General features: G+C 41.4%; 2 protein-coding genes across 6 annotated transcripts; one reads left to right on the forward strand and one right to left on the reverse strand.

Annotated features, from left to right (window-relative positions):
• Window positions 1-37,235: 37,235 nt before the first annotated feature.
• On the reverse strand, window positions 37,236-78,206 carry TESPA1 (thymocyte expressed, positive selection associated 1). 4 transcript variants are annotated; one of them, XM_042992476.1, is made up of 11 exons: window positions 78,125-78,206; window positions 75,443-75,724; window positions 62,789-62,865; window positions 51,426-51,642; window positions 50,440-50,482; window positions 44,837-44,886; window positions 44,146-44,199; window positions 43,344-43,380; window positions 42,984-43,082; window positions 41,256-41,464; window positions 37,236-38,986 (listed from the first exon to the last, which is right to left on the reverse strand). In XM_042992476.1, the coding sequence occupies exons 4-11, from the start codon at window positions 51,586-51,588 to the stop codon at window positions 38,037-38,039; spliced, it is 1,605 nt and encodes a 534-aa protein (XP_042848410.1). In that variant the 5' UTR covers window positions 51,589-51,642; window positions 62,789-62,865; window positions 75,443-75,724; window positions 78,125-78,206; the 3' UTR covers window positions 37,236-38,036. The 4 variants fall into 4 exon arrangements, with proteins under 4 accessions (XP_042848410.1, XP_042848409.1, XP_042848411.1 ...); XM_042992475.1 differs by lacking the exon at window positions 78,125-78,206 and adding an exon at window positions 76,892-76,995; XM_042992477.1 differs by lacking the exons at window positions 75,443-75,724; window positions 78,125-78,206 and adding an exon at window positions 66,557-66,593.
• NEUROD4 (neuronal differentiation 4) lies at window positions 77,136-100,132 on the forward strand. 2 transcript variants are annotated; one of them, XM_042992478.1, is made up of 5 exons: window positions 77,136-77,235; window positions 77,498-77,566; window positions 82,299-82,481; window positions 83,531-83,661; window positions 98,198-100,132. In XM_042992478.1, exons 4-5 carry the CDS (start codon window positions 83,647-83,649, stop codon window positions 99,200-99,202), a joined length of 1,020 nt encoding a protein of 339 aa, XP_042848412.1. In that variant the 5' UTR covers window positions 77,136-77,235; window positions 77,498-77,566; window positions 82,299-82,481; window positions 83,531-83,646; the 3' UTR covers window positions 99,203-100,132. The 2 variants fall into 2 exon arrangements, with proteins under 2 accessions (XP_042848412.1, XP_042848413.1); XM_042992479.1 differs by lacking the exons at window positions 77,498-77,566; window positions 82,299-82,481.
• The last annotated feature ends 44,047 nt before the right edge of the window (window positions 100,133-144,179 follow it).

Below are 144,179 nucleotides of genomic sequence, written 5' to 3' on the forward strand. Positions count from 1 at the left end.
TACAGATCTTTTTCATCTTTGGTTAGGTTTATTCCTAGGTATTTTATGGTTCTTAGTGCCATTGTAAATGGGATCAATTTCTTGATTTATCTTTCTGTTGCTTCATTATTGGTTTATAGAAATGCAACCTATTTCTGTATATTGATTTTGTATCCTGTGACTTTGCTGAATTCCTGTAGCGGTTCGAGCAGTTTTTGGTGGAGTCTTTCTGATTTTACATGTAGAATATCATGTTGTCTGCAAAGAGTGAAAGTTTGACTTCTTTGCCAATTTGGATGTGTTTATTTCATTTTGTTGTCTGATTGCTGACGTTAGGACTTCCAACACTATGTTAAACAACAGTGGTGAGAGTGGACATCCCTGTCGTATTCCTGATCTCAGAGGTTTTGCCCATTGAAGCTGATATTAGCTGTGGGCTTTTCATATATGGCTTTTATGATGTTAAGGAATGTTCCTTCTGTCATGACTTTCTTGAGTTTTTTTTTTTTAAGAAAGGATGCTGTATTTTGTCAAATGCTTTTTCTGCATCTATTGACAGAATGATATGGTTCTGTTCCTTTCTTCTATTAATGTGACATATCACACTGATTGATTTGTGAATATTGAACCAGCCCTGCAGCCCAGGAATGACTGCCTCTTGACTGTGGTGAATAATTCTTTTGATATACTGTTTAATTTGATTTGCTAGTATCTTGCTGAAAATTTTTTCATCCATGTTCATCAGGGATATTGGCCTGTAATTCTTTTTAGTGGGGTCTCTGGGATGGGACTCAAGTAATGCTGGCTTCATAGAATGAGTATGGAAACTTTCCTTCATTTGTCTATTTTTTAGAACACCTTGAGAAGTATAGTATTAACTTTGCTTTAAATGTCTTGTAGAATTCCCCTGGGAAGCCATCTGGCCCAGAACTCTTAATTGTTGGGAGATTTTTGATAACTGACTCAATTTCCTTGCTGTTTATGGGTCTGTTCAAATTTTCTATTTCTTCCCATTTGGGTTTTGTTAGTGTATGCATACCTAGGAATTTGTCCATTTCCTCCAGGTTGCCCAGTTTGTTGGCATATAATTTTTCTAAGTATTCTCTAATAATTGTTTGTATTTCTGTGGTGTTGGTTGTGATCTCTCCTCTTTCATTCATGGTTTTATAAATTTGGGTTCTCTCTCTTTTTGAGAAGTCTGGCTAGTGGCTTATCAATTTTGTTTATTCTTTCAAAATACCAGCCCTTAGATTCACCAATCTGTTCTACTGGTTTTTGTTTTCTTTAATTCTATATTGTTTACTTCTGCTCTAATCTTTATATTTCTCTTCTTCTGCTGATTTTGGGGTTCCTTTGCTGTTCAGCTTCTAGTTCCTTTAGGTATGATGTTAGGTTCTGTATTTGGGATTTTTCTTGTTTCTTGAGATAGGCCTGGATTGCAATGTATTTTCCTCTTAGGACTGCCTTTGCTGCAACTCAAAGGGTTTAGACTGGCATGTTTTCATTCCATTTGCTTCCATATACTTTTAAATTTCTTCTTTAATTGCCTGGTTGACCCGTTCATTCTTTAGTACGATGTTCTTTAACCTCCATGCTTTCGGAGACTTTCAAAAGTTTTTCTTGTGGTTGATTTCGTTTCATAGCATTGTGATCTGAAAATATGCATGGTATGATCTCAATTATTTTATATTTATTGAGGGCTGTTTTGTGACCCAGTATGTGATTTATCTTGCAGAATGTTCCATGTGCACGCCAGAAGAATGTGTATTCTGTTGCTTTTGGATGAAAAGTTCTGAATATATCTGTCAAATCCATCAGGTCCAGAGTATCATTCAAGGCCATTGTTTCGTTACTGATTTTCTGACTAGATAATCCGTTCTTTGCTGTAAGTGGAGGCTAATTCTCCCCTCGTGGTCTAGGATTTTCTTATCTCTCTTTTTCTCAGCTTCATCATTTTCCATAATTTTATCTTCTATTTCACTTATTCTCCCCTCTGCTTTCTCTGTCCATGTTATCACTGTATCTACTTTATTTTGCACCTCATTATCGCCTTTCTTAATTTGTCATGACTATTTCTTAGTTCCTTGCTCTCTGCAGCAATAGAGTCTCTGTTTTCTTCTATGCTTTTTTCAAGCCCAGCTTATGGACTATTACTCTAAATTCTTGATCAGATATATTGTGTATATATGTTTTGAGGAGTTCTCTAGTTGTCATTTATTCCTGGAATTTCTTTTGAAGAGAATTCTTCTATTTCATCATTTTGACTAGTTTTCTGTCCTTTATGTGTTTTAATAGCTTGTTATGTGTCCTGCACCTGCAAGCACTATCAGCTTAAAAAAGAATTCATACACTCTCCAGGGCTTGGCCCTTCAGAAGGTATGTTTGGTGTGTGTGTTGCGTGCACTCTGTTGTTGTGACTCTGGTTGCTTTATCTCCCTACTTGTAGTGGTGGTTTGGACCTTCCACCAGGGGTGCTTTGATTTGTTCATGGAAGTAACCCTGGAAAAAATTTTAAAAGGGGTGGTGGTGGAAGAAGCCTTATCCCATACAAAGAGTGAAGTGACAGGTGTGGAGGAAAGGAATAAAAAAAAAAAGACCAGGTAGTGGATCAGAGAAACTATATGGGTTAATAAGAAAGAATAAGAGGAAGAAATAGAAGGAAAAAACCCAATATATATATTATATATTATATATTATATATTATATATTATATATTATATATTATATATTATATTATATTATATAGTTACATATATATATTTATAGTTATATAATATAGTTTTATATATTTTATGTAATATATATTATATATTGTATATAATATATAATATACAATATATACATAATAAGAATTCACCAAGCATTAAATCTGAAAATGGAAAACCAGTAGACTAATATCTGATGGTCTCTTGGAATCGGTGGCTGTGCTGGTCTGGAGGAAGGGCCGCCTGGTTTGGTCAGTGTCAATATTGCTCTGTAGACATGCAGTTACCAGGCACGGAGGGCCATGGTTTGGTGTAGGCAGGTCCTGCCTCCACTGTGGGAGTACTGTCCATTCCCTGAAGCCCCACCTTGTTGGTGATGAGGAGAAAAATGGCAACACCTTGGTCTCTCCTCCCTGGACTGGGAGACCAAAACGACTCTATTCTAGCCATCCTCATAGTGCCACGTGGGCATGAGTGGGTCTGTTTGTCCTGCTCCACAGTCTCCTGCACCTCCCAGGTGCTCAGCTGGGATTCAAACCAGCCCCGGATTTAAAGGATGCCTCTCTGCTGGCCCTGGGTCTGGGGTAGTGCCACTCCACCCAGTCAGCTGACAAAGGCCTCTGGCTGGCCTGTAGGGTCTTTTATCCTTGGAGGGTCTTTATACCTTATTACTGGAGCACTCGGTGGAGGGGACTGCTCTCTCTGATTTCACCTCTGAGCTTGCTACCGAGCCTGTGGTTGACTCCCTTCCTCCCCATGCGCGTGTACAGGGTGGCAGGCCCCAGTCTGGATAAAGACCTACCCTGGATCTTGTTAAAAATTGGTTCTTTCTCAGTTTTTTCATTCCCCAGTCCGTGGTTTTTCTTTTATCCAAATACAATCCTACACTCCCACAGACTCTCTTTCTCTTCCTTTTGTCTCTCCACAGAAGAGGATTCCTCCCCTCCATGCCTATGCCACCTGTTTTATCTCTCCCAATTCACAATCATGCAACTATGACCTGCCAAGTTGTCCCCATGAGCCCCTGGAGAGGTTTCTGTCACTCTGTATCCTGGATACCTGGAATTCCAAGTCTTCTGGCTTCAATATTGCTGTGTTTGAGGGAGGAGGGAACTTCAGGTCCTCCTGCTTCTCTGCCATGTTGACTTCTCCCCATTTACTTTCTTCTACCTGTCAGTTTTTAGTTTGTCATGTACATTTTGGAAACTGTGAATTTTTACAAAAAAAAAAATCCTACAGAAAAGTTGATTGGGATTATTTGAAGATATAGATAGATTCATACCTTTTGGTCATTGGTTTTTCTAAAACATGAACATAATATACCTACATTTATTTATGGTGATTTGATTTCTGTTATCAATGTTTTGTTGCTTTCACTGTAGAGTTTGGGCACATATTTGGATAAATTTATCCATAAATAAATGCTTATTTTTCATAAATGCGTTCATTTTCCAGTTGATCATTGCTGACATGTGGATATAATAATTGATCTTCCTATATTTGACTTTCGGTCTTATGACGTTACTTTATTTATTTTTTCTTGTAAACGTTTTTTGCGTGCATGGGTGCATATGGTTATATATGTGTGCCATCATGTAATCTGCAAGGAAAGTCAGTTTGCTTCATTATTTCTGAGCTTTTTATATGTCTCTTCCTGTTTTTCTTGTCTTTTGAACTGGTTAGAACCTTTATAAAGATTACATAGAGGTGATAAGAGCAGAGATCTTTACCAAATTCTCATCCCTGATATTAGGGGAAAGCATTCAGGGCTTCTCCACTGTATATATTATTAGTTGTAACATTTTATAGATGCTATTTAGCAGATGAAGAAATTTCTTCTATTCCTAGTTTACTGAGAGTTATTTTCTTCTCTCTCTCTTTTTAACATGACAATGTTTTGATTCTTTTTTTTTTTTAATTTTTTTTAACGTTTTATTTATTTTTGAGACAGGGAGAGACAGAGCATGAACAGGGGAGGGTCAGGGAGAGGGAGACACAGAATCTGAAACAGGCTCCAGGCTCTGAGCTGTCAGCACGGAGCCCGATGTGGGGCTCGAACTCACGGACCACGAGATCATGCCCTGAGCCGAAGTCGGCCGCTTAACCGACTGAGCCACCCAGGCGCCCCTGTTTTGATTCTTTAAAATAATTTACGTGTACCAATTGAGAAGATTACATGTGTTTTCTCATTTATTCTCTTGAATTGTTGGATTACACTAGTTGACATGCAAATGTTACTGCACCTTGCATTCCTTGGATACACTCTACCTGCTGTTTGTCCTTTTGTATATATTTCGTTAAAGCTATTTGTTTTGTCTACCTAGTGTGTGACTATAAGAGGCTGTATTCATGAGACTATTGGTATGTGATTTTATGTATTTTAGTCTTTTTGTCAGGTTTGGGATCAACGTTATGGTAGCCTCATGAAAACAACCTGGGAAGTTTCTCCTTTCACATTTTCTAGGAGGGGTGTTTGTTTGTTTCTAAATACAGAACTAGTATAAATTCTTCCCTGGGTGCTTGTTGAAAGGTACTAGGGACGACTTCTGAAGCTGGAGGTTTTCCTTGTCTGAGGTTCCTAATTACAAATTCCGTTTCTGGAGTAAGATGTGGTGCCCTAGCGGTTGTGTCAGCAGGTCTTGCTGTCCCCACTGTGGTAGCTTCCCAGAAGCTCCTTCTCTCCCTCTCTCCACTGGTAGCCTCCCAGTCAGTTCCATAAGCCCCAGTGAGTTCTTTCCTGCCTGTGGGTAGCTTCCCGTAGCAGTTCAGCATGTCTCTGCTATGCAGTGGGCCACGTCCATATTTTCTCCACCAAGATGTGAATTCTAAACCTCAGAATCCTTCTTCTGAATTTGGGACTCAGCTCCAGTTCCAGCAGTGGTGGCTGCTCTCTGTATCTGCTATTTCTGAATTTCCATTGAGTTCTTTTTTATATATTCCAAATGTTGCATACCTTTACATGTTCTATTTCTATATGTTCTTCACATAATAACAGGTCAACATTTCTTATTCTAATTTTGTATGGTTTATGTCTCCTGAATGGACCCTACAGCTGCAGGTGTCTCAAATTTTTCATCTAAGGAAGGAGAGGAATCAATTTGGCATAATATTTGTTATTGACAGAGCAGTTGTAATCACACATGCTCACCACTAAAGGGGGATGATTGATTACTTTTGTGGAACCGTGTCCTGTGGCAGTGGGTCCATCCAGGATTCCAGAGTGGTCTCACTTATGTCTTATGCCACACAGTCACAGAGTAACCACAGTTCATTGCTAGTTACCAGTTATCAGTTGTGAGGATTAAATTTTTAAGAAAATTTTCCTAGTGTCAGAAATAAAATCCTGATGCCTCACTATTAGTGTTTTTAGCTGACTCCATTCTTTCCTCTTCCCGCCCCTGCTTTGTAGCCACACGTACTCTGACTGCAACCACCTATGAGTCTGTCTTGTGTAGAAGGCCTGGTCAGGTAGAGCTTGTTGGCAATCATGAAGACGTCAGATTTTGCTGAGAGATTTTAAACCTTAGAGGACTGAAAGCAGAGGAATTACATGACAGGAAGTAACATTTTCACATGACACTTATGGCTAATTTCTTAAAGATGGAACATGGGGAGACAGTGTCCGTGCAAAGACAAAGGATAGAAAGCTATTTCAGGCCACCTATGCTGCCTACCGTGTCCAGGACAACAATTGAGGTGATGTGAAGTTGTTTGTTTCTGGGTGTTTTGAAGGTGTAGCTTAAGAATTGCTGTTTAGTTGGGTATGGGTTGTGAAAGAAAAGAAGAGTGAGGCATAGTTTGAAGGTTTGTACTTGAGCAACTGGAACAATAGCAATGCCATTAATGAAGGCGGACAGTCTTCACAGAACTACACACACACACAGACACACACACACACACACACACACACACACACAGATATTTTATATATGTAGAAGGTGAGGTAGGCAGAAGAACGACCTCCAAAATGATCAGAGGCCCTAATCCCCAGGACTGTAAATATAAAGAGATAACACATTGATGAATATGTTGTATTATAGGACAAAAGGGAAATTTCAGTAATGAAGGTTACTATAGTTGATCTTAAAATGGGAAGATTGTCCTGGATTGTCCAGTTGAGCTCAATGTAATCATGTGAGCCCCAAAAAGCAAAAGAGGAAGGCAGAGGTAAAAGGTAGAAATATTTGAGTAACATAAATGGGTCAATGTGTCTTTGCAAATTTGACAGGAAGGGGACCACTTGAGTGGGAAGTGAATTCTTTAACAACCTGAATAAACTTGGAAGCTGGTTCTTCCCCAGGATCTCCAGAAAGGAACATAATTCCTTTTGCCTTGTAAGACCTTAAGCAGAGAATCCAATTGAGCCAAGTAGTGCTCTGAATTCTGATCCACAGAAATGATAAGATGCATACTGTTTTAAGATGATAATTTCGTGGTTATTTGTTACTGCAGCAATGAAAAACTATCATATGAGGAAACTCAGAAGCAAGTATTGCAAACAACCCTTAGCAAAGTGTCCTTTGGGGCTGTGAGGTTTTCCCCGGGCATTTTTATTTCCTATTTCAGGCTCTGTTTGCTTCCTACTTATTGCCTACAGAGCTGGGGAAATGGACCTAATCACAAGAAAGGTTATTCTGTTCTGGCAAAAAGCAAGTCGTTTTTATCTTTTATTAATTTTTTTTAATGTTTATTTTTGAAGGAGAGAAAGAGACACAGAGCATGATTGGGGGAGGGGCAGAGAGAGAGGGAGACACAGAATCTGAAGTGGGCTCCGGGCTCTGAGCTGTCAGCAAACAACCTGATGCGGGGTTTGAACTTATAAACTGTGAGGTCATGACCTGAGCCGAAGTCAGATACTTACCGACTGAGATACCCAGATAAGTCATTTAAAACATTTTAAAAAATCTTTATTTATTTTTGAGAGGGAGAGACAGAGTGTGAGTGGGAGAGGAACACAGAGAGAGAGGGAGACACAGAATCTGAAGTGGGCTCCAGGCTCTGAGCTATTAGCACAGAGCCTGACACGGGGCTTGAACTCATGAACTGTGAGATCATGACTTGAGCCAAAGTTGGATGCTTACCAACTGAGCCACTCAGGTGCCCCAGGTTAGTCATTTTTAAATAGCTGTGGCCAAACCTTTGTGGATTTGGTCCAGTCAATTTGTTGGTAGCCTGCCCATCAGCCCCTCCAGTGAACTGACAACTACAATGTGCCTTTCTTGAACTACTCACGTTCTCCTTTCATGGCAGGTGACGTCAAGTTTCTGCTCTCAGAGCTTGATCCTCAATTTGGACCATTTCAGTCTTGTTTTCGGATTCTGTTGATCCCTTCTCTGGATCATTCTTTCTGTCAACACCTACCATTCAGTCTCTCACCTGAATACCTGCTCAGTACCAAGGTGTGGGGTCATACAGTGACATTCTTCCTTGACCCACTGAAGTGAAACTGTCTGGTCATGCCTTCTCTATCTAATTGGGGGTCCTTCCTTGATGGGATTCAAGCATATTCACTGACAAATATGAAAAAAGATCTCTTAGACTCACATCTTTTGTTGATGGAATTCTTCCTCTAGTGTTCAGGTGTAGCTCTCCAGACTCTCCCTGAAATACTCCAAGGTGGCATGAAAATGAAAACATAGTTCACCATTAGGAGATTTCATCGTGTGGTGTCCACATTGTAGACTGAACCCCACTGACCCACGCCTGCCCTTGTGTAATCCCTTCCCTTGGAGTGGATGGCATGTGTGACTTGATTCTAACTTAATAGGGCATGACAAGGTTCGTATGATATCACTCCTTTGGTTATGCTTTGTTCATACATTGCAGGGACAAAATTTCCTGCTGGGTTGGAAAAACCAAACATTCATGATATAAAGTGCTTATGGGAGAACAAGGTGACTTGGAACTACAGTTGACCTCTCAGACTTGAGGGTGGCCTCAGCTGAGGGGCAGTAAGAAGCTGTGCTCTCAGTCATATAACTGCAAGGAAATGAATTCTGTCAACGACCACGTGATGTTAGAATAAGATCCGGAGCTTCAGAAAGGAACAAGTTTTGGCTGAAACCTTGCTGGCGGCCTTGTGGGAGTCTGTGGCGAGGACTTGGTGTTTTAGTGCCTAAACCTCTGACCCATGGAAACTATGAGAAAATAAATGTATAATTTTTAAAGATACACTGAATTTGTGATAATTAGTGATTCAGCAACAGAGAAGTAATATGATTGATTTCAGAGTCCTAAGTGTGTTCAAATGTAAGATCATTTGAGCATATGTGCGAAGAGTTTTGTTAGCTTTGGAATAACATTTCCCTTTTTACCTGAGATTGAGTATGGTGAATGTTGCCCACTGCACCAGTGTTATTCAACATTGTACTGAAGGTCTAAGCCAGTTCAATAAAGCATGAAAAGAAAAAAAATAGAAGAGGTTTAAGGCTTGGAAAAGAAGAAATAAAATTAACATCACTTATAAAGAACATATTTAACGTATAGAAAATTGAAGATAATTAATTGGGATTACTAAGAAAATTTAACAACATAACTGCATATGAAGTAAATGTACCAAAGCATTTCTCATTCTTTCTTTTTTGGTTTTACCAGAAATAACAAAGTAAAAATTAATTTTTAAAAAACATTTATTTTTGAGAGAGACAGAGATAGAGCAAGCATGGAAGGGACAGAGAAGGGGGCACAAACAGAGGATCCAAAGCAGGCTATGCACTGACAGCAGAGAGCCTGATGCAGGGGTCGAACCCACAAACCTTGAAATCGTGACCTGAGCCAAAGTTGGATCCTCACTGACTGAACCACCCAGGTGCCCCCAAATTAATTTTTGATATGAAATTATTATCAGTTCAAATGGATGAAATATCCAGGAAGAAATCTAATAAAACTTTCCCAGACATCTCCATTAAGAAATAGAAATTATTATTGACATAAATTAAAGAAAACATCAAATCCAAGAAATAGATCATGTTTATGAATTGAGGACTCCATAATGTGAATAAGTCGGTTATTTTAAAATTGTATGGGGGCGCCTGGGTGGCTCAGCCGGTTAAGCGGCTGACTTCGGCTCAGGTCATGATCTCGCGGTCCGTGAGTTCGAGCCCCACATCGGGCTCTGTGCTGACAGCTCAGAGCCTGGAGCCTGTTTCAGATTCTGTGTCTCCCTCTCTCTGACCCTCCCCCTTCATGCTCTGTCTCTCTCTGTCTCAAAAATAAATAAACATTAAAAAAATTAAAAAAAATTGTATGCACTTTCAAAACAACTTTATAAAAAATCCTATAAAGTATTGTTGTGGAAATGACAAATTTATTTTATAATTTACATGTACAGCAAAAGAAGTCTTGGAAGAAGAAGAAATTTGCAAACCTTTCAAGGCTTATGACCAGATATGAAGACCTATTGTAAAGATTATCAAAAGAGAAAACATAAGTGTTTACTGAGTTCTCGGAAAAAAGAAAACTTGTGCAGCATTGGCGGAATGTAAATTGGTGCAGCCGCTATGTAAAACAGTGTGACCTTTTCTCAAAATACTAAAAATAGAACTATCATATTATCTGGGAAATCCACATCTGGGTATTTTTTGGAAGGAAAAAAATCACTATCTTGAAAAGGTATTTTCACTCCCATGTTCACTGGAAGCTTATGTAGAACAGACAAGACATGGAAACAACGTAAGTGTCCACTGGCAGATGAATGGATAAAGGAAATGGGAGATATACACAAATGGTATATTATTCAGCCATAAAAGAGAAGGAGATCCTGCTATTTGTCACATGTATGGACTTTGACAGCCTCACACTAAATGAAATAAGTCAGAGAGAGAAAGATAAATACTGTATGATCTCCCTTGTATGTGGAATCATAAAATGAAATATCAAGCTCAAAGATACAGAGAACAGATTGGTGATGCCAGAGGCAAGGATATAATGGGTGAAGGTGGTTAAAAGGCACAAACTTCAAGCTATAAGATAAAGAAGTTCTGGAGAATAATGTACAACATGGTGACTATAGTTCACCATACTCTATGTGTTCACCATATGTATCCACCAGTTGCCAAACGAGTAGGCCTTAAAAGTTCTCATTACAAGAAAAAAATTGTAACTATGTGACATGATGGATTTCCACCACCCCTATTGTGGTAATCATTTAGCAATGTACACATATATCAACCCATTATGTTGTATACCTTAAACGTACACAGTGTTATGTTATTTATTTCTCAATAAAACTGTACTAATAAACAACACTAGACATACCTCTTGGAAAATTCATTTTGGATGGTCCCTTTTTAAAAAAAATATTTTATGTTTTTTATTTTACTTTTTAGAGACACAGAGTGCGAGTAGGGAAGGGACAGAGAGAGGGGGAGACACAGAATCTGAAACAGGCCCCAGGCTCTGAGCTGTCAGCACAGAGCCTGACGCGGGACTCGAACTCACAGACTGTGAGATCATGACCTGCGCTGAAGTTGGATGCTTACTGACTGAGCCCCCCAGGCACCCAGTTGGATGGTCACTTCTGTGAACCACTCATAGGTTGGCTATTTAAAGATGAGGGCCCTTGACCCCTCCTGTTAGGTCTTAGACATGTCACGTAATACTTCTAATTTTGTTTTCCTCTTTTTGACAAACGTGCAGCCAATGAGACTTATCTCGCATTTTTATCAGGAGAAAGTTATTTCCTAAATGTTAGGAATGCACTGTGAAATACATAAAATGTCTTCTGTCTATAGATGGTAGTTTAGCTGTATAGGATGGATTTCCTTTTTCCTGTGTAACTCTAGCCTGCTTTACATATGAATATCCACGTGTCTCTCAGGTAGCTCCATGTGCTTCTGGGGAAGCTGAATCTACCCACGTCTTTAGGGTGGAACCTGTGGCTGAAACCTAAGCAAACCAGTGAGTGAATCTTCAATCTTCAGTCACAGTTGATTGTTCAGGAATGGAGGGATTCGTGAGAGGCCAGTGACTTAGGTTGATCCAATCAGACTGAAGCCAAAAGCTTTTGTATTGAAATAGGGGAAAGAGATTCATGCTTCATGTTATACATAGTGGGAAAGATTTGAGGCCAGGACTGAGTGGAAGCCAATTCTAGGAGGATGAAAGGCAAAACTCACTGAAAATAGAACCAATCATCAAAGAATCAGAGGCAAGAAATGGAAAGAATAAAGTCCTCTGGTCCCACCATTGGGACTATAAGTTCTAGCTATATGTAAAGACAACTCTCTCTAGGGGCGCCTGGGTGGCTCAGTCGGTTAAGCGTCCGACCTCAGCTCAGGTCACGATCTCGCGGTCCGTGAGTTCGAGCCCCGCGTCGGGCTCTGGGCTGATGGCTCGGAGCCTGGAGCCTGCTTCCGATTCTGTGTCTCCCTCTCTCTCTGCCCCTCCCCCGTTCATGCTCTGTCTCTCTCTGTCTCTAAAATAAATAAAACGTTAAAAGAAAAATTAAAAAAAAAAAAAGAAATATTAAAAAAAAAAAAAAAAGACAACTCTCTCTCTAACCTTCCCAGGCCATGAGACAATCATTTCCATTAATATTGTAGACAGTTTGAGATATTTTTCCCCTACGTATCCAATTAAAAACATTCTCCTTAGTACAATGTTGTCGAAACTTTAGACATTTATAAAATTGCTAACCAGGATGTGGAATAGTGACTGGAACGTGATAGGCACATTTGTCTTACAGTTGTTTTTTTGTTTTTTATCAGTAATAATAATCATCATTATGTGTAACAATAGTAAAAGTCAGCAATAAAATTAATGATCATTTATATCTTCCAGTTACTCAACTGGAATTACTCACAATGAATGTGGGCCTGACCATGGGACCTGAGCTTGGGCTACGTTTTTTAAAAAATAATTTCTAGCTTTTTGTGTGTCTTGCATCCACGAAATGCAGCCAGACCAACACTAAACCATCCTACACATCTAGAAAACTGATTGGAGGATTAACACAACAATCTGCACAACCTGAACCACAGAATTCAGCAGGTACACAACATGAAGAGCTGAACTTGGGGAGCAAGAAGCCCGGAAAGGTAGGGAACCCCTTTTGTGGGTGGAAAGAGGATGGAGACTGGGGAGGAGGGGAGCATATGGGAAAAGCACCCCTCCCCAAAAGCAGCTGGAGAGAAAGTGGAAAATTGGAAACAGCCGCAGGGACTAAACAAAAAGGGAGAAAGGAGAGGGTTTAAATTCCATTAAGACTGTAAACAAGGGGAACACAAAGGCTGCAAGTCTGCAGCTCGATACCTGGAGGTGCTCGGGTGGGAAAGGTGAATCGCCAGGAACAGAGTGGGGTCTGGGAGGTTCTTGGGCCACACGGGGAAAAGCGGTTCCATTGCTGGAAGGACATTTGGTAGAGCCTGTTGAAGTCACCTGGTCCCAGCAGACCCCGGCAGACAGCCACATTCGCTGGTGTTGGGGCAAGGTTGTTGAGAGTGAAGCCTGGTGCCAGATGTGTGTTGCGATTTTCCATGGTCCCTGAAACGCTGAGGCTACACTGTCTCGTGATTTTTTTGGGGGCCCGGCTGGCACCTGGCTGCAGTCTCGAGGGAAACCGGCAACAGCAGGATCCAGCGGGTGTTCCTGGGTGGAGCCGACATTCGTCCATTGCTCATTCGGCCATCGCTCGGTGAGACCCTCCCACAAAGGGGCGAAAAAAAGCCGTAGTCCTTCGGAAGTCAGGGGCCGGGGGAAACAGCCACATCTGAGACAAAACTTGGGAGAGAGGTACTGCCTGGAGCCTGGTCACGGAGAGTGGAAAAGCGGGGAGTGTACAAGAGCTGAAGACGGAGGACCGGTGCGTGACTGCTGATCTGGGAGAATAGACTGGGTGGCTGGGTGGCGCCATTTTCACCACTCCCGTGCATGCGCATCCGCACCTACCAGCACCGCAACAATCCACCCCAGTAGCCTAGTAGCGCCATCTAGTGGAGAGTGGAGCTGTTACACCGAGCCCTACCCAACTGGGCCAACTTTGCTCTGCAAGAACACGAACCTCACTGCCAGCTTAATCTATGGACTATAAAGAGCTACATAGACTGACTTCTAGGGGAAAACGAAGTATTTCAGTCCTACTTCAATCTGTTAGCGGGTTCATCTATTCAATTTTTTTTCTGTCTTTTTCCTTTTTCTCTTTTACAATTCTTTTCTTTTTCTTGAATACGTAAAGAAAAATCTCATTTTTATTTTCAATTTTTATTAAAAATATCTGTCTTTAATTTTTATTACTATACTTTTTACTTTTGTGTAAATTTTTTCAAATTCTACTTTACTTCCATCATTTTATTTTAGTCTACTTCAGTGTACTCACCTTTTCAAATTTTCAAACAATTTCCTTTTTTTCTTTCTTTTTCTTTTTTTCTCTTTTTCATTTATTTTCTTTTTCTTGAATGCAGAAAGAGAAAAATTTCATTTTTACTTTCAATTTCTTTTAAAAATATTTTAATTTAACTTTTATTACTATATTTTTTGCTTTTATGTAAATTTTTTCAAATTCTACCTTACTCCCATCATTTTATTTCAGTCTACTACAGTGTATTCACTTTTTCAAATTTTCAAACGTTTCTTTTTTTTTGTCTTTTCCTTTTTTCTTTTTTCTCTTTTTTCTCTTTTTTTGTTTTTCTTTTTTCTTAAATACAGAAAATTTAAAAATTCATATTTCTTTTTAATTTTTATTAAAAATATTTTTCCATAATTTTTTTCTACTATATTCTCTACTTTTGTGTATTTTAGTCTCCTTTAGTGTATTCATTTTTTCAAATTCTCAAACGATTTTCTTGTGTTTTTCTTTTTTTTGCTCTCCCCCCCTTTTTTCTGTTTTTGGTTTTTTTTTGTTTGTTTCTCTAATCTGTCGAACCACTTTCTACACCCGGACCAAAACACACCTAGGATCTAGCATCATCTATTAGATTTTTGTGTGGGTGTGTTTTTAGTTTTTAATTTTAATATTTTTTTAATTTTAATTTTTTTAATTTCAATTTTTCTACCTCATTAATTCCTTTCACCCTTCAAAATGACAAAACAAAGGAATTCACCCCAAAAGAAAGAGCACGAAGAAACAATAGCCAGGGATTTAACCAACACAGACACAAGCAAGATCTGAACCAGAATTTAGAATCACGATAATAAGAATACTAGATGGAGTCGAAAATAGATTAGAATCCCTTTCTGCAGAGATAAAAGAAGTAAAAAATAGCCAGAATGAAATTAAAAATGCTATAACTGAGCTGCAATCACGGATGGATGCAGCGGCGGCAAGAACAGATGAGGCAGAACAGAGAATCAGCAATATAGAGGACAAACTTATAGAGAATAACGAAGTAGAGAAAAAGAGGGAGATTAAGGCAAAAGAGCACGATTTAAGAATTAGAGAAAGCAGTGACTCATTAAAAAGGAACAACATCAGAATCATAGGGGTCCCAGAGGAGGAAGAGAGAGAAATAGGGGTAGAAGGGTTATGTGAGCAAATCATAGCGGAAAACTTTCCTAACCTGGGGAAAGACACAGACATCAAAAATCCAGAAAGCACAGAGGACCCCCATTAGATTCAACAGAAACTGACCATCAACAAGGCATATCATAGTCAAATTCACAAAATACTCAGGAAAGGAGAGAAACATGAAAGCAGCAAGGGAAAAAAAGTCCCTAACCTACAAGGGAAGAAAGATCAGGTTTGCAGTAGACCTATCCACAGAAACCTGGCAGGCCAGATATATCCTGGTGGGATATATTCAGTGTGCTGAACCAGAAAAACATGCAGCCAAAAATTCTTTATCCAGCAAGGCTGTCATTCAAAATAGAAGGAGAGATAAAAAGTTTCCCAGACAAACAAAAATTAAAGGAGTTTGTGACCACTAAACTAGCCCTGGAAGAAATATTAAGGGGGACTCTCTGAGGGGACAAAGGTGAATATATATATATATATATATATATATATATATATATATATATATACCAAAAGCAACAAAAGATTAGAAAGGACCAGAGAACACCACCAGAACATCATAATGGCAATAAATTCATATTTTTCAGTACTCACTCTAAACATCAATGGACTCAATGCTCCAATCAAAAGACATAGGATAACAGAATGGATAAGAAAACAAGACCCATCTATATGCTGTTTACAAGAGACCCACTTTAGACCTAAAGACACCTACAGATTAAGAATAAGAGGATGGAGAACCATCTATCATGCTAATGGTCAACAAAAGAAAGCCGGAGTAGCCATTCTTGTATCAGACAATCTAGACTTTAAAATAAAGACTGTATCAAGAGATGCAGAAAGGCATCATATCATAATCAAGGGGTCTATCCACCAAGAAGACCTAACAATTGTAAACATTTATGCGCCAAATGTGGGACACCCAAATATATAAATCAATTAATCTCAAACATAAAGAAACTCATCGATAGTAATACCGTAATAGTAAGAGACATCAACACCCCACTCACAGCAATGGACAGATCATCTAATCAAAAAATCAACAAGGAAACAATGGCTTTGAATGACACATTGGACCAGATGGGCTTAACAGATATATTCAGAACATTTCATCCTAAGGCAGCAGAATATACATTCTTCTCCAGAGCACATGGAACATTCTCCAGAATAGATCACATACTGGGACACAAATCAGCCCTAAGCAAGTACAAAAAATCAAGATCATACCGTGCATATTTTCACACCACAATGCTATGAAACTCTAAATCAACTACAAGAAAAAATTTGGAAAGGTAACAAATACTTGGAGACTGAAGAGCATCCTACTAAAGAATGAATGGGCTAACCAAGAAATTAAAGAGGAAATTAAAAAGTATATGGAAGCCAATGAAAATTCTAACACCACAACACAAAACGTAAGGGATGCAGCAAAGGTGGTCATAAGAGGAAAGTATATAGCAATCCAGGCCTTCCTAAAGAAGGAAGAAAGATCCCAGATACACAACCTAACCTTACACCTTAAGGAGCTGGAAAAAGAACAGCAAATAAAACCCCAAACCAGCAGAAGACAGGAAATAATAAAGATTATAGCAGAAATCAATGTTATTGAAACCAGAAAAACAGTAGAACAGATCAATGAAACCAGAAGCTGGTTCCTTGAAAGAATTAACAAAGTTGATAAACCCCTAGCCAGTTTGATCAAAAAGAAAAAGGAAAGGACCCAAATAAATAAAATCAAGAATGAAAGAGAAGTGATCAAAACCAACATAGCAGAAATAAAAACAATAATAAGAGAATATTATGAGCAATTATATGCCAACAAAATGGGTAATCTGGAAGAAATGGACATATTCCTAGAAACATATAAACTACCAAAACTGAAACAGGAAGAAATAGAAAATTTGAACATATCTATAACCAGTAAGGAAATCGAATTAGTAACCAAAAATATGCCAAAAAACAAGAGTCCAGGGCCAGATTGCTTTGCAGGGGAATTCTACCAAACATTTAAGGAAGAGTTAACACCTATTCTCTTGAAACTGTTCCAAAAAATAGAAATGGAAGGAAAACTTCCAAACTCTTTCTATGAAGCCAACATTACCCTGATTCCAAAACCAGACAGTGACCCCACTAAAAAGGAAAACTGTAAACCAATTTCCCTGATGAACATGGATGCAAAAATCCTCAACAAGATATTAGCCAACTGGCTCCAACAATACATTAAAAAAATTATTCACCACTACCAAGTGGGATTTATACCTAGGATGCAGGGCTGGTTCAATATCCGCAAAACAATTAACGTGATTCATCACATCAATAAAAGAAAGGACAAGAACCACATGATCCTCTCAATAGATGCAGAGAAAACATTTGACAAAATACAGCATCCTTTCTTGATAAAAACCCTCAAGAAAGCAGGGATAGAAGGATCATACCTCGAGATCATAAATGCTATATATGAACGACCCAACGCTAATATCATCCTCAATGGAGAAAAATTGACAGCTTTCCCCCTAAGGTCAGGAAGAAGGCAGGGATGTCCACTCTCTCCAGTGTTATTCAACATAGTATTGGATGTCTTAGCCTCTGCAATCAGACAACACAAAGAAATAAAAGGCATCCAAATCAGCCAGGAGGAGGTGAAACTTTCACTCTTCACAGATGACATGATACTCTATATGGAAAACCCAAAAGATTCCCAAAAAACTGCTAGAACTGATTCATGAATTCAGCAAAGTTGCAGGATATAAAATCAATGCACAGAAATTGGTTGCATTCCTATACACCAACAATGAAGCGACAGAAAGAGAAATCAAGGAATTGATACCATTTATAGTTGCACCAAAACCCATAAAATACCTAGGAATAAATCTAACCAAAGAGGTGAAAAATCTATACACTGAAAACGATAGAAAGCTGATGAAAGAAACTGAAGACGACACAAAGAAATGGAAAAAGATTCCATGCTCCTAGGTAGGAAGAACAAATATTATTAAAAAGTTGATACTACCCAAAGCAATCTACATATTCAATGCAATCCCTATCAAAGTAACACCAGCATTCTTCACAGAGCTAGAACAAATAATCCTAAAATTTGTATGGAACCAGAAAAGATCCCGAATAGCCAAAGCAATCTTGAAAAAGAAAACCAAGGCAGGAGGCATCACAATCCCAGACTTCAAACTATACTACAAAGCTGTAATCATCAAGACAGTATGGTACTGGCACAAGAAGAGACACTCAGATCAATGGTATAGAATAGAGAACCCAGAAATGGATCCACAAATGTATGGGCAACTAATCTTTGACAAAGCAGGAAAGAATATATAATGGAATAAAGACAGTCTCTTCAGCAAGTGGTGCTGGGAAAACTGGACAGCGACCATGGACTTTCTCCATTCATGGAGAAGAATGAATCTCGACCACTTTCTTACACCATACACAAAAATAAACTCAAATGGATGAAAGACCTCAATGTATGACAAGAAGCCATCAAAATCCTCGAGGAGAAAGCAGGCAAAAACCTCTTTGATCTTGCCCACAGCAATTTCTTACTCAACACGTCTCCGGAGTCAAGGGAAACAAAAGCAAAAATGAACTACTGGGACCTCATCAAAACAAAAAGCTTCTGCACAGCGAAGGAAACAATCAGCAAAACTAAAAGGCAACTGACAGAATGGGAGAAGATATTTGCAGATGACATATCAGATAAAGGGTTAGTATCCAAAATCTACAAAGAACTTATCAAACTCAACACCCAAAAAACAAAGAATCCAGTGAAGAAAGGGCAAAAGACATGAATAGACACTTCTGCAAAGAAGACATCCAGATGGCCAACCAACACATGAAAAAATGCTCAACATCACTCATCATCAGGGAAATACAAATCAAAACCACAATGAGATACCACCTTACACCTGTCAGAATGGCTAACATTAACAACTCAGGCAACAACAGGTGTTGATGAGGATGCAGAGAAAGAGGATCTCTTTTGCATTGTTGGTGGGAATGCAAGCTGGTGCAGTCACTCTGGAAAACAGTATGGAGGTTTCTCAAAAAACTAAAACTAGAACTACCGTATGACCCAGCAATTGCACTACTAGGCATTTATCCAAGGGATACAGGTGTGCTATTTTGAAGGGACACAAGCACCCCCATGTTTATAGCAGCACTATCAACAATAGTCAAAGTATGGAAAGAGCCCAAATGTCCATCGATGGATGAATGGATAAAGAAAGTGTGGTATATATATATATATATATATATATATATATATATATATATATATACAATGGAGTATTACTCAGCAATCAAAAAGAATGAAGTCTTGCCATTTGCAACTACATGGATGGAACTGGAGGGTATTATGCTAAGTGAAATTAGTCAGTCACAGAAAGATAAAAATTGTATGACTTCACTCATATGAGGACATTAAGAGACAAAACAGATGAACATAAGGGAAGGGAAACAAAAATAATATAACAACAGGGAAGAAGACAAAACAAAAGAGACTTATAAATATGGAGAACAAACTGAGGGTTGCTGGAGGGGTTGTAGGAGGGGGGATGGGCTAAATGGGTAAGGGGCACTAAGGAATCTACTGAAATCATTGCTTCACTATATACTAACTAATTTGGATGTAAATTTTTAAAAATAAAAAATAAAGGTAAATCAATTTTAATTGATTTATTTATTTATAAATAAATAAATAAATAAATAAATGAACATTTCAAAAAAATAAATAAAATAAACACTAAAGATTTTTTTAATTAAAAAATTAATTTCTAAAAAATGTTTATTTTTGAGAGAGAGAGTGCAAGGAGGTGAGGGGCAGAGAGAGAAGGTGGGGGAGGAATGAGGTTCAGAAGCAGGCTCTGTGCTGATAGCAGAGAGTTTGATGCAGGGCTCAAACTCAGGAACCTGGAGATCATGACCTGAGCTGAAGTTGGATGCTTAACCAACTGAGCCAACCAGGCACCCCTGAGCCTGGGTTCTAATAGGACCTTGTTGATCTTTCTCTCTCCTGCTGCCTCAGTGTTTCTTCTTCATCAACACCTAGAAATACACAGTTCATGTCTGAACAGAGGACCCCTTCTCTTGACTTGGTCCTCTTTGAAATTGGGACATCCCACATTTCTCTTGTTTGTCACTAAAACCCTCTCTCCTATTTGGGCTCCTTCACCTGAACTCTGAAGGAGTATAGCCTTTCTGAGGGAGGAAGGGGTTTCAAATAATTTTCTTCCTTAGATAAGACCTGGAAAATTGGTTGTCTGGGATTGATCACCCCTTTCCACTCCCAGTCCATCTTGTATATGTCAAGTATATGTTACTTTGAGAACATTTCTCAGTTGCCATGAATCCTTCAAGTTCTGAATTCATAGCCCTTTGGATTCTATGGAGAATCCTTGTTTGTTCCTTCCCTTCCACTATGTTCATCTGTTTTGTTTCTTAAATTCCACATAGGAGTGAAATCATATGATATTTGTCTTTCTCTGATTGACTTATTTCACTTAGCATAATACACTCTAGTTCCATTCACATTGTTGCAAATGGCAAGAATTCATTCTTTTTGATTGCCAAGTAATATTCCATCGTATATACAACATATATTGTATATATACAATGTATATATCCCATTGTGTGTGTGTACACACACACACAGACATATATATATACAACATCTACTTTATACATTTGTCAGTCCATTGATATTTGAGTTCTTTCTATAATCTGGCTCCTTTAATTTTTAATTTACATTCAAGTTAGTTAGCATATAGTGCAACAATGATTTCAGGAGTACATTCCTTAATGCCCTTTACCCATTTTAGCCCATCCCCTCTCCCACAATCCTTCCAGCAACCTTATGCTTATTCTCCATACTTAAGAGTCTCTTATGTTCTGTCCTCCTCCCTGTTTTTATATTATTTTGTTTCCCTTCCCTTGTGTTCATCTCCTCTGTATCTTAAAGTCCTCATATGAGTGAAGTCATATGATATTTATTGTTCTCTGACTGACTAATTTCGCTTAGCATAATACCCTCTAGTTCCATCCACATAGTTGCGAATGGCAAGATTTCATTATTTTTTATTGAATCTGGCTGTTTTTGATAGTGCTACTCTAAATATTGGGGTGCATGTGCCCCTTCAAATCAACACTTTTGTATCTTTTGGATAAATCCCTAGCAGTGCAATTGCTGGGTCATAGGGCAATTCTATTTTTTATTTTTTGAGGGACCTCCATTCTGTTTTCCAGAGTGGCTGCACCAGCTTGCATTCCCACCAGCATTCCCTTTCTCTGCATCTCCACCAGCATCTTTTGTTTCCTGAGTTGTTAATTATAGCCATTCTGACAGGTGTGAGGTGGTATCTCATTGTGGTTTTGATTTGTATTTCCCTGATGATGATGCCATCTGGATGACATCTGGATGTCTTCTTTGGAAAAGTGTCTATTCATGTCTTTTGCCCATTTCCTACCTTGATTATTTGTTTTTTGGGTATTGAGTTTGATAAGTTCTTTATAGATTTAGAGTACTAACCCTTTATTCAATATGTCATTTGGAAATATCCTCTCCTATTCCGTCAGTTGCCTTTTAGTTTTGTTGATTGTTTCCTTTGCTATACGGAAACTTTCCATCTTGATGAGATCCCAATAGTTCATTTTTGCTTTTGTTTTTCTTGTCTCCAGAGACATGTCCAGCAAGAAGTTACTTCAGCCAAGGTCAAAGAGGTTGTTGCCTGTTTTCTCCTCTAGGATTTTGATGGTTTCCTGTCTTAAATTTAGGTCTTTCATCCATTTTGAATTTATTTTTGTGTATTCTGTAAGAAAGTGGTCCAGGTTCATTCTTCTGCACGTCACTGACCAGTTTTCCCAGCACCATTTGCAGAGACTGTCTTTTTTCCATTGGTTATTCTTTCCTGCTTTGTTGAAGATTAGTTGGCCATACATTTGTGGGTCCATTTCTGGGTTCTCTATTCTATCTCACTGATCTATGAGTTTGTTTTTGTGCCAGTACCATACTGTCTTGATGACTTCAGCTTTGTAATACAGTTTGAAGTCTGGAATTGTGGTGCTTCCAGCTTTGGTGTTCTTTTTCAACATTACTTTGGCTATTCAGGGTCTTTTGTGGTTCCATACAAATTTTAGAATTGTTTGTTCTAGCTCTGTGAAGAATGCTGGTGCTATTTTGATAGGGATTGCATTGAATATGTAATTTGTTTTGGGTGGTATAGATGTTTTAACAATATTAATTCTACCAATCCATGAGTATGGAATGTTTTTTCCATTTCTTTGTGTCTTCTTCAATTTCTTTGATAAGCCTTCTATAGTTTTCACTGTACAGATCTTTTACCTCGTTGGTTAGGTTTATTCCTAGGTATCTTAGGGTTTTGGTGCAATTGTAAGTGAGACTGATTCCTTGATTTCTCTCTCTCTCTTTTTTAATGTTTGTTTATTTTAGAGAGAGAGAGAGAGAAAAAATGTGAGTGGGGGAGGGGCAAAGAGAGAGGGAGACACAGAATCTGAAGCAGTTTCCAGGCTCTGAGCTGTCAGCACAGAGCCTGATGTGGGCTTAAACTCACAGATTACGAGATCATAACATGAGCCAAAGTCAGATGCTTAACCGACTAAGCCACCCAGGCACTCCCCTCCTCTCTCTTTTAAAAGTTTATTTATTTATTTGGAGAGAGAAAGAGAGAATGAGGTAGGAGCAGAAAGAGAAGGAGAGAGAATCCCAACAGTCTCTCCAATATCAGTGCAAAACCTGTTGTGGGGCTTGAACTCACAAGCCGTGAGATCATGACCTGAGCTGAAATCAAGAGTCTGACAGTTAACTGACTGAGCCAGCCAGGGGCCCCTCCTTGATTTCTCTTTTTCTTGCCTCATTATTGGTGTATAAAAATGCAACTGATTTCTGTACATTGATTTTATATCCTGCGACTTTAGTGAATTTAGGTATTAGTTCTAGCATTTTTTTGGTCGAGTCTTTTGGGTTTTGCATGGAGAGTATCATGTTGTTGGCGAAGAGCGAAAGTTTGACCTCTTCTTTGCCAATTTGGATGCCTTTCATTTCATTTTGTTGTCTGATTGCTGAGGCTAGGACTTCCAGTACTATGTTGAAAAACAGTGATGATGTGGTAGAGTCCCCTTCCTAAGGAAAGAAAAACAACCCTCAAGGCAACGTGGCTATATGCATAGGTGACAACATGCTTCACGACCTTGTAACATGAGACCATTTAATCAGACTACATGTTTGTGTGTTACCATATATGGGAGACAAAGAAGTAAAAAATATATTAAAAAAACTATGCCACGTGTCATTTGGGGCTCAGTTCTTTGGGTATGAACCCAACTGAGTGGTGCTGGCAGGAATAAAGTTGCTTCCTGGAAAAAAAAAGTCTCAGTGTCACGACTCTCTGTGTGAGAATCCTGCTACAGTGAGAGTAGACATCCCTGTCATATTCCTCACCTTAGGGGGAAAGCTTTCAGTTTTTCCCTATTGAAGATGATATTACCTGTGGGTCTTTCTTATATGGCTTTTATGATGTTGAGGTATGTTCCTTCTATTCCTACTTCAGGGTCTTTATCAAGAAAGGATGCTGTATTTTGTCAGAGGCTTTTTCTGCATCAATTGAGAGGATCATATGGTTCTTATCTTTTCTCTTATTAAAGTGGTGTATCACATTGATTGATTTGCAGATATTGAACCACCTTGCAGCCCAGGAATAAATCCCACTTGATCGTGATGAATATTTCTTTTAATGTATTGTTGGATTCATTTGCTAATACCTTGTTGAGAATTTTTGCATCCATGTTCACTGGGGAAATTGGTCTGTAATTCTCCTTTTTAGTGAAATTTGTCTGATTTTGGAATCAAGGTAATTCCAGCCTCATAGAATGAGTTTGGAGGGTTTCCTTCCATTTCTTTCATTTGGAACATTTTCAAAAGAATAGGTATTAACTCTGCTCTATATGTTTGGCAGAATTCCCCTGGAAAGCCATCCAGCCCTGGACTCTTGTTTTTTGGGAGAATTTTGATTACTGATAGAATGCCTTTGCTAGTTATGGTCTATTCATATTTTCTATTTTTTCCTGTTTCAGTTTTGGCAGTTTATATGTTTCTAGGAATTTATCCATTTCTTCTAGATTGCCCAATTTGTTGTCATATAATTGCTCATAATATTCTCTTATTATTGATTGTATTTCATGGTGTTGGTGGTGATCTCTCCTCTTTCATTCATGATTTTATTTATTTGGGCCCTTTCCTTTTTCTTTTTGTTAAATCTGGCTAGGGGTTTGTCAATTTTGCTAATTCTTTCAAAGAAATGGCTCCTAGTTTTGTTGATCTGCTCTAGTGTTTTGTTTTGTTGTTTTAATATCAATATCATTGATTTCTGCTCTAATCTTCATTATTTACCTTCTTCTGCTGGTTTTGGGCTTTATTTCCTGTTATTTTCCCAGCTCTTTTACGTGTAAGGTTAGGTTGTGTATTTGAGACCTTTCTTCCTTCTTTAGGAAGGCCTGGATTGCTATATAATTCCCTCTGATGACTGCCTTTGCTGCGTCCCAGGGTTTTTGGACTGTCATGTTTTCATTTTCATCGACTTCCATGTACTTTTTAATTTCCTCTTTAATTTCTTGGTTAACCCATTCATTCTTTAGTAGGATGTTCTTTAACCTCCATGTATTTGAGGGCTTTCCAATTTTTTTCTTGTGGTTGACTTCAAGCTTCATAGCGTTGCAGTTGGAAAATATGCATGAAATGATCTCAATCTTTTTGTACTTGTTGAGGGCTAATTTGTGACCCAGTATGTGATCTATTCTGGAGAATGTTCTATGTGCTGCTTGTGTAGGATGAATGTGTATTCTGCTGCTTTAGGATGAAATGTTCTGAATATACCTGTTAAGTCCATCCAGTCCAGTGTGTCATTCAAGACCATTGTTTCCTTGTTGGTTCTGCTTAGATAATCTGTCCATTGCTCCACATGTGGTCTTGGTTACATTTATTTCCTTTCTCTGGGACTTTTTTCTTCACAGACAACTAAGCTAGTCCTTTCAAACTGTGACATTCAAGGATGGTCAGGCCTCGATATTCCCAGTGGAAATGGAATATTAACCCCTTCCCTGTTGGGCTCACTGCGTATAATGGCTGGATTGTCCTGATGGGGACTGCCAGTAAGGAGGGGTACAGGAATCTGGGACCATTGCTGAGATTATGGCGCCTTCCCTCCTACTGCAACTGCTGAGCTATGAACTGCCACCCCTCCAATCCATGTTTCCTAAACTGGGCACCCACTCTGTCACCCATCCTTCCCCTTCCACCCACACCTGAGAGATGGGAACTGCAAACTGGCTTGGAGCCTGTGAGCAGTTGTCCAGCTGTGAATGCCCTAGAGCTCTGTCCTATCCACCCCTGTCACCGGCACCTCAGGGACAGTTTGCAGCTGGGGCCCGGGCAGAGGAGGTTGGTTGTCCTTGGTAGCAAATGAGAGGAGGTGGAGCGGGGCAGATGCTGGAGAGAGCTAAGGAGAGAGAGAAGCAGGGGAAGACTTTGTTCCTCAGGCTAATGATAGAGTCCTACCCAGATAATTCCAATTACTGTCCAAGTTCTTTGGAATCTGCCTTGGAGGGGACCAGGAGGCAAATGCATGGTTTTTTTTCTTTCCTTTGTTATTGTCTATGCAGATCCATTAGTTACAGACCTGAGGAGGTTATCTTGTCCATACCCAGCCCCAGATGGCAAGCACCTCCCACCGACTGCACTTTCTAGAATCTTTCTGTTACACAATTCCTATAGGGAATCCGGCAAAGCTGAGTGTGGGGATGGCCTCTTTCTGCAGCCCCAGTCCATTTCCTCAATAAGATGTGGTCAGATATACTGTCTCTTAGGCTTTTTTAAATGAAGTAATCTCAGGGGCGCCTGGGTGGCTCAGCCGGTTAAGCGTCCAACTTCGGCTCAGGCTCAGGTCACGATCTCGCGGTCCGGGAGTTCGAGCCCCGCGTCGGGCTCTGTGCTGACCGCTCAGAGCCTGGAGCCTGTTTCAGATTCTGTGTCTCCCTCTCTCTCTGCCCCTCCCCCGTTCATGCTCTGTCTCTCTCTGTCTCAAAAATAAATAAACGTTAAAAAAAAATTTAAATGAAGTAATCTCAGATCCTTCTGTTATCTCTCATGACCAAGATGGCCTTAACATTCTCCTCAGTGTAACTGCAGTTTGGAGAGTTTTTTTCCTCTGACTGTAGGCTCTCACTTCCGTTTTCTTATAGCATTTACTTTAGAAAGCTTGTTACTGTAGGGGCGCCTGGGTGGCTCACTTGGTTAAGCGGCCGACTTCGGCCAGGTCATGATCTCGTACTCCATGAGTTCGAGCCCCGCGTCGGGCTCTGGGCTGACCGCTCAGAGCCTGGAGCCTGTTTCAGATTCTGTGTCCCCCCCTCTCTCTCTGACCCTCCCCTGTTCATGCTCTGTCTCTCTGTCTCAAAAGTAAATAAACGTTAAAAAAAAATTAAAAAAAAAAAAAAAAAAAAAGAAAGCTTGTTACTGTAAATCCTTCTCTGACCCTTTGAGATATAAATCTTCTCCCAACCTCATTTCAATTTTACAACCCAGGAAAGTCTTTCTTAGGACCTGAGATACTTCAAGGAAGATAGTGCCCCTTTCTCCCAAGTTCTGTGGAAGGCTGGAACCTAACTTCAGCAGGGCCCCTAGCTCCAAGTTGTCACAAAGATGCCAGAAAGTTTACTTTTCCATTATATAAGGCCAACCAGCAAATAAAGATGTTCTAAAAACCCTCCATCCCAGCTCTTAAACTCTCTGGTCCCTTGTTTCCACCTAGCTCGACAACCAGACTTGGTCAATGCTCTGTGCGTTCTCAAAATCAACCTCTGTTGACTCATCGCATCCAGTACGATTTTTTTCTACTTTGACACTCATGGTTATACTTTCCCTCAAATCTCTCCCTTCTGGTCTTTGCTGACTTGCAGTTTATTAGGCAACTGAGTAATACATTATTGGAAGTGTGTGTGTGTGTGTGTGTGTGTGTGTGTGTTACCACTTCTACTCTACTAGAATTTTCTTGGGGGGAGGAACAGGCCTAAAATGCTCTGTACCACACACCACCTCAAAGAGCACTGTAGGTCTTCAAATCCTGTTTGTTGACAAAATATTTTCCTTCCAACACAAACCACAACTGTTAATTCTCTTTAAAAATATGCCAAAGTTAAAAAAAATATTTTTATTGGTCTTTTGTTTTCTGCCAGCAGAAAATACTGTGATTGTTTTGCAATGACCAAGAGGAGGAACCCTGAATCCCACCCATGCTTCTTTTTCTTATGAAGATATGAAACTAGAGATAGAGGGAGGAATTTGGGATAAGAGGATGTTCTTCAGGTGAGACTTCAAGGAAAAAAAAACAGGACTCTGGTGTTGTGGAAGATTTTCTGGAACTTAACTGGGAACACATGGGGATGTGTAGAGGCTCAGAGGGAACCTTACTGCTGGGTGCACCAAGGCTTCAGAGCTGAAAGGTGGGATTTCTCCATTTTCATTACTTTGAGTCCTTTGAGAGCATTCCCGTAGCAATCCTTGTGTCCTAAATTCGACCACTGTTAAATCCTCTAACTGCCTTAGGCAGTGTCAAAGCATGGGGGAAAATTACATTTTTGTCCAGTTTACCACTGCCTGTCTTGTGTTTTCTCATGGCCACATGGTAGAGAAACCAATGCACAGAGAAATGAAGTGATGTGCCTCAGGTCCTTCTCTGTGCATGCAGTTTATGACAACATCAGGGCATAGATTCTAAGTCTCGAGGTCTGATCTTTCCAGTGGACCACGATGCTTTTCTCCTACCGAGTTCAGGGGTTTGTAGGGTCAGGGAGCAGGAGCTGGACATTGGGGTAGTACAACCTCTTGTGAGAAGAGGTGGGAATTAGGCTCTTCTATGAGGTCACTGCTATCAGAACATGTATGGTTGTGGTGGTGGAAAAAGCCTGCAGTGGGAATAAAAAGAAAGACATCATGCATTTTTGAGTCAGCCCTGGGTGCTGGGGTTGGTAGAAGCTTTTCTATCCCGCCTGTTGAAATGTTTCTCACTACTGCAAGTCATATTTAAAGTCATTAGCAGCAGCAGCAGCAGCAGGAGCAGCAAAGAAACCCTCATGTAACTGGGATTTTCTTGTGTGCCCCTCATGAAGTGAGATTCCTAGAAGTGTTCACTTTTTTTTTTTTAATGTTTATTTATTTTTGAGAGACAGAGAGACAGAGAGAGAGTGGGAGACACAGAATCTGAAGCAGGCTCCAGGCTCTGGGCTGTCAGCACAGAGCCCGACGTGGGTCTCAAACTCATGGACCCGGAGATCACGACCTGAGCCAAAGTCAGATATTTAACCGACCAAGCCACCCAGGCACCCCACTTTATTTTTGTTTTTTAAAGTTAAGTTTTCAAAAGCACTTTGGATCTCAACTGATTCCAAATTTCCAGTGACCCCACATTGTCAATCTCTCTTCCTTCCTGAACCAGAGCCTCTCCCACCCTATTGATTCTTTTCCTTCGCAAATATATATGCTTAAACCTTCCCCATCCTAGAAAAAACAAGACATTCCTTAGAATCTCTGGACCCCTTTACCTACTTTATTTGCATAATTTCCTATTCACTTTTCACAATCATACTTTAAAGCCCTGCCACACGAATAAAAATACATCAGTCATTATGTGGTTGCAAATCCAATGATATCTTTGCATTCTCCTTCCTTCTGGATATTTTATGATGTATGTTACTGAAGACTACACCCTCCTTCCTGAGACAAACTTCCCTTGGCTACTATCTGACACTTTCTTTTTTCAATCCATGTGGCTATTCCTTTATGAACATCCACTGTTTGATCAATTTTTCCTTTTCTTTTTTTTTTCCTTTTTTTAGACACAGCATGCATGGTTGTGTGAGTTCACAAGTGGGGGAAGGGAAGAAGGAGAGAGAGAGAATCTTAAGCATGGAGCCCATCTCAGGACTAGATCCAACGACTCTGAGATCATGATCTGAACTGAAATCAAGAGTCGGTCGCTTAACTGACTGAGCCACTTACACACCATTTGATCAATTTTTAAATACTAATGTTTCTAAAGGTTCCTTTTTCACTTCAACTTCTGACTCTGCAACCTTTCCCTAGGTGAACTATTATTTCTCATGCCTTCCTTCACCTATTATAAGTAAGCCTCGAATTCCAAAAAAAATGTTATCCTCAAATTCATATATCCAGCTGCCTTATGGACTTCTTTATTTTAGTATTTCAGAACTACTGCCAACTCATCATATCCAGATCTTAACTCATCGAATTATTCTAGACTTGAAAATAGACAAACAAGATTACCAGACGTACTTTCAGTACAGTGTTATCCTTGAGTTTTGTTTTGTTTTGTGTTTTATCGGCTATTTCACTACTCTGTGGGGGCAGAGGTTATCTCACAAATGTATGCCAAGTAGAGATGCAAATAATTTCTTTCGAGTGTAACCAATAACCTCAAAGATGAGAATTTATGGTCTGGTTGTGTATTAACCAGTTGTGTAGTTAACTCGGGTTACCTAGTTTTAAAAGAACTAGCTTCTCAAATAGTCTTTGGACCAGTTCAAACGCATTATTAATAGGAATTCTTATTAATTAATGAGTTGAATAAAATCTTTGAATGTGTTTACCTTATTTATATTAACATGAAAACCATTATTTTGTGTTTTTGAAAATTATCCTTTAAAATATTTGCCTTCCATCTTGCTCCTTCTACTGTATTTTGTTCTCTCTTTAAAAATGTTTTTATTTTTATTTTTGAGACAGAGAGAGACAGAGCATGAGCAGGGGAGGGGCAGAGAGAGGGGGAGACACAGAATCTGAAGCAGGCTCCAGGCTCTGAGCTGTCAGCACAGAGCGCGACAAGGGGCTCGAGCTCACAGAGTGTGAGATCATGACCTGAGCCGAAGTCGGACGCTTAACCGACTGAGCCACCCAGGCGCCCCTACTGTATTTTGTTCTTAATAAAAGTACATTAATATTCACTTAATCTCTCAAGAAGAAACTTGGAAATTTCCCTATGTTTTGTTTTCTTTTCCTTCCCCTTCCCCCCAAACACAAGTCTGACTGGTTCTCAGTTTAGCCATTGGGCATATTAAATATCTGAAGTCCCACTCTTATTCCCCTCCATTCCTGGTATGCTCACCTAATTTCTGGTTGTCCCATTTCCCCTCAGTCTTTTGTGGTAGGCTTTCAAATGATTTTTCTTTCTCCGTTGGCTCCCTATTCCACCCATCTCCCATGCCTCTGCCAGAATGATCTTTCTAAAAGATAAATCTAATTATGTCACTTCTTTTGTAAATTTTTAAGTGGCTCCTCATCTTTCTAGATGAAATCAAAACACTTAAAATAATATTGAAGACCTTCGTTTCATAATGTAATTTCTACTTATCTTTCTTATTCTTCATTTTGATCTCCCACATACCCCTTTCTCTCAATTTGCACAAGGTATAGTTTCTGAAGATGTTATGATATTCCATTTCTCTCTGCCTTTAAATGTGTGTATCTCTCTACCTGGTATATCAATGTTCTGTTGCTTCTTCTTCTGCTTCCCCCCACTATTCTTGCCTTGTTTGACCTTTTACTCATGTGTCTAGATTCACCTGGATATGTCATCCTCTGGGAAGTTCATGTTTCTATGCCTCTGCGGCATTTAATGAAGTTATATAAATGTGCTTCTTGATTTTCCTGTCATGTCTTTTGCTGAACTGTGAACATTCCCGCTTAATCTGAATGGCATTCCCTTGCCGGTGAGTTTATAAGAAGGCAGGCAAACTCCAGTAGTCACAAAGGCGGTGAGGGCATTGGTGCTTAGTGCAAAGGATTAGGGCACATAGTTAATGATAATCAGATTCAAGTACATGCAGTGAGGCTTGCTCTGATCCACCTTGGTAGTCCGAACTCCTGCACACGCAGGGCAGTGTGTTCTGATGAGAAGAGCACTGGTTTGGGAGTCAGGAGATCTGAGTTTTTTAACTAACGAGTTATGTGATCTTGCTAAGCAATTTTTTTTCTCATCTAGCCTAAATGATTAAAAGACTGACACGAGGTAATATCTCTGAAAGTGCTGTATTTGTCATGAAAGTCCCTTTCTACCTGAAGAGCTGGGTAAGGCGCTGTGGATGAAGATCAGGCCTCTGCTCAGCACGTCTCTAGGAACAATGTTTGCATGGCAGGCCACGTGAATGTTGACACCTGAAGTTGTGTGGCTCGACAGCTTTGGCTACAGCCTTGGAAATCCACCGAAACATTGGAAACGTAACTCAGAAAATGGACATTAAGCAACACAAGGGGAGATGATCCAGTCCAGGTGAAGGGAAGGCCAAAGGAGAGGAAAGATATGAACACAGGTATAATGGCAAATGCAAATTAAAAATAAAAGGCTTAATTTTCCCTCTTGTGGAAGCCCCCTCCCCTTTTCTGAAAGTGGGTTTCTTTAGAAAACTTGTAAGTTCTTTCTGCCTTTGAAATGTATGTAAATCTCTAAATAAGCCTCTTGCCACATTTGTGACCCTGAAATGTCTTTCTCAAGGATGATGGAAGCCTTTGCTTTGAAATGTAATAATCATCCAAGACTCTCGCCCTATCTCTGGGTCCCCATGAGAGACCAGGAGTCTACCGTAGATGCCCGGCTCCCACCTGCGCAACTACCTCTGTCGTAAAGATACGAGAAGTTTTATTAGTCCTTTGGATAAAGGCAATTAGCTGACTGACAGAGCTGGCCACACCAGTTCCAAGGTGTATCGTATGTATGTAAGGGCCTTTATCTGCCTGCCTTTGGAAGAGGGTGGGATTTCTTCCTGTCTCTGCAATCTCTTTAGTGGATGGCCTCTGACACACACACATCATATTAAAAAAAAAACTATTTTCTTTTTCTTATACCTTTCTGGAGAGGTTTTCTGGGATGGAAGAAGATTTTGTCTTTAATTATATTTTCCCAATAGATGCAAAAAAAACCTTGGTAAGAACTGTAAGTGAGGCAGAAAAATAATCGTCACGTGCTCCTGGTGCCCTGTTGCTTTCCTCTCTGCCTCTCCCCATCCCTCCCTACACCACCTGTCTGATAGCGGCTCTTCAAAATTTATTTTGGTATAAAAGTAACCATGCCCGGTGTGACCATCTATAAAATGGGGAACAATAAAATGGCTATGTCATAGGATTAAGTGATTTAACTCCCACATAGTGCTAAGGCTTAGGCCTGACATGTAGTAAGCACTATACGTAAACATTTGTTGTTAATATTGTCACATGGGAAAATCTTACATCAAAGTGCAAGTCTGTAGCTACCTGTCTCATATCGGTCCCCTAAATATCAACAGACAGCTTTGGATTACCTGACATTTGGGATTATCTAAGACTAGTTTCCTTCTTTATCTGATGCTCTGCGTGGTCTCCCCACCCAATCCTGCCTGTCTTCTCCCACTGCCACCAGGAGAGCTGCCCATAAAGTGCAACTCCCACCTCCAGGTATGATCCCTTTGCAGATAGAATATATTTGAGCCTGTGGCCCCCACCCTGCCCCCCCCCCATCTGGCTCTGCCTTTTATAAATGTGATAGAGGTCAACAGCTTAAATTTCTGCAACAGGGCACAAATGGAAAGGGCTATGCATTCGAAAGTCTTGAGTGTGGTGCAAGTTACGAGGCATGATGAGGGTCATCCTTTCCTAGGATCTGGGAGGAAGATTAAGACTTCTTCTCTGACAGAGACTAAGTGAAAGCTGATAGCTGGGGACAAGATCCTTTTTTAAGGTGTGCGTGGGCTAACTACAGAAAAGCACTCACCTTATGTAGATGAATTAGAAAAAAAAAAAAAAAGGAACTCCGCTTAGAAGATAAAGACCTTTGAGATTTTGGATGGTAAGCACAGGAGAGCTGGATTTCCACCCCCGCTTGCCTCTTTGAGTATTTTTGTGCATTGTGAGGACTGTACAACTGGACTCAATGTCTGGCTGAGGGCTGCTATCCCTTCCTACCCAGGCTCACACCCCTCTCATGCCTAATGACGAGTAGTAGGTGGACACGAAGCTTGATACGGAGCTCCTGGGAGATCATTCGTCCTTGGGAGAGATAATTACAGGTCCTGGAGGCAGACTAGCTCTGCCTTAGAAGGTGGTGAGTGAACTTCCCCCTTCCATATTTATCACACAGTCTTTAATCTTGGCAGTCCTGAGGTGCTTTCACAGGTATTGCCCCCTTCTTGTGATGTCTTAAAGGATGATAGAGGAGTGAATAGAGAGAGATAATTCATAGCTTTGTGAAAAGACGATGAAACAAATTTATGGAACGCCCAAAAGATTTGGGAACCACCGTGGCCCGCTTGCCAAAGGCTGTGTCAGTGAAGCAGAGATCTCGGAGTCTTCTAGGAAATCATAGAAGGGCAACCTGCAAAATCATTTCCTCAACTACTCGAGAGAGTGAAGTACATTTAATTCCTAAAGTTGCTGTGTTTCACTGAATCTGAGAAACCATCTTTTGCAAGACTCCTTTATTTTATATTTCACTAAGGAGGAATAAAAAATAGACATCGGCACTGTCAGTTGTAAGACCCATTCTATTTCAGAGATATTAAAATGTGGAAAAATGCAGGCCTTAGAATAAGGGAAATACATCATTTCTAACCACATATCCCTGGCAGAAAACAGAATCTGATTCCTTATCTAAAATTTACAACTCCTAACAATACTTTTTCCCTGTAGGACAGTTTTGTGAGAGGAACCGGTGTCCCGGGTGTTGTAGGTATTGCCCAGAAAGTATAACATTATAGAACCTGCACACGGCCTGCTTTGCTGGACATCTTGGCATTTTCTTGTGTGAGGCTGACATCTGCTGGACAAATAACACCTGCGCAAAGCTTTGTATTTCAGAGTAAATTAAGTCAGTGGCAAAGAAACCTAGCTGTGGAGCACAGACTCCACAGTTTCTATTTTAACGTGGTAAGTCTAGCAATTAATTTCCTTTTCAAATTTGTATGCTGTGGCTGAGTCTGAGTTAGCTATAGAATGAAAACTTACCCCCAGTGTATCTTTAATATGTGAGGAGTAAGCTCTTTAATGAAAGCAGTTATTATTTTTTTTGTTTTGTTTTAATATTTTTTTTTAATGTTTATTCACTTTTTGAGAGACAGAGACAGAGTGTGAGCAGGGTCAGGGCAGAGAGAGAGGGAGACACAGATTTCGAAGCAGGCTCCAGGCTCTGAGCTGTCAGCACAGAGCCCAACAGGGAGGCTTGAACTCACAGACCGCGAGATCATGACCTGAGCCGAAGTCAGACGCTCAACCGACTGAGCCACCCAGGCGCCCCACGAAAGCAGTTATTCTTAATCCTCACGGTGCACTGAGATCATTGTGATGGACCGTTTGTAAAGTGGCATGACAACCCTCCCATCCACATGTTTTTTTGCAATGTGATCTTGCCACTCCTATTAAAAAATAGAGTCTGGGGATGCCTGGGTGGCTCAGTCGGTTGAGCGTCTGACTTCGGCTCATGTCATGATCTTGTGGTTCATGAGTTTGAGACCTATGTTGAGCTCTGTGCTGACAGCTCAGAGTCTGGAGCCTGCTTCGGATTCTGTGTCTCCCTCTCTCTCTCCGTCCTACCCACTCACACTCTGTCTCCCTCTGTCTCTCAAAAATGAATAAAAATGTAAAAAAAAAAAAAAAAAAGTCTGTTTTTCCTTCCCTTTGAATTCAGTTTGGTCTTGTGACTTGATTTGACCAATAACATGTGGTAAAGAGGACGTTGTGAAACTTGCAACATACCCGTAAATAGAAGCATTGGAATTTCAGTTTTTGATGAATTTAGGAATTCAGCAAAATAGGAAAGACAAGCTAGACTATCAAAGAAAGACACACCACATGGAGAGGGCTCCCTTTGACAGTCAACACTAAGGTTCCAGACATGTGGGGGAGTCCATTTTTGACCTTCCAATCCAGCCCAGCCAAATAGTCCAAAACAGCTGCATAAGTGAGCCCAGGTGAGACAAACAGGGGAATCTTCCAGTAAACCCACAAAATAGTGAGAAATAAGAACGTCTTCTTTAAGCCACTACCTTTTAGATGGTTTGCTATGCAGCAATAGGAAAGCTTTAAAAGAAGAATAGACGATGCCCAAGTCCAAACCTTAGAGATTTGCATTTAACTCTATTGGTTGGAGTCCAGGAAATAGCAATTAAAAAAAACCTTGTAGGACTGAGAATCACTGATCTAAATATTTTATGCCCATGATTACCTTTTCTAAAATCAGCAACACCATTGTTGTTCTAATATGTTACATTGCCTTCACGAACTCTCTATAAGGGGTTGAAACTCTACATAAATGTCCAGTCCATACACACACACACAATTATTATTAGTCTCCTCTTATGTAGGATAAAATTAAAGTTAAGTGATTTTTACAAGATCATTGAGTAAGTATAGAATGGGTCGTTTGACTCCATATCCTAAACTTCTCCCAACTATATATAATATATTGCTGCCTTCTGATATTTACTTCTTTTGTGAGTGACTACTGTATACATACAATTTATATATCTGGAGATGAAAGTAATGAGTAAGAGAGAAAGAAAAGCAACTAGGGCTCTACAATCACAGAAAGTTAGAAGAGCTAGAAATGTAAAGATCTCTGTGATTCTGGACAAGTAACACAGTAAATTTCGAGTACTGACCCAAAATGACTATTGGGCAAGGAAGTGCAGTCAATAGTACTAAGAGATTCAAAATGGAAGGAACTCTAAGCAAGACTCATTGCCTTAATTCAAGAAGGATTTCAAGTCCTGCTATCTTAGAAAAATAATTTTTTCCTGATGCCATCTTCTCTATGGTCCTAGGGGATAGGTGGTAAAGACTACAGGAGCCTCACTTATACTTAGTTTAAATAATGAATCTTTAGCCAAAGCGTTCAAAGTTAATGAACACAGTTAAGTGACACAGTTAATACTCAAACTCGCATTGAAAGGAAAGACATTTTAGCTGCAATAACCACCTATGTGAGATTTGTTATCCTTCTTTGACAAGGGAAGGAGAACTGTGGACATCAGACCTACTGGAAGGAGCTCAGAGTTTAGGGGAACATAGCTGCGAGATACACGGGGTCTTCCCCATGTGGTGATGTGGGCTGATTAGAATGTAGCCCTAAGCAGGAGCCAGGACGTAGCTCTTTATGGTTAAAAACTCCGGCAATGCTTCTCAAACTTCAGCATGCAAATAAACCACCTAAGGGTCTTGATAAAACTGTGATTCCTGAGATCTGGGGTGGGGTCTGAGATCTACATTTCTAACAAAATCCCAAGTGATGCTATAGGGCTGCCAGTCTGCAGGCTACGTTTGGAATATGAAGGTTATACAGAATTTACCCCAGAACAGTTCTCAGACTGTGATTACAAGACCAGTGGCATCAGCATCACCTGGGAATTTGTTACAAATGCGAATTCTTGGGCCCTGTCCAGGGCTACTCAATCAGAAACTCTGGGATTTGGGCCCAGACATCTGTAGTTCAATAAGCCCTCCAGGTGATTCTGATGCTGAAGTCTGAGAACCACTGAACTAAAGAAGTATCTAACCAGCCATAGTAGAATCACCTGAGGGGCTTAAAAACAAAAGGTCAGGCACTGGTTTCCATGCCACGTCAATTAAATCAGAATCACAGGATGTGAGACCCTTCCTCATGGGTATTTAAAAAAATTTTCTTGGGCAATCACAATATGCAACCAGGTCTGAGAATCACTGCCTGAGGGAGGGCAGAAGGGAAAGAGAGAGAGAGAGAGAGAGGAGGGAGAGACCCACTTACTGCCTGAGTCTTTGCCGGCACATCTGGTACAGGTGGGGGTGTCTGGGACTGTTGGGCCGGCAGCTCTCTTCGTCCTCACTATGGCTTTGCACCTGTAACCAAGATCCCAGCAGAACCCAGAGCCAGTGGGGAAAGGTGTTGGATGGCAGGTGGCCATAGGGGAAAGAGGCTGAGTGTACTTGAGAGACTTGGATTCTTCTGTCTTGGCAGGAATGTGGTAGTGAGGAACGCAGGAGCTGAGGTGCAGCTCTATGTCCAGTGAGAGGTGACATACATGCAAACGATATTACAAATCATCACAGCTTCTCTTTGTGGCAAGGGTCTGAGAACTTTCCCAAGAGAGCTCAGCATTTGATGGCAGTACTGTCTATAGTCCCAGGCAAGAGAGGTCTTAGGTTTTTGAGAGTCCACAGGATGAAGAGTTGGTGGACCTACATGATATGCCCACCTGGATCCTGCACTACCCCTTCTAGAACATGTTCCGGTTACAAAGGATGCCCAGATATTGTGCTCAGATGGCTTCAAGGCTTCTTCAGGGAATTGCACTGGTTTTGCCTGATATCTGTTGTCTTAAAAGGTTAACCTCTGGACTAACGAATGCACTCCTAGGCATGAGTGATGACCAGCGGATGGCTATTTTTGTGAGTAGATGGCTATTTTGTGTGTGTAGCTTTTGGATATGCAGGCTGGGGTGCTCACACATCTATAAGCAAAGTCTTTGTGGTTTAGGACAGATCTGGGCATGGGAAGAGAAGGTGACAGTCCAGGAACTAGGGAGTGGCTCTGCCCACACTGCTGTGTTCTAGCACAGAAATCCGAAGAGTCTGAGAATTTAAATTTGAACCTGGACTTCCAGGTCTTTATGGTTACATATTTATTGATGTAGAAGAGAACATACTTTATTTCATAGTGTTTAGCTTAGTGTATAATCGACCTCTATTTATACTCTTGTGCTGATCCCACAAATGATAGACAGGTGTGCTTGATGAGAAACTTCAGTGAAGATCAGATCAGATGAGGAATTAGAAAAGTTCTGGAAACCTGGATGCTCTTAAGAAATCACACCTATTAATCCTTCTCCATTAACCTACTCCCAAAAGTTTCCGAATGTAGTTCAAGAATTGGGATATCTGGCGAGGACAGGGAGCCTGGATTCCCTTTACCCAATGGCAAGAATACAAAGCCTTTCTCTGCCAGCCTCTCTCCTGCCCCCAACCCTCTCATGTCCTCCAAGTCACAAGTGTCCTGCAGCTGCTGGGTTAGAGATGGGTGCAGTGCTGGGTGCTCTTGGCTCTGCTGGATGATGGACAAGTCCAATGACTTAACCATCCTGCTCATGGGATTCTCCTGAAACAGGCTCTTTCTTGCTCTGCTCTTTCTTTTCCAGAAAGTCGCATCCTTGGCTAAATGGACTTCCTTACTGGTGGCCTGTAGACCCCACAGCTCTCTCTTCACCTGTGCAGGGTCTGTGCTCCACTGTAGATCTGCTTTGGGCAAAGAATGTGTGCAACAGGTTGCCTCTGGGTTCAAATCCAGAGTTTGTGATGGTGTTTGCATTGTGGATATCCCCTGCTGTGTTTCCTCTTTATGGCAAAGGGCACATGGACCAGAAGAAGTGGGCAGCTTTGTGTCCCTGGTGGGAGGAACAGGATCTTCCTCTGAGCCTGGCCCAAACCCAAGGTCTTGTTGGAAGACCAGTTTATCTCCTCTCACTCTGTCCATCACTTCCCATACCACTTGGTCCAAACTGTTCTTTTTGGTGATATTATGGGGTGCTGATAGCCGGTCTCGGGGACATGTATACAGGCACATCTTGGAGATGGCTTTCCGGAGGCGCTCTCTGGGTGACTGAGGTTCAGGTTGTGGAGCCAGAATCTTGATGGATGGCACATCAGGGTTGCAGTTCCAGAACATGTGGGATGGTGTGAACTTTTGGACAGGTGTCTTAGACACATAGGAGTAGAGACAGAAGAAGGCATCAGCAGTGACGGCCAGTGTTTGCACCTGCTTAAACCTGCCTGGGCACAAGGGTTAAAGATGGTGAATCTGGGGGTCATCAGTAAATTATCCCTTGTATATCTTCCTTCAATAGCCTTCCCAAGGCTCAAAATTCAGAAAGAAGATGCCATATTTCCCAGCAGTGTTTCTCCCATTTAGATTTCTCACACCCAGGATCCCCCTTCTTCACTTTCTTGACTTCTTGATTCACCATCCTGAATAGATGATTTCCTTCAGCCCAAAAATTAATTCTGTATGGGATGAGGAGCTTTTCTGCATCCTGATTTAACATATCCTTTCTGATGTCAGTATATTCTAAACAATGGCTTCTAGTACTGTTTGCTTTAGATGACAAACATGACAAAAAAGGACAAAATCAACATCATTTTCTTAGTAACAAAACTTTAGGGTTCTAGAAGGCTTCTGGACAGCGACAAATTTGAAGAATGGTAATTATTAGCCAGTGGACTAGGGTACAGAAATTTAGATGGACTATATCATTTTTTTAAAAGTAAACACTACACCCAATGTGGGGCTCCTATTCATGGACTATATCATTTTATTAGACCTTGCTTCACAAAGTGTGGTCCCTGGTCCAGAAGCATGGGCACTGCTTAGGAACCCCTTATAAATGTAGAATATCAGACTGTATCTCAAGCATTTTAATAATCTCCTTTGGTAATTCATGCGCATATCCATGTTTGAAAAGCACTGTGATAAACCATACGTCTATTACGGTGTAAAACTTCCAAAAGGCAAGAATCATGTTCCTCTTCTCTAGTCTGTTCTTCCAGAATTTAACATCTAATTATGTACTTGGCACTTAAAATAAATTCAATAAATTATCCTCTAATTTTAGTGTGCATAAGAATCATCTAAGGTTGTGAAAATACTCCAACTCAAAATCATTGTTGCAGCAGGTCGAACTCAGGAATGTAATTTTACCAAGATTATTTCAAGTTGAATCTGATGCAAAGACTCTGAAACAACACTGTCAGAAACACAATCATGTTGAGGATGTCACAGAATATAATTTGAAACATAATCTAACATATAGAGTCAAATAGAGGGGCACCTGGGTGGCTCAGCTGGTTAAGCGTCTGACTCTTGATTTTGGCTCAGGTCATGATTTCATGGTTTGTGAGACTGAATTCCATGCCAGGCTCCTTTCTGACAGAACAGAGCCTGCTTGGGATTCTCTCTCTCTCTCTCTCTCTCTCTCTGCCCCATCCCTGCTTGTGCTTGCTGTATCTCTCTCTCTCTCTCTCTCTCTCTCTCTCAAAATAAATAAATAAACATTAAAAAAAGAATCAAATAGAGTCTTTTATCCCTCATCCAGCTAGAGAAGTCCTCTCATATCTTTGCTTAGTATGGAATCAGGACAATTTAAATAATTGTTACCCTGGATGTGGTCTAAGGATTACACATAAGAATCCTGTGTGCTTGTTTAAAACAAATATTCCTGGGGCGCCTGAGTGGCTCGGTCGGTTAAGCATCCGACTTCGGCTCAGGTCATGATCTTGCAGTTCGTGAGTTCGAGCCCTGCGTCGGGCTCTGTGCTGACCGCTCGGAGCCTGGAGCCTGCTTCGGATTCTGTGTCTCCCTCTCTTCCTGTCCCTCCCCTGCTCATGCTCTGTCTCTCTCTGTCTCAAAAATAAATAAAACATTAAAATTTAAAAAATAAAATAAAATAAATACTCCTGAGCCTCTCCCTCTGTGGAAAAAAAAAAAAAAGCCTATGAATATGAATGTTTTATAAAGTCTCTGGACAATCTAACATATTTAACTTTGAGAACAATTGCCCTAAAGGGAAGTGATTTTAATACAGTGGCTATAAATGAGGAACGTTCTATTGTTCCAACTGATGAGAACAATTGCCCTAAAGGGAAGTGATTTTAATACAGTGGCTATAAATGAGGCATGTTCTATTGTTCCAACTGATGAGAACAATTGCCCTAAAGGGAAGTGATTTTAATACAGTGGCTATAAATGAGGAACATTCTATCATTCCAACTGAGAAATAAAAATGGGGATAAGAGGTAAAAACATTGTTCTCATTTGATTCAGCTAAAGGAGAGAAGGCCTAAGAAAGTAATAGTGATATGAAGTGTCTTCAAGACTATTTCTTTAAGAGGGAGAGGCATACATCAAAATTCTCCACATTGAAAACAGCAGAAAGGAAATAGACACAAGAAACAAAGGGTCGGTGAAACTGACCAAGAGGAAGTAGCATCTAGAGCCACTGTTGTGAATGGCGGCGAAGTAGAGCGGGCCTATGGTAACACTCACTGGCCAGCATGAGGCAAGGGTCCTCCGTCTCAACCCTCCGCACCTGGGCCTTCAGGAAGAGCTGGAAATCAATGCCTTTGGCCTGAGAAGGGGTAGTGAAAAATCGGGCGGGAATCCGAGAATTGTCCTTGTGGTCCTCTTGGCCAAAGCCCAGACTGAAGAGGATGTCTTCTGCATCTTCTTGCACCTTGTCCAGAATCTCAGAGATGCTGAAAGGAGGGAGGTTCGGTAAATAGGGGCAACTCTGAGTTTCAAGGTCATCCAGAGTACCTAATAAAATTGTCAGAAGACTTACATACCTTCCTGATCCTTTCTCTAGCTTCCATTTTGACTTTGAGAAAAGCTTTCCCTTCCGTGAACCTACATTTTTGGTCTGAACATGAGAATTACAACCCAGCCCTGGTTTAAAAATCCAATTAGACTCTATCATAGTACTTTAAACATCACAGATGAATGAAAATTTGCTATGAGAGGGATATAAAAAATTGAAAACATCATAGATTTAAAGAAATCTTATGGTTATGGGTTATTAATCAGTCAGTTCCCACCTGCACATACTATGATTTCGCTGGCTTTTGCCAAATGCTTTGTGGCTTGCTACTCAACTTACCCTGATGGTTGTGTGGGACAACGAGGCACTGAGTGTGTAAGAAACACAAAACTCATTTTATCCTTACCCTGAGGTAAAAATTAACCAATGTTCAAAACCTGATTTTGTAGCACTATTTTTTTCAGGACAGAAACCCTGCATTACAGAAGATCAAGCATTCTCTGTCTCTCTCAGTGTGGCACTAACATGTCTCTACATCCAAAGCTGTGTACCACCAAGCTGGTGACACTAGAGCTCAATAACTATGCATTCCACATGAATAAGTCATGGGGATGAAAAGTACAGGATAGGGGATATAGTCGGTAATATTGTAACAGCATTGTTATGGTGACAGATGGTTACCACACTTATCCTATCTTATACAGTGTAATGTGTAGAAGTGTTGAATCACTATGTTACACACATGAAACTAATATAATATTGTATGTCAAGCATATTTCAGTAAAAAAGTACAGATATCTGAGTCTCCAGAGATTCTGACTCAACTGAAGTGGGATGTGGCCAGGGTAGAGGCTTCGTGAGGACAAATCACTAAAGATAGGCACATGGCTAATAAATCTGAGAACTGGGTCTCAAATTCAAACCTTGACACCAAATTCCAAACACTTGTTATCACACTGCTTTGTTTTTCATAACTTTCCACCTTCAAGTTGTTTGTGTTTGTCTTTTGTTCACCCTACTTGACTGGAGCTCCTGGGGGCAAGCACTTTGCTTCACGTTTTCAAATTTCACATAGTCATTGCCCCATCTGCATAAGGGGATACAAAATTGCCTGAGTGAATCAATATTTAATTGCTTCATTCAATCAACAAATCAATCAATCAATGCATTTACCGTAAACAATTGCTATAAGTCTAGGAACTGTGGTGATACCCATACTACACCTCCTGGGGTACAAGTTCACCTCTGACACAGCATTCCAGCTCTGAGCCATGGATTCCTCTGCACTGCCCCCTGACCGTTGTTCTTGAAGCAAATGTGGACATACTTCTCAAGTACGTGACTGCATAGAATCTCCAGTAAGGTATCCAAGAAAAAATGGGCAAGGGTTCTTGGTTCCATTCTCTTCTGCCTCTCCTCTTCCCCACTCGTACAACCCTGCCACACCTGGTATCTACCTTGAACTAGTCTTGTTGGTCCCACTGGTCATGCTGCTGGAAGCCAAACTGCAGCCAAGATCCAGTAGCTGGAAGGGCCGGGCTGTCTCCAGGAGACTCCTGCAGGGATAAGAGCTGATGTCACATGACTCTTGTCAGCAGTCTACATCCTGGTTCCAAGACGTGCTCTGCTGGGCATATTTACCCCCCTGCTGTGTACCTTCTACCGTCTACTGCACAAACTCAGTCTAGGGCCTCATTCCTGGTTGGAAAATCTCACCCTTTAGCTCTTTGTGTTTGATCTCTTTGACTCTGACACCTACCCTAGTTCAGTAGCTCCTGACAGAGACATCATTCAGTCTGGGTGACCCTAACACTTACCTGGAGAAGACTTTGCCATTGGCGGCCAGCAGTGTGGCTGGGCAAGGAACAAAAAGGCAAAAAGAAAGTTAGAAGGGAAAATGAAAATCACCTATGCTGCCTCTCTGAACTTAAAACTCAGCCCCCTCCATTCCTCTCTGCCACTACTACAGGCTTGCTGAACCCCATGAACTCTGCTCTTCATGGGAGTATCTAAAGATCATCAAACATAGACCTGGAAGGGGGGCAGACATGGCAGAGAACAAGTGGCCCTAAGCCTCTGAACTTATAAAAACCATGATTGGTGTCTAGGCCAGAGTTTCTCTGTCCTGAGGAGGGTAACATCATTCAGCCTTCTAGGCTAGTGTTCCTGCCCCACAGGGTGAGTCTCTACAGGTCCCGGGAGACACTGGTACATTGCAATACCTCCATCCTTTATTTAAACCGTCATCTTCTTGCAGGCAATCTCTCTCTTATACCCAGTATTTAGTCTGCTTTACGCTTCCTATACAGATTCAATGATGTCTAGGCAGCCAATGTTATGGTGATTTTATACGTAATCTTCCCAGGAGCCAAATGAAAGCCCTCATGATGGACTGGTAGGCATCATGTGAGGTTGGTGAGGAAGTATGTCTGGACACATGATGCTTTATGAGTTTTACCTTACGTCATAACGAGACTGTTTTTTTTCCTACAGATAAGACCCCAGTGAATGGGTTTCTTTTTTCCACAGTTCTCCCTTTGCATTCTACCCTTTCATTTCTTAAGTATCTAATGTATAACCTCTTTTTTGATTCCAACATCAGAGAGCTGTGCCACTTACCCTCTGCTCCTAGGGTCAAATCATCTTCGAAGCTGGTTCCATGGCTGAGGCACCCTGTGGAATAAGGCAAAGGTCACAGAAAACAGGCTTACACACACATACACACACACACACACACACACACATTTATATACACGAACATCTATAAACACATAATCACATCAGACATCACATGTTTGCAAAACTCCCCCCAGCTATACATACACTACTTCAGAAATCACATTTGTATTTTGATTTAGAAAGACTGAAACAATCACCTGTAATTAACCTGTCTCCTATATCACATAGTCATGTACACGATCCTCTGTCAGGTAGTGAGCACACGGAGGTGTGTACTCACACTCACACGCATAAACACACACATCTTATAAAGCTCTTTTCCTGTAACGGTGGTTGGTAGCTGAACAACCACTAACAGAAGATAATCTTTGAGTACTAGTCAGCCTGTCAGCTGAGCCAACGCTTACTCTATCTTTTGGACCTCGTAGACTGCCTTGTGACTACTAATAGGTGTTTTATAGACAGTTAAAAGGCAGTCAGCATTCTTATATGTGCATATGTGTGTGCATGTATATATACTCTCTCTCTCTCTCTCTCTCTCTCACACACACACACACACACACACACACACACAGCCATATCACTGTCCAGATAGAAGAATAATAGAAGAAAGAAGAGAGCCTATACTCACCACTGTAGCCTGACTGTCCTGTTTCCTCAAAAAACCCTTCTTCAGAGTACCTGAGGAGCAAAAATGAGGGTTGAAGCCACTACATTTTTCCAAGGTGCTTTTCCTCAAATAAATCTCACAAGTTCATGTAATTTTCCAATGCGAACCAGCAGTACTTAACTGCCTTTATGTTGAAGAAAGCTAAGACACAGTGGCTAGTTGACAAATTCGTAGAAGTAGTCAGGGGAAGTGGGACTAGGGTGCACTGTATTTTAGATTGTGCTGCTATTGTACTGACCACTCCGTCCAAAGTCAGCTCAGAAAGCGACAAGTCTGCAGTTGCTAGGTAAAACAGGAAAGAAAAAACAGAGAAACAAAACCAGAGAAATACATTTATAGTAGCAGTGCTTAGGGGTGCCATAATTTCCACATGACAGATACAAGTGTTGATAGTTTTCAACTTGTAGGAGGAGGTCAACTTGACTCCCCACACCCTCTTCCTTCTCTCTGAGCCATGATCATATCTCTCAGGAAGCAGCAGAAACTGCGTTTTGGTTAGAGATTCTGATTTTACATTTTGAGGTATGGTCTTATCAAACATTTACCATCTCCACAAGAGGGACAGACAGAAATCAGCATACTTGCTAGTGAGAAACAACTCAGTTTTACCAACCAGGAAGAATTCTGTGTCTGAAACAGGTGATTGCATTCCTGCTTCCTGGCTGCTGTGCTGTTCTCAGATATTACATAAGAGGATGTGGATACCTAGATATGTCCGCTTCCAAGGACTAATATGTTGTGAGTTTTACAGCGTTCATTTTCCTGAAAGTTTTTAAACAGGAAGTTGCACATGATGCTTTGAATCTAACCTCAGTATGTAATCACTCAGTGAAATGTTTAATTACTCATTGATGGTAATGAGTTTACTAACTGAACACCCATAGATCAAGTTGTGTTTAAGTTTTGCAAAATAAATCACTGCATATATAGACATCTTTTATTGGCACCTTCCTTTCAATAGTGGAAAATCAGTCATGTTTTCCAAAATCTGTATTTTTACGTCTTCATGAAAAAAAAAACTGCACATCAAGGTACATTATAAAATAATGTAATACACAAGCTAATTAAGGATGGTTAACTCTCATATGATTTCACTCATACGTGAAATTTAAGAAACAAAACAGATGAACATAAGGGAAGGGAAGGAAAAATAAGATAAAAGTCAAACCGTAAGAGAGTCTTAAATACAGAGAACAAACTGAGGGTTGCTGGAAGGCTAGTGGGGGGCGGGATGGGCTAAATGGGTGGTGGGCATTAAGGAAGGGACTTGTTGGGATGAGCACTGGGTATTATTTGTAAGTGATGAACCACTAAATTCTACTCCTGAAACCTACACCACACGATATGTTAACTAACTTGAATTAAAAAAAAAAAAAAAAAAGAATGGGTAACTCTATAAATGTGCTTCTCTTCCTAACAGATGACACAAAAACATATTTTAATATAATATTACGAACATATATGTTAGTATATACACTATTAAAAATATCAGTATAAATTTATATTTACTATTACTACTAAAGAACCACAACATATAAAGTCAACTATTAGAATAGTGAGGTTGACTATTGCATTTAATGCTTGTGATGTAGCTACATGTAATGGAAGTATCAAAGCCCTCCAGAACTGGGAGACACCAAATCTCTATTGTAAAATGGACAAATCGTATGATAAATTAATGCTTCACAACGACAAAAAAGAATGAACATTTAACAGGAGACCTACCCTCAACAAACTTCGAAGCACACAATACTCCATTGTTAACAATACTGCACTGTTAATATAGGCACTATGTTGTGTAGAGCTCTAAGACTCACTCATCTAGTGTAACTGAAACTTATACGTGTTGAGCTGTACTACAGTTATATTAAAAAGAAAAATTCAATTGATATGTATGCTATACTTCAATAAAATTTACTTTAAAGAATACCGCAGGTAAAATTTCTGGGGTGTCCAAGCACAACTCAGTGCTATTCACTAAATACGAGGTTTTGTTGGGTGTTCAGCCTACATGTCTCTTCTCTGGTTGTGCCCTGGCAGGCATGTTCATATTCTCTATATGAGGACCAGCCCAGGATGAGCTTTGGGACAGTAGGCTGTGTGTAGGTGGAATCTACTATAGAAGTACGGACATGAGTCTGGATCTACTGATTGACCTGAAGATGACTGAAAACTTCATGGCCATCACCCAAGTACCAGGCCTTTCGTGTATTAATGCTTAGGACATAAAACCCATGACTAGGAACTAGATCCGTAGCTGCTCCTCTCTGTCTTGCACTGAAAGATCCCTTTGCATCATCTCAAGTCTGAAATAGGAGAGCCAAGGTACTGTTTGTCTTGTATAGCGAGTTCCTAAGCAGAAGTAGGAGGGAGGATCGGATTGTGAAAAGAAGGATGTGACTCTTTTTAGCTTCTTCCAGCAATTTCCATAGATCTTGCCTGTGAGATTTAAGCTCAAGTCCACACAGATGATTTCTGGGCTCCCAACCCTACCTCTCATGATGCAAAAGCAACACACTCATATCCTAGAACCCCCCCTGGGAGCTTTAAGAGGAGAAAGAAAAAGGAGAGGCATAGTTTGTGAAGATATACATGATCTAGACCTGCAGCAGAATGGTCTGCCACTGGATTCAATACACTGAGAGACACTGACACTAAATTACTCCGGAAGTTGGCAGGTTTTCCTGGAGAGCCTGTCAGAAAACAAAACCGTGTTGCTATCGGAGAATGTTTATTTGGCACTGGAAAGAAAATGGAAACCATAGAGCCTTGAAATAAAATTTGAGAAGTGCGGCCAAGCACCTGTCAACAGAGTGGACAGGTATCCGGTGAATATGGGCTCCTCGTTCATCTTGTCTCGTCTGTGGTCTTGGCAGCCTAAGAATTGAACACTGTGGTGACTCAGAAAGTCATATCTGGAATGCATTTTCCCTATCTTCTTCAATGTCTATTACCAAAATCAAGTGTTCTCTCGCTACCGTCAATCATCCTTAACCTTTAATTTTTCTAATTGTTTCATATAACTAAAAAGTATTACATTGTATTAGGGAGGATTCAAAAATAGATATAATTGGAAATATTTTATAAACCTAATAATTCCCCCTCCAGAGACAAGTGTAGTTTTTTTAAGTTTATTTATTTATATTGAGAGAGAGAGAGAGAGAGGCAGAGAGAGGAGAGAGAGAGAACCCCAAGCAGGGTCTGCATTCTTGGCACAGAGCCCAGTGTGGGGCTTGAACTCATAAACCGTGAGATCATGAGCTGAGTCGAAATCAAGAGTCGAATGCTTAACTGACTGAGTCACCCAGGCACCCTGACAAATGTGTATTAAGAGATTTTCCTGTGGGCTTTTTAAAGTTTCACTATTAAAATTTTTTCAACAACATCAAAAGGTAAAGAAAAAATGACAGATACCTTGCACTTGCCACCCTACTTTCACACCTGTAAGCATTCTGTCATATTTGTTCCTGAACTCTCTTAATAAAAATAAAAATATAATATTAAAAATATAACTACAGCCTCATTTTATTCTCATTCCTTCCCAGAGGTGACCACTATCCTCGAGTTGGCATGTATCCCTTCTGCACATACTTTTCTGAGAAATAAAGAGATTTAGACAGACAGATGCTAAGTATATAGGCAGGTCTATTTTGTGAAATTTTCAAGTAGCACAAAGCCCCTCCTTTATAAACCTCACCGCTCACGTATTATTACAGAGCATAAAGCATTTGTGCATATACTATATCATTTAAATCTCACAATAAACATTGAAACTTTATTATTATTCTAGGTCTCTACTTTCTAGGCAAGGAGTCTGAAATAGAAGGAGTGTTGATTGTTTTCTTACAGGTGGTTCCACAGATAGTTAGCACAACTTTTGGCTCAAATCCTGGAGCCTCTTTACTCACCAGACTATTTTTTTCAGCCCATGTTTTGTTTAGGGTTTATTTTTGTAAAATATGGGGGGGGGGAACGTAATTTCTGGAGTTTACAATCTTGTGTTTCTGTGAATTTATTCTTTCCAGCTGGAATGTAGTATGTTTTGAGTCAAGGAGCATATTTTAAACTACTTGGCCCCCTCTGAGGGCATTTAGATGATCAGACATTATCAGCAAATATGCTGTCAACAATTACTGATGAATTTAAATTGACTCAAGAATAGTTCATGATAGAAAGACCAGGAGCTGACTGGTTCTCCAGTAGGTATCAGGTGAGGCGTTCTAAATCCTAGGACAGTTGTGATGCACCAAAAAAATGCCAGCATTCCTATTACCACCACCCCTTCAACTTTCTGAACTTTGAGGACCCTTTACTGACTTTGAAGTCAATGAATTGTGAACCAGATTAGGACAAGAAGGACAATATGTTTTGTAAACCACAAAACCACAAAATAAATCCCTCCTGGCATTACCTTCTGGGGCAGAATTGAAATAAATAACCTTAGATGATTCATTTCCTACCAAATAAGCAAGGATGGGTTTATTGATATGTTAACAGGTCCCCAGACTTTATAGATTGAAGGCCATATAAAGTTTGAAACATAAGGGGAACTAAGGAGCTGCATTCTCAGCATCATCATACAGAGGATCAGGATTAAGTAGGGCATAGAAGCTTTCCCTCTGGGTAGACTGAGCCTACTTAAAAGTAGGGTTAGGTTTAGGGTTGGGTACTGATGAGGTGTGGGGTCTCGTATTTTACTGTTTCCGAGGAGAGAGATACTGCATTTTGCCCTGAAGTACCTTCTCCAGTTCTGGTTTCAATGACTGGGGTAAACCGACAGCCTGTCTTCCTGCGTTCTGTAGTAGAAATTAACACAGTGATGAATTCCTATGATGATAAGAACAATGAGGTTTCTGAGAAATATCATACGATTTCACTCATATGTGGAATTTAGGAAACAAAACAGATGAACTTAGGGGAAGGGAAGGAAAATAAGATAAAAAGAGAGGGAGTCAAACCATATGAGACTCTTAAATACAGAGAACAAACTGAGGGTTGCTGGAGGGCTGGTGGGTGGGGGTATGGGCTAGATGGGTGATGGGCATTAAGGAGGGCATTTGTTGAGATGAGCATTGGGTGTGATATGTAAGTGATGAATCAGTGGGTTCTACTCCAGAAACCAATACTGCACTGCATGTGAACTAACTTGATTTTAAATAAGTTAAAAAAAAAAAAAAAGGACAATTGGGTTTCTAACTCCTGTTTTGTTATACAGTGTCAGACTTCAGTCTGAAGAAGAAGCAATGGAGGCGGGATCTGAAAAGCCCGGACAGTGCCCTTAACTGCAGATGTCCATCATTCTGGACTATAGACCGCATCCAGTCTGGATTTCCAGGCCTCCGCTCCTTAGTCTCAGCCCAGAGCTGTGCTTCATTCATGGCCCACTCCCCACATTCGCCCCAAACCCTTGCAATCCACACCCCCACCCCGGCCATTTCCACCTCACATCTAACCATGAAGCCCAGTCAAACCCGTTTCGCTGTCTCTGAGCTCCCAAGAGTCAGGGCCTGTTCGCAGATTTAGCCATCCACCCCACTCACTGTCACCGCCCGTCTGGCACTTACCCGCAGTCCTGTAGCCAGTCTTCAATCTTACTGATCGGATTCCCTGGAAATAGCAGAGAGCAGATCGCCGTGAGAGCTAAAGGAGGCCAGGCTTCCTCCCTGCAACTCAGCCTGTTCTGCAAGTTTGTCCTTATGTAAGCCGTACCATGACCCCTTTCCCCCCACAAAGCTTTTCTGTAAGAGATGAGAGAATTCTTCCATGTATAAAAATAGTGGGTGTTTCTTCTCTCTCTGCTTCCCGCCCCCTTCTGCCTGGATTGTGGAAAATGCCCAGGATGGCAGGCCCACGGCTCCCTTTTCCTCAAGGTTTGGGAACAGGGGTGGATTCTTCTCTAACAAAATTTAAAAAATAATAATAATAAAAAGAAAAAGACAACAAAAAAATCAGAATTTTGTGCTTACACTTTTGTTTTCTGCCAAATAAGCAAGGATGGATTTATTTATATAAAAGTTTTTTTGTTTTTTTTTTAACTCTTAGGTCTACAGTCTCATTTGAACCTCTAAGAAGCTGTGAGAGGCACATAGAAAACGTACTACCACGACTTGAGGTATGACCACTTCAATCAGACAAACACGCCTGTGAGAGGTAAGTGACTAGCCAAAGGTCACACAGCTCCCTAGCAGCGGAGTTGAAGTCAGAGTCTCAGCATCCACTTGAGTGTAACCTTGTTGCACAGACAAAATAAAAATGCCCCAAAGCATTCAAGAGAACCCTGACCTCAGGCCCTTATAGCCCGGGATGATGCAACAATGTGCTTTCTTTTTCCTCATCTTATGCCTATCTCTCTCTCTCTCCCACAATCTATATCTTGTATCATTTCACTCTTCTTCCTTTAAACTCATTAAACCCATCAAAATGAGCCTCCCTGAAGGCCTAGCCTCACCCAGGAAACCACTGCCCACGCTCTGCAGACCTGTGCCCGTGGGCACACTTTCCCCAGCACCAGGCGATGTGGAAGTCTATTTGTGGTCTAACTGCCTCTTACCTTCCTGGAAAACGTCATCCAGGCTGGAAGGCTCAGGATCTGAGACATCTTGCAGGACGGCCCCAGCCTCCTCTTCCAAGACCTGGGTCTGCCAGTGGCGGCTCTGCCGGAGCCAGGCCCGCCGCTTCTCCCAGGACGTGGGGCTCAGCACAGAGCCCTCCATGGCCCTGGCTCAGACTTCAGGGCCTCCCGCCACGTAATGCTGTTCTTCTGAGAGCTGAAACACAGTGATAGCCCCCTCATCGTCCGTTCAGAAGCCACCCCAGGGTTGCCCCACAACTCCCCAGCTCTGCATCAAGGAGCATGACCTCTGTGCCCATCCAGGAAGAGGGAAGAGATGTCCAGCCCTTCCTCTGTCTTCCAAAAGAAAAAAAAATGTTCTGAAATATACCAGGGCAAGTCTTTCAAATCAGCAAATCTGGCAATTTCGAACATCTTATGATGTAAAGGACATTGAGAAAGTTCTAACTTAAAAGAACTGCTACTTCTCATGAAAGTTGACATACTATATTAAAAAACAACTTTTGGGGGCATGTAGGTGGCTCAGTCAGTTGAGTGTCTGACTCTTAATTTTGGCTCACGTCATAATCCCAGGGTTGTGGGATCTGTGCTGAGTGAGGAGCTTGGTTAAGATTCTCTCTCTCTCTCTCTCTCTCTCTCTCTCTCTCTCTCTCTCTCTCTCTCTCTCCTTCTGCCCCTCTCCCCTGCTGGAGTGCGTGCTCTCTGTGTAAAACAAAACAAAACAAAATAAACTTTCTCTAATCCTTAATGATGTTGCCTCTCAGAAGCTTCCATTAAAATTAGAATATCTTTAGGGGTGCCTGGGTGGCTCAGTTGGTTGGGCATCTGACTTTGGCTCAAGTCATGATCTCACGGTTTGTGAGTTTGAGCCCCGCGTCGGGCTCTGTGCTGACAGCTCAGAGCCTGGAGCTTGCCTCACGTTCTGTGTCTCCTCCTCTCTCTGCCTCTCCCCCATTTGCACTCTGTCTCTCTCTGTCTCTCAAAAATAGATAAATGTTAAAAAAATTAGAATGTCTTTACATTTGCAATGTATACAATTCACTTTGTTTGATCTTCATAGAGATGCATGAAGAATTTCCAGGTCTGAAAGGTTAAACAACTTTTTCTAAGGTGCCACAGCCGAGATGTCACTCCAACTACAGTCATTCTGAGTTTGTTGTTTGTTTTGTTTCGTTTCCTGTTTTATGTATTAGGGATCCGCATAAGATTTCTCTTGGAAAAGAATTCCCATAATACAAACAACAAGGAGATGTGGCCTTATGCAATTAGCAGTCACAACCTCCAGGATCATTACTTTCTGATTTGTCAACCTGGGTTTCTCCATAGCTATGAGTTAATGCCTTGGTTCATCAATGCATTTATATTTTTTTTTTCTTTGTTTTTAGTTTTTATTTTAGAGAGGCGGGGGGGGGGGGGGGAGGGGGAGGGAGAGAGAATACTAAGCAGGCTCCACGCTGACGTGGGGCTCAGCCCCACAGCTGTTGAGACCATGACCTGAGCCAAAGTCGAATCAGAGGTTCAACTGACTGAGCCATCCAGGTGCCCCAATGCATTCATATTTCATTTAACACTGCCCACTCAACATCTCTTGTGTTCCTCCCAAAGATGCATTCTGATGGCACTAGCCACTTATTCAAAGAGGAAGAAGGAGGGGAAAAAATCACTCAGCTGTCCAAATAGAGCTTACAAAGCCTTGAGGCTGATGTACCTAGAGGTACATTCACTGGCTTATACTCTGTCCTACCTCTTCCTTCCTGCTACTCTCACTCAGCCCGTACGGTTAACAAGTAGAAGTGGGACCAGAGCTCTTCGGGGTCTCATCCGTCTCCTCCCCAGAGCTGCCATCAACAGCTTCATCTTCATTGCTGTGCTTTTAATTGTTAGAGCAAGGGAGGGGTGCCTGGGTGGTTCAGTCCACTGAGTGTCCAACTTTGGCTCAGGTCATGACCTCACAGTCCGTGAGTTCCAGCCCCATGTCAGTTTCTGTGCTGACAGCTCAGAGCCTGGAGCCTGCTTGGGATTCTGTGTCTCCCTCTCTCTCTGCCCCTTCCCTGCTCATGCTCTGCCTGTCTCTCTCTCTCTCTCTCTTTCAAAAAATAAACATTAAAAAATTTTTTTTAATTGTTGGAGCAAAGGAAAACAACAGAAAAAGAATAAGAATGCCAGTTTCCTTAGACTTCTTATTCTTCAAGGACTTAAAAACAAGATCATTAGGGAGGTATTCAACAATTTAGGCCCTAAAACAGCTGTTTTTGAGAAGAACATCCGGAACATAAGATGCCTTCCTAGGGCAATGAAATTGTTTTGGATGCCTCTGCTTGCTACAGACAAAACATATCCAGAGACAAAGAATACATAGTTACTGTTGTCTGAGCTAAATTCTTTCACTTCGTGTCCAGCCCAACAGCAAAAATATCCTCCAAGGAGAGACAGCAGCCGGCACTTTGAGAAGTTGTTAACCCAGAGCACCCGGCTCTTCATCCACTGTTTGTGCCTTTTAAGGCAAATTAAATGAATAAATTAAGCTTGTGACGCAGAGAAGCCACAAAGAGGCGGTGCAGAAAAAAACTTGTCCTTTAGACAGAGATGCTGTGAGGTGATAAAAAGGAGGATGAAATTACCACTAGGAAGAACTGAGGAAAAGAGTCTAAAAAGCTTTGACTGGGGTTTATTTACCAAGTTCTTCACCTTCAAAATATTGAATAGGTTGGTGTTAGTTGGTCCAAAGAAGAAAACATCAAAGGCTGACTTGCCTACTGTCTTTAATTCCCAGAGTAAATGGACCTCATCTCAAACACAAGAATTCTTCAGCTCACAAAGGAGAGGTTTTTTTTGGCGATGAGGGGGATTTAAAAGGAAGGCAGCAGGGCAGGAAAAAAGGAGGGGAGGAAGAAGTGAAGAAAGGAAGAAAGAAAGGAAGGAGGGAAGGAAGGAAGGAGGGAAGGGAAGAGAGAGAGAGGGAGGGAGGGAAGGAGAAGAAGGAGGGAGGAGAGGAAAGAGGGAGGGAGGAGAAAAAGGAGGGAAGGAAAGAAGGAAAGAAAGAATATATGACTCCCACACTTTACTCTGCCACTTGCTAGTGGTATGACCTTGGAAATTTCAGTCCATTTCTCTGTTCTCAGTTGCTCAACTGGGACATTATGCTCTAAAATTTGATGCTTCTCATACCATAAATTTGTGATGTGTCATTTTACAGTTAAACCCCTATAAGGCCAGCAGAGTGTCCGAATCTCACCAGTGGAGATGGTAGATAGACACCTCTACTTGGGTTTCAACATCTTCTGTGATAGGAAATTCTATTCTACATTCCTCCACATCTTGGAAAATATATTACACGCATATAGGCTAAGTTCCTCTTTGCCTCCTGAAAATGCTTATCTCCTTTTAAACCCTACACTTTTCTCATGTTCTTTCCCCTCTCCATCTGCCTCTTCCTCAGCCTTTGACATACTTCACTTGCAAAGCCCACTCTTAACCAACCTTCTTCATGAAGTCAGACCCGGGTTCTATAGCCTACAATAGTCACCTTCACGGATTTCCTTCCCTGCCCATTTTTTCTTCTTAGTCCTTATCACTAACATAGTTGATATTTTATTTGTTAATCCTATTTATTGTTTGCTCTTCTGACTGGAATATAAACTCCACAAGGACAGAGATTTTGTCTGGGTTGTTCACTGCTGTATCCCTAATGCATAAAACCGAGAGGAATTCATTGTAGTTACTTAGGAAATACTTATTCTCTAAACGAATGAATGTTCAGTAGGTGACTATTCCCCAAAGGAGCCCATTGCTTTACAGATTCATCATAACCTAAGAGACCTATGTAGGGAGATCAGCTTCCAAAGGGTTAACAATGAACTTATAACTGTGTGCTACTAAGCATGTAACAATGTTTCCATCTTCAAGTTGGGAGAAAAGAGATGAATTTGAGAGTCTAAGACTTGTTTCTGTTCTAGGAGCTCCTATAATTATGAAAAGAAGTTGTAATTTCTTAACTATTCCTTTCTGTTTTAAGTTTATTATTATTATTATTTTTAGTAATCTCTACACCTAATGTGGGTCTCGAACTCCTGACCATGAGATTAAGGGTCCCATGCTCTTCCGACTGAGCCAGCCAGGCACCCCTTCTTAACTATTCCTATTTGCTCTTCTGTCCTATGCACAAAGGTTTTACTCAGTGTAAATACCTACAGGAGAAAGCCCATGGAAACAGAATCCGCAATGAATAAGTGTTCCAAAGAAGGGCTTATAAATAAATGACCATTATGGTTACAGCAACAGAAAGGCTAGACAAGTTAAGGTCTCTACCACCCACTGAGAATGACAGCCATTTTTGGAACAATTTGTGCGAGAATGGAATACTTTCTTCACCTGGGGAAGGGACACGGTTTCAAGTCTGAAAGAAAGGATGCCAGCCGTATCTAAGCTAATCTCAACCTTGGCAAACTGGTCACGGGCTCAGAGAATTGAGCAATTCTCCCAATCTCTGCCACAGAGACCTGTTCACGGGTGTTATGTGGGAGCGAGAAGCTCAGCGATGTTATGAGGGAGGGAGGGATAGAACTGTCTGGTTAGCGGTTGCAGGGAGGAAGCTGTGCTGCTGAGAGGTAGGAAACCGAGTATTCTTTGTGGGAATCTGGAGGAAGTGGCACACGATATCAGAGAAGCACATCAGCAGTGACAAGTGTTAGAAAGAATTGAAGGATGGATGGGTGCGCGCAGCGGTCGAAATGGCACCTTTGAAGGCCTTGGGACCTCATGTAAGAGAGGGAAGGGTGTGGAGCTATTTCCTTCAGACAAGTTACACAAACACACCCACATGTGCCACAGAGTGTGGTGCAGTGTAAAGAGTGCTGACCGGGAGGAATCGGGAGACGTGGACATTCTTCCAAACTTTTTGTCCGATCCATTGACGTCTGGCAAGCCAATTACATTCTTTCCTTGGGGAGCAGTTTCATCCTCTTGAAAATGAATTGGTGGGATTCGATGTTGTGTACATTTACCTTCGAGACCAATGTATACGAATTTATTTGAGTTGGGTTTCAAATACCTGTATGGCTACTATCTGTAAAAGCAAATGCCTTTGGGGCGCCTGGGTGGCACAGTCGGTTAAGCGTCCGACTTCAGCCAGGTCACGATCTCGCGGTCTGTGAGTTCGAGCCCCGCGTCAGGCTCTGGGCTGATGGCTCGGAGCCTGGAGCCTGTTTCCGATTCTGTGTCTCCCTCTCTCTCTGCCCCTCCCCCGTTCATGCTCTGTCTCTCTCTGTCCCAAAAATAAATAAAAAAAAACGTTGAAAAAAAAAAAATTAAAAAAAAAAAAAAAAAAAAAAGCAAATGCCTTTGTATCATTTTCCCCGTACGCATTAGGAAATGGTCCAGCGGCCTCTGGTGTTACTTCCCACTTGGCAGATTCCTTTTTAAGGTGGCCCTGGCTTATGAGGTTCCTACACTTCCAACTTTCATTGACCCAGGAAAGCGGTGAGTCTTGAGTCTTTGAACGAGGGAGGCTGAGAAGGAACCCAAATGAGCGTGATTCCATCAGGTGTTACTGCCCTTTTTTCAACTTTTCCACTTCTTTTGCTTTGGCTTATGCTGTGTCATCCACAGCATATTCTATCCAGACAAATTCTGTCTACACTTTGAAGGCTGATTCAAGTCATTGCTTCTCTTACCTGCCTCTAGCAACTGCCACATGTGCCTCTACCACGCCCAGCAAGAGGTACATGGTCACCCATCGGTCGTTATGTGTCACTCCTCATCAACCCTCCCCCAAGCCCCAACTCAGACACAGCATCGTACCTTTGCAACAGGAAGAACTCAGCAAATGCTGTACCTGCAGAGACGTGAGAATCAGACTGGCGCTGAGAAACTACCCTCGTTTAGTAGGTGTTACGGGACAGGTGCTCCTGACTTTCCACAAGGTCCCAAATCCTAATGTATATATATATTTTATACCTTGTAGAGAAGAGGAAAGAGGCTTGGGGCATAGTCATGCTGATCCTTTGTTGATGGAATGTAGGGGTCACATGGGTTTGACCAAAATTTTGTAACAGTTGAATTACCAAATTCTTCTATATTTAAAAAATTATTTTTCCAGAGTGTTCCATTCTAAGTTTCCATTCCTTGGTCAGAGGTTCCTTTTGGAATCTGATTGTTATCTTTCTTGATGCTGGTTTATATTACAAAATTGTACTTAATCTAACTTCTATGAGGAAGGAAGTCCTAGCTTGCTGGTACTTTTCCCTGATGTTCCTACGAACTGCCCGCCCCCTCAACCCAAAAAATTCCACACTACTTCTGTTGCTATTTACCTGAATTACCCCTTAAAAGCCTTATTTCGCCCTTCTGCTCTCATTTCCAGCCCTTTGCCCTTTCCTCTTTTCTCCAATTCTCTAAAGGTTCACTCCCCAAATATTTCTCCACAACCTGTCCAACGTTCTGGAATCTGACTACAACAAATAGAGTAGGAGGGAATTCTCTCTGTTCTGAGGATGTTATAGTTAAAAGTAGAAATTTCAGCTGATAGGATGGAAATTAGACAAAAGAAGATTCAGGAAATAAGAGCTTTGAAATGAATATCTTCTAATGAAAATCATCAGCAGAAGCAGAGAGTTTAGTATCAGGAGAAAACCTTTGTAGTTCTGTCATTATTACTACACTGAGAACATCATATACCCCAAGTATGTTTTTCTAAGGGATGTAGTCAGATTCGCTACATGGGTAAGTCAAAGTGATAGCTGCTAATAATAACTGGGATGTGTAGAGTACCTTATATTTATCCATAAGATCTTCCTGTAAACACTATCACTTAATCAAGACAATCACCTTGGAGCTAATTACTGTAATGTGAAACTCAGGGAGATATGTGACTTACCCAGGGCCATATATTTAGGATCTTGTAATGCTGAGATTTAAACTCAGTTGGTCTGACTCTAGTTGTGTGGTATTTCCATTAATTACAGAACAGGAAAATAACCTAACATCACCACCCAAGTATCAGTGGTACATGTAATTTGGGATAAAAGAAAGGAGAAACTATTTTTGTAAATTATCCATTTCACATGCTATATAAACTCTCTACTTTATAGCCCGGTATAGAAGAGACAGTGTAAACCAAAATAAATTTATCCTTGGCTTTGTGACAGTCTTCGTGAAGGAAGTGTTGCTTCATTTGGTTATTAGCATAGTTTTCCTTCTGAACTCCAACTAGATTATGATGCAGTTTTGCTTTTGTCAGGCTTACAGAGTGTTTCAGCAACAAGGGTCCAACTAGGTTCTAGTTGAGGGGAAAAGGGCTGCCTAGAATTGCACATTACTTTCGGATAGTTGGGTTGGTTATGGGTGCTCAGTGGCTTGAAGCAATTGATATTTATCATAACTTGGTATGGAACTATTTAAATATTAAAAAAAAAATTTTAACATTTATTCATTATTGAGAGACAGAGAGAGACAGAGCACAAACACGGGAGGGGCAGAGAGAGAGGGGGAGACACAAAATCCGAAGTAGGCTCCAGGCTCCCAGCTGTCAGCATGGAGTCCGACACGGGGCTCGAACCCACGAGCAAGGAGATCATGACCTGAGCTGAAGTCGGACACTCAACCAACTGAGCCACCCAGGTGCCCCTATTTAAATTTTTTTTTTTTTAATTTTGTTTTGAGAGAGAGCACAAGTGGGGAAGGGGCGGAGAGAGAAGGGGACAGAATATCTGAAGTGGGCTCTGTGCTGATACCAGCAAGTTTGATGCAGGGCTCGAACTCACCAGCTGTGAAATCATGACCTGAGCTGAAGTGGAACACTCAACCGACTGAGCCATCCAGGCGCCCCGGAACTATTGAAATATTTTAACAATCATTATGGATCTAACATTTTGTACCTGTTAAATATCAGCTGTTTGCAGGTATCTCAAGGGGGTATTTTTAAGGGACCCAGTAAGGATGGCCAACTTTTGAGAAGGAAAACTGTAGAAAGAGCAAGAGCCTTGGAATCAGAATAAACCTTGTTTGGAATCACAGTTCTATCTCCCTACTGCATATGTAAATGGTAACTTACCTGTCCCCTCTAAACCTAAGTTTCTTCATAAGTAAAACAGGTAACATACAACTAGTTGAGCTCTAGGGAGCTAATATCAGGTAATGTATGTTAAGTCCCTGATGTATAAGGGAGGTGCTTCATAAAGGATAGCAGTTATTATTATTAATCTTCCCTCAGTCTAAACCATTCACTAAAGTTGGGACATTTCCAGGAATAAGAAGGAAGAAAGAGTGAGCAACATGATACAGTAGTGTGTGTAAAATCCATATGGTGAAAGAGGGGTGTTGCTGTTAAGCAGAGATGAAACATAAACACTAAGTAGGTCCTTCCTTCTTACTTAATGCCCAAAGGGACCAGAGAGACCATTTAATCCCAGCCATTTTGAAAAAGAGGAGTGGGGAGGGAGGGAGAGAGGGAGAAAGATAGGGAGACGGAAGGAGACAATGAGACAGGGAGACAGAGAGAGAGAGAGAGGCTTATCTGAACTCACATAAAATATGATGGTTATAAGTGGGACTCAAAATTCCCAAGTTCGGAGCCCCAAGTATACGCTTTTTCCTTTACATCACACAGCCTTCCTCATGCCACTCTGGTTTCCACTCTGGGGCTCCTCCCAGGGACATGTATCAGACAGACCTCTCTTCTCTTCTGTCCTGTCTGTATCGTGCCTACACCCAACCAGGGCCTATAAACTGGGACTAAGAGTGAAAACAAGCGTGGGAAGAGATAAGGAGGAAACAGAGTTTCCATGATGAGGCCCACAAGACCTTCTGCATCTCATTCGCATTTACAGCCAAGATACACACATATCACCCCCATTGCAAAGGCCTGTGGGAAATCCCAGGACAGCCATTTCTCTGTTTATAGATAGGACAATCTCCACCTCAAACCAGGTTGACTGCACCCCATTCAACACGCCCCCAACCTGCCCTATGCTCTCACGTTCCTTCACAGATAGGAAATACATTCCTAATTTCTAGTTATCTTCCATGCCACCGCAGTTGGGAAGATCTTCAGAGCAAACATTACCCTGAGTATAGCCTTTGAGCATTCGGAGACGTCTGTGGTCTAAAGCAGCAGTTCAATCTATTTCAGGGAAAAGGGGGATGTTGTTTGACAATTCCAAGAAAAATTCCAGTTAATCAATATAACTATTTTACCCTCCTCTTTCACCACCTTTCTCCCCCAAATAATTTCAGCTGAATCAATACTGAAAGAAGACCACCAGAGACCACTTTCTCTCTCCTTCCCTTTCTTCCCTACGTCCACTTCCACAGTGTGAATGAGTTCCATGGAAGGCTTGTCAAGTACCACAGGAAACATTAAAGTTATACATTTGGAAAAGAGTCATTCGGTGCTCTCGGTGTTGGGAGATACTAATTTTTTTTTCACCTGGATGGGCTCTAAAGCTAGCAGGACTAAGAAACATCTGTTCATCTGTCCTGGTGTGTAGATAGCTCAGTCTAGAGACAGAAGTGAGGGTGAGCAGCTTTCTTGGCACGTCTTTAATTCTTCATCCCTGTTTCCATGGTAATGCAGCTCTTTCCCTCATGGGCTCATTTTTATTCTCCCCTCTTATTTTTCACATATCTACACCCTCTCTTCTCAAAATCTATGTTTAAGCAATTCTGTGTTAGGCTTGGGTGTGGGCAGGGCACAAAGCACAGTGGGTACCAGAATACCCACTTCGATTTTGCCCTGCAGGTGGAAAACAGTTGTCAATTATCAAGTGGCAATAAATGTCTGATCTTTTCTCCTTACTGTAGCCTAGAGTGGGCCCACGAGTCATGATCTAAGCCGAGACCAAACCTCCTCTCCATTCTCCATTAGAATGAGAGTCATAAACCCTGAGCTAAAAATGACTGTTCTGATTCCTGTGGCCACTATGTAATGTTTAATCCCAAGGCTCCATCCCCCTTTCAGGGGCCAGGGAGTTGTGATGAAAGGTTATTAAGATGGCTTTAAACTCCCTGGGGTGTCCATGAATAAGAAATCATTTGTTAGATCTCTTTCTATCCCTCTTGTTACACCTTCTGCTTGTTAACCCCGATAGTATTCTAGTAGAGAGAGAGAGAGAGAGAGAGAATAAACCTGGCTTACCTTCCTCCTAATAATGCATCCTGTTACAGGATAATCATGCCAGATCTTTGGCTCCAATCACTCAAGCCTAACAACCCTTAAGTCTGTAAGCTTGGACACACAAGTTGAAAGCCTCCAACCTCCAACCTCCAACCTCCTATCCTCGGCCTCCCACATACTGTCTAAAAAGTCCCCTTGCCTAGACAGGCAGTCATTTGTGATAGACAGAGTCACCAGTACTCATAAATCCTCATGATCTTATCAAACCATTTCTGTGGGGCTCTTTTCTCTTGTCCTTGTTCTATGTTGGGGACCCGCCTCTTCGCCACCCACTGGAAAGTGCAGGAGCATAGCGGGGGCCTGGGAAAACCCCAGTGCAAGGATCTTTCCACTCCTTTACCTTCCCCCAAACTCATGTAGGGAGTGACATGCTCAGCCTGGCTGCCTATAAGACAAAGGGTGCTGGAGGATCACAGACCACCCCCCATCCCAGATGAGGTAAGTCATGGAGCACAGACCCCCCATCCCAGATAAGGTAAGTCATTAAGTGGTCAACATATCCACAGATCCATCTCTGAGATGGACAGTCTGGAAAACAACCCTCACAGGTGGTTATCTTTCTAGAACCTTCCCATTGAATTGGCCTGGCATTGTCCGATGGTGTGAATTCTCCCTCGTATCTAATCCCCGTATATCTTGCTACAGTTTATCTCTTCACCAGCTTTCTTCTGCAGCTTCTGAGGAAAGTAGTTACATCTGCAAAAGCAACATTAATTTCAGCTAGAGATTCCCACTTGTTCACCATTATGGGAGCTGGAATGGAACCTACAGGGAAGTTGAGAAACTCTTCTCCTTGAGAACCTTTCAAAGTAAGGATCAGATTGGAATTACAGCACGAGGGAGTACAGCAAGACACAGAGAGGGACTTCCCAGGTGAGAAAGGTAAAAAAATTCTTAAATATTACTTCAGGCCATCAGAAGAACCCATGTTTTGTGACCCGACACAGAGTACCTTTCTGGGAATAGGAGGAAGGAAGAAAAAAAAAAAAAAGGGACGTATTGTTCCGCGAGGTAGTGATGAATTTTTTAAGGTTGAAGTCGAGAATGTGGGAAATTTGCTCCTGACTTTTCCCTTTTCTTGGCAACGTGATTTCTCTCCTACCTGCTTCCTATCTCCCAGCACCATCCCAAATCAGTATCATCTTAAAATTGAGGTGGAAATTATACTCACCTGTCTGCTGGTAGAGAGCAGCGTGTGAGGCGAAGCGGTTGTCAAAGCCCGGCCAAGCCCTTCCCAGGTATGGGGACCTGAGTGAGTACAGTGACAAAGTATCATATTGCATGTTGTACCTTTCTCTCTGTCCTCATGAAATTGCTGTTGCCAGCTCAGAAAGGGGAAGCGGAAATGAGAAAACACACACACACACACACACACACACACACACACACACACAGTCCCCGCCTCCTACCTCAGCCACATCCTTTGCTCTAGCTCTGGAGACTGAAGAACAAAAGATCTGAAGTCACTGAGCTCACCACTAAGGAGCCCTTCCTGTCTGAGTGCTGCCTTGCTCTTTCCAAAACAAGAGATCTTTTCCTGTTAAGGGAAAGGCACAGCCTATTTAATAACATGTGCATGGGAGTCTTCCTACCATGTAACTGGAATCTCATGACTGTGATAAAGCTTGCTGTCCCCAGGAGGAGGAGTGTCTGAAAGTTCGCTCATATGTATCTCAGAGAAAATGCTCACAGCCCTATAACACACTTGAGGCCGCTCTAAGCCAAAATCGATTGGTTTGCATAACTCTTTCACACTCCAGTAAATTCTCTAGAAGCTTGTTTTCAAATACTGCATGCCGTCGTAGGCAACTTCTTTTGGGGTTGGCTTCTTAGCCTTTTGCTTTTATGTTCAAATCCCTTTAAAGTTTTTCTTTCTTTTCTTTCTTACTTTTTTTTTTTATAAAGAAATGATTGCTTTCCCAAGGAATTTTTAAAGGTGAAGTTTTAAAATTCTGTCACATCCTAGAGATGTCTCCAGTTCATTGGCTTTCAGTTCCAAGAAGCTTTCTTAAACTCTGAGAAGTTTGCCTCCATCCCCAATCGCTACCACCCTGGACTAGCATTCAGCATTGTGGACCAGCCCTCACTCCACTTCTCCAACATCTGCCAAGACTGCTTCCTCTCTCTTCGCTTGATGTCTACCGTTCCAGCCATCTCCCATCCCTCTTACCCAACTGTTTCCTTCCTTGTAGCATTTATTTACAAATATTTATCACAATACCCTTGTACGGGGCATATCTTGAATGTACTAAGTGTGACTGATTTTCACATATCTGTTCTTTTCTTTCTTTCATTTCCCCATTCTCTTCTTTCTTTCATTTCCCCATTCTCTTCTTTCAAATTTTATAGCTGTTACCACAGGTTCATCTCTTTTTACCGTGTTCCTAAACTCCATTTCCAATTGCGAAGAGGACAACTCTTTGGCTAACCACAGTATAGCTATAGTGTGGTGGGAAGAAGCTGAAATAAAATTCTTGATCATCAAATTAAGTTCTCTAAACATTATTTTCTTCAAGGGTAATATGAATAAAATAATAATTCTCTGTTTTTCTTTCAAATACACACATACACAAACACACACATACACAAACACATTTTTTTTACATGTAGGGATGAAAATGTCAAATACATTTTCCAGTACGATAGTAGGGTGTTTTTTGAGAATTCCTTCAAAGTCAACAAGTGAAAAAAAAAAACAAACCCAAACTCAGCATTCCCTTGGTCTCTTTGTCACTATTCTACACTATTAACTACAAAAACTAAACCAGTGGAAGCTTTTAAAAAAATTTTTTTTAATGTTTATTTATTTTAGAGAGAGAGAGAGAGAGACAGAATGTGAGCAGGGGAGGGGCAGGGAGAGAGGGAGACACAGAATCGGAAGCGGGCTCCAGGCTCCGAGCTGTCAGCACAGAACCCGACGCCGGGCTCGAACTCATGAGCTGTGAGATCATGACCTGAGCCGAAGTCGGAAGCTTAACTGACTGAGCCACCCAGGTGCCCCATAAACCAGTGGAAGTTCAGGGAGGTGAGCGATGGGTATTGAGGAGGGCACCTGTTGGGATGAGCACTGGGTGTTGTATGGAAACCAATTTGACAATAAATTTCATATTTAAAAAAAAATTCTTTTTAACCTTGTTTCTGAAATGCAATTTTTTTCCTTAACAGTTGGGGTACTTCTACAGGCAGTGCATAAATATGGAAGGGCATTTTAATTTTCAGAGTGACTGTCAAGCTGCTCCTGGTTTTCAGTGCCTGAGGGCCAAAGATGCTAAATGTCTTTGAAGGTACAGGACTTTCCCGCATAAGGAACAATTGATTGTCCCGGCAAAAATGTTTGCATTCTGATACACACTGGTAGTGTCACAGTTAGGAGAGCAGGCTTTGGTATCAGACTCCGGCACTAGGGGTCTTTGCACTCCCGCACACATTAATTAAGGCCTCAACTTCCTTGTCTGCAAAATGCAGACAACGTTCCTTAAAGGAGGGGTTGCAAAGCTATAGGAATAAAGGAACATAGGGTAATGACCCAGCACAAATGCTCAAGTTGCAGCTATGTTTTCCTAGGTCTTTAATACCGTTTTCACTATATTCAGCAAGCCGTATGTCTGTATACATCAACATCGCTTCATTTCTTAAATAAACCATTTCTCAAGCCAATTTCTAGAGATTTTTTTTTTGTTAATTAAAAAAAGAAAATTGCTATTTTGTGTGATTTTTTAAAGAATATTTTCTTTTTCACCAGCAGTGGCTGGAAGCCACGGGATTCCTAGGAAGAGAAGGAAGTGCAGACGTGATGACCTTCTTTCTCAGTTGTTGGCTAATTCCCTTTCCCTCTCTCTCTTTCTCTCTCTCTCTCTCATCTACTCTTCCTCCGTCCTTTGCAAACATGAAGTGCCCGGATATCTCTGACACTGTAACATGCTCTGGTCATATATCACACGTGCATCCTGAAAACCAATTGCCCTTTGGGTGCTACATGCAGTCCAGGACTTCAGGGTCTTTTTAAATGACGTTTTGCTCATTCCGCCCTTGATTAAAAATAAAAACCCTTATACTAAATGAAGCGACACATAATGCCTATGCAATTCAGCAGATTAGCCCCTCATTCCATGGCCAGTTTGTCACTCTGGGTGCTCTCCTTCCTGCGTTAAGGGATTCAGTATAAACACTGAGACTGGGAATAGAAGGGACCCTCAACTTTAACACTTGCTGTATGATTGTTACTTAATTTCACTGACATCAATTTTCCTCTTGTGAAAAATATGAAAATATGTCAAAGATTCTCTTGCCTCTAGAAATCTACGGTATCTATCCACACGAGTGTTCTTTTCTCTCATATGATCACATACGGTTAATTGTGGAAAATGAAAATATTAAATGACAGACTTTTGGTAAGAAATCATTATAGGGGCACCTGGGTGGCTCAGTCGGTTGAGAGTCTGACTTTTGATTTCGGCTCAGGTCACCATCCCTGCCCATGATCCGAGCCCGTGTCAGGCTCTACACTGAGCATGGAACCTGCTTAAAATTCCTTTTCTCTCTCTCTCTCTCTCTCCTCCTCCTCTGGCCCTCTCCCCAACTTGAATACCCTCTCTCTCTGAAATTAAAAAAAGGGGGGCGCCTGGGCGGCTCAGTCAGTTGAGCATCTGACTTTGGCTGAGGTCATGATCCCTAGGTCAGTGGGTTCAAGCCCTGCATCAGGCTCTGTGCTGACAGCTCAGAGCCCTGAGCCTGCTTGGGATTCTGTGTCTTCCACGCTCTCTGCCCCTCCCCCACTCGTGCTCTGTCTCTCTCTCTCTCTCTCTCTCTCTCTCTCAAAAAAGAAAAAAAAGTTAAAAAAATTCTTTAAAATTAAAAAAAAGAAGTTATTGTAAAGGTAATAGAGAATACATTAGAAAACAACTCTTGTCCATTGAAAAGCCAAGTAAAAATTGCTCACGAAGGATATTATCCCCCAGGTAGGTAGCCTGGTAGCAGTGATAAGTCAGAACAGTTTCTGAACACCGATGCACCCTTCAAACAGCCGAACTGGAGCTGGGAGTGAGTTCTGAAGCTGCTGAATTGAGAGCTCAGCTGGCAGGGTGCCCAGCCAGACCAAGGACAGAGCCAGGAAGGCTGCTCAGAGAGGTTATCCCATGACAGAGAAGCTGTGGCTCACAGCCCCTCCTCCCAGGCCCAGATGCAAGTGACCTGCTTCCATCTCAGTCCTCAGCTTTCTTCTTTCTCAGATGTATGGCTTTGCAAACGCCCATTCTTCACTGAGTCAAATGCCCATTCTTCACTGAGTCCCATTCCTTCAAATTGCTGATGGGGGAGTTAGAGTGAGTTTGTCTCCTTACCATAGCAAAAGCTCAAAAGTGGGGACAGTGGATGGAATCTTAGGGGAGAAAGCGATGGTTCAACTAATCAAGGGTTTTCTAAACTTTCTTCAGACACAAAAGGGTCCACCAGACCAGGGTCATCATCTCCTTCTCTTTGCTTCTATGTTCTGGGAGTTAAGGGTTCCAAGAAATGGGCTTTGCTAACTTTTCTAACACACCCATCCTCCTGAATCACTCAACTCAATTGCAGGAAAGTCCTTCCTTCTGTCTTGCTCTATCTTCCTTGTTTATAAGTCCTGCAGAATGGGAGAACAATCTGTTACAGGCCTCTGTAGAGTATATTCCTTCAGAGATCTGAAATTATAACTCTATTCATACTGGGTAGTGCCAGAAATAAGCTAGATCCAGGAGGATATGAAAAGAGACAATATAAAATGCTATCCATTAGAGGGCTTACTTCCAGGCTAATCTAATAATTTGGGGAAACACGTGGTTAACAAAAGACAAACTTGACTGTAAGGCACACCTCCTTGAAGTTTTTAATAAGTGATGGAAATGTGACTTTCCTAGAAGGAGAGAGAGTTTGTAGTTCCCAAATATAATATATATATTACATACATGTTTATTTTTTGAGGAGCATCCCAAGGAAATTACTTTTGGGAAAGTTGTCCACTACAGCCACTACAGTTCTGTCTTCTCTAGATTAAATAGTGACACTCACATGTTTCATCATACTCAGATGGTTTGAGCTCAAGATTGTTTGACTGTCTGGTGAGCTATGTTCTATCTTTCTTCTGATCAAGCCTGTTTAGTTTAGAAGCACAGGGCCTCACTGGGTTTCAAGTGTGACTCACATAGTGAATACTCAGTGTTTTACAAGCCTGTTGAGAAGGACAGATCCTGGGACCCATAATATAGAGTGTAAGAGCAGTGGAGGGGGAAGGATCTGGGGATGTACTAGGATGAGAGTCAGGGTTCTTTTGGGGCTAGGTCAGACCCATGCACTTGAGGGGAAAAAATGTGGAATAATTTTCATCTTGGTCTCCCTTTCTAGAAGAAAAGAGGGCTTCTAGTAGGGTTCCTGTCTATACAGGTACCTGGTACAAAGCAGACACTCATGACGATGATATCATTCATTGGTGGTGGGAAAATAAAGAAGGGATGACAGAAAAGCAATATAATGTTTTTTGAGGCAAATAGCATTTAAGGTGGGCTGAACCCTGAAGAAATTATGGGATAAGTGCCAGGAGGTTAGTGACCTCATGGATTTGAGGAACTTAAAACTGGGGTCTTTGTGTCCAGCACTCTAAAATCTTTAAAGGGATAGGCATTAAAAGCCACAACAGCAGGTAGAATTTGGGGGTTGCTGGAGATTTGGTGTAAGGGGAAAAAATGTAGGGTGAGTGTGGGGTCAGGGGCAGAAGTAGAGCATGAGCACTTGGGTTATAGTGAGATGGGGTAGGAGGTTAATAGATTGGAGAGAGGGTGGCTCTTTCTTAAGCCTGCGTCCTTCTCTCATCTCTATAAAAGGGAAGCCCTGAGGCTCTGAGGCCATCCCACCAAAGTCTAACTATTCCCCAGCCACAGTGGACTAGAGAGTGGAGCAGACATAGGGGCAGGAGAGGGTGTGGAGTAGAACCCAGTGATGGACTGGGGAAGAACAACCCAGGATTTCTGGAAAGACACTGTACCCTTGCATCAGTGTTTTGTCAGTTGATCACAGGAAGTGGGATAACCGTCATCTGCTGATCAGAGGGAGAGCTACAGGAGGGGGAAATGGCATGTGTGTTAACCCCAGCCCCTGGTCTGTGTAGGAGTCTTGGCACCAAGGAGAGAACCCTTTGTTAGGTTTAGAGAAAAGCAGGAAGAGGTGGAGAAGAAAGGGACACTGAACTAGAGGGAAGAGAATCTGAAAGGAACAGGTTCACACTGAAGAGAAAGTGAAAGTGAAGTATAAACACCCCGAATGCTGTGGTCTACCTCACGGGAGGAAACATGGCCTCCTTCCCTGGGGCAGCAACTCCTAACAGGACCGTCCTTCTCTTCCCTCCCGCCTCTGGAGTCCCCTCCTGCTCTTACCCACGTGGAGCTAACAGCTTGCCAGGCTGACCTTAGAAGGTAGAAGTACATGAGGTGGGGCCTCAGTCAGTTAAGCGTCCTACTGTCCAACTCTTGGTTTCGGCTCAGGTCATGATCTCATGGTTCTTGAGTTTGAGTCCCAGCCTCGGGCTCTGTACTGACAGTGCAGAGCCTGCTTGGGATTCTCCCTCTCTCTCTCTGCCCCTCCCCTGCTTGCGTGCTCTCTCTCTCTCTCTCTCTCTCTCAAAAATAAAAAATAAACTTAAAAAAAAAAAAAAAGAAGTACATGAGAGGATGAGCATGAAAGATTTAGACCACTCAAAGTGTTCTTTGATTCCCTATTATAGTTTTTGCCATGCTCATAATGAACTTGTTTCTTCTTGACCTACATTTGGTAAAGAAGTCAGGAGTCAACAAATCTGTCTTGTAGGCTTTGCTCTGCATCTTTCCTGGATTTCATGCTCCTTAACCACAAAATGAAAACGTGAAAATAAATGGTTTCTACAGTATACTATTTTGTTTCTAATTATAATAGCTATCATTTATTGAGTGAATATTCTGTGAAAAACAATAAACAGATCTTAACTCTAGTCTCAAACAAACCGTAGAGTGGATTTTATAACCCTCAGATGAACTGAATGAGGCGCCACGGAGAACGTGTCCTGACTTCCCTACAAACTGGCTGACGGAATTCTTCAAGCGAATGTATTCCTAATGACCACCAGGTGGCAGCCTACACCCAGGCTCTGAATTCCTCCTGTGGTTTCCCCCGTGGTATCTGAGACTAGCCCACTGCTGGGAAGGTTGACTTAATAACCCAGACTTAGGAATTAACCCAGCAGACTGGATGGATTTAGGGGCTATTGAGGGTTTCTTCCTTCATATTGGGTAATTTTTATTAAGGATGTCCAGGGTTGGATAGGATTTCAAACGTTCATGGAGTAAAAAGAACCCTGTGCTGGCAGAGAGATCTGAGCGAGCATGAATAGCAAGGTAGAAAATAAAGGGTTTGTTTGGGAAAAATCAAGCGGCTCAAGGTGGCTACATGTGAGTTGCATGACAAAGAATGAATGGAACAGAAGACTGTTCAGTTAGTTTTAGGTGACATGTAAGAAATCCTTGAATGTCACGTTTCTGGGTTTGAATTTTGTTTTATTTTGTGAACTACTCTTTTGGAATAATTTCAAACTTATGGAAGAAGAGTAAAGAGAACTCTGGTGCAACTGTCCCTTTGATTTACAAGGGTTAATATTTTTGCTTTACCACACTGCCTAGTTTTCTGAACTTTTTGCGAGTAATTGGCAGATGTTATGCCCCCTTACCCTGACCTGAAAACAATGATTTCTCACGACCATGGTACAATGATCAAAGTCAGAAAATTTAAGATGGATACAATATTATTATCTAATCTACAGACTTAGTTCAGATTTCGTTATTCTCCTAATAATGTGTAGAATCACAAAGTGCACTTAATTTCCATGTCTTTTGTCTCCTCTAATTGGGAACTGTTCCTCAGCTTTCCTTTCTCTTTCACGACACTGACATTTAAACAGGATAGTCCTTCTCTTTTGTAGAGCATCTCTCAATTTAGTTTGCTTGCAGTTTCATGCGACTAAATTCGGGTGAGACGATTTCGTCAGGAGTCTGTATGTGCCTTGTATCCTCAGCGCATCACATCGGGAAGCACACGGTATCAGTTTTCCCATTATTGGTAACATAAGATGCTACTTTCTGTTTTTTTTTTTTATTGTAAAATTATAATGTTTTAAAATTATGAAGTCCTCCTAACTATTTGAGGACTACGTAAACACCCTATTCGTGATCAAAGCTCTCACCTCCTAGCTTTAGTATTTCATTTTCTTAACAGGGGAGTGTCAGAAAGATATCAAAACTATATTGAGTGCAGCAAGATGTAAGCAGAAGCATGCTTAGAAATCTCATTCTGGAAGCTGTGTTTATGCATGCGTGCGTGCGTGTGGTGTGTGTGTGTGTGTGTGATTTTACTGTAACTCCTGTGCATCATACTCCTTCTGCCTGAAACTCTGGTACTGGAGTCCTAACCCGCTTCAGGAAACCTTTACGCTCGAGTCTAGCACATCACAATCTCGGTAGATTTGGGGGACAGGCAAAAAAAAGACACCTTTCCTCCCGGCCAGTACAGGCAGGTCTCAGAGCATGCACCTTGGTTGTATTTGGTTCCTTGGGGAGGCACTTTTTGTAATGCCTGAAGTCCCTAAACCTCCCACAAAAGACCACCAGAGTCGTAAGTCAAAGCCAAGCGGCAAGGGTCGTTTATTGCAGGTTCGAACCTGGTCCTCTGCGCACTCGTCGCTGATGACGCAAGAGGCCACGATCAGGGTTGGTACAGCGTTTTTATAGACAGAGACAAATAGCACAGGGGAGGTTTCAAATTATGAGGGGCCTGATTAGTTGATTTTAAAGTAAGGACATTTGTTGTTCTCTGATTGGGTGTCCTTTGTCTGTCCTTTGGCGGGAAGGCTTTGTCCGTTACTTGTGGCCGGAGGAAGAAAGGGGGAAGGGGGTAGGTGAGGAATGTGCTAAGCAAGCAGGTTTACAGAAGCAAGAAATGCCGGTTAGTTTGTATACAATCACTCATTCCATTACATATCAGACTACATTTAGGAAGTTTTACAGCCCATTCTACTACACAGCGGGTTACAATCAGGAAAGGTCTCACAATGCTCGTAGCAAACAGCAAGCAAAACAGACTTCTCAGCAATTGTATTTCTTATCAAAGATCCATAATAAGCAGAAAAGAGAACCTAGCTTTAAACTAAGGCAGGGCTGTCATTTGGATTCAAAGCTGTTCCTTTCACTTTTATGCAAGGTCCAGCCCACACAGCCCTAGTGCAGGGCTCTACAGCCTTGGCTTGGATGTGGGAAACATTGTAATCTGGGAGAGGACAGCCACGTATCAAGCTCTCACTACTGTCCTATCCATCCCCTTGCTGAACCTCATGGCAACCCTTCAAGGCAGAGAATCTTATCCCCAATAGACAGATGAAGAAAATGAGCTCTAGCGGTGTCAGTAGGAGGCCCGGATTTCACGCCTGGTGGGTCTCATTCTGAGACTTCTGCTGCTCTGTAACTCCCCTTGCTGTGGTGGCAATACTAAGGGCAACCCTTGTCATCGTCTCAGTAGCTGACATAACCGCGTCTTCACAGGCCTTTCCTCCCCTGCTCCCAGCTTTGTGAGAAACACAGAGCAGATACCATTTGTCTCATTTTATAGATGAAGATTTGCCCACACGACGAGGGGCAAAACCAAGCTTTTTTGACCTTCGGCCCAAAGCTTTTTCTAAGAGAGCATGTGCCCTCTTTTGAGGAGGCCGGGAGGATTTTGGAGAGTAAAAGAGGGGATATAGGGAATAAAAGCTATACAAGTGGAGGATGTCAAGGGTAGGGAGATCTGTGAAATCAAGACGTCTTTTCTGGCTTCTTGGACATGGACCATGGAGCCGCCCCACAGCACCCGCAGGCTTCAGGATACAGGACCCATCTGCGCCCTTTCCGGCTCCTTCTGCCAGAGCCCAGGAGATTGGCAGGGGCCCTAGAGAAGCCCCACTCCTGGGTGCAGGGCAGATGCTGAGCAGCTGAGCAAGCAGGACAGGCAGGCAGGGAGGGCCATCTCCTCTGGCTAACCCTGTTGTCCAGACACCCTGGGAGCAGAGCCTCCCTCCCTTCCTCCTTTGGGAGGAGGAAGCTGGCTGCTCTCCCTTCTTACTCCCAGTGGCTTTCAAGGCCCTGGAGGGAGGTCTTTGCCTAGGAAAAAAGAGAGCTGAAAGAGTAATGGAACCAAAAGAAAATGAAGAACCAGGCCTCTCTGTGCCCCCTCCCCATTTTTTTTGTAAGACCAGAGGACCCTAGGACACGACAGAACAGTTTTGCAGGTCCTCACAGGGTAGTGGAAAAGGCTAAAAGCCACAGGAAAAGTTAACTCTGAGATCCCCGCTACAGCTGTAGGTTGTCCTATTCCCTCAAACAACAGGCTGAAATGTGATTTGTACGTGCTGAGGCTTGAAATTAAGGAAGATTTCTATGGATCTTTGAAGTTTCAGGTCACTTCTTGGGGTGGATAGGCCTCACAGCTCCATCATGGACACAGAGGGAAGGATGGTGATGAGGTTTTTTGGGTGATGGGGGTGGGGTTCAGACCTGACGGCCAAGAAGGAATTCTTGAAGATGTCTTTGGTGCAAAAAGGTGATTTTATTAAAGTACTGGGACAGAACCCTTGGGCAGAAAGAGCGTCACTGGGGTTGTGAAGAAAGGCTTGGTTATATACTATGGAGGTGGGGGAACTAAAGTCAAATGGGAGGTCTCTCAAGGGACTGTGATATGCTAAAGAGGACTCTTAAGATACCTGAGGCCTTGCAGTTGTCAAGCTAAGGTTGTTTTTCTCTGTGGCAAAGCATTATTAACATTAGGAGGGTAGGAGGTTCCAGGAGAAATGTTGTACTCCGTATTTGCCTCAGGTATTTGTCAACGGGCTGCAGGTTATAAGGAAACTTAATTTTACCTGCCATTTCCTTCTTGCCTTTGTTCCCCACATCACTATGGAGGGGAGGGTGATGCTAGGGGCTCCAGGAAACGGAGTCCATAGGTTTCTGGAGATTAGGCTATTGATAAGATTATCTATTTCTTGTAATTTACTAAGACATTTGTAAACTGAGGGAGACTCCTGTCCTGCAGGACTGTGATCTTTATCAGTTAACCATTTGTTTTCTTTCCTTTCCTTTGTTCTTGGGCAGTCAGGAGTGCCTGAGGAATATCACACACATCCCACCTGGGGCGGAGGGCAGGTCAGGCTGCCCCACACTCCCTCATCCAAGGCAATGACGCCTGAAGGACGAGTGTGGCTCACAGTGAGACAGGGATTAAGAGAGTGGGCTGTCCGGATGTCAACCCCTGCCCTGTCATGAGTCAGCCACTTGCATTTGGGCAAGGGCTGGAATCCGGAAGCCTACGTCTCCTCACATGATATGGGACAGTGAGAGACATTTGGGACCGCCAAATGCCGTAGGTGTGAAATGAGAGGGCATATCACCCAGTGCACACCAAGTGAGCAAAGAATTAAGCGGTTACTATCACGTTCTTATTTCCACTGACCAAAGCATTGGGTTGAGGATGAGGAAAACGGCTTTTGTTTCTACTTCTCTAATACATCCCGTTCTTAACCTGGCAGATGATATCTTCCTCTTTACCCCGTAAGTCCTCTGCGCAGAAAGGCAGTGTTGTGGGAGAGCCAAGTTCTATTTCCAATTGTGATAGTAACTCACAACTGATGTTAGTTTGTAGCTGGTTAGCAGCCTAGAATCCAGAGTCAGACAGGCCTGATTTCTATTGCGCCTTCAACACTTACTAGCTGTGTGGCTGTGGGCATCTTATTCAACTTCTCTGAGCCTCGGTTTCCTCAATTGTTCAGTGGGAATTATAATACCAAATACCTTGTGGAGCTTTATACAGACTACGTAATAAAGTATAAACTGCTTAACCCACAGCCCAGCACAAAGTTAACTCCCTAGAAGTAAAATTAGTAGCTGGTCCCTTTTTGCTATGAATGACATTCCCTAAGAAGTATTCTTTTAATAACATTTCTTTTGGCAAAAGGGAGGCAATGAGTGTGCAGATTTAAAATCTTTACTCTGCTTAACCCATTTAGACGAGCCCACTGAAAAAGTATCTAAGGGTTTGTCCAGAACTCAGCCCTAACCTGCTCCAACATCCCCCTCCCATCTGTCCCCTCCAAGGTAACCAAGGCCATCCATCAACTTTCAGACTCACCTTTGTCATGCAGAGTGGACTAGCCCCTAGCTACAAAGCCCTGTCCCCCCAACACACCAACACCAACACACACACATACACACACACACACACACACACACACATCCTGCACACCACACACATAATTTCTCAAAAGCCAAATTAAAGTTGCCATCCATCCACTGACAGAAGCCTATTTCCTATTCCCTTCTCTCAGGGGAATCCTCACTCCCCCTTGACATCACCCTCCCCTCCCCCCCATCCTGGACGCGGGCACAAATGGGGGTCACCATCCCACCTCACCTCCCCTTCTCTATTGCTCCGTAATTATATTCTCCGCCTCCCAGTGTCATGCTAATACAGGCTCCTGGCACAGCTGCCCAGATTAAATTAGAGCCCAAACCAGCAGGCTGACTAATTATATTTTCTGGTCTGGAATTCTCTTCCCCCACCTTTGGGGTACTGGGCCAGTGAAGAGCAAATGAGCACCGCCAATATTTGCTGAGGATATTTGCCTCTTCTTGCCTGGATGGTTTTGTCCTCCCCAGCCAATCTGGGCCCCTTGAATTAGATTAGACTAGAATGAGAGAAGAGAGTTTCACTCAAAGGGACCTTCCTAAATCCCATCCACTCTGCTGCCTACCTCCACTGTGCCTGGCCACCGTCATTGGGCCAAGAGAGAGAGAAGGGTATGGAACTCGTTCTCAGGAATGAGATTCTACTGTTATCTTTGCTGCTCCTTCCATCCTGCCCGACTCCAAGGTCTTTCCTGCAAATATGCTTTGCCGCTTGTCCTGCCACGATTGCTGCCGATGCTTTGAGTTCTGAGTTCTGTCGCATGTGGGAAAGAATGCTAGTCCCCTTACAGAGTATTGTTTTGTAGCCTAGGTTCCAATGCTTTTCTTCCGTTATTCATGCCTGCAACCTAAGAAGAGTTGCGATTTTCTTAGGGCAAAGTTTACCTGGCCTTCATTTCTTTATTCCACCAACATGCCTCCTAGTGAGATGGATGTTAAAGAATGTAAAGACATAATTTCTGTTTTGAAGGAGAGGAGGGCCTCATGATTGGTTTAAATATATGTAGATGTGCAGATAGGTCCTTTAAGAGATATGTGAGGGTGCAGTAATGGTGCAAGAGGCTTGGGATAGGAATCAGAAAAAGCATTATTAAAAAGGTCACTGGAGTGAAGTTCTGAAAAATTGCTCAGAAACTACAACAGGACAGGAATTCTGGGAAGGGAGATAAGGGATCTCAAGGGAAGAAAGGTACAACAGATTTGTGACCTGCAAGCTTATGGGATAAGACAAAAAGGAGTAGCTAGAAGGATGAGTCTTAGGAGGTAGAGGAATGTTTTATCTCTGGATCTTTCTGGGCCCCAAATTCATGCCTTCTTTACTCAGGGAGAACAACTCTCCTTCTCAAAGACCTGAGCTGCTCTAGTTAGGGCCCCTTCCTTTGCATTAACTTTCCTCTTCAAATTGGCTTGCAATAATCCCTCCCACACGTAACTTGTCCCATTCTTGATGACCATTTCCTTTCGAGGTGCATTTAAAGAAGAAGCTAAGATTTCCAAAGATATAAATGGAAAAATTCTGGCAGTGGGGTTGCTAAAAGGAAAAGAAAAGAAAGGAAAAGAAAAGAAAAGAAAAGAAAAGAAAAGAAAAGAAAAGAAAAGAAAAGAACAAAGCCCTTGGACTAGATCTCCGTGTTTCCCCATAGAGTCACCAGTCTCCTTTTCCTCTTCATTCATTTATTTGCTGATTCAGCACATATGCTTTTAGTCCTTTTCTGTATGGAGCACTATTCTAGACATGGCCCAGCATAGACAAATAAGAGAGTCCTTCCCCTTGAGGAATTCAGTCTAGAGGAAAATAGGCTAATGTTAAAAAGAGGGTATCATGAGAGCGTGGAAGAGGAGGAACACTATATTGGTTTCCTGGGGATGCTGTAAACAAATACTAAAAACTGGGTGACTTAACACAACAGAATTTATTGTCTTACAGCTCTGGAGGCTAGAAGGCCAATCTTGAGATGTCCGTCAGGCGATGCTCCCCCTGAGTGAGGAGGGGAATCTGTTTTCCCCCTTCTTACCTTTTGGTGGTTTGCTAGCAATCTTTGACATTCCTATATATTCCTTGGCCTATATAGGCATCTTTTCCATCCTCTGTGTTCACATGACATTCTCCCTGTATGTCTCTGTCTTCACATGGTCTTCTCCTATTGACACTAGTCATACTGGATAGGGCCCCACCCCATTCCAGTATGACCTCATTTTAACTTCACTGATGACCTATTCTCTAACAAGATCACATTCTGAGGCACTAGGGGTTAAGATGGCAATGCGTCTTTTTTGAAGGGAACACAGTCAGCTTGCATCAGATACCTAACTCTTCCCAGGTGTATCAAGAATTTTCCTAGAGATGAGAATGATTGAAGTAAGTTTTGCTCCCAGAAAATCAAGTAAGGATTAACCAAAAGAGTGATTTGGGGAAAGATATTCTTTGGGAAGAAATAGCATTGGAAGAGGGATGAAGCCATTAAAAGGGCATGAACAGACCAGAGGAGTGTGAGGGAGTTCCTGTAGCTACAGAATGAAATATTGAGAAACAAAGCAGGGAATGATGGGCTTGAGAAGTGTGCTTGGATCACAACGTGATGGGGACTAAGATGTGAATACTTTCTCCTGGTGCCCACCAGATGCTGTGTGTTACCTATGGACTTTGGCTTACTGCTCTGCCCACAGAAAAATGGGAGCCTGAGCTGCTAGTAAGTGGGATTTGGGAAAACGAAAGTGATGGATGTCCCTTCCTCAGTGGTTGAAACAGCCTTCATACTGCCTTCCTACAGGCACAGCCATCATTTCTGGACTTCCCAATGAGATATAAACCCCACAGGAAAGAGACTCTGTCCTATTCATCTCCGTACTCCCAGCTTTTTGCACAATAGCTGATACAACGGGCATGCTGGATTTAGATGGGTGGAAGGAATGGGTAGATAGAAAGGTATGTTAAATGCATCAAAACTTTGAGCAGGCCCCTTTGGCCAAGTGATGCGCCTAGGCTCATGCCATTTACCCTTCTTGGTGTCCACTCCTCTCCGCTATCTTTAAAGTTGTTTCAGGGAGGGTCTTGTAGATTATAAGGCAAGACTCACAGAAATCTTTAATAATCCATGTTTACTATCGGGCTATGTGGACTACGAAGTAAAGAAGCATGAGAGTGTGTGGCGGCAGCCTAATCATTCTGAGTCCCAGGAATACCGGGGTCTCAGTGATGCACAGGGAGGGACACTGAGATAATTAAGGGCACAGTTGAGCTTTCTTACCTCACTGTCTGTGAACCCTAAGTTGGCACTTCCCAGGAGAGGATCTGATGAGGGCTTCTCACCCACATCCGAAATGCCGTTTTTCTACTGGGTGTTGCCCCAGGCCCCTTCAGAGGGGATTGGCCTCCCCAAGGTCTGCCTCTGACCGTGGGTCCACTCAACTCCATTGTTAGGTTTCAGTTTTTAGATAAAGGCTGAATGATAACTTTAGGAAGGATGAACCACTTATTCTCAGAAAGGCACATGAGCCAAGCAGGCACTTGTTTGTAAGCCCCTTCTTTAGAATAATCAATTGACTGTATCAGAGTGAGGTCATCTGGGTCTGAAACTCCACAGCCCCTGAGGATTCTGCCACTCCCTCGGCATGTGCCTTGTATGGGCTTCTTCATTTTATCTGCTGCCTTTCATACTTTTCCTCACACATGAGCCTTATTTATCTCCCCAACCACTCTGGGTGATCAAAAGATTATGAACTTTTCAGTCAGGCAAATGTGGTTTGGAGTCCTGCTATGACACTTAATAGGCACGCACATCATTTGGTTATTTACTTTCCTCTTAATTTCTAATCATTAACTGCAAAAGTGAAATAATGTCTCTTCACAACTTATTTTGAATATAGTGTCAGTCAGGGTTCTCCAGAGAAACCAACCAGTAGGAGATCGATCTATCTATCATCTATCTATCTATCTATCATCTATCTATCGTGAGAATTGGCTCGTTTCACCTCGTATTCTACATCTTACTTTCCTATTTTAAGCCATTCTGTTTTCTCTTTTTGTATTCTAAACTAACTCTCTGGATGGATTCTTTAACATCTCACTTCGCTATTTTCTCTTGGGATGCCCAGTTACACTTGATAACACATTTAATAAAATTGCTTGTACAGTGTTTTAAGTATTCTAATGTCCAAAGGTCCTTGAGGTCTGGAACAAAATATTTGTTTTGAGTAAAGAATTTTTTTTTAATTTTTTTTTAATGTTTATTTATTTTTGAGACAGAGTACGAACAGGGGAGGGTCAGAGAGAGAGGGAGACACAGAATCTGAAACAGGCTCCAGGCTCCGAGCCATCAGCACAGAGCCCGACGCAGGGCTCGAACCCACAGACCGTGAGATCATGACCCGAGCCGAAGTCGGACGCCTAACCTACTGAGCCACCCAGGCGCCCCTTGAGTAAAGAATTTTTTAACAAGGACCTTGCACTGGAGAAAAGAAATAGTCTTTCTCTCATAGCAGGAGGAATCTAAGGCAGGTTGAAACCAAGGTAGAACATTCTGACTTTAAATATCAGGAAAGTATTCCTGAGAAGCAACTGTGAAATGAAATTTTCGAGTTTCTACTTAAGCATAAATCATATCATGTAATTGCAAAGAAACTTGTCGGTTCAATTCTCCACCAGTGCCTGGAACAGGGTCTGGCAATCATATGGTCTTAGTAGACATTTATGCAATGAGGTCAGGTGGTCCCACAAGCAGTGCAGGATTCTAGAGATAACCTCTTATGGTTCCTTTTTTAAAAATTTTTTTTAAAAAAAATGTATCTATTTGTTTTTGAGAAAGAGCAAGTGAGCAAGGGGCAGAGAGAGAGAGAGAGAGAGAGAGAGAACAAGTCCAGAGCCTGAAGTGGGGCTCTAGCTTACCCAAAGTGGGGCTCAAACTCACAAACCCTGAGATCATGAGCTAAGCTGAAGTCAGATACTTAACTGACTGAGCCACTCAGGTGCCCTGATCTCTCCTGGTTCTGGTCAACAAATGTAATGAATGTGCTGTGTTGTGTGCTGCAGAGATTTAATTGAAAAGGAAGACAAGTTTTTCTTTTCTTTTTTTTAATTTTTATTTGAGAGACAGAGTGTGTGTGTGCGTGCGTGTGAGTGGGGGAGAGGGGCGGAGAGAAAGAGCGAGAGAGTGAGAGAAAGAGAGAGAGAGAGAGGGAGAGAGAGAATCTTAAGCAGGCTCCACTCTCAGTGCAGAGTCTGATCCTGGATCAGGACCTGAGCCCAAATCAAGAGTGGAATGTTCAGCCGACCGAGCCACCCAGGTACCCCACTAATAACTCATTTTAAAGTTGTAAAATATACATTTTTTATAATAAAAAACAAAGAAAAGAAAAGTCAAACATAGCTTATTGCTTAAACGATAATCATTGTTAAAAATCTGCTGTATTTCTTTCTTGATTTTTTTTCTTGAATATTCAAAAATGCTGTATTCCTCAAAAATTCTGCCAATAAGTTGTTTATAAGACACAGTTTGGTTTCTTGCTTTCCACAGCAAGGGAGATTACTATGTTGTCAGAGTCCAGGGAGTATGGGTTTTTTTTTGTTTGTTTTTGTTTTGTTTTTTGGAGGCACAAAGGGGTCTTGTAAGATAGAAGTATAGTTTAAGAAGCTTTTTCCAATGTAAGGAATAAAGATAATTGGATAAAGATAACAGAATAATTTAGGATTGAGAAAGAAAGCAAAACAAGGATTATGGGATGAGAATTTTAAAGAGTCTTGGGGCACCTGGGTGGCTCAATTCATTAAACGTCCAATTTCAGCTCAGGTCATGATCTCACAGTTCGTGAGTTCGAGCCCTGCATCAGACTCTGTGCTGATAGTTCAGACCCTGAAGCCTGCTTCAGATTCTGTGTCAACCTTTCTCTATGCCCCTCCCCCATATTCTCTCTCTCAAAAATAAATAAACATTAAAACAAAAAGAAGAGTCATGATAGTAAACAGTCATTTGATATACTGTCATTCAATGTTCATTAAGAATTTTTTTTCAGCAAAATTCCTGAAGTAAACAGTAAAGTTATTTGAAAGCTTTTTCCTTCTGGGCAAAACTTTTGGAATACGGAAGCTAGGTTAATGTAGACAGAAGCTGCATAAATATAGAAAAGCTTCAGTTCTTAAGGGTTGATGGGGGGTGGGAGGGAGCAGAGGGTGGGTGATGGGCATTGAGGAGGGCACCTGTTGGGATGAGCACTGGGTGTTGTATGGAAACCAATTTGACAATAAATTTCAAATCAAAAAAAGAAGAAAAGCTTCAGTTCTTAGTATACATTATAGGTAATTGAGATCACATTTTATACAAAATTTTATATATTATGTTCTTTTTATGTACTTTATGCCATTTTTCTATGTCATGGAAATCTGCTGTAAGCACCCAGGAAAAATAGCAAAGTTTTATCTCATGAACTCCCCTAACTTGAATTAATTATTCTATTGAGCCTGTTTCAGTTATTTCCTATGTTAATTCATCTAAATAACACAGGGATGAATTCACTTATGCATGAGGATATTTCTGGTTTGGGACTGTTTCCTTTGGCTAGGTCATTTGAGGCGAAATTATGGAATCCAAGGAGTTAGTCACATCTTAACACTAAAGTGGCTATAAGTGGTTTTGGTTTTGTTTTGGTTGTTTCCAGACAAGCTGCAGTCACTAAGTCAAACCCTCTCAGTGGATAACCCCATTCAAGCCACTCTCCCTATGGGTATTTTTCTTCTTCTTTTCTTCTTCTTCTTCTTCTTCTTCTTCTTCTTCTTCTTCTTCTTCTTCTTCTCTTGTCATGCACAAAATAACTCAGACTTTCTGCCCAAGGGACTTAAAACTAAGGCAGATATTGAGAGCTCTCTGCAAATATGAGTTTGCTATTATTCTCTATGCTCCAAACTGTCACAATCTTAAAAGCTGGTACTATCATGCCACCCATCTCACAGAAAACAAGTTATTGAATTGTCAACCCCAGCCAAACATTGGTGGGTTTTCCTTAGCACTCACAAACAGAACAAAACACCCTAGGGTTTTCACCTTAAACGAATAAACTCCTGCAAGTTTACTTGCTCGCAGTATATAAAATAGATTACTGTGGTGCTTTAAAGAAAAATGCAGTAAATGCCCAGTTGCCATTTGGTGCTGAGTTAATGGAATACATCTGTCTCAAGGCATAGTTCAAATTCCACCTCCTGCTGGATTCCCTGAGCCAGGAGATGATATCTTCTCTAGGAGTCCTAGCCCATTATTTTGCACTTGTCATCATTTTCCTCGATTAAAGTTATTTGTATATGTGAATAGCCTCCATTAGACTATGGATCCTTGGCGTGTTTCCTATTTTATTCATGTTTGTGTCTTCAGTACCTCGCAGGATTTGAACAAATAGATACTTGTTAAGTGGGAAATAATTTTGGATTATCTGCAGTTTGGGATTTTCTGCACCATTGCCCCCTACCGTCTGTGCGCCTAATCCTGAATTGACTGAGGACCCAATATAGTGTTAGATCAGCAAGTCTTAATTATATGACATCAAGCATCCCAGGAGGGAAGGAGGCGCAAAAGGACTTCACCGGACTGTACTTTCTCACCGACTCCAGGGGCTTCAAAGGTTTTCCTTGCAAGGGCGGCAGGGATCAAGTTGAGTGCGGGGGCGGGCGGGGGGCGGGGAGAAAGTAGGAGAAGGAAAACCAACAAGTGAGGGCTGAAGTGGGAAGAAGTGGGGTAAGGGAAGTTTGCCTAAATCTTCCACGGCTCTCTTAGAAATTGCCCGCGGGAAAGGGAGGGGAGGGAGGGCCGGTGGCTGGGGGCCAGGGAGGGATGGCGAAAGGCTGACAGATGGAGTGCTCCCTCTGAGGGCTCTCTAAGGACCGACCGTTGCAAAGCCACACAATGTACAGAAGTAAATCAAATTGAGGAACATGTGCGCTAAAGGAAGGGGGAAGATGGGGGGGGGCAGGTCTCACAGTAGGGTGGGGGTGAAGAGAGTGGGATGGAGCCCCCTCAGAGCCAGAAGGGGAGAGAGCAGAGGGAGTTAGGGAGAGAAAAAGGAAAAGGAGGTCCCATCTTGGGAGGCTGGCATTTTTCTGGAACAGTTAGGAAGTAAGGGGAAACAGGGACAGGGAGGGTCTGAGAGCCGGAATTCCCAAAGGTCTCAGGGAACTTGGAAGAGCATTTCAATCACTCTCAAATCTAGGCAAGACTGAATTCTCAATACTAGCGATAAATAACCGTCTGGGGCCAGGGGAGCAATATTTAGGGAAAGACTTCACTGGCACTCAAGAATAGTAGGTGGCAACTGTCCCCAAGAATTATTCCAAGGGTTTCCTAGAAGACAGTACAGCGGTTTTATCCTGGCCCCAGCTGGTACCCACGGAAAATATTCAGCCTTGAGTCAGCCTTTAAAGACCTTAAATCCCTTCTAGCCTGGGGGAATAAACGGATCCCACCCTTAAAGCTGGATTTGAGCTTCTAACTACCAGCTTCAGCTGGGTGAAGGCAGGAGTGGGGGCTGAATGTCAAGAGCTGGCCTGGGGGTATTTTTTCGCGGGGTCACGGGATGGGTTAGAGTGAGGTTTTGTCTTTGTCTTTGCTTTTTAACCTCTTCTCCCTCACCTTACCTTCCCCAGTTCTCATTTTAATCATCTTTTACTCTTAAAGCCCTGCTCTGCAATATCTCCACACCTCTCCAACTCCCTTGATCACCATCCTTTTGAGCCTGGGGAAGGAGTGACAGCTTTTTTCCCTTTAAGAGTGGAGTAAACTAAAATCAACTTATGGTCCAGGAACAGGTAAGTCCAGAAATTCAGTGCAGAGTGTGAGTACGATGATCATACAGAGTACATTAAAGCTGGGATTTCTTTGAAGTGAAAGGGGGTCAAAAAATAATTAATGGACATTAATTGATCTAAAATGGGTGCAAACTGACGATACTAAGCAGACCAGAACTTACGGTCACCCTGAACATGAAGAATCGGCATGTAACACAATAGATGTGTGTTGTCTCCGTGTGAGTGTGTGCGCACGTGTGTGTTTGGGAGAAAGGGTGGGGATGTGGAGACTGTTCAGCTTGCCCGAGAGAATCCCTTTCTGTGGTAACTACCTGGAACCATGACTTTCCTTTAGTTAACCAATGTGACTCTGTCGAGGAGGTGCGAACATTAACTGACTTAGTTTTCATTCAAAACTATCTTCTCGGTGCTTAAGGATTAAAAGAATAGAATAACAATCAGAATAAATAAAAGGGACATACCAATAAGCAGTATAGCATTCATTTCCTGGATGTGTGATCTTGGGCAAGTCCCTTGTCCTTTGTGTTTTGTTTGCTGATATATCCCCGGTGTTAATTGCACACAGGAAGCAGTCAAATATTTATTGAATGCATGGATTAATGGACCTCATTCTCCTCATCTGTTGAAAAAAGGTGATAATAATAGTGCCCATTCCAAAGAGTTGTTGCTGCAATTAAATGAAGTCATGTTGGTAAAGCTCTCAGTTCAATGTAAAAATTCACGGAATGCTGGCTGTAAGCATTTCTAAAAGAGATGATATATGCAGATTACTGCTGCAGCAACTGTAGGGTATAGACACATTGCAAATGTCAGTTTCCTGCTTTATCCCTACCCTTTCCCCACACTATAATTCTGGTATCTTCAAATACTCACCTTTGAGCCCCAGAGGACCCGCATGGCTTTATATTCTCTGTGTTGCCTGATTCCCTGCCTTCCTGACTCAGACCAGGAATTAAAATGTCTGGAAATGAAAGCAGTTCTAGCTGAGAGAATGGGTGAGCAGGAAGAAGGGGAAAATGAGAAATTCAACCAGACCTCTGTGGTTGAAAAATCATTTATTGCAGGAACAGAACATCAGAGTTTGGGAACTGGACTATGTGGATATTTCATGTATTCTTTTGGTATTGTTGTTCTTTTAAAATTAGTGGGAGAAAGGGAAAACCCCACCTGGAAGATAAGTCTCAGGCTAGTAAACAGTATATGACTTGCCACAATGGTCTTTCAGCACTCTGCTTGGTTCAAATCCTAAAAGGTTTCCTGTTTTATTTCCACAAGAGAGGTCATCCTCTCTGCTCTGGATTCATAAAATACTGTCACAGAGCATGAGATCTTGGGTAGAGTGGGGCTCAGACCAGATGAATGGGGAGTAGCTCTCCTATCGTAGAAGCTTCTAGGTACCACCATGAAACCATCTCTTCATATTACATTATCGGCAGTAGAGGTAAAAAGTCTCCTGAAACTGAATCTCAGCAAGTGTGTTATGGGCAAAATATGATTCTACTGAACATATCCCGGACAGTAGGGAACCAGATGTGGATGCCATCCTGCTAGCTGTTCCCAGCAGGCATTGTGAATCATTTTACTTTCAGTAACCCTGCTGGAGCAATAGATTTTAGATGAGTTAACTATCAGTTACCTGCTTTAGGAAGGCAGTATCATGTTGTAGAGATAGATTACTTGTATCCAAATTCCAGGACCATCATATAGGACACCATCACTCCCTGCGTGGCCTTCGGCAAGTGCTTTAACCTTTTTGTATTGGATCAATTTCTCTGTAAAACAGAAGATGTTACTACTACCTACCTACCTACCTACCTACCTCATAAATCTGTTGTGATGATAAAATAAATTAATACATGAAAAGCACTTAAAACAACATCTAACATATAGTATATGTTCTATAAGGATTAGCTATAATTATTACGGTAAGTAATTTGTTTCTCCTCATTGGCTTCTATCTCACTCAGTTCCTGAATGCTTAGAAGTGATGTGATCAGAGCACTGGCCTAATGCAGTAGACCACTGAGAGCTTCCGGGCATGCAAGGAGACTTCTGCCATGACAGTGTAGTGCCCACTTGGAGTACTGGAGCTTTGGCTGTGATGGGAGAGTGCCAAGGGCGGTGCTCTGTTTGGTCCTCCCAGAAGACTTGGTTTGATTTATCTCTTTATCCTAATCTGCTTCCAGTGGTATACATTCAGGCTGGATTCTTAGAAAATCCCCTCTGTTCTCCACCAGGTATTTCTCAGGGCTTAGGAATCACATAATTGAAGCCTCTGAAATTCAACATAAAGTGTGTTCCTAAGACTTGTCAAATGCTCTTGGGGCAGAGGGTTTGGGGCCAGAGTTGGTGGAAGCTAGGGTGGTCTTGTCATGGAAGAGGCATATTGCCGTATACCCAGTGTTTGGGGCCGAGTGGGAGACGGTCAGATCCTTCCCGAAAATAAGGTTGGCTATGCGTGGGAAATAAGATTTTTAAAAGAGCATACATTAATTATATCTTAATATCAGTTTTACTTTAAAAGATTATATAGGAGTACATTATTCTGTTTTTAAGATATTTTATTTTTAAGTAATCTCTACACCCAACATGGGGCTCAAACTCAGAACCCCGAGATCAAGAGTTGCATGCTCTACTGACTGAGTCAGCCAGGTGCTCCTGAATACATTATTCTTGAATGAAAAGAAAATAGTCTCCTTTGATAACTACCTACTCTCAATGTGCTTATTCTCAGGAAGGTGATGTCCTGAGGAAAAGGCTCACTGTTTTCAGTTTGTAGGTGTGTGTCTACAATATCTATTATTTAACATATGTGTACACATTCAAAAAAATTAAGTGTATCATACGGAACCTAATTTCTACATATAGTTTTACATTTCCTCCCACATATGTTAATACATAGAGTACGGGGGCACCTGGGTGGCTCAGTTGGCTAAGTGTCCTACTTCAGCTCAGGTCATGATGTCACAGTTTGTGAGTTCAAGCCCCACATCAGGCTCTGCACTGACAGCAGAGAGCCTGCTTGGATCTTCTGTCTCCCTCTCTCTCTGCCCCTCCCCCACTCATGCACGTGTGTGCTCTCTCTCTTCCAAAAATAAATACACCTTAAAAAAATTACATAAAATACCTTTCTTGTTAGTGTATATAGGCCAAGTCATGCAAATTAAGTAATATTCTGTTGCTTGGCCAAACCATTGGGTTATTTAATGTATTGATAATGTACTTCCTCACTATTAAAACCAATACTTCCATGAACATCTCTGGTCCATATATGTATGGCTCCTGGGGTACACATGTAATTATGTTAGAAAGACATTGCAAAGTGGAGTTTTTGAATTATATACTCATATAATTTGTTTCTCCGCCTCTGCCGCTACACTGGAAGTTGGTTAGGAATGAGAACTCTTATTCAGCTCTGTATCCCCAGACTCTTACACAGTACCTAGGGTTTTATATGTACATAAGACACATTTCTGGGATAAATGCATGAAGTGTGGTCACTGCTATAAAAAAGGGTATGTATATTGAGGTAGAAGCACAGAGACAGGAGCTCTACATGGAGATTCTGATATTAGTTTTTCCTTGATTTCTAAGAGATTAAAAAATCAGATTTAAATGTTTAAGACAAAATACCAATAACAACTACAATTTATTGAACACTTGCTAAGTGCCAGATTCTATCTTAGGTACTTGGCATACATTATCTCATATTTAATGAGATGTATACTCCTCAGAGCAAGTTCATTGGATAAACATTATTACCTTCAATTTACAGATGAGGGAATTGAGGCCCAGAGAGATAAATAACTTGTCTGAAGTGGCATGGTTAGTGAAAGGCAATGTTAGGATTCAAATGAATCCAAGAGGACTGTGTTCTTAGGAGTTGGGTATCGTAGCGTAGGGAGGCAGGCTGAAGGCAAAGGTACAGAGCTCTCAAAGGCGCAGCAGTTTCCCAGTAGACTTTTAACAAATGCAGGTCATTATTTTGTTGCTGGAATGAGTTACTCTGTGTGCCTTGTGAGTGCGCAAATGCCAAGGCCTTGAACGAATGGGGTGGGAGAAGGTTGAGTCAAGCGTCCTTAAGAGAGACCAGGAATCTGGGTGGAGAGAGGACGCCCATGTCTATTATCTGTTTTCTAGACCCACTGTTGTCATTAACCTGGTTGGTTACCTTATTCAAACCTGGGGACTCAAATTGTATATTTTTGAAGAGCTAGTGTTGTTCACTTTCCAAGGGGAATTGTAACATTTGGCCGTGTCACCATCACTAAATGTTACAGCTGGGAGGAAAGCACCTAAGAGATCATGATCCAACCGGATCATTGATGACATGAGACCCAGAGAGCTTAGATCACTCATCGTGGCCACACAGCTAGAAGCAGGCTAAGATTTAGAACACAGGTTTCTTCACTCCCAAGCTTTTTTCACCCCATCGCATCTCGGAGTTTTGTAAAAGAACAGCGGTGGTGTTTACTGTTGTAAGGGGGGGGTTGGGAATCTCCCACATGCCAGTCTCCAGACTAGACTGTTCAGAAACTCAGCTGTTTCACAGACATCTCTGTTTCACTGCAGTCTTTATTCAGGAGAGATTCATGTCACCAATCACTCTGTTTCAACCTGTTTCACAATTATTTTTGACCCTGTGTCATTTCCCTCCTGGAGCTTTTTGAGGTCAGGCCTAACCTACTCCATCCCTGTACTAATCCTTGGAGGGCAGCTTTAGGATCTGTTCAAGTTTTATCCTAAATCTGGGCAGCATGAATCCTCGCTTTCTACCATCCCTGATTTATGGCTCTGGACTCCATTTGTTGGTAGTATTGGTTTCAATTCAGCAAAAGCTAGCTGTCTCCCGAGGGAAGGTGAGAAGGAGGGACATCTGGGGATCTTAACAACAGGGTCTGTGGCATGTAGTTGAGCACCCTGGGGCCTAATGTCAGGCATTGGTCCCGGGGCTTCAGTGTCTGGTCTAAGAAGGCAGTTTCTAGCCCCCTGAGGGGCCCGTGGGCCGGTCTCCTTTGGGGGTCAGGATTACTGGGAATACTAATTAATTCATTAGTGGGGTTGATGGATTATCAAGCTGTCTCCTGGCAGTGGGGCCTGGGGTGGGGGGAACAGATTGCTGCCCATAAATCTGCCTGTTGCCTCCCTCCTCTCTGCTTCAATGGCTCTCACTCGGCCTGTGGGCCGGCAACTGAGCGCTGGTTGCATTTCCCCCACCCAGCAGATGGTTCTAACAGGTTAGCTCAGAGCTTTACAAAAAGCACAGAGAAAGAAGGAAGGCCTGGGGATTGGCCCTCTGGCCCAGGAACCATGTGGGGGAGGAGAATGAATGTAAACGCTTTGCATGCAGTCCCCGCCCTCTTTCCTCTGCTGACTGCACACACCCTTCCTGCCCCTTCCTGCTCTGAGTTCAATAGCTAACTGTCTGTATAACCTTCCAGGAGTTGTGATGTGGGTGACCCTGATGAATTATATTGCATCCCTCCCTCTGCAAAAGGCAGCTCTTAAAGAAAATTTGGCGTCTTCCTCAATGCCCTCTTGAGGCTGCACACGTGGGCACACACACATACACACAACTGAATGTGTTTTGAGAGCTAATCCCATTGTGTCTAGTTTCTTACATCTGTCAAAGAGAGCAAGGAGCCCTACAGAATGTTCTGTCCCCACCCTCATGTTTGTCTCAATATGTTCACCTTTCTGCTGATCCACTACTCTTCCCTGCCCTCTGAGCATTTCACAGGCGGGATACTAACATCGCCAGTATCATGAACTCTCAAATATCCAGGGAGATGGCTTCTAAGGCACAAAGCAGGGGATCAATCCATTCTATACATGGTCATTGCAGCTCTCTCCTGAGCACAAATGCCTCCATAGATACACTTCCTCTGGCTGAAGAGGGGATTCTGATACGGTTTTCAGAAATCTACCTTTCCTAGCCTGTGTTACTTAATTACTCTGAACATGAAGTTTGTTTTGCTGAGCAGGTATTTCCTAAATAGAAATACAAGAAATATTAGTAGGGGCTTAGAGATTTGCTGAAGATGAACCACTTCTTATAAAATGGGGGAAAACGTTAATTTTTCTCTTCTTTCTTTCTTTCTTTCTTTCTTTGTTTTTTTTCTTTCTTCTTGGTGAAGGACAAGAGTCCTTCACACCTACAAGAGTTTTAAAAAAATGAACTGTTTCAAAACTAAGACATATCCTTCACCCTTATTGACAGCAAACCTATCTTTTGCTTTAGAATTTTTTTTAAAATTTATTTTTGAGAGAGAGAGAGGGTGCACGCTCGTGCATGCAAGTGGGGGAGGGGCAGAGAGAGAGGGAGACACAGAATCTGAAGCAGGCTCCAGGTTCTGAGATGTCATCACAGAACCTGATATGGGGCTTGAACCCACAAACCGTGAGATCATGACCTGAGCCAAAGTCAGACACTTAACCGACTGAGACACCCAGGTGCCCCTGCTTTTTTTTTTTAATAAAAAAAATTTTTAATGTTTATTTATTTATTTTTGAGAGAGAGAGAGAGCACAAGCAAGGGATGGGCAGAGAGGGAAACACAGAATCCGAAGCAGGCTGTAGGCTCTGAGCTGTCAGCACAGAGCCCAACATGGGGCTCGAACCCATGAACTGTGAGATCATAACCTGAACTGAGGTCAGAGGCTTAATTGGCTGAGCCACCCAGGCACTCCAGTAAACCTATCTTTAAAAAAAAAAAAAAAAAAAAAAAAAAAAATATATATATATATATATATATATATATATTTATTTTTTAATTTACATCCAAGTTAGTATGTAGTGCAATAATGATTTCAGGAGTAGAATCCAGTGATTCATCCCCTACATATAACACCCAGTGCTCATCCCAAAAAGTGTCCTCCTTAATGCCCCTTACCCATTTAGCCAACCCCCCATCCACAACCCCTCCAGCAACCCTCAGTTTGTTATCTATATTTAAGAGTCTCTTATGTTTTGTCCCCCTCCCTGTTTTTATATTATTTTTGCTTCCCTTCCCTTGCGTTCATCTGTTCTGTGTCTTAAAGTCCTCATATGAGTGAAGTCATATGATATTTGTCTTTCTCTGACTAATTTCGCTTAGCATAATACCCTCTAGCTCCATCCACGTTGTTGCAATTGGCAAGATTTCATTCTTTTTGATTGCCAAGTAATCCAGTAAACCTATCTTTTGCTTTAACCTTCTGCCCTTTTCTTTGCACACAAGACATTCTTATAGCTCTTCATCTCTATTACATATGTACTATTGGTAGAGCACTGTGATTTCCAAAATCACACATGTAATATGGTAGAGCATATTACATATGTTGCATTGGTAGAGCAAGTGATTTCCAAAAAACTGAGGGATTTCCTTCAAGGGAATTTCAAAAAGAGGCTGAGCTTGGACCCGGAATTCTATCTTGCTACAGTGGGGAACACTTTACTGATCAGGTCCTTTTACAGATGTGATATTGGAAATGAGGTTGAAATACCAAACATCATTCAGCCAACTGCTTCTTCCCTTCTTCCAAGCACCCTTCTTCCCTTGCCTCCCCAGAACCATAGAAGTTTACAAAATCCTTCACATCTTAAAATGAAGATTCTGCATTTTGACTTGGTAGCTCTCTGTAATAAAGCATATCCATATATTTTCTTTAAATCTTTCTAGGTGTAGTTTTCTTCTTTCTCTTCTAGCCAATTAATCTTACCACAGAATACCACAGGGATTTTAGCAATTGCAGGACCTTTCCTTTCTTCCAAGTCCATTACTATTCAGATGGACTTTTTCTACCTGAATGCTTAATGATATATTTTGATATATTTTTGAAAAATAATAGTGGATCCCAGTTTGTAATTCAAGGAGCTAAGTGTCCTTACAATGAACTATTTCATTCATTTGCTTTACATTTTTATAAATTTCAAGCAAACAAAAGTTGAAAGAACAGTACAACAAATATAGATATGGCCCTGTCTATAGTCACTAATTAAAATAAAAAGGTTTTGAATGGAAATAAGTCTGACATGTTGAAAAGAAGGGAGAGGAAGGTACTTTTTCCTTCTTCTTTAAAAATTCTGAAGTTTTAAAACTAAAGACACCAATCTACATGTATAAGGTAATAGTTATGCTGTGTCCTGGGCATGTATCTTTCTCATTTTTTGACTCTTCAGATGGAGACCACTGTTTTCATTAACCCTTCTTAGCTCTCTGAGACGCCCTCCAATTTTCTCTCACCCAATGTCTTACTTTTTTAACCACAAAGATTTCCAGTCCTCTTTTTCTTTACCTTTCAACTTCAGCAACTCTCCTCCCATATTCTCCTTCTATTAACCTTTCTCCCCATTTATACAAACGATCAAATAAAACAAAACGAATGAATGGTAAACTGGACCTGGGCAGAGGAGCCCTTTGAAGTAGGTGTGTCTTTCGACTGGGGAAGGGGAGGAGTTAGACCTCCGGCAGCATCACCCCGCCCTGGTCAGCTGGGAAAGCAATCAAAACTGCTGCAACTCGGAGACTCCGGCCAGAGCGCAGGAGCTGCCCAGAGGCTGTGGTCCTGAAAGCTCCACTCCGGGGAACTAGCCACTCAGAGGAGGTACTGAAGAACAGCTAAATCAGCTGCAACGGGAGCATCAGCCTGAAGGCGTCCTGGAGGAGCATACAGAACTCCAAGGAACGAGTAGAACAAGAATCAGTCAGAAAAAACAGATTCAGTGACATATCTAAGAGGCAGGGGCCGGTTTAACATGGATCGCTAAAAGTACTTCCTTCTCCTATGATCTGGACGCTCAGGGAGACTTGGGTTCTCTGAGTCTCCTCCAGGACACAGATCCAGACTTCACACCAGGGACCACCACTGACAGAGGTGAGCCCTTGGATGGGGGTGGTACGGGACTACTAAGGTTTCTGTGGGAAGTTCCCACAGACCTAGAGGAGCAGTTGGGCTGAGGTAAGTCTCTTCTGGGCTAGGAGAAGAGGGAGTAGGACTTGGAAACTTGAACAGAGAAGCAGACAGAGAACATTTGGGGACGGATATTAAAATTTTAACAATTTCACTAATTCCAATAGCACCTGCCACTTGAAGTGAAACTCACACACTCAATCATTTTTATAAAGTAGAGATTACAAATTATCATCCTCTATGTCTGTCAAACTCACCCTTCCATTTTATTAATGCAGGAGAAAAAAATGTCCAAAAAGTTTAACTTTGTCTGAGGTGGTTCAGGAAGTAGGTCGCAAGAATTGACTCAATCCGCTGCTCTGTTCACAGCATTTTCAGGCTGTGGAGAGAGTGGAAGGGGTAAGAAGGGGAATGGTAATAGACTAAGAAATGAGAGAAGATGTCGGAAAGCTATGGAGCATATTCTTACCGTTTCCCCCATTTGGTGTGCTAGAAATTCTTAGATAGTTGTAATAGAGTGGTGAAAATTTCCTTTTCCTCAGCTCTTTCCACAAGAAATCAGAAAAGAAAGGTTGTTCTTATATATTTTTGTCTCCTCTGCCTCTTATTCTTCATTTACCACCCCCAAACTGTATCCAGAACAATAGTAATAAATGTAAAATGCTTCCCTTGTTTTTGGACAGAGGGACCAGGGATGAAATGTTGAAGAAGAAAGGGGAAAACTAAAAGATTGAGTAATTTCTGTTTGCAAAGTTCACCATTTGGGTTTGAGGCTATGAAAACCGAAATATGATATGGCTGTGTTGGGTACGGTGTGCCTGTGTGTGTGTGTGTGTGTGTGTGTGTGTGTGCGCGCGCGCGCGTGTGTGTACAGGTATTAACCAAGAGAGAAAGTGGTAGAGTCTAAAAAGTTGTATAGGAAGAGCACAAAACAGTCCACTGGCAGTTTCTGGGCAGAGCAGGTTGTGAGCACCCCGGTCTGCATTCTGTCTTTTTAGTGTGAAGACTCTGCCGCTCTGAACAAGGCATTTAGCCTGTCTGGTGCTTGGATTCCTTAGAAACTGAGCTGAATAGGCTCCTTTCTGTTGTACTGAGGATTCAGTCATAGGCTCAGGAGGTGAAGTGAGTACAGTCAGCTTCCAAGAGGAAATATACTGTCTCATCACCACATGCACACATGTAAGCACCCTTCATTCACGTGTCCATCAATAGAAACTTCTACACAACAAGTCCTTACCCTTGCTTTTCATAAATCTTCTAAATGAGATATGAAAGACAGAAATACTATTTCCATTTTTCCCTAGGAGTAAAAAAAAAATGAAAATAATTTTCTGTGCTCATTTAATAAGCGAGTGATAAAAGAGTGGAGAGGGTCTCAGTGCCAGGCTTCTTTCAGTACACCTCTGAGCGGGTTCATTAACAGGCTCAAAGCCATGGTAGAATTAGATTCTTGTTGTAGAGAAAACGGAGTTGATTTCCTTGATCAGAAATCACAACTGCACCACACACATTTTCGGCTCTCAAGTCTAAAACTGGATGTTCATCATCTTTTTTCCCCTGCTAACTTTTCGAGGCATTGGAGACATTTAGGTGGAAAAAGTCAAAAGAAAAGAATTATTACTTCTTTTAATCTTTGAGGAGTCCTGGCTTTTACTTCTATTTGAGAGACATTTCATTTTTCTCCTCAGAGCTCTGGCACTGGATTCTGGTAGGAAAGTCTTATCCCCAGTAGTGTCTAATCAAAGACAAAAGGAAACAAATGTCCAGGGCTAAGAGCTGTGTGTGTTCTGTCAGAAACTTCATGAACCTAAACATTAAAGTAACTGAGTAGGAGTGTCCAGCAAACTGCTGTGTCCCCATAATAAAAAAAAAACAATAAAAGTGACTAACCTCCTCCATGAATATGGTAAAAGAGTTTTGGGCAATCTGGTAGAAACAGCTGATAGAACTCTGTTTCTTCACCTCTTGCAATGGAGTAGAAGCTTTGATACTTAGTTATTAGGTTGGAGGAGGGGGTTTGTCAGGGAATTTTTCAAAATGCATGTTGAGATAGAGCCATTAGCTTTTGTTGGCATGAAATCAATAGTAAGCACAGATTGTTAAGTATACTTGGTTTTGTCCATGTGTCCAGGAGAAGTCATGATGAACTTTAGGAACGATAGTACTTAATACTTATATGGTATTATGATGTCTGGCACTATATTAGCTCATTTTATGCTCACAATAATCCTATGAGGTAGGACTATTATTATTCCCATTCTAAAGAGAGGGAACTGAGGCGCAGATAGATTCTGAAACCTTAAGATCACATATCTAGTATGTAATAGAGCTGAAGTTTAAACTCAGGTAATGTGACTCCAGAGTCTGCTGTCCAGATACACTGGGAGAAAAGATGGGCTATTGGGCAATTGTTAGATCATCTTCTGAGCCAATTAGAGGAGGTTCCCTCAAGATAAGAAGAGGTACAGTAGTTAGCAGAATCTACTTTTATGATTCATCTGTGCGAAACAACATTTATTTTTGAATATGCAAATTGTGTAACTAGATTAGATAAGAAAACTCAAGAATAAACACAAGATAAATATATGGATAATGTTTTATAGCATTTAAAGTTTACAAAATCTTATTTTTATTTGTCTTGCAAGAACCATGTTAAATATACCTTACCTCTATTTTATCAAAGAGGAAATGAAAGACCAGAGAGCTATGTAATGTGTTTGAAATCAGCAACTGGGAATCAGAACAGTTGGGACTAAAGTGTGCGTCATTCCAGCTTTCATGATTTCGAAGCCACCCTATATACCCATGCGATGCTCCTAGAACTTAATGGACGAGAATCTATGAAAAAAGAGAGAGTTAAACTGGAGCCATCTATATCCTTCCCAGGGTTAGTAAGAGAAGAAAGATAAAAAATGGTTGCCCTTTACATTGTTTTAGCCAAAGCCAGTTGGTTCTTTTCCTTCGTACCTGCTGATAACCTGACTTGAAAGCAACTCTTTGACTCTTATAGAAACCATTAAATTATGTTAAAGGCAAAGGATAGTCTACTCTATTCTCCTAATCCCACTTCTTGGTGGGGGTGAGGATGGACAGAACTTGGCTAGAGTCCAGAGGTACGGAGGTGAGGATCATAATAATAATGAAAAAGGCCAATTACAGAGGCTATCAGGGGCAATTCGGGAGACTGCTTTCCTCTCCTGCATCTTCCTTCTCAACTCTCCCTGCATGTAAGTATGACTGAGTGATGATGATGATGATGATGAAGAGGAGATGAGAGAAATAGAAGAGAAAAAAGGTAAGGAAGCAGAGTAAGAGAAGGTGGGTGGGGGGAATAAAAGGGTGGAAGCGATAAGAAAAAAAAAATCTATAAGAGGAAGGAATCCTGGAATCTGAGAGTTAAACATTGCAAAGAACAGCTAAACTAGCCTCCCTTTGGATGATGTTCATTTCCTGGTGATTTAGTTCAGCTGATCCACACCCCCTGAAGTCAAAGTGCCTTCCTTTCTTCCTGTAGCTGTGGTGGGGGGGGGGGGGGGGGGAGGAGAAATAATCTAAAACCTAGGATTTGGAATCAGAAGAACTGGCTTTATGTCCTGCTCTATCAGCTCTATATCTTTGCATTTCCATCACTTAATCTCTGACCCACAGTGACCTCGACTACCAAACAAGCATAAATCCCCATTTCCCTCAAAGGTTGGCTATAAGGCTACACAAATGTTATTATAATTACGTGTGCAACGTTACGTTTCCCAAGCCTACTCCATCCTTTCTGGCCTCAGAGTGCACCTGCCTCAGAAAGGTCTGTGTTACTTTAACAGAAAGTTAATTAGGTCCTTCACCCTCCCTCTGGATATCGGGCTGAGTTAGAAGTGCAGCTCAGCACACAAGCTCCATCATCCATATTAAAAGTGGGATTTTCTAACTTGGCCTGGGCAGCCAGTTGACCAATAGGTTCCAACGTGTGTTTTCAATAAAGCTGCTTACCCAGGAAGCCTTATTAAGTGAGTAAGTCAAGCTGACATGATTTCTGTGCTGATTAACATGAAACCTAGGCTGTTTTTGCAATGCAGTAACATTAATTATTTATAGGAGGTAAATGAGGTTAGAAGGAAAACAAGCTCAAATTACCAGAAACAAATCAGATCATATATTTATATTTTTAAAATCTATGTGCTAAATCCTGCCTCATTGATTTGAGGCTCAAGCTTTAAGGATCGAAAAACGTGTCTCATGCTCTCCCCTTTCTGATACACAAAAGTGATGGAAGGCTTAGCGTTTCAAAGACTAAGTTGGTAAACTGGCATGCCCTAATGCTGCTTCTCAGATATTTTTATTTGGTAAATTATATACCTGCAAATTGCTCAGCAAATCTCAAAACAATTCACCCTTCCAGAATTGAACATAAAATGTTTACTAAACCACCAGTCTCTTCTGGTTTTCGAAGTGCAATTTTTTTTTCAAAGAAAATCTGGATTAAACAGTATCTGTTAGGCAAGTGAATTAAAGTAGTCAGGGTATTTCCACGTTTGTCTGAAATAGTCCTTGCTTATGCCTGCAGTCACTATGTTCTGTTAAGTTTAGAGTTTGCCCCAGATTTTTCATTTTTAATGAAGTATTATTATAATAGTTATACTAAGATAATCTTGAATAAGCTTTGTAGACCTCTGGATTGTAAATCTAGATGTTGCCATATTCTTGTCTGATGGTGTGAGATGCCTGTGCAATGAAAGAGTTTTATTTTTAACATATGGGTGAATTTAAAAAATGGTCAGTGGTAACCCTGCTCTCTTTTCATGATCCTTTTAGACACCATGTCACGGACACCTCTAATATCACTACATTAGACAGACCATAAGGTGCTTGATGGAAACCAAAATGCTCTTCTGGTGATAGTGAGAGAAATAGTCATGGTCACATGGGGGTACCAGCCAGTTGTGGCACTGCTCTTTCCTAGGATGCTTGAAGCTAAGAGTTGGCAGAGTCAGTGGGAAACATGGAATGTTACAGGTTAAGTGTATGTGGCATATCTCTCAATAGAGGCTGGGCAGTCCTCTGAAGAACAAATTAGTCTGAATGATCTCAGCACAGCGTTTCATTTATTTTGTGGTGTAAAATACAACAGTGTACTTACTTACTGTGTGATATGCTTTTTAAATTTTGCAATAATTATAATTATATCCATGTTATAAGTTTTAACTACATTAGCACCTTCTTTTACTTTCAGAAGTTTCTCTGTTTGTGTAATAATTTATATGTCCACCTTATCTATTTCCCTTTTTGATCTGTATTCTGGAAAGAAGGAAAGATATGTTTTGACTCTTATACCAGTTATTTTTGCATAAAATCTCTACAAGACCAAGGCACCAGAGAATGAAAAGTACAAGGCAGTGGCACTACCATCAGTAATCAAGTCAATTTCATTTTTCTAAAGTTGATTTTTTTGTACTATGCCATAGCTATATTAGTGTTCTTGGCATTTATTTGAGTCTTAGATTACTTATTTAGAATGGTGAACTTGGACTAGATAATCACAAGTTGAATCCCAATACAATTCTCTGTTTTATATCTAAGATATAAAAAGAAAGTTTAGTTTTAAATCAAAGCAGATATTCACAGACACTAATCATTGCCGTTTCCTGTTCCAGAACCTGGAAATGGCAAAACCTTATGTGAAACCCAAGGAGATGACAGAGTTGGTCAACACACCATCCTGGATGGACAAAGCTCTGGGCTCTCAGAATGAGATGAAGGAGGAAGAGAGAAGATCAGCTGCTTATGGGATGCTTGGAAGCTTAGCTGAAGAGCATGACAGTATTGAGGAGGAAGAAGAGGAGGAAGAGGATGGGGAGAAGCCTAAGAGAAGGGGTCCCAAGAAAAAGAAGATGACAAAAGCTCGCCTTGAGAGATTCAGGGCTCGAAGAGTCAAGGCCAATGCTAGAGAACGGACCCGGATGCATGGCCTGAATGATGCCCTGGACAACCTGAGGAGAGTCATGCCATGTTACTCTAAGACTCAAAAGCTCTCCAAGATAGAGACTCTTAGACTGGCCAGGAACTATATTTGGGCTTTGTCTGAGGTCCTGGAAACTGGACAGACACCTGAAGGGAAGGGCTTTGTGGAGATGCTCTGCAAAGGGCTCTCTCAGCCTACAAGCAACCTGGTGGCTGGATGCCTCCAGCTGGGCCCTCAGTCTGTCCTCCTGGAGAAGCATGAGGAGAAATCTCCTATTTGTGACTCTGCCATCTCTGTCCATAACTTCAACTATCAGTCTCCTGGGCTCCCTAGCCCTCCTTATGGCCATATGGAAACACATCTTATTAATCTCAAACCCCAAGTATTCAAGAGTTTGGGAGAATCATCCTTTGGGAGCCATCCACCTGACTGCAGTACACCACCTTATGAGGGCCCACTCACTCCACCCTTGAGCATCAGTGGGAACTTCTCCTTGAAGCAAGATGGCTCTCCTGACCTGGATAAATCCTACAGTTTCATGCCACATTACCCTTCTGCAAGTCTAAGCTCAGGGCATGTTCATTCAACTCCCTTTCAGGCTGGTACCCCTCGTTATGATGTTCCCATAGATATGTCCTATGATTCCTACCCTCACCATGGCATTGGGGCCCAACTTAATACAATCTTCACTGATTAGGGCAGTAAGACAAGCATTTCAGAGGATAATGTGGACATGTTTCCCATAATTCAAGTGGGTTGAGCTGAAGATTCAATGACCTTAAAGGAACCCTATAGATAGATATCAAACGCAGTAGTCCCAGTCCATTTAGGCCTTCCTGCACCTGCCACCCTCATTTATCATCAGCCTCTCACACTGTATTGATTCATTTAGTTAGGGTCCTCAAGTGAAATTATTTGATTGTTTACAATCACGTGGAAATACAACAGAAGCCCTGGGCCCTATTCTAATGGTGCCAAAAACTCATGATCTATGCCACTTAATTTTCCATTTCTGGCCTCTGTTTACTGATTGGTAAAATCAGACAACTGTTTTAAGTCTAGATGATTTTAAAGTCCTTCACAGTTCTGAAAATTCAATAATTTTGGTGATCACTCCTATAAACTTACTGAAACTGAAAGAATTGAAGAATAATAGTAAATGAACACTGTGTGTGGAATGATTAGATGGAGTTGCCAAAGGAGCACAGATGCATTTCTCTCGGGGACCTGATAGGACGTCTATGCATCTATCTAAAAATTGTCTCCAAAGGCTAAAATCCTAACTTGGCTGTCACTGTGAATAACAAAGCATGTTCTTTAAGAGATTAGCTCTACTTCTTGTTGGCTGAGGCTGAACATCTCTTTCTTAGTAATATGAGAACCATAGTAGAGATCTCATACCAACTTGATTCTTGATTAACATTTCAAAAGCACTTTTCTCAGTTCTAGAGATGGGGCAAGCAAGTCACTGTAAACAGACTCCTATGACCAATGGAACTTAGAGAAGTCATCCGTACCATTTCATAGCCTCTGTAACCAGGAGGCTCTAAAAATTCTGAAGATGCTCAGGGGCTGCTATTGGAATCAGCAAACAACCCAGGTCATATTCAAGAGCAATAAAATGGCAATTGGCTATACTAACATGGCAATTGGCTATACCTTACCATAGTTTGGTGACTCCCTCTATCTCACATCTGCCCATAGGAAGACCAAATTTTCTTTGGCAAGATACATTTCATTTGGTTACACAAAACATGGTTAAAACCACTGACCTCTGTTCACACCAATTATTCTTATATTTTCTAGAGGGATAAGCACCAATCAATTTATGACCAAACTTGAATTTTTCCAATGCATATACAATTCCTTATCTCCTCCTCCACTAATTGTTACCTCTTCTTCACTTCTAAAATATAATATGTTATTACATATTGTAGATAACATTCCAAGTGAGCAGACTTAAGGATGCAGAAATCAAATCCAAGGTCGGTGAATGCTTTTACCAATTTATGTCTTCATCACAGGTTTATCCTGATTTGCAGGATGTTTATTTTTCTTCATGGAACTCCTCTTTTGTTTATACCAGCATTAATTTTGTCACATTTTTTTTTTCAGAAAAATGTGATCTGAGAAATTTCAATGTCCTGTTCAATTTGCCAGGACAATTATTTAAAACAAACTAAAAGCCTAAATGGTTTACATGATAGTGGATCACATCCTGCTCTGCCAGAGAGGATAAGTTTAGGATGTAGGGTACACAAATAGGACCAATGAATAAAATTGATAAGGCAGATTAGTATGTCATTTTCTACAGCTCAGCTATCCCCTAAACCCTGCCAAACTATCTGTGGATCTTGACTTTTTTTTTTTTTTTTACCCTCTTAATTATTATCTCCTTACGGTCTAAGTTATTGTCTTTCCATTTTGCTTGCAGCGCTAACCCTGTTGTATTTTGCACCCTTGGTTTGTAGACCCCCTTGAAAGTATCCTTGCAGAGAGATCTTAAATCCCACCAGCTACTGAAGTGGTTCCCTTTTCCTAGCGGGAAAAGGCAAGTTAAGTGTCTACAAGGCCAGCCTATGTGCTTTCTGAGTCTATACTGGCACTTACCTTTGTGAGAGGCTGTGGGGGAATCTATCCTTGAAGCTAGTATTTTCTGGCATTTAAGTTTGTAGATAATGAATGTTGTTGGAGTTATTTATTAGATATTATTTATTTAATTTATTTCTCCCTTTCATGCAAATTTCTTGGGCTCCATACATGTGCTTGCAAACCTTCCCTAAGGCTTCCTTTGGAAAGTAGCTCATAATTTTTCTGGAATTCCTGAGTTTGGGGTGAGGGGAAAAGGGGAAGTTAGTGCAGAATTACCTGTAATGATTTTATAAAAAGCAGCAATAATTTGAATGGCTATGCAAGTTAATGTTCTTAGATTTTTTTCCCATCCATTCTAAGAAGAGCGAGTTAGTTTTGGGAAGCTGTTGTTTATGCTTTTGGGGAATATGGTACCCATGAACCAGGCCTCCTTGGGATTGTTCAGAGAGACTTTCTAATTGAATTAAAATTTGGGAGTGCAGTATGATTGGAAAGAACCTACTCTCTTACCCAGGGTGGTCTCATTCTTCAGGGGATTTTATGAAATAAAAGAAAAACAATTGTTCAAACTTTTTGTAAAAAAACAAAACACAACCCAGACTGTTTCTCCTCCCTTTTTTCTAGCAGAAATAAAGCTGTGAGTTTTATTAGACACTGTGTTGCGTTGTCTGTCTTCAAAGTTTTTCTTCACTTTCTTCTATCCCTTTTCTTGGACTCTGTGTCCTGTAAGCAGCCAGCAAAAGCACAGGCCAGCCTGTCAGGAGGATTTACATCCCATATTTCAACTCCTCCTTTCAGAAGATTTGAAAGGTCTAAACTAAGTAGTTACAAACCTAGAAGCACTGATCTCTGTCACACACATAATCAACTATGTAATTAGCAGTTGAGGAAAAAAGATCTTCCCATTTACAGAAATCTAGGGTGATGGGCATTCTAAGCCACTGAAGCACAAACAGGTGGACCATAAGAAGATGTACTATTATCCAAAATTGGGCCCACCAACTTTTCAAAATTTAGGAACTATACTTTTTGGCAACTTCTTCTTAACATCTCTTCTCTTGACTTTTTTCTTTCAGGTCCCTTTATTACATGAACAAAAATGCTGATGATAAATAATGATGATGATGATGTTGATGATAATGATAAAACATAGTTGGTTAGTCAAAGGAGAGAGTTGGTTTAAGATATTTAAGAAGCAAAAAATATGGAACGAAAGTCATTCTTCCACAGCTCTCCTCATCTGCCTGGTACCCACTTTCCAGCTTGAAACCGCTTTTTATGTTTTACTTTATCAGGTACCAGAGACCTGTTATACTGATAAGATAATATCAGGTACATTAGATACAAATATTAAGTTACATTATTTTCTCCTTTTCCCATATATAACACAGTTCTGCATATTACTTTTGTTTATTTCGACACATACCATGGAGCATTTTCTTATGTCATAAACATTTCTTAATGTTTTCTTATAGCTGGTTGGCATTCCATGTTAAAATGTAATTAAAACATAATTTAGATTTTCCCAATTTTTATGATATTGAGTGAATAATCACGTACATATGTCATTTGACACTTATGAAGAGAATCTTCACAAATAATGTTTTAGAGGAATAATGATAAATTGGCAGATAACAACAATTACATCTAGCAGTTTTTACTACGTACTATCACTTTTCTAAGTGATTTACATGTAGTAATTCATTTAATCTTAAAACCATCACTATAAGGGAGACACTATTGTTATTTTCATTTTACCAACTAGCAAGCTAAGGCATAGAGTAATCTGTTCAAACTCCCACTGCTAGTTAATGGTGGAGCTAGAATTGGAACTAATTTATTTGGTTATTTGGTTGTTTGCCTGGTAGGTACATAACAATGTCATATCTGCAAGAAGCCAGAGCTGGTGGAACTTTCTGACATCTCTTGAGCTATTCTTTACATATGACATCCTGTTGTATCTATGACCCAGACTGGCCCACCCCAGACTCTGCCATTGAATCTGAGAAGACTTTCCTTCCTTTGACAAAAGCTCAACTTTGTATTGTATGTTGCCTATGTAGATTATGTAGATACAGGCTAGCTCACAGACCAATGCTTTATTGCTTGAAAGTGTCCATCTTTCAGAGGGCCTAAATCTATTTCACTGCTATCATTTCATAGACCTTTAGTGCTTTAGGGAAAAAAAAGTTTTACCAAGGAATTATAGAAATGAAAATTGCAACAACAGAGGAGCATCCTAGCTTCAAGATTATTTTTTGTCTAGCTATAAAACTTTAAAGTACAGTTTGGCACATTTATTGCAAACATTGGCTTTAGGGGCAAATACATGATAGTTTAGTTATGCAATTTACTGGTTGAATAACATTTGTGAAGTTGATTAATTTCTCAAAACCTCAGTTCCCTCAAATTTAAAATGGCAATGATAGCAATGGCTATGTCACAGGGTTATTATGCAGTCAAATGCTCTAACCCTGAACTGTACCCCCTGGCTTTGTCACAGGGTTCTTATGATGAGTCAGTTGAGATAATACATCCAGAGCACATAGTAAGTATCTAATAAGTGGTAATTACTTACACCCATGTTGTCATTCATTATTCTTTGGTAATTTTTATGTTAACTTGTCTCTTTGCCTTCAATATCTGATTGGGGGAGTGTTGATGGTGAGTGTAGCAGGCTTAGGGCACCCATAGAATTCTTAGTTAAGAGGATTGGGTCAGGTAGACTTGGGTTTGAAACCAACCATCTGAGTAGTCCTATGTAGTTATTCAACATCTCTATGCTTCAGCTTCCTTCTGTATAAAAAAAGGCATAACAATTCCACCAAATCCATAAAGTTGATATGAGAATTAAAAGTAATGATAATGCCAGTGAAGGGTTTGCCTCAGGTTCTGGCACAAAGGAAACAATTTGCCATTATTATTGTTATTATTATTAGCAGGGAGGAGATGGGAACAAACGAGGGAATCGAGAACAAGAATGGAGAACAAGGGGACAAAGCAGAGCTTTGAATTTATACAGTAAATCATTGACTGGAGCCAACATCAAAATCCAAGCCTTTGGACCTGTAGTCCATACATTGGAATATATTATATTCTAACTCATCACAGGGACAGAATTCCCCAAAGGCAAATTTCCTGAATTTAGCAAATAGGAAACACCATATTTTTCTTTCTTTTCTGGAAATTGGTATAGAATAAAAGGAGACTTGTGGTTGCTTTTTACTGTCATCTGGCTTGAGGCCATATAGAAAAAGAATGCTATTATATTACAAATACTTAGTACTTTATATTTCATACTTCATTTCAATTCAATTTTACAAATACTCATTGAGTATTTCCTGTGGGTCAGGCACAAAGCCAAGTGCTTGGAATACAGAAGTAAATATATGACCATGCTTTGTAGGTTGATCGTCTGGGACAGTATAAAATAATAGAGCATTTTTCACAGTTATCAATATTGGCAACAATGTGAGGGCAATAGTTGAAGTATTATAAATACTGCTTGATAAAGGAGGAAACTGACACTCAAGAGATACTACTGAATAGCTAGGTCAGGTAATCAGCTGGAAGTTAAGTCAGATTATCTGATTACAGTGTTGTTTTGTTTGTTTATTTGTTTCAATAAGTGAAGTCTTGCTTTATTTGGGGTTAAGTAAAATACATATTCTGAAATAAGGTTAATGGATTATTATGACAATTTTGGATAACTTACTTGGTTAAATTAATTAACCCTTCAGAGTCTCAGTTGCTTTGTTAACATTGCTAAAGTTAATCACTATGAATAATAAATAAAGCGAAGAAAATTGTGGCCAAGGCTAGCTGTAGATGCAGTAACCAGGGAGGTAAGCTGATCGTAAAAATTAAAAGAATCCCATCATGGTTGTAATAACATATTTGAAAATAAAATGTTTGACCAATGCCTTCTATGTGTGTAAGTAAATAAACTTACCAAATGTGAGTTGGAGATCATTTTAAAAAATAATAGCTAAAGACTCAAGGAAAAGAAGAGGAAATTGCTGTTTATTGAGCATCCACACCAGGTCACAAAGTCAGTTTACAATATTGAATCAGTCTTCAAAATAAGCCACTAAAGGAAGTTCCAGATAGTGTAGAAACCTGTGTAGAAACGTGGAAGCAAATTTGAGGATGTGGCAAGTCATGGAAACTCTCGGGGCTTCTGTTTTCTCATTAATAAAATGAGATGATTGTGCCAATAGACATTCTTCATAGTTCCATGAGGGGCCAATGTCCTTATTCACTGACAGATAACCACATTTTGGGAGGGGGGGAATGAGTGAATGGTGATTAAGTCAAAGCTAATAGGTAAGGCAAAATGGAAATAGGAAACACATAGTGTTTACAGTATGTGTAAAATACATTTAAACATTAAAATGAAGGTTGGGGTTCCTCGTGTGGTTTTATAATTACCAGGCAGCTATTTTAAGGAACTGGGGTGATTTCAGTTTGTTATCAATTTAAAGGCCAGTTTCATAACAGAGATATTGACTGCAACATGTTTGGCCACTGAAAGGCCCATACGCTACACGGAGCTAAAATAAACTTATCAAAAATCAAATTAGGAAATTGCATTATTCCTAGAATTGTGCCCCTTTCCCTCCCTTAAGTGGGAAAGGATAGGAAGGCGTTTGACTCTTATTTACTTGGTTGCAAATACAGCGTGTTCTCTGTTATCCATATGAATAATCCATGCTGTGGATGACTGGTGGAAAATATTTCACATGAATCTTGTTTCTTCATGCCTGCTGATATGTTCCTACATTTTGTTGTGTGTGTGTATGTGTGTACACACATATGAATGTGTCTACATTTAAAAAACATACATCAAGTTATATATATATGCGTGTGTGTTTATGTGTGTGTGTATTTGAAGGTATGTATTGGTATATGTCGAACATCCACATCCACACATCCACACACACACACACACACACACACACATCCATCCATGTATACTTACATATTTGAATGGTCTAAAGTCAAATGGCAACCCTTTTGGATCATTCAATGTTTGCCCAGTCTATATGCTGAGTTCTTTCCTTCATTAACCCGATGGTGACAACAGCTAGAAGGCCAGGCACTGGCAAGGGGGGGTGGAGGCAGAGAGCTGGGAAGGAAGTGGAGGAGACCTAGTGTTTCCCACTGGGCTGGACTTGGAGGGGCAGCCTGATATGGTAAGTGCTCTTCCTTGGTCTGAGCCTGTCCTCTCTCCTTTGAGAGCCGGCCGCTGCGCGAGGCGGATCCAGGGCAGGCAAGCACGTGGCTGCCTCGCCAAGGGCCAGGCACAGCCGCAAGCTGCTCAGGGACTCCTGGAGCAGACGCTCCCCTGGCTCCTGCTCAGCCTACTGTTGCCAGCCGGCAGCTTCCCTCCTGCCAGGCCCCTGGGCACGCTGATGGAAATGGCGCAATTACCTAATCCCTGCCCAGGGAGATCTAGGACACATGCAGCCAGATGGAGGACCGGGGGGATTCAGAGCTGTTCCGTATTGGAGGAGCAAAGGAGACAAGCCTGGGAGACGTTTGGTTAATGGGCCAGGCTTGAAAGGAGGTTCTAAAGTCTCCTTTTCTTCAAGCAGCTCCCAGGCAAGCTGTTTTCTCACCTGAACAGAAGCTCTGGAAGAAAGAATCCAGACCTCCCCATAGCTGCTGCCAAATAATCTGAGAAAGAGCATTCACTGACCCACAGAGTCTGGGTTTCCACAAGGAAGGGAAAGTCATAGACGGGAAGTGAGGGAAACAGAAGCCAGGAGAGTCAGAGCTTCAGGAGCGCCCAGACAGTGTGACAGAGAGTCAGGGACACAGGGATCAGTGGAGCACATGTGCACACCTGCCACATTACCTTTCCTTATTTCTTACTCTTCCCTCGTGCAGTCTCACCTCATTGACCCTGCCTTGGTTCAGGCGCTCAGAATCTCTATGTCTGTATTCAGGCAACAGTGTTTTTTCAAACCTCCGGTCTTTTTGCACCCAGCGTCTCCTCCCAACCCATCCTGACTGATCGTCTTAAAGTAAAGGCAGGACTGTGTCATTTTTTGATCAAAGACCTGCATGGGTTCTCTAAACCACTGTAGAATGAAGTCTAAGCTTCCCAGCTTCTCATTTAACCCTGCCCACCACATCTGGTCTTGGTCTATGTTTCCAGGTGTAAATACCACTAATTCTCCCCTCACTGACATCAGAAGTCACCCATCCCCCTCCCCCACCCTTCTTTGCCACCCCATCTTTACATTTGTGCCACCTCTCCGGATCACTCTTCCTTTAATCAACATGAAGTGAGATAGCTCCCTTTCCTTTGCTCCTGCAATGTCTTTCCCTGGAGAGTTCTCTCCTCCACCCTCATTTACCAAAACTCTATTTATTCTGCAAATCCTAGATAAAATTCTTCCTTGATAAAGCCTTTACAAAGCATCCCTATAGTAATTATTGCCTCCTTCTTTATTATTTATATTTATGTTTATTTTATTTATGTTATTGCCCCCTTCTTTCTGTATATTTATTTAATTATTGCCTCCTTCTTTTGCAGCGTAGGGAACCGTGGAAGCCGATCTTAGACATAAAGTTCTATTTCCACCTAGGTCTCCTCCACTGGATTATAAGCTCCTTGAGATGAGAGGCTGTTTTATCCCCTTGCTATATCTACAGCTCCCAGGGCAGTTCTTCCCATAGAGTAAGGAGGAAATAAAGCACAATTTTTTGAGGGGCTTCTAAATATGTGCTGGGAATTGTGATGTTAAGTTAACATCCCACAAACTCACATAACTGGGAGAGAAGTGTTCTTTCTCTCCTTTGTTATAGATGATCACAAGGGGTTTCCAATAATGTCCAAGTCTACTTAACCTGCAAGAAAGGAGTAGTAGGGCACCTGGGTGGCTCAGTCGGTTGATCATTGGAATTCAGCTCAGGTCATGATCTTATGGCTTATGGGCTTGAGCCCCATGTCAAGCTTTGCACTGACTGTGGAGCCTGCTTCAGATTCTCTCTCTCTCTCTCTCTCTCTCTCTCTCTGACCCTTACCTGCTTGTCATCCTCTCTGTCAGAAATAAATAAACATGAAAAAAAAATTTTTTTTTAAAAAGGGAGTAGTGACTTTCTGTCAGGGTGATTTTTGCACCAGCGTATGTGTGAATGAAAAAGACTAAACATTTCATGAGTTTTATCTACTCAATGCCCACCATGCCATTGACTGTAACAAGAACTTGGCTATCAAAGTATTTATTTAGACAAAGCCAGAGAGGTCAGTTTAAATAATATGGAGTAAAATACAGAGACAAATTAAAGAATGTTGAAAAAGTAGGGTTTTCGGGAGAAACAAAACCAGAGAAACAGAAATAAGCCAACATAAAGGCCGAGTGGGCCTGGGGAGGAAAGGAGGGAGAGACTAGGAAGTCTAAAAAAAAGAACAGAATAAAGGCAAGATAAGAGTGTGTCCCATTTGTCAAATGGGGCAGTTCCAGTATTTTTAGATATTGTTCGAGGGCTCAGGGCTCCATGGCAGTGGGTGAGGGTGGGGTCCACATCAGGAAATCTGCTGTGTCTCAGCAGGAGCCCTGGGTCTTGATTACTGCTGCACAAAATGCTGGGCACCACCATACTTTCCACCAAGCTTTCTTGAGGACAGTCCCTGGTTATCTGTCTTCTGAGCAACAGAAATATCACTACCATATCTCGTTTTGGAGAAGATCAAAGACTCCATGCTTCCAAGTATCTCCATTAGCTGGAAGACTTATGCTGCAGTATGAAAGTTTCCATTTGGTCACTGGATATATCTTCTTCAATGACAAGGTACAGCAAACAAAGTATTGTTTGCCGATGAGGTGGGTGAATACATTTCTCCAGCCCACATGGCCACTGAGGTCTACGATGCTTTGGGCTTGTGAGTCCACAGAGACAAACTCTGCGTGAATTTTAGGTTTGCTACATGCTCTCAATGACTTTGGGAAAATTTCAGAAACTCTTAGAACTTCAAAATCTTAATCTGCAAAATGACAGTAATATCTTGCAGGATTTTCGTAACCTTAAATATAATTGTTATGATCCATATATCATGAGACCTGGCACATTGTTAGAGTTCAATAATAGTAATCTTGAGTCTTTGTCATCATCATTATCAACATTGCTCCCCCTGGGCAGGTAAGGTCTCCATCACGCTGGGCACGCGGAAGGACAGATTAATGCAGAGGCAAAGGTCTGAGAAAAGGTGACCCACAAGGGGACAAGTAGTATGGGATAATGACTAACCCATCAAATGGAATTACTGGGTTGTAGTCTGGAGCGTGTGACTCAGCTGGAGCCTGAGTACAAAGGGTCCCTAAGCAGAAGCATCAGGGACAGACAGGGGGCAGCTGACACCGTGCCCACAGTTGGCACAATCCAACGAGATTTTCAAGGATAAATGAAAAAAAAAAATCAGTCCTGAGAGAGAGCACCGCTGAACCATGCTGCCCTGTTTTTGAGCAGCAGCTGCAAGCAGGGATAGCAGCGGCAGCTGTTTGCAGAAGCCTCGATTCCCAGGGAAAGTGGGCATCAGGCTAAGCAAAAGGGAGGGAGAGACAAGCAAGGAGCAGTGCCCCGGGTTCCCAGGATGGCAGATTCCACTGCACAGAAGCGAGGGCCTGGGCAAGGAAGGAGATGTGTGCAGTGGCAAGGAGGGGGTGTTCTGAATGTGAAATGATGCTCAGTAGTGACAGCAGGCTGATGGCTCAGTAGAGGAGCTAGATTAGGGGTCAAGACCTCCTTAGCCTCTTCTGCCCTCAGGTTGCTGCCGACACACGGGCAGATAATAGTCACAATAACTAATGTTAAGTGTGTGCCAACCAGATGCCAGGCCATGGCCTTCATTTTTTACATATACGAGATAATGTAATTCTTACTAGAATACTATGAAATCAGCGCTGGTATTGTCTGCATTTTACAGATAGAAATTCGAGGCACAGAGGAGTAAAGCAGCTCTCTCAGGCCACATAATAAGCAAGTGACAAATCTGAGATTGAACCTGGGAAGCTTGGCACTCAGCTTGAATTATTTTTTTAACTTTATTTATTCTTGAGAGACAGAGCATGAGCAGGGGAGGGGCAGAGAGAGAGGAGGAGACACAGAATCTGAAGCAGGCTCCAGGCTCGGAGCTGTCAGCACAGAGCCTGATGCGAGGCTCGAGCTTACAAACCGCGAGATCATGACCTGAGCTGAAGCTGGACGCTTAACCGACTGAGCCACCCAGCACCCTCACTCAGCTTGAATTTTTGTTAGTTGCTCTCTAGCAGCTCTGTCCAGTAGAACGGTCTGCAGTTATGGAAATGTCCTATCTATCATGTATAGCGCTTGAAATATGGACAGTGTAAGTGAGGAACAGGATTTCAATTTTATTTAATTAGAAAGAAGTTAAATTTAAATAGCCTCATACAGTTAGTTGAGACACAGTGGAGAGCATAGCTTGATTCTGTCTTTTTAGAGACAGATCTCTATGGATTAATTTCTTTTCCATCTCAAAACTGTGGGTTTGGATCCCAAGGTCAGAAAACGTGGGAAGTGATTTCCGACATGCCTGGGCATATGGATGCCATCCATCAGTTATGACTCTTTCCTCCTGGAGGTTCTTCAGAATCCATCATGACAGAGGATGATGGTAGGCAGTCACTGTCAAGAGCTTAGACTCTTCATTTGAGAAGAAGGTGATACCCCCCTCGGGACTCTAGATTGTTATCTAGGAAAAGTGCCCGGTGTAGGCATCAGAGGGAAGGAGATGTTGTTACAGAAGACATCTCTTCCGGTAATGCTGATTTTCTTTCTTCACCTGCACCTGGTTGCTCTCCGCCCACATAACATGGCCCTCGTCCCTTAAGTCTGAGTTGGTGGAGGGCACCTTTTGCAGTGTACTTAAGATTTTAACCGGTCTTCCTTAAAGGCCAGATCCAAGTCACTTTTGCTGCCCCGGATGTCTATCTTCTTGTCAGCAAATGTGAATGGACACAAAGGAACATTTTTTTTTTCCATTCTAAGTATCACTGAAGAAGCCCTCCACTGGGATCCATGGTACATCTTTGTACACAGGAAAGAGTCACAAGTAGATCAGAGACCAGGGAAACGTTATTTCCTGCAAACACAAGAAAAGTAACAGCTCCCCAGATAATTCTTGAACTAGAATTTTTATTTGAGCCTTGTGACACTTGAATAACTTCCCCTGACATCAGCGTAAGCCTCTGGAAACTCCAAGGCTTTATTTGACAAGTACTTTCCTAATTAATTTCTAAGTATCCTATTCTCTCTCCGGTTCCCTGCTATTTTGCCTGCTGAACTCCTACCTGGATTTCAAGAGGTAGCTCAAATATCACCTGTCCGGAAAGATTTTTTGATTCTTCTCTTAACACACACATCTCCTAGGCTGAGTGAAGTTCCCCTACTCAGTGAGCTAATGGCTCCTTTACTCACACCCACAAAACATTCCCCCCTCCCCACTTCATTCTGCTGTACTGGCGTATTCCTAAATCTGTCTCCCCTGAAGACTGTTAGCTCATCAATAGTAGGGAGATAAATTATAGATCTCTGTCCCTAGTACCTTGCAAAGAGCTTGATATATGGCAGGGGTTTAATAAATATTCATTGAATGGACAGAAGAATAAATGACTGAGCTAGAAACAAGATCAGACTCGTGTGGCAGAGCAGATCAGTGTTACTGACAGACCAACCCCAAGGTCAGGAACAAGGGAGCCTGTTCCCTGGCCAAGCTGACCTTTTCTCTTCTGAACAGAATAATCAAGGACAGAGTCTCTCCTCCTCATTCCCTGACACCCCCATAAAATTCCAGTCATTCTAATTTTATCCTCACATTTGCTGCCCCCCACCCCCACCCCTTCCTGCACAGTTCCAAAACACTTGGCTTCTCTCTCCCTGGGTCCCAATTGTTTCTCTTTCTATAGCATCGGAATCTCATTGTCATGCCTGCCCTATTCCCTCCTGACCTCTCAACCGCGCATTGTTAGATGTCAGGAGGGCCTGGGTGGCAGCTGGGCCCCAGCAGGGCAGACCTGGCGTCCCCAGGGCATCCCTGGCAGGTGCTGGAATACACAACAGCCGGGCCTGATATCCCCCACCCCCATCCCTCCCCTTCTATAGGTCCCCTTCTCCCTTCCACAGGCCCCAACCCCCTTTCTCGGGGGCTGTTAAGGCCTGAATGAACAGCATGGGTGGGTATAGGCTTAACTAGAGAAAATAGTTTGATCTTTCCTCTGAAAAAGTTCAGGTCTCTCCTCCTGGCTATTTGCACTCCTGTGCAAATCTCTTCTCAATCAGGCCTTCGATGTGCTATTAGCCTATGAACTATTAGCTGAAAGCATCTCTAAATACCAAATTCCAACTCGGAACCTTTTTGGTTACCTGTCTCTGCAAAACCCTCACTACCATGTCATCTGAGACCTTTGGATGTTGGTCCAGCCATTCAAAGCTATACTCAATGCTACCTCCACAAGACAGCCTCTCTCAATTCCAGCATCTCCCTTCCCTTCTGTGGCTCTTTCAAATACCTTGATGTTCCTCTGCTGTAGCGTGGATCCCTCATTGCAGATGGTGGTATGTGGGATAGTATCCAACAAACCTAGTTCAGTGCTTAACAAATTGTAACTAAATACTGTATGCCAACTATGTGCTAGTTACGGTTTAGGAAGTTTACCTTCAGGATTTGAATTCATTCGGTCCTCACAATAACGGATTGCAGGGGTAGGTATTATCATCCCCAGTTTACAGATTAGGAAACTGAGACTCTGTGTTTATGATTTGCTCAACAGGTGGCAGAACCAAGGCTTGAATTTGTGATTTTACATTACATGATCTTTCTACTAAAGTTCGTTAAATAGTTAATTAAATTTTATTAATGGAATTATTAAAGTCTGATGATAACACAGATGTCGGGGACACAGACTGAATGGGAGAATTGAGAAGTTTAGATATTAGGAAGAATTTTTCCAATTGTAAGAGGGGAAACTAACAGTTAACTGAATTCTGAGCAAGGACAAAGAAATCCTTATCTGCGTGGGGCTGGGTTAAGTAGAGATCTAATTAGGTAGAGAGATGTATGGGAACATCAAGTTTTTATTCCTCCACTTCCTCATTCCAATTCTTCATAGCCATGTTTTATCCTCACTTCCAATGACACCAACACCAATGCCAAGTAGTAAGTGAACCTCCTCATCCTCAGAGAAAGAACTTTTTCATTAGATGGAAAATGTCTTCATTTTGTCTTACCCTCGTCCTACCCCTTATCCCCTGCACTATGAAACCCATAGGTCCTTTTACCTGGCAAAGCTGATACCAAAATGGGTTAAATTCCTGAAATAGGTCTAGTTTATAAGCTATTTAATCTGAACCTTCTCAAAGTACTAATGTATATGATTAAGACTGCTAGTCAGGGTTTAACTCTGAACTTTCATTCTTAACTGGAGACTTAGCCGTGTTTTGCCTCACTCCCCTTTGCCACCACAGGGTCCTGGGCCATTCTTCAGGGTGTGAGGGATGTGGGCAAGGGAGGTACAGTGAACACCTTACATTTACTGCTGGAAATAAAGAGCCTGGTGGTTCTTTTTTAGTTCCCAGCAGAGGACTGTGGGGGCTTGTTCCCACCTGCATATTCATGTTGGCTCGAGGAGACAGTCAAGCAACTAATTAGGTAATTCCTTAATAATTTTTATCTGAGGAAGACTGTTTACACAATCAAATACTCAGATTCCACTCTTATATTTGAACTGTACCCAGGGCTGAGAAATAGACAACTTGTGAGTCCCTGTGGCAAGAGAATAGATTTTGTAAATATAGATAGTAGCTGGAAGCTAATGATTCTGGGCAGAAGGAAATATATTTCTATTCCCTGCTCCCCCAGCCAATGCCTCACCTCCGCCTTCAGTCTGGAAGTCCAGCCCTTATCCTAGATACTTCCCATTCCTGTCCAGTGTATTGTAAGTAAGTATGTGTTTCTAAATTGGGTTGCATTTTTAATAACTAAGAGTTAACTTATCCCTTGAATAAATCCTGTATTAGAAAAATTTTTAAATGCAGACTCTTCAAAAGCAAACTCACCTCATTTTCCTCTTTTTTCCTTTTTGAAACTAGTAATTATACTTTGGAGCTTTCTTAAAATGGGTCAGACCTGTATATCTGTAATTGCTCTGAATGACTTCCCAAGTTTTTAAAAATTCTGTTATCAACAATCACTGATATTGTTTGCAGATCATTTTCCTATGCCTCAATTTCCATATCTGAAAGATAGAGGAGGGGAAACATGAATTTCTGTCCCACCATGCCAAAGATTAATCCAATAATAGTTGTGCATATTTCCAGAGAAATTCAAGGTGGCATTAAAACTCATTTGTAGCACAAGTCTGTAGCACTTCACCAATATAATCTGCGTTAGAGTTTATCTTTCTAAGGTGTTTCAGTGAAACAAACAGCAAAGTGACATGTTGCCATGAGGGCTAGAATGAAGATCACCAACGTCTAGTTCTACTACTTACCTAGTCTTGGGTAAGTCCTTTTCTGCTTCATTTACAAAATAAAGGCATTTCATTAGATGAGATCCACTGAAAATAAACCTACCCAGTGATATTTACATTTTTGCTGTAGCTTTTCGTTGTTGTTGTTCAATGAAAGTCCGGGGGAAAGAAATGGGTACACTCTTGTTAAAGGTTCATATAGAAGTAAGGAGATTTAGCTAACTTGCCATCCTTTCTACTGGCCTTTACCTTCTCCTAGCCACCCCTAGCCTCTTTTGCTGAAGGTACTCTTGCAAAACATTTTGAAAACTGCTGTTGTAGACTCCAAAGGGCTTAGATCAGGGCTTTCAGTTTTAAGGACATAAATAAAAAGGGAGGGTGGTGCAAGGTATAAAATCAAAATACATGATTCCATACGGATATAGACAAATGACTGAATATTACAACAGAACAAAAAAAGAGGGAGAGGCAAACCAAGAAACAGACTCAACTCTAGAAAACAAGCTGATGGTTACTAAAGGGGAGATGGGGGTGGGTGGGTGAAATAGCTGATGGGGATTAAGGAGCACACTTGCGATGAGCACTGGGTGTTGAATGGAAGTGTTGAATGACTATATTGTACACCTGAAACTAATATTACACTGTATGTTCACTAACTGGAATTTAAATAAAAACTTAAAAAAAGAATATATAGAGAAAAAATGCATAGATACAAAAAACATATAGATAGACAATTGTCCTATGTAGAATAATTCGAAATAATTTATATGGCTATTTTGCTCTCCAGGAGGTGGTACATACTCCCCACTCCTGAAATGTGACCTATGCATAGTGACTTCCTTTCAAAGAGTACATTGTGGAGAGGGTGAAAAAAAGTCATTCCATCAACTTCCCCTTGACAAGATGTGAAAATGGCATGTTTTCTTTGTAATCTTCAAAAACAAAACAAAACAACATAACACCAAAACAATTATGAGATAAACACAAGACAAATCCCAACTAGGGGACATTCTACAAAATACCTGGCCAATACCGTGTAAAACAAAGTGGTTAACAATGGGAATGCCTGAGAAAGTGTCACAAACAGGAGGAGCTAAAAGAGATCTAATGACTATAATGTGGAATCTAGATGGGGTCTTAGAACAAAAAAGGGCAATAGGTAGGAACTAAGGACATCCAAATAAGGTAAAAATACCTTATTTACTTTAGGTAATACATTATTTACTTTAGGTAATAATAGTGTATTAGTATTAATACTAATTCATTAATTGTAACAAATGTGCATCTTACAAATGTAAAATGTTAGGGGCGCCTGGGTGGCTCAGTCGGTTCAACATCTGACTTCGGCTTGGGGCATGATCTCACGGTTCGTGGGTTCGAGCCCTGCATGGGGCTCTGTGCTGGCAGCTCAGAGCCCGGAGCCTGCTTCGGATTCTGTGTCTCCCTCTCTCTCTTCCCCTCCCCTGCTCGTGCTCTGCCTCTCTCTCTCAAAAATAAATAAACATTAAAAAAAATAAAAATAAAAAAACAAATGTAAAATGTTAAAAGGGGAAATTGGGTGTAGCATATATGGGAACTTTTTATACTATATAATTTTTCTGTAGATTTCAACTGTTCTGAATTAAAAGTTTATTTTAAACAAATTAAAAGGAGAGTGGTGAACAATAAAGATTATGGAAACCCAGAAAATTACTAAGCATGAGGAGCCCTACACTAGGCTTCCCATGACTGGAAGTTGATTCCAGGAGACTGATTCACTGTGTTTGTGCCTCCATGGGGGACAATATGAGGGGGATGTCCTTCCATTATAGGAGGAAGATTGAAGTCAGGGTTGAGGAATAACTTCCTAGATGCTAAAACTTGAGATACCTTGATCTGAAGGCCCTGCTCCAGAGGAGGGATCACTATTTCCATATAGATGAGGTCGGGGTGAAGGATGGGAAAAGAACTGCTCTTCTGGGCAGCTAAGGACGTTCCATTTTCGGGGGGGCGGGGCTACATCCAGGTAAATGTCTGAGGTTCAAAGAAAAGATTGTAATACAGTTTCCAGCTACCTCTTTGCTTCTAAATAACCTACTTTCTTTTATCAGTAATATTAGTATTACAGTTTGACCTCTAACATGCGAGAGATTGCTTCTAATCATCCCTGTTAATTAGTATGTAGCAAAAACTAACAATAGTGTTTGCTACTACCAGACGCCTTCATAGTATTTGGCATCTACTAGGTGTTCAATGAATATTTGTTGAGTAAATGATAGATCGTAGGATTAATTTTTAGTTCCACTCGAATACATTTTTCACTGATGCAGTAATTCTCTCTTGCATCAATTTGATGCAATCATCCACTTTTTCTATTTATTTTACTCCCACAGCTACTTTGAAAGATAGGTAATGGAAATGAACAGTGAGACTTCCAGTTATTATCTCTGAGTACTCCCTGGCGCCTGATTTGTCTGGCAACACATCTAACTTTTTTCTGCCCTAGATGGCTACATTTAGTGTATGAACTGATCAAACCAAAAAAATCAGTCAAAATTCAGTTTTTTCTTCCCTCTAAACGACCTCCTTTTTGTAGGGAATATAGAAAATGAAGGTAGAGGGGGGAGTCTGGGGTGGCTCAGTTGGCTGAGAGAAAATGAAGTTTGAAGAGATTATCTCATATTCTTCTATAATCATCCTGCTGGCAATTATTCCCAGGATTATGTTCTCTTCGCAGCTCATCCAATTTTGCAGTGGGCATTTCTCATTTCAAGGCTTGGGACTCATGGCCATTACCTGATGCTTTTCCTCCAGGCTGATATCAGAAAATATGCAAATGTGTCATAGACTACACCTTCTGCTACTCTTAAATACATTTCTTCTAAAACCACCACTTAGGGGTGTCTGGGTGGTCCAGTCAGTTGAGCATCCGGCTCTTGGTTTCGGCTCAGGTCATGATCCCAGAGTCATAGGATCGAGCCCCATGCTGGACTCAGTGTGGAGCCTACCTAAGATTCTCTCTCTCTCTCTCTCTCTCTCTCTCTCTCTCTCCCTCTGCCCCACTCCCCTGCTCACTCTGTCACTCTTAAAACACACACACACACACACACACACGCACACCACTTAAAGACATAGGTAAATTAAGATAACTACAATATTAAAGGGAAAAAAAAGAAATTATCCATTATAAATGAGTGTTCTCTTAGGCCACAGAAAAAATACTCCAAAGCATTTCAACAAATGCCCCTTCTCAACATTCCTAGTTTTTAAACTTGTTCCATGCTCTGCTTCTGTCTATGAAAGTGCATTATTTTCTTACTTCTCTGGCTAATGTTATTCCTACCAGACCAGTATGGGCTGGTCTTAATCTTGGACCCATCTTTTTCTCTTAAGAGTACACTGTTCCAATTCTATTTTACTGAACCTAGAATAATACCCTAGGTTTTCCAGCAAGTCAATTCATGGAAGTTTTGATACTTTTCTTTTTTTTTTTCAATATATGAAACTTATTGTCAAATTTGTTTCCATGCAACACCCAGTGCTCATCCCAAAAGGTGCCCTCCTCAATACCCATCACCCACCCTCCCCTCCCTCCCACCCCCCATCAACCCTCAGTTTGTTCTCAGTAGTACAAGCACTCCAAAACAAGAATCCTTTGTTTTCTCAGGAGTGCGTATTATGATACACATGTTAATTATTCAGGTTGTCAGCAATTAATTGTTGGATAAGCACCACATAAGTTGCATATGTATGCAAATGTACACACACACACACACACACACACACATTTCCTAAGACAGACAAGAATTCTCAGAAAGAGTAGAGGCCAATATCATAAGGAAGATAATACATATGTTTTCTGTTTTGAACTGCACTTTCTTGTTTAGATGATCATTTGTTTATTTACTTTTACTTCTCCTCACCAAACACAAAGCATTTTTATATTCTTTTAAGGTCTACCAGGAATCAGAGACAGGTCCAATTCTGGACCATATATCTATTAATGGATCTTACTTTAGCTTCAGAATAAAAGATTTTACAGCTTGTAATGGCTCAGTTGACTACTCAGCCAGGAGTCCTCCTCCTTCCAATTGGAGGGCTGGGAGTTGGTGAAAAGAGGAGCAGAGTTTGGAGCGTCATTCTCCTAGTTGGATGTTATTGGTAAGAAAGGTCCTGCCCTGTGCCTTTGGATTTTGCTTCCTGACTTTGTTGCTATGTGATCTTGGGAAAATTGACTTAATACCTCCAGGTTTTAGTTTCTTAATTATAGAATCAGGATCACAACAATCTTTCTTCCAGAACTTTTATGAAAATTAAACATGAAAATGTGCTTAGATTAACAAGTTATGGGGGCACAGAAAATGTTCCCCTTGTTAGCTTTCTTTCCTTTCTCTTCTTTTCCCCCAGTTAAGACCTTGTGGGGAAGAAGGACTAGTTAGGTCAGGTAGATGGTTGTGGACAAGTGAAAAATTTATAGATTTTTTTTTCTGCTAGAGTTTTTTTCAATTACCTGTCACTTCTTTAGGATTTCAATAAACATTGCTAAATATAAAGCATGGGCTCTCAATCTTTACCTGGGAATCATGGTATTCCATACCTTATTTCTGGGGGTGATCTCCAATTTAAAGGATCCCCTCCCTTCTATGCTTTGTGCAGAGTCCTGAGACAGAAGAAACACCTAGAAGCTCAGTCTGTTACCAGTTACCAACATCACCTTTAGGGTGATTTTCAATCTTAATGAGAAACATAAAAAACCCTTAAATTTTATGAAATATAATCTAATATGAATGACTTCTAAAATTTATACTATAGAATTCAATGCCTAAAAGTTTATACATAATAGGCTGAATTCAAATTCAGCTGACTAGGCTGACCCCCAGATTGTGAAATGAGGTGCTCCAGATAAGGGAATGGCACTGGAAAAGAAGAGAGATCGTTGCCTTCCTGACCCCAGGCGAAGGGAGAGAGCATGGCAATCCATAGGTAAGGGCATGCCAATGGACTACACTATTCTCTGTAAAACTTTGCTATTGATTTGTTTTACAGAGCTTTTTGTAGAGTTTATTAAACATGACATAAACTACTTCCAAAAAAAACCCCTACTTCCTATACACTTTTTAAACATGTTTATATATTTATTTTGAGAGAGAGAGAGCACACGTGCATGAGCAGGGGAGGGGCAGAGAGAGAGAGGGAGAGAGAGGATCTTATGCAGGTTCTGCACGGTCAGCACAGAGGCCGGGGGCTTGAACGTGGGGCTTGAACTCATGAACTGTGAGATCATGAACTGAGCTAAAATCAAGGTCAGTGGCTTAACTAACTGAGCCACCCAGGTGTCCCATTCTATATACTTTTGTGTGTGTGTGTGTGTGGGGGGGTGTGTGTGGAATAAATGAGAAGCTGATGGAGAAGCATTTAGGTAAGGATGAGAAAATAATTAAAAAAAAATTAATGTTTATTTATTTTTGAGAGAGAGAGAGAGAGAGAGACAGAGAGAGACAGAGTGTGAGTGGGGAAGAGGCAGAGAGAGATGGAAACAGAATCCGAAGCAGGTTCCAGGCTCTAAGCTACCAGCACAGAGCCTGATGTGGGGCTCGAACCCATGAACTGTGAGATCATGACCTGAGCTAAAGTTGGACACAACCGACTGAGTCACCCAGGCGCCCCGAGAAAAAGAATTTTTTTAATGAAAGAGCTACAAGCTGCATCTGACTCCTCAAATCCAACAGAAATTCTAAAACTCCTGACTGTAGTGTGATTTTTTCCCCCTGAAGCATATGTCAAAAGTCGCTCTTTTTTATTTCTTAATTTTAATTCCATAATAGTTAACATACAGTGTTATAATAGTTTCAAATGTACAATATAGTGATTCTTCTCTTTATTTTGTATTCAGCCACCTGCTGAATTCTGTAGGCTTTAATTATTCACAAATAATTATCAGTTTCATGATACTAATGAACCATAATCCCCTCTGTGGCCTACTTCATCTCTAATCCCCAGTAATCCACATGTCTTACACATGGTGGGCCTTCACCAAATCTTTGTTGCTAGGATGGTCACGAGATGGTCGGCACATTGTGTCAGCACCATTGTCCTCCGCAATTCCACCCAAAACACTAGAAAGAAAGGGGATGTGGGTGGAGAACAATGTTCTTTATTTTCTTTTCCTCTTTTAATTAGAAAAAACATTCCAGGCATCTACCTAGCATAATTCCTTTTATGTTTCATTGGTTAGAATTGGACCATCTGCTTATCCCTAGTTGGATGAGAGACTCGTTCGTTGTATTTTTCCTCTGTCCCTGGGGCAGCAGCAGATGATTGGGAATAAGGGAAACGGGAATGACAACTGGATAGGCAACCATGTCTGTTGGAGTAACACTCAATCAAAGCTGTGGATAAACCACTGCCTCATAGTTCTGATATGATAGTGATTTCCCCCAGCTAGTAGTAAATACCCCATCTCCCATCCCCATTATGGGTTTTCCCATGGTGGAACACATTGTTTAGGATCTGGGGACATCTTAGGGGTGAAGAAACACATGAGTGCAAGAAAGTTTAGGTTATTTGTCAAAAGTCATAGACCTTACTAGTGGGAAAGCTGGGTCTAGACTGAAGGTTCCAGGACTGATACCATGCAGGCCCTGCTGAGCCGGAGCATCTGTGGGCAGCAAGGTGAAGGCCAATAGCAGCGGGCGGGGGTGCACTGGTTATTGATGGGAACCTGTAAGCTAAGTGTCTTCTCCCACATTTACCTTTGTCTTTTGTTCTCGTACTTTGGGGTATTTTAAATGGTTTTGTTTTATTTTATTGTATTTATTTTGAGAGCAAGAGAATACCAAGCAGGCCCTATGCATATCATGGAGCCCAACATGGGGCTCAATGTCACGACTGTGAGATTGTGACCTGAGCAGAAATCAAGAGATGGAAGCTCAACCGACTGAGCCACTCAGGTGCCCCACAAACTGGGATATTTTAATTAGGTAATTTCAATTTGCTTCTTTTCTAGAAAATGTATTTCCCTTAAAAAAAAGTGTGTGTGTGTGTGTGTGTGTGTGTGTGTATGCATGTATGTGCATGCATTTAATGGCAAGAAGCAGGATAAAATGAGAAAGCAGGTAATCTAAATCCTCTGACAAACAGAAAGTACCACACAAGACATAAGTCTGACAGGACACAAGAAGAGGTGATATCAGGTGTGACTGTGTTACCATGATGCTGCATATGTTAACGTAGGCAGTCCTAGACTTGTTGTGAATGTTTTCTGCCAGTTAACTGCATCCAGGCAAACAACCTTGTAAAATCAGAAAATTAGCAGGGAGTGGGTGGTCATTTCTGTAAGATCGACTTTGGAGTTCTGTCGTGGCATCTGGCATTAGAATTCCAGGGTTTGAATCCTAAACCTGTCCTTCACTGTTTTGTTTGTTTGTTTGTTTGTTTTATCTTAGGCAATTTATTTAACATTTCTAGGGTTCCATTTCTTATCTGTAACATAGGTATAATAATAGTACCTCCCTCAAATGACTACTGTGATGCTTAAGTAGACTAATGCGTGTAACAGATAGTTGGTGACCTATTATTGTTATGACTCACATTGGTAATGAGCAAAATAAAAGAGAATTTCTCTTGATTTGACTGGAATCTTAGAAAGTCATTATGAACTCCTTTATCTTGACTCAATTTGGAACTTAGCTAGTGTGTGTGAGTATATATGCATCTTGCTTGCTCTAGTGTGCATTTGTATATATACATCATGCTTGTCCTTTCTGTTGTAAAATGAATAATCTTGTGAAGTCTACCCTATGGTTATGCTCATAGTCTTACTTACCGGTCTCTGAATAATCAGCAATGTGTGACTTCTGTGGTCTTACCTTTACCTTCACCTAATCTTATAGGTCTTTCTAGATTCTTAGCTGCTTTTTCCCACTAATCTGATACTTCCTCTGGATTTTTTATATCAAGTTACAAAACCTCATGCTCTTTCTGTCCCTCATATGTAGAAGGCAGAAACCTATAACATTGATGTAAGTTTTGGGGATAATTTGGGGAACTTTGTGTATGGATTATACAACGGTGTTTCTTCGGGATCTTCCCGATCTCTTTATTTCTTTGTTTTGCTTCATTATATTTGCTTCTTTTTCTGTTCTTTTAATGTTTAGTACTTCAAAACATTTGTATTTGGAAATATTCTCATTTTCTTCTCCTTTTGTGTTTATTTGAAGTTTAATAGATGAACACAACCTTTGTATACATACATATCTAATGGGCTGTAAAATTCTCCTCCCCCATTCTTCTAAAATTAAATTCCTCTCTGTCACTTGGAAACCCAATGGACAGGGGAAGTTGGGTCTTCCAAAGAAACTAGATTAGAGAGAACAAGACAGACAGCTGTATTCTCATCTTGCCATTAGCCTCAAATATCATGCCTACAGCTTCAACTGGGAGGTGGCAGTATGGACATCAACATTGTGTTTCCTGGGGACTCCAGCTTCCACAGGTTCTGTGGAAGGGTCACACTTACAAAGTCATTGATAAAGTAGGGTATTGCCTACTCCTGTGTGCCGTGCTCATTTTATATTCAGGACTCTTTCAGCTTATCTCCAAATCTTAGTCTAGCACTTGAATTCTCTGTGAGGCAAACAAGTTGATGTCTATCCAAGACCGAATTTAATATTTTTATTTATTTATTTTTATGTGTGTGCCCTGTACTCACCTAACCCTTATTGAGCAGAGTTTGGAACAGCTTATGCACACGGAGCCCTCCACTTGTAGAATGGAATTCATTCTCCTTGGATTAAAGTGAAGGCAGAGGTATGACTTATTTTGATTATTTTTTATATCTCTGTATGTCTCTGGGTTTAGCACAAAGTCTGGTGCAGAAAAGAAGTAATATGTAGCTTCCGAGTTCAGTAAATGATTGGTTAAGTGGACGCTTATACATTGCCCATATAGGCTAAGTGGAGAAACTCTTGGCCTAACTTCTAAAAAATCTGTCATAGATTACATCCACTATAACTTTATGTAACACTACATTTTAATGGAAAATAACCAAGCCAGGACTTAGGTCAGATGGATAGTAGATATTTAATAAATAGTCATTCAATAAATGAAAAACTTCAGTCATAAGTTGGATTTGTACAACAAGTTATAAACCCAAAGTAGGGGAAATGAAGTGAGGTGTAGCAAATGTGCTGAGGAAGTTATCAAAGCAAAAATTGCATTGGACCAAGTTAGGCAGACAAGGAAGATTTTTGTCAAGGTTATTGCAATGGAGGAGAGAGGCCAGAAATCTGTCTGAACTTTGCTAAAATAAAGGGTGGGAAAGTTTTTAAACACTGGAATGATCTATTGGAGAAGGATGGGCAGACATTAGGGGGAAGTCATAAACCATCTGTTTGCTAATAGCTTTATCCAGAGTAAAAATAAGCTTCTCATATCCCTAAGAAAGTAGGTAGTTTTGCAACTTGGAGCAAGCAATATTCCCTTTGAAGTTAGGCTCCTCCTTCCTACAGAGACTGTGAAATAGAGGTGCTGTCTTCCTTGATGACTACATTTCAAAGAGATGGTCCCCATGTCAAGAAAGATAGTTCTACGTTGTAAAACTGGGCAAGAGGCCTTCAAACATATTTACATCTCATAGGGAGGTTAGGGGCCTAGAGTCAGGAAGAAGCCTTTCTAAACTTTAGTTAAGCTGAAGGGAACATTAATGCCATTCTAGTCAAGGTCTCAGTTAACTCATGACCTGGTGGAGCTTGCCCTGTTTTGAGTGTCAATCCTGTTGGCTTTCAGACACAGCCCCTTTTTGTAGTCATTTGTAGCTCTGGCCACACCACTCACCCTTTCTAAGCATCCTTTAGCACAGGCAGAATAACAGTCACTGTTCCAGCTCCTTCACAGATCTGTTGTGAAGATCTAATCTCACCAGATCAGAACGTGCTTTGCAAATTAAGGTGTCTCCCTGCTGTACTGGGAGAATTATTCAATTTTCTTAAGGTTTGGGAACTCTGTGGTTGTATCTTAGAACTTTCAAGTGTATTTCAGCATCCTGAGAGCTTCCACCTCACCCTTTGCCTGTGCCACTCATGGATCAGAGAGGTCACCTTAAGATCTCCTCGTCCAGACTCATCATTTTATATGGGAAGACCAAGTTCTTTAATAAGGAAGGAACTTGCCCTTGGCCATATCTAAGTCAGTGGCAGAACCTAGGACTCCTGACTCTGATCCTTACACTATAATTCGTAAAATATTCACTGAAAAACCAAGCCTTTTCCCTCAAGAGTGGCTCTGGATGCCCCCCTCTCCAGGGAGCCACACTTACTCTGCGACTTCTATTTATATTACCCCCCCACCCCCCAGCCCCCCACTCTTTGCCTGATTGCTGCCTCCACAGTGTTGAATGGTTTCTGTTGCCAGTTATCCAAGGTTGCCTTTTCCTGTCTCTGTGTCCTCTGGGGCCTTGGGCATCTAGAGATGGGGCAGACTGTCTGGCCACACAGAAATGGGATTGCCTTTCTGGGCTCTTTGTATACTGATCTCTGCTTATCTGCCATGGTTTTTCCCTTCATCTCACAGATAAGAGTGAAGATTTGATGATTTGGAGGCCCTGACGAAAGAACTGTAGCAATCTGGGCAGGGTGACCCCGAACTTGATCCCCACAGGCCCCTCAGGCTAATCCCTACCTCGTCTTTCCCAGCCCCCTTCTCAGGAGGTCAGGCAGTGAGGTTGCTGACGTTGGTGTGGGGGTGGGAGCAGGATTTTGAGCTTCCCTCTCTGTCAGCTGGTGTCTGTTTTCACGACAGATGGTGGGTGGTGACGTGGTTCTATTGTCCTCCCTTGCCTGCCCTGGAGGGAGATTTCCTTTGCCAGCAAACGTGTTATACTTCCAGAGGAAATAGCATCTGCCTCTGAGCACAGGTCCAGAAGGCATTGCTACTCTCTCCATTGCATCCTTTGGCCTGAAAGCAACTCTTTACTCCTTTAAATCCCAAAGAGTAACCTGTTGTTCTGTCAGTTGCAAGGCTCCAGCAAAGGACCGACCTTTTTAAAACTTCCAAAGCAGTCACTAAAGTTAGATGTGAGGACGAACATTTTCTATGTAAGGGTTTGTAGATACATGTAATTCAATGAACTCAAAAATTTGAAATCTGTTGGTAATGAAACCATGCTCCTCTTTTCAGACATCCTCTCTCCCCTGTCCTAATACTGTAATAATTTCTCCTAAGATTGTTCAGTAACATTTTTAATTTTAGCTAGTAGAAAATGGGAAATACTTTATGGATGGCTTTCAGAGAGCTCAGTGGTACTTCAATTTTAGCATGCCTCAGAATTGCTTCATATGTGCTTATGTCGGGGGTGGGGGGGGAGGATAGGAGAGCTTGTTAAGATTCAGGTTTTAAGGCTATATCAGCAGATTCTTGTTTAGTAGGCATGGCTATTCTGGAATATGCAATTTTTGGTAAGAACTCCAGTGATAATAAACTCAAAGTATTTCTGAGGGTTTCAGACTGAAGCTATTTACTTAGCAGACTAAAAATTATCTTGGGGGAGAATAAAATGGACTGAAGATTGGAAGCCTTGTTGCTAATGGAAGACTGAGGAAGGAGGGAAGGGTCATACAGTTAAAGGAGAGAAGAGAGGGAATTTTTGAATTGAAGAGCTCAACTACTTGTAAGAAAAGGAAGTCCTGGAGAGCTCCAGGTGAAGGATGAAGGGAAAGAATTTGGCAGTCCCCAAATAATGCGAGAAGACCCAGGATGCAGAGTCCCTTCGAAATAATACTCCTGAATTTTTCTTTGGATTAAACTAGAATCAGAAAGAAAACACTCACCTGGATTACGGAAGCTGTTGCACTTAGAGCCTAAAACTTGGAAGCCCACTTGAAGACCATGTAGTGCGAAGGGACTTATGATACCCTTGCTCATACACAACTATGGAATAACATTAATGTTAGTCATAATAAAAATTTATATTTTCAGCGTCGTATCATAACAGTTTGTTACTGTATCAAATAAATCCTAAATAGTTGTGGCTTAAACAAGATAGAAGTTTGTTTCTCACTTATCAAGTCTAGAAAGTATGACCAGGAGTAGTTGGATAATTACCTAGTTTTCAGGGACTCAGGATCCTTTTTCTTTGTTCTATCCTAAACATGCAGATTTTGTTCATCTCTAAGATGGTTGCTCTCACTTCCACCGTCGGTGTCATGTTCCAGCCAGAAGAAAGGACAGTGATGGGGGGAAGGTGGGTGCCCACGAAGAGAGGAAAAGGTGGGCCCCTGGTTGCTCTTAAAGAGTGTGATCTGTAAATTACCATAAAATGATGACGGCACTTAGTCACACAGCCATTCATAGCTGTGAGGGATGCTGAGAAACCATATGCTCAGCCTCACCTTATATTGTAGGTAAAAGCAAAAAAACAAGTGGATGAGTTTGAATGGTCTTTTCTACAAGCAGGTTACAGTTCCTAAAGCCCAACACATGAATCATATCATATTCTCAGTGTGAGACAAGTAATATGGTCAGTATTATTTCCCTTTTCAGATGAGAAAACTAGGCATTATGAGGCACAGATGGCCAACTTAGACTCTGAACTCTGGTCTTTTGATTACAAGTTTCCTACTTTTCCTACTCTTTCTACTATGTTGGGACGTTTTCCATTAAAACAATGTGAAGGTGGAGCACTCCTGACCTTTCTGATTATATCCAGTAAGTAAATCCAACTCACGTCCCTCTAGACACCTTCTAATTTAGGCAACCTCCTTTTACTCTCCTCCCACCCTGCCCCATACTGACATCTCTCCAGACATGGTTGGAGAGAGATTTCTAGGTCTCTCATTTTGAGCTCAACAGCTGCCAGGAACCAGAGGCTATATTTTGTGGTTATTTTAATACAGGTTTTGGGAGCAGTCTCTCTGTTTAATCCTTGGCAGATAAACTCACAGTAGAGAGATTGGGAGTTATTTACGAAGACTTGCTGGCTGTAGGAGATTGGACAGTTGTTAATCTTTTCAGCTGAGGTTGAGGGAGCCCATTTTAATCAGAATTTGTACAGGAATAATCCTTTCTTTAAATTCTGTCCCAATCCCTCCAATAATTGCAATCAGGGCAATGTTCTTTGGAAGACAGTGTGTTAATATGGAGTTTAAAGGGATGAAACAGGCAGACTGAAACAGCCCCAGAAAAGGACTAGCAAGATTCTGAACAATGTTCCTGTATAACTTAAGTCTTCCACAAGTGAAGGGGTCTAACATTCTACCTGTGTCTAGGGAGGACTTATCTGAAGTTATCCCATATGTGACTTGGGAAATGAGAACAAAACAAAGACCATCAAGACCCTCCTGAAAATTTTACTCTAAGAAATAACATGTAAAAGAAGCAAAGAAGATGTTTTTAACAGTTTATTTATCTATTTTGAGAGAGAGAGAGCGCACGTTGGGGAGGGACACTGAGAGAGGGAGAGAGAGAGAATCCCAAGCAGGTTCTGCACTGCCAGCGTGGAGCCCAGTGCAGGGCTTGAACCCACGAACCGTGAAATCATGACCTGAGCCAGAGTTAGACACTTAACCAACTGAGCCACCCAGGCACCCCGCAAAGATGATTTTTAAACAGGTCAATAGAAGAGACTTCTTGTGATAGAACCACTGAGTAAATACATGAATATGTTTGTGTGGGGAAGAGGGTATCACTCAACTGTAAGACAAGACACCAAGTATGTTCATTTGGGATCTTTAAGAAACAAATGCCAAGATATGACTAAACAAAGCAAAAGATTCTGGGGGATAGAAATGCCTATGATGGATAAAGGAGTGGGAACATGCGCAGGAAGGGAAATTTGTCACACCAGGGAAGGAGAGAGGAGGAAGTAGGATCTTTCAGGAAGAGACCCAGACTGCAGCACAGTCTAGGAAAGTTTTGGCCATGTCGGTGGTGAGTCCCTAAGCCAAAACGGTCTGTTGGAGGAGTCCTGCCTGGTGTAGGACCTGTGCTGTTACACAGCACAGTGGTTAAACTGGGAGCACCACAAACATGTGGCATGCACAATGGTGGAACTAGTGGGATGGAAACCAGAGCTGTTCATCGATTATGCTCCTTGCAGTAGCCTGTCTTGCAGAAGATCTCGGTAGTGCATTTTCATGGCCACCACACCTGGGTCCTCTGGTGTTTGACTTTGGGGAACTATCCTTCTTTATCTGTGCCTCTGTTTTCTCATGGCTGTGGCTAGATGATCTCTAGGCTCTGTGCATCTCTTTCAATCTCTGATTTTACAAAGCCTAAGTCTTTAATCCCTAAAGGGTGGATGTGTGTGTGTGTGTGTGTGTGTGTGTTGAGCAGGGGGTGTGAGGCGGGGAAAGATTCTAGGGGAGAGAAATGTGTTAGTAGCTGGGAGGAAAAACAGGCCATTCTGTCAGGTGCCTTCTTCCTGCTTCAGCTCTCCTCCTTTTCTGTTCTCTGTGCTCCAACCTGGGCTGACGGCTAGACTGGCCACAGCTTCAGCCTAATCTAATCTAATCTATCAGAGAGGTAATGAACTATAAAAGTGTGGATTCAATTACAATTAGAGGGGAGTTTTGTGTTGGCTGGAGTCTGGTGCTAGCCAGAGAATAGAAACTCGGGCTGGGTTGAAAGGCCCCATCTGTGCTAGCAAGGTCTGCCGTTAGGGGCCTGGTGAAACCTTATTGAACACGATACAGAAAGAACAGTACCCATATTAATTATTTTTGTCTTAAGGAAAAAAGTATTTGCAATATATATATATATATATGTATACATATGTGTATATATACATATATGTATATATTGCAAATACTTTTTTCCTTAAGACAAAAATAATTAATATGGGTACTGTATATATATATATATATATATATATATATATATATGTATATTTGTATCAGGACTGGGCCAAAGGGAAGATATTTTTCTTTGATTTTCTTACCCTCATTTCTTGGGTAGAGCCCAGGTGTCCCCAGAGTCCTTATGACTCTGACTTTTTCTTCTCAAAGACTCCTGCCTCCTTACCTCTCACCCTCCTCCCTTCTCTTCGTAAAGGGTACAGATTTGGTCAGTGGAGTAGCCTGTCCTTTGGATTTCAAGAAAGATAGTTCTATTGAGACCTCTACAAATTCTGCCAGAGTGCATCAGGGCTTTCATTCCTCTTTTATCCCTGTATTCCAAAATTGTACCAATCTTTCGAATTCTAGCTTTCTGGCACTTCCTAAGAATGCACCTTCACAAGGCTCAGAGAGATTGATTTGTTTTTCTCTCCTGAAGCTCCATTATACTTTGTAACTCTCCCAAGGAGATCTGTCATGTTTTGCCTTGCATTAGAGACATCTCCACACATAGTTTTACTAATTTTCCTTATCTTCTTTACTATGCTATAAGCTCTTTCACGTCAGGGATTATCATCGTTATCATTATCATCATCTTTATTATTATTATTACCCATCTCAATATTCTCTGCACTGAGCTCATCTTTAATTAGTATATAATAGTCACTAGAGACTTACTGAGGAGAATACATATATATTTGAGAAAGATTGCCTTCTCTGTTCTCTTTTTACTGTTACCCTTCTTCCTGCTTCTTTGCTTAATTTCCCTTTCCAAAGGGAACAATGAACAAGGCAGTTAAAAAACGAAGTGAATTTAAAAGAAACAAGCAAAATTAAAGTGAAATTTAAAAAGTGAAGGTTTTTCCATACCATTTGCTCTTTTCTTGCCCCTGACTCAATTATTCTTACCTGAGATGTTTAGAAAGTATAAGTCTGGGGATTCTCATAACAATATATGGCTTTCCTGAAATTCTATATGATCTTAGTTACAACTATCTTAATATTCATCCATCTGTATAGCAATGTGGTAACATTATATTTTTTTAATTTTTAACTTTCATTAAACAAGTAATGAAAGCATGCTTTACCCCAGCTTTGCCTCTCACCAGTAATATGATCTTGGGCCTTCAGGATTTCTCTGTGCCTCAGTTTCCTTATCTTTAAAACAAGTACTGGGGTGCCTGGTTGGCTCAGTCAGTTAAGCGTCCCATTACAGCTCAGGTCATGATCTCATAGTTTGTGACTTCAAGCCCCACATTGGGCTCTGCACACTGACAGTGCAGAGCCTGCTTGGGATTCTCTCTCTCTACCCCTCCCCAGCTGGCGCTCATGCTGTCTCTCTCTCTCTCTAAATAAATAAATAAACGTTAAAAAAACAAAAACAGATATAACAGGGGCACCTGGCTGGCTCAGTCAGTAGAACATGTGACTTCTGTTCTCAGGGTTGTGCGTTCAAGCCCCAAGTGTAAAGCCTACATAATAGACAGACAGACAGACAGATAAATAGATATAATAATTTTATCTTCTTCAAAGTTCTTTTGTGATAATATTGTGTGGTAAAGCAAGTGCTATCTAAGTTTGCTATGCTTATTACGATTATTGTCAAAAATTATTTAAAACAGAGAAACATAATTTTAATTATGTTTAAATTAAACATACAAGGGTCACTAATAATAATTCATTACCATGTGTCCAGATTTCTCTGGAGAAAAATTTTTTTGAGTGGCTAAAACTATTCTCTCTTCTTTCAGTGGGTACATCTGTGTCAGGGACTAAACCAAGAAGATTGTGATGATTTTTATAAAATATCACAAAGGAAAGCTGGACCCCTATTCTTGCCCAGGTTCTCACATTAGACGGATCTAACTGGAATTAAAGAACACTAGGATCATGTCGGGTGTAAGAACTCACGCTCTCTCTGTTAGGAAATGGGAACCATACACAGGAGGGCTTCTGCTTATTTTAAAATCAAGCAGATAACATGAAAATCAGATGCAAAATAAAACCCAGATTAGCATATAATCACATTAGCAGACTAATTGAGTCAGGAGCTCAGCACTTTGGGTAATAAGTTTGCATCCTTCAAAGGGAGAATAAGACAAAGTCCAAATTGTTCATCCATCCTTCTATTTCAATGCAGAGCAGAGGGTCCTGGGACCAGATGTGGCCAGGGTCCCATCCAGGCAGTTCGCACAGTATCACTTACTCTAGGGGACCTATAAGAGGGGATTAGGGGTCATAGACTGAGTGCAGCAGCCCCCTAAGGCCTGAGGGATTAGCATCTAATGCAGTCAGCTTTGTGGAAATCGGGCTCAGATGAGGATCTAACTTCCTTTATTTATTTTTGCTTTTCAAAAACTCTAAGAGTGACAGTTTCTTTTTCTTTCCATACAGTGATGTTTTCTCCCTCCTGAGAAGTGGGGGTGGGGGTGGGGACAAGCGTGTTGGATCTATAGGTATTTAGCAGTTCTGAAATAAAACTTATTTTCCTTCTATCCACACTTCCTCTGTTCTTTCTGGGCTTTTGTTCCTTCTGTTCATTTTTCCTTTATCCATCCTCTCCTTCTAGATGCCTAACCCCAAATGTTTTCATTGGAACCGGTTCCTTTACTCTACTGAAGGTCTGAAAGGAAACCACAAAAGAAGTCCTACATTCTAGCATCCTCAATGTATTTGGAGCGGTTGTTAATGTTGCTACCTTCTCTTTCAGTCATTTAGAAGATACCTGTATAGTCCTTATATTATATAGGGCAGGCATAGCTAAGCTCCCCTGCCTAAATCATTACAATATATTGGAGAACACTAGAATAAAATAGGCTGGAACTTAATGCAATCTTATGTCTAGACTGACTATAAGTTCATCTAGTTCAATTCTTTCGATTTTACTGACGAGTGACATGAATGGATGAGATACTTGGCAAGGAGCTCAAGGTCCCAGATCCAGCTATCAGGTAACAAAGCTGTACCCAGATTACTCACTTCCATAACTGTTTATTATATTCCCTATATACAATCAGTTCATTTTCCAGTTTCCCTCTGCTATTTTTTTTTTAACATATCATAAAGTTGAGATGTAAAATACTTATAACTTACCTGTGGAAAATAGGTTTCATCTAAAAATGAAACATTCTGGGGGCACCTGGGTGGCTTAGTCGGTTAAGCTTCCAACTCTTGGTTTCTGCTCAGGTGGTGATCTGACAGTTTCGTGAATTTTAGCTCCGCTTGGTCTCTGTGCTGACAGTGCAGAGCTTGCTTGGGATTCTCTTTCTCTCTCTGTCTCTCTCTGCCCCTCCCCCACTCACGCTATCTCTGTCTCTCTCAAAATAAATAAACAAAAACTTAAAGAAAATAAAAATGGAACATTCTGTCCCCCTTTATTTCCTCGCTCAAATTGGCATTACATATTCGAGGGGGTCAGAAAGTTCCATGAAATAAACATACTTCCTACTCTTTTCTCAGAGGCAGAGGAAAAACACAACAGCAGAAAATATGGAACAGATTTCTTAGTAAATCTGTGAGCTAATGAGATGCATAGGAGTTCCAGATCAAGCTTTAGGGTCAGACCAGGGTTCTAATAGCACTTCTGATATTCACTGCTTACGTGGCAGTGGGTGAGCTCTATACCTGAGCTTCAGTTTTCCTTACCTATAAATGCCCCTCAGAGTATGGTTTTGAGAAGAAATATGTAAAATGGCTGGCACATGGAAGGTGCCAACCAAATAGTCTGTAAGCAAATATATTTCTTCAGCTGTACTTTGTGGACCTGATAAAGGAGGAATTTAACAGGAGGATCCAAAGACATCTCGAATCTTGAGAAATGGTCGAAATAAAAAACTGAAGTCCACAGGGAGAATTCCATTTCCCCATTCCATATCTGTGAAGCGTGGAGGTTGCTGCAACTCTATTCTAACAAGTAATAAGCTAAAGAGACTGAAAAAGCAACTGCTCTTGGTGGGTTTGTCAGAAAGGGAAGGACACAAGGCAAGTCACAGCTTCCAACATTGGAGAGACAGACTGGAGAGTCCAGGTCGTTCCAGTTTACCAGAACAGATTCATGAGCAAAAACCACTGTGGGAACCAGTGCCGGCGTAGGGAAACCTGAACTCTAAATGACAAATGGCTGGGGGCCGGGTGTGGACAATTTTGATAGTTAAAAACTCCAGGAGGACCCAGCCATAGGGAGGGCCCCAACAATTTTGGGAGGTTTATCTCTAGGGGCCCACCCAGGTTCTCACAGTAAATCTCTGAGAAAAATGCCCTCAGGCTTCCAGCAGTGGGAGGGAAAAAAAACAATTCTGAAATACATCAGAGCCCTTCTGTTCTTTTTTTTTTTTTTTCTTAATGTTGAAATTATTTTGAGAGAGAGAGCGAGAGAGCACAAGTGTGCTAGAGGGGCAGGGAGAAGGAGACAGGTTTCATAGCAGGCTCCACAATGACAGCGGGGAAACAATGTGGGGTTTGAACTCAGGAACATGAGGTTATGACCTGAGGTGAAGTCAGATGCTTATCTGACGGAGCCACCCAGGCGACCGGCTCTACTCTTAACAAGGCCTGCCCTCTGGAGAAACTAGTTAACCAGACCCTGGGGTGGGAAATGTCCCACTCCAGCCATCTCCAACTCTCCTGTCCCACCTGAGGGGGGAGAAATAAAAAACAACAACAACAACAACAAACAAACCCAAGAAACTCTTGTGAAGGTCACAGTGTGGGGCACAGGCTCACCAAAAGTCAGAGACCTAGTCACAGGACTATAGAATGCTTCCCCTCCGCCACACCTTACCACCCTCTCACTTCATGGAAGGCCTATTTACACCAGTTCCTAGACCCACGTCAGCATGTTCAGCTTTCAAGAAAAAAACCACAGGGCATGCCAAAAAGGCAAAAATCACAATTTGAAGAGATAGACAAGCATCAGAAGCAGACATGGTTCATTGTCAAGTTCATAGGCACTGTTTAAAAGTGTCACCAGACTCTAGTCTTGGGATAAAAAGCACAAGATGTTGTTCAATCCTTCAAGGAGCAATGTCTTGTGCTTTTTATGTCTAGGGAGAGACAGAGATTGCATTGGCACAAAATATATGACATTTGCTAATATAAAAGCATCACCCCAGTATTACATGACACAGAGAAAGGAAGTTTATATAGAGAGAAGACAGAGACTGTTACATTTACGCTGTACCTTAGGGGTGAAAAAAAGTAGAAAGAAGCATGCTAGCAATGGGAATGAATGGCAAGGCAAAAGACAAGCTTGGAAGTTTTTGGAGTGTCCTGGGAATAAGGAATGTTCTAAGGGATCGGTGTGTAGTATTCGTGGTGGTGTGTTTGGTAGGGTTGGTTAAGGATGAGTTCAGGTAAACTACAACCAAGCGGTGCCTGCCTAAGGTGTGGACTTGACCTGCTGGCCATAGTGATGAGGTTTTGGGGTTATGGAGGGGTTTGGAGCTGACGGCCAAGAAAGAATTCTTGAAGACGTCTTTGGTGCAAAAAGGTGATTTTATGAAAGCACGGGGATAGGATCCGTGGGCAGGAAGAGCTGCACTGGGGTTGTGAAGAATGGCTGGTTCTATACTATGGACTTGGGAGCGGTAAAGTCAAAAGGGAAGTCTCCAAAGAGATTTTCATATGCTGAAGACTCACAGATTACTGGAGGCCTAGCTATTGTCAGGCTAAGGTTGTTTATCCCCCTGGAAAAACATTAACATTAAGGTAGGGGGAGAGTGGGGTGTCTGGGTGGCTCAGTCCGTTAAGTGTCTGACTGCAGCTCAGGTCATGATCTCACGGCTTGCGAGTTCGAGCCCTGTGTTGGGCTCTGTGCTGACAGTTCAGAGCCTGGGGACTGCCTTGGATTCTGTGTCTTCCTCTCTCTCTACCTTGCGCTCACACACACTCTCTCTCTCTCTCAAAAATAAACATAAAAAAGAAAAAAAGACAGTAGGGAGTTCCTGGAGAAATGTTATACTCTGTATTTGTCAATGGGCTGCAGGTTATAAGGAAATTTAATTTTACCTGCCATTTCCTTCTTGCCTTTGTTCCCCACATCACTATGGAGGGAAGGGTGATGCTAGGGTTCCAGGAAACGGAGTCTATAGGTTTCTGGAGATCAGGCTATTGATAAGATTGCCTTCTTCTTGTAATTTACTAAGATATTTGTAAACTGATAGAGACTATCAGTTTAACCATTTGTTTTCTTTCCTTTCCTTTGTCCTTGGGCAGCAGCGAATAATGCCTGAGGAATGTCACACATACCCCACCTGGGGAGGGGTGGGGGGGTTAATGCTAGCTTGTGCTTGGCCCTCCACCTGCCTTATGGTCCCTCATCAATAGCGGGGAGGCATTGGAGTTTTTATGCAAAGAAGTGGCAAGATTCAATATCAGTGGCTGGTGTCCTGGCTCTAGGAATGGTTCGTTTTGGAGAAGTTGCTCTTAACAAACCAATGTATCCCAGAGGAATTTTTGTTCAGTCTTTTAGGGCAGTATATTTTCTCTGAATTGGGTTTAGAGTTGCGTAGATGACTAAGAGCCTCTTTTTAATAGATGGGGAGTAGGTCGGAGGCAAAGATGGCTCATAGATGTTCTGTCCCCAGACCTGGACTCCTCTCCTGTCCCTCTGCAGGCCCATGAGAAACTTTTTCAAGGTGCCAGTCTGGTATTCATAACCCATCTGTCAGATCCCAGTCGCAGTCCTGACTCTCATTAGAGCAGTGGGCAGCCCTTTCCAGGGTCACCTCCACCTCCCTCTCACTCAGCCTCTACACACAAACAATTGGGCCAGAGTCCCGTTGATTGTTTCCTATGGAAATCAGTCATGTGGAGCCCCAGGGGGAATAGCTCTGCTCCCATATTCATTTTCTTCCAGTGAGGACAGGAATTGGGGAGGGCACTTTCTAGCTGTTCACAGATGCCTGAGGGAGAATGGGGCAGGAAAACAGAGGAGGGACCAGGAGGCACTGAGAGTGGTTTCGGGTGATACAGGGTGGGGGAGCAGGCGACAGAACTGCTTGCTTGGGTCACAGACAATTCTGTCTGGGGACAACTTCGCAGTCCTCGGATCCTGAGAACTGAGAGAGGCAACTTCATATCTAACTATCCTAAATACTGGTATGTGAATTATATGAGGATATGAGAATGAAAGAAACACCTCATTTGTTTTACTATTAAGCCAGGAGTCCCATAAGCAAACCAAACGTCACCTAAGTTTGCAGGCCGTTTATTTAGCTTTGTGCTGCTGGACGGAGCTGGAGGACACACTTTTTTAAAAAAAAATTTAAATTGGTTAATTACTCAGTGATATTTGAAAAGCCAGAATGTTTGTGTTGTGCAGGTAAAACACCGGCAGGTTTCAGCATTGTTTTGAGACTTCCTCTGTTTGCTTCCAATATTCTCACATCACTTTCGAACTAAACTGAAATGATGTTGTAATTAGCCATCTGTATCTGTATCTATGTATATTCTGGACATCTTGTTATCTTTTCAAAATTTTTCTACATGTACCTTGCCCAGATCCCTCAATTTTCATTTTCTCAGTCCAGATTTTTGCAAGGAAAGTAAACACGCATTACTGTTTTTTTTTTTTTTTTTAAGCCAAAATTGATGTATTTATTAGGGAGAATTTTGATAATATGAAATCAGGGACATTCCTGCTAATCTGAGACATTTGTGTAAACTTGAGACTGAGATAGGTCCAGGGCCCAGGTGTTCTCCCCAAGGGGCAATATGGGTGATGAGGGGTGTTGGGAGTTAGGTCAGAGGGTGAGTGAATGGACAGACGTAGACAGCTGAGGTTTTTATTTGATTTGATGGTTTGATTTGATTTGAGGAACTTGACTCTTAGACGAAGAATAATCCTGTCCTTCTTTGAGTTTGACAAGTGTTTATTTTTGGACAGCACTTTACTAGAACATTTCCTTTTTTAGAAATGTTAAGGGATTCTCCATCTATATAATATGAATTTCAGTACCTTTGCACGTTCCAACCTTAAATATCTAGTCATATGTAACATTAAAGGGGTTTGATTCAATGATCTGTAACAGGTATTGATTGATTGATTGATTGACAGTGTTACAGGTTTCTAACCATTCATTAAGGGCATCATTTATCATTGTCAGACAGAGACGAGTGTGTTGCTCACAGAACGTGTCCCATACGTATTTATTTGAGTCATAAGCGAATATCTAGAATCTTCTTTGCTTTGTGAAGCTTCCTCTTTTTTCCCCACTGGTCCTTCCCCAGTTACCACAAATCCTGCTGTGACTGCAGCATCCCATCCCTAGGCCTGGGCCACAGCTTGCTGGGACTCAGCTTTCCAGAGAGGGTTGCAGCCTTTGGGTGGGTGACAGATGGCTCAGCAGCAGCAACAGTCTGAGGAGAGAGTCACTGAGGGGGATCTGCGAAAGGTGTGTGGCAGGCCTTCCTCAGAGGTAGAACAGACCCAAGGGGCGTATAAATACCAGGTTTTTTTTTTTTTTTTAATACTTATTTATTTTTGAGACAGAGAGAGACAGAGCATGAACAGGGGAGGGTCACAGAGAGAGGGAGACACAGAATCTGAAACAGGCTCCAGGCTCTGAGCTGTCAGCAGAGAGCCCGACGTGGGGCTCGAACTCACGGACCGTGAGATCATGACCTGAGCCGAAGTCGGACGCTTAACCGACTGAGCCACCCAGGCGCCCCAATACCAGGGGTTTTATTGACAGGCGTTTGCAAATCGGACTAAGGAAACAAGTGCAAGCTAAAAAGCTTCTTCCTTGGGCACAGAAGCCTTGTTTTCTGCTCTTGCTGCCATCCTCAGAAGCCTCTGTACAGGGTACTCAGTTGCTGCTATCTCTTTCTGGTCAGCCTCCCTTTGTAATTTCAGACAAAGTCCTTTTCTGATTCAACAGGTTCTGGGAAGGGGTCAACACCTCCCTCAGCCCCAAGGCTAAGGCCCTAACCTGACACCTGAGCTCTGAACCGAGGGTTCCGACAGCTGAGCTTTCACGGACGGAAGGAGGGTAACGAGGCCACTGAGATCTGAACACCTGGGAGTCCAAGGCCATGAAGAGGCAGTGACCAGGGTGTGGACAGGACTGGGGTCTGCTACGATTTTTTTTTTCCAAGCCTGCCTCCAGGCAAGTGATGAAATCTCAGGGCTTAATCACCATGCTGTTGAGTCTGTTCACTCACGTGCAGCCCTGGGGCTAGTCCCTCCCTCTGGGGCCATTAACTCTGGAAATCCTCAAGCTTCTAAGCCTATTATACCAGCTCCTCAGGATTAGACTGGACGTCCGCCTTGTGGCTGTGCAGGGAACAGCAGGGTGGAAGGACGTGTGCCTGATTCACCTTGTCTTTGAGAGGTTGGGAGAAAGAACAGGAAAGAATGGCACCAAGAGACCAGTCATCCATGTCACCGGTGAGGTGACCAAATCCACTGTCTTATGATGTGTTTAATTCAGGCAACCTCTTTTTTCTTCCCCCCAATTTTTTACTTAAGTTCTAGTTAGTTAGCATTTAGTGTTAATATTGGGTTCAAGAGTAGGCTTGATTTGAAATAAGGATAAAAATGGTGCATCCGTGTTTGATGTACTGGAATTATCCAGTAAAGTGGAGCTTTGGTGTGGGGGCTTCCCTAGAACAGTAAAAATGTCATCCAGGAGTCTTATTTGTGCATATGTTTGCTACCCTATTTCATGTGGTTCATCCTTAAATTCCTGTGGCTTAGCTCTGGGCCTCACGCATAGCAGTTCTGTGGTTTGCTGAACTGAACGGAGAGGTGGCAGGAGAGAGAAAAGGGGACAGGGAGACACATTGTGTTTCTTCTGGGTTCATCACACCACAACCCCCAAGTCCCATATAAAGGAGCCAAGGTAACTAATTTTACTGGTTTCCCTAACATAGGACTTTCATTGTTTTAGAAGGGAAGTCCTGCATTCTGGGAAACCCGTCAGGCCCAGGCAAGCCAGGAAGATTAGTCCCCAGACTGTGTTTAACCCAAAGGAGAATCTGATTGTAGAGTCTACTTCAAGGTTTATCTATTTCTATAGCCTACTATTACTTTAGCATGAGCAACCAGCATTCATTTGAAAGTGTAAGAAAATTAGGTTGGGCCCCCAAATGACAAAGCCTAATTAATTCCAGAATCTCTGCCATTTTGCTGTGGGAGGGGTTATGAAATGGGAAGGACCAGAGAAGACATCAGTAGGTCAGGGAGGGCTGGGCCTGGAGAAGGAGCATGAGGACCCAGAGAAGACTGCTTGCTGCTCAGTATCATTTTTCTTAGCTTTGGGGTAGAAAAAGGACGAGATTCAGGCTTCATGCTGTTAGGAGCATGCCCCAGGAGCTGGAAGGTAAGGGTTCTGACCCCGCTTTTGTAACAAACCGCTTGTTTGTGAATAAACGCCTTAATTTTTCAGAAATTTGTTTTCCTCTTTGGAAGGTGGAGGGGAAAGTGTGCCAAATTGTTCCTCAAGCTCTTTCTAACACGTATGATTGACTGAGAACATCTCTCTCAGTGTTTTCTTTCTGACCAGGGACAAGTCGAAGCCTAGGCGGTGTTAGCGTGGGAATGTGCTGCCATCTCGTGGTCGTTTGGGGTATGTGCATGCACTAGTTTGCAAAATTTCTCCTTTCAGGCTGTATTTTAATACTGTTCTCCCTTAAAGGAATACAGATATTTGCTTAACATTTAAAAATTTCAGGATTCTCTACACTTGAGTTTCTTTCTACTGATTGTAAGTGAGCATACACCACATCCATAGACACTTTTTTAAAAAAATAACAATGATAAATCCATTAAATCCATTTCATGAACTTAGGAGATTTAAAGCCAGTTATTTCTTAAACACTGAATGCACACTATTTGTATAACATACATAAGCCATTTTCCCTGACCGGTTTTTAGAGAATATGTTGTTCCATACCACTTACACATTTTCCATTATACAGACAGCTTCTCCAGCACACCACCTTACTGCTAGTAAGCAGCTTATCGATATTTACTATACAAACAATAATGAACAGAATTAACATATATTGAGTACCTTTTATGTGATGGGCACTTATTTAGGTGCAGTGCAAATACTGCTTTAGAAATATGGGTACTACAGTATATATTCTAAGCACTTTAAAAATATATTTAGAAATAGATGTACTCATATCTGTTTTATCTCGTATCTTTCCTCTTCAACATCAAATAAAGCTGAAGTGGGCCTCTGGAAAAGACAGAACAGTGTAGCTGCCCTTCCAGGTTTGGGTCTTGGTCCTTGGAGTCCCAATGGCCCCATTCAGAGGAAAAGACACTGCTGGTGTTTTGCTCTGTATAAAGTCACCAGGTCTTAAAAAGCCCTCCTGGCTGAGCAAAATTGGCTATGTTCAATCAATAACAATTGTTTGATTTGTGTGGGGAGGTTTTTGAGTTAGGAAGGGGCTCTGTCCACTTAATGGTTCATCCAGGAATGTGGTGAAATTACTCCTCCAAACTGTAACACAAAGAAGTAAGTGGTAAGCTAGAGTGTGAGATTAGGTCAACAGGCAAAATTTGGGATTGGCTGATGCCACTTTATTCTGACTGGTATCACATGTGGAATAAGAGCTAGTGAGAGAGGAAAAAGTGAGTTTCATGTGTCATTCAACAACCAGGGAGTCAAGACAAAGACAGCCCATTCTCGTGAGTTTTGCTAAGACAACCTTTCATCATTTTGCTTAATTCCTAAAACAACCGAAACACTTCAACGTTATGGAAAGTACTGAAAATAGTGTAATATATGACATCTACCAACTACCTCCATTTAGCAGATTTAACTTGGTCCATATTTGCTCCAGAACTCTCAGTTTTCAATTTAAAAAATAAATTGATACATCACTAAAATCTCATACCTCTGTCATTTTATACTCTCTTCTACTCCTGCTATTTATGTTTAGATCCACAGATAATACATAATATACTTAGTATGATTAACAGTTTCTGAAAATTATGTCCTTCCATATATATTATTTAATTTCTTTTCATCATTCATCATTATGTCTGCAAGATGTACACATCCTAATATACAAAAATAGAAGTATATGCACATATATTTATTCATTAAAAGAAACTCTAACATATAGATCAATACACCACTTATCCAATATCATATTGCTTAGAATTTTGTTTTCATTTTTTTAATTAAAAATGGAAATATGTTGGGGTGCCTGGGTGGGTCAGTCGGTTAAGTGTCTGACTCTTGGTTTTGGCTCAGGTCACGATCTCAAGGTTTGTGGGATGGAGCTCCATGGTAGGCTCTCTGTTGGTGGTGCAGAGCCTGCTTGGGATTCTCTCTCTCACTCCCTCTCTCTCTCTCTCTTTCTCTCTGTTCTTCCTCCCACTTGAAATAAATACACAAACATTAAAAAAATGGAAATATGTTCATGTATAAGTCTGTTGTGCACATGCCTGAGAACTTACTTGGGGTGTGTGCCAAGAAATGGAATTGCTGGGTCATGCAACATGTGTTTTTCTACTTTCTTAGGTATTCATAAATTGCCCCCTGAGTAGGTTATGCCAGTTTATACTTCAAGTATAAGAATGTTCATTTTTCTTTATTCTCATTTGCCAGTTGGATGGGTGTGGAAAAAGTAAGGATTTTAATATCTACCTGATTATTAGTGGTATTGAGTGCAATTTAAAAATTTCATTTATGCTTCCTTTTATACAAATTGCCTGTTATCCTAACTTGCTTATCCATTTACTTGTTTTTTTCTTACAAATTTATTTGAAACAATGATGTATTGCGGATATTATTCCTTTGAGGATTTTGGTCACTGCATGCATTTTCTCTCAGCCTGTGGTTTATTTTTTAAATATTGTTTATGGTCTATTTTGTCATACAGGTTTTTTAAAAAAATGTAAATACAGTCAAATTTATTCACCCAGTATAGCCTTAAAGATAGAAACCTAAATCTGACTTTTTTTTTTTTTAACGTTTATTTATTTTTGAGACAGAGAGAGACAGAGCATGAACGGGGGAGGGACAGAGAGAGAGGGAGACACAGAATCGGAAGCAGGCTCCAGGCTCCGAGCCATCAGCCCAGAGCCCGACGCAGGGCTTGAACTCACGGACCGTGAGATCGTGACCTGAGCTGAAGTCGGACGCTTAACCTACTGAGCCTCCCAGGCGCCCCTGACTTTTTTTTTTTTTTAATTTTATTTACTTATTGATTTATTCCAGGACCGAGAGGGGCAGAGAAAGAGAGGGAGAGAGAGAGGATCCTATGTGGGGCTCAAACTCGTGAACTGTGAGATCGTGAACCGTGAGCTGAAATCAAGAGTTGAATGCTTAATCAACTGAGCCACCCAGGTGCCCCTTGACTTTGAAAGCACATTTACTAAGTAAAAGAACTCATGGTTAGAGATTTCTGAAGTAAAAATCAAATTCTTCCTTCTTTCTGGCTGGGCTTTAAGAAGATCCTTTTAACATGTAAATATCTCCAGGTTTTGTTTTTTTTTTTTTTAAACTAAGAAGAATTTGGCTGTGGTTCAGTAAGTAGAAAAAAGAGGTGTCTGCAGGCTTTCTCTGATGAGGCTAGAAAACAGAACCCTCAACAGGCAGCTCTTGACTTGTTTAGGATTCCAGATCAACATTCCAGGTCCACAAGCTAAGAATTGCTTATTAATATTCCTTTAATTTTTTTTTTTAAAAGAAAAACAGGATAAAGTTTTGAGTAGACCTGAGCCTTAAGATGTGTGTGTGTGTGTGTGTGTGTGTGTGTGAGAAAGATCGAGAGAGAGAGAGAGAGAGAGAGAGAGAGAGAGTTTCAGGTCTTATATGGATGCCCCCAATTTAATGATACTGTCACTTATTTGGAGTAGAGTATACCCATTTGTCAACCTCACTGATTGGTTCCAATTTTGACTTTGTTAGCATTTCAATTACTTCTAAGCAGTGTTGCTTTTATTAGATACATGCTCAGATCATTTTTTCCTCTTTCTTTTCAGTCATATGTGCTGAATCAAATACAAAATATTTGGCAGCAAGGAATTAAAGCCTTGCTGAGAGGAGCTGCAAACTTAAGGGGTCTGTTTCATATATTAAGGTTGCTGGAGATACCTTGACTCTAGGGTGGGTTCAGTGGCCCAAGAAACTCATCAAGGACACAGGTTTTCCCTACCTTCTGTTCTCCCATCATCAGCAGGTCAGTCATGCCATGTATTGTCACATGATGGTTGCAATAGTTCTAGGTATCGATTTATTATTTTGGCTAAAGGAAGATATTGTTAACTCTCTATCATGTAGGCCTTTAAAAAACAGGTGGTTATTATAATAAAAATTTCTAAATACACAGACAATAATAAAATAGAAAAATAGTAAACTCCACATCTATATACTCAGCACCTTAATGTAGGTCAATATTCCAATTCCTTTTATGCCTAAACAGATTATGAATAATTCATTATGTCACTTAACCTTCTTATAATAAAAATCCTCTATTTCCCAAAATAGGTAATTATGAGTGACTTGTTGAAACCATGAGTAAATTAAGGAACACTCATTGTATTTGGTTGTATGTCAGTGGTTTAAAAATTGAGAACAATTGAGCCCTTTTTTTTCATGAGTTTGATTTGTTGTAGAGGCCAGGCTCATTTTTGTGTAAAATGACCCATTGTGGATTTGTCTTAATGTTTCATTGGGGTGATAGTTAACTTTTCCTCAACTTTTTGTATTTCTTGCAAACTGGAGATTAGATCTAAAGTCTCCATTCAATTTATATCTTTTTGGAAATAATACTTCAGAGATGTATTTTTGTTACATCATATTACAGATATATC

This window comes from Panthera tigris, chromosome B4, assembly GCF_018350195.1.
Source record: "Panthera tigris isolate Pti1 chromosome B4, P.tigris_Pti1_mat1.1, whole genome shotgun sequence".
Classification (NCBI taxonomy): Eukaryota; Metazoa; Chordata; class Mammalia; order Carnivora; family Felidae; genus Panthera; species Panthera tigris.

Bases quoted from the DNA above. Each gene is read 5' to 3' on its own strand.
- TESPA1 (XM_042992476.1), bottom strand. From the start codon at position 51,588: ATGGAGGGCTCTGTGCTGAGCCCCACGTCCTGGGAGAAGCGGCGGGCC. The intron at 50,483-51,425 runs GTAAGAGGCAGT...TGCTATTTCCAG, and splicing joins GGATGACGTTTTCCAGGAAG to GGAATCCGATCAGTAAGATT. The intron at 44,200-44,836 runs GTGAGTATAGGC...CTTATTCCACAG, and splicing joins AGGACAGTCAGGCTACAGTG to GGTGCCTCAGCCATGGAACC.